Source organism: Boleophthalmus pectinirostris, unplaced genomic scaffold (genome assembly GCF_026225935.1).
Source record: "Boleophthalmus pectinirostris isolate CB_2022bp ecotype Guang Dong unplaced genomic scaffold, ASM2622593v1 HiC_scaffold_18, whole genome shotgun sequence".
Lineage (NCBI taxonomy): Eukaryota > Metazoa > Chordata > Actinopteri > Gobiiformes > Gobiidae > Boleophthalmus > Boleophthalmus pectinirostris.
In genome coordinates this window covers 5,906,694-6,024,751 of record NW_026571133.1, presented here as the reverse complement: position 1 = coordinate 6,024,751, position 118,058 = coordinate 5,906,694, and the positions used below count along the sequence as shown (strand labels likewise).

At 38.5% G+C, this 118,058-nt stretch overlaps 2 protein-coding genes across 2 annotated transcripts; both read right to left on the bottom strand.

Moving 5' to 3' along the window:
* Positions 1-47,929: 47,929 nt before the first annotated feature.
* Positions 47,930-107,548, bottom strand: ube2h (ubiquitin-conjugating enzyme E2H (UBC8 homolog, yeast)). Its single transcript, XM_020927404.2, has 7 exons — positions 107,287-107,548; positions 69,707-69,783; positions 65,017-65,091; positions 64,892-64,931; positions 63,037-63,089; positions 57,741-57,869; positions 47,930-56,432 (listed from the first exon to the last, which is right to left on the bottom strand). Exons 1-7 carry the CDS (start codon positions 107,337-107,339, stop codon positions 56,308-56,310), a joined length of 552 nt encoding a protein of 183 aa, XP_020783063.1. The 5' UTR covers positions 107,340-107,548; the 3' UTR covers positions 47,930-56,307.
* A 772-nt stretch (positions 107,549-108,320) lies between these two features.
* On the bottom strand, positions 108,321-116,957 carry zc3hc1 (zinc finger, C3HC-type containing 1). Its single transcript, XM_020927405.2, is given in 11 exon segments — positions 108,321-109,011; positions 109,394-109,603; positions 111,147-111,317; positions 112,478-112,742; positions 113,188-113,327; positions 114,135-114,262; positions 114,350-114,433; positions 114,525-114,675; positions 114,789-114,814; positions 114,817-114,884; positions 116,812-116,957. Coding segments are annotated over 11 exon segments (1,446 nt in total). The 5' UTR covers positions 116,946-116,957; the 3' UTR covers positions 108,321-108,942.
* Positions 116,958-118,058: the final 1,101 nt, after the last annotated feature.

Here is a 118,058-nt window from a genome sequence, read left to right as displayed (position 1 = left end):
GCATTGCATTATTAGTAAATCATTCTCTCATAGCTTACTAATGATTAATAAATGCTCAAATGGTTAGTTCATGAGTAATTAAGTATGAAATAATTATGAGTAACTATTTACAGCACAGGCAAATTAAGTGCAAGTGCTAATTAAGGTAGTAATTAAGTAGTTACTAAGCGTGAATCATTATTAATTAAGCCTTTGCTCATGCTTTATTATGGCTAAATAAGGTGTAGTTATTCTAAAGTGTTACCTAATAGTTGTTTCACTGATCCACTTTTTCCTGTTATGGGCGCCATTTTGAGGACTTTTGACCATTCTACACACTCCCTAGACAAAGCACAACTACAAAAGCCAAGCCGACTGAATTAACTTAACTCACACAAATCCTATTGCAAAGAAACGTGCAGCTTTGTTTACAACTTGAGCCCAGTCCAAACATGGCCGCCGCTGAGCTGGTTGCCCGTCGCTATGGCGATCGCGGAACAGTCCACTCTAGTTTTCAAATCCCTTCGGAGAAACACTATCTCTGGTTCCACCCACTGTTTTCCCAACCGCTGTGTACAATGTCACATAATGTTGGATATATTTTAACGTGTACATAAGCAGGAGAACGATCACTGCGTTGTTTACTATGTATAGAAGTTGATTTTGTCTTTTTATTATTTTGCTTTTTTTTATTTTAACTCTCTGTGAAGTTGAGCGTTAAGTATTTATTTCCTTCCCTTTACTTGGCTGCAAAGCAAACCAAAAATCCCAGGAGGAAAACCACCGCCATATTGTGAAGTAGTCCTTTGTGGTACACGTTTTTTTTGTTTGTTTGTTTGTTGTTGTTTTTTTTTTGTTTTTTTATATCGTGTTGACTACCACAATCACATTTCCTGCTTTGCATATGTGAAACCACTCCTTAAAGGGACACTACGTAACTTTTCTGGTATTGGCCGTCTTCCACCTGCTCGTCTCCATAAATATATTGTTGCTTTGCCCGGAATGTTCCGCAGTATGGCATTAAACGTGTATATCTTGCGTTTGTGTGATTTTACTGCTAATAACTGCCTTCACGATGGGATTCATACTGTAAGCGGGGTCGCCTCTCCGCAGATTTGACCTGTAATTTGACCTACTTGCCTCCATGGAGAGATGAGCTTAATGCCGTACTGTGGAACTTTCAAGGTGAAGCAGTAACATTTTAAAGGGCCCATATTATCCTTTTTTCTGATCTATGTTGTAATGTTTCCTCATCACAAACAGACCTGGAGTTGTGTTTTGTTTTATTCACACATGTTTAACACACAAACCCTGCGTATTTAGGCTGAGTTCTTCTCTCAAACGGAAAGCACTTTGTTCCACCTCGTGATGTCATGTGGTAATGGTGTGTTTTGAAACTCCACACACCGTCACTAGAATCAGTTGGATGATTTCAGTCCTGGAATTGCCAATCTCTACTGAACTAAAAGTAAAAGGAGATGTTAACTTGAAAATTCATGACGATACAAAGGTGGAACTGAGCATTTTGAGCTTTGGAGATGTAGGCAGACTATTAATAAAGGATTACCGTATTTTTTAACTATAAGTCACTCTGGAGTATAAGTCATACCAGCCAAAAAATGTGTAATGAAGAAGAAAAAAAGCATATATAAGTCGGACTTTTTGAGGGAACATTATTTTATAAAATCTGAGACCAGGAACTGACATTTCATCTTGAAAGGCAAGTTCTAGTAAAAACAACAGAACAGAGAACAACAGACTGTTAACGTCACATATGAACAGTTCTTCAGATAAACTATAACATAAACAACAGAACAGAACAAGTTTAACAAACTCTCCATCTCACTCCAAATCATTAAATCCATTAAATTCTTCATCTTCACGGTGTCACTTCTGAACAACTTCCACGACCTCTGGAGGTAAACAGAGCGCCTGTTTCCTTTTCTGTGTAGCTGTCGTCAGACTCAGCATCAGTTCCAGTTAGAATTATTCTGGCCTTTCCGAATCCCGACAGGATGGTTTCGGTGTCACTGAAGTCCAGGCTTTGTCCATCCATCCAGTGACTTCAAGGAAAGTTTCATGGTGCATCCTCCCGGTGTCACAAGTTTCTCGCTCACTTCAAACTTTCTTTCTGCTGCTCGATTACCATTTCCAGCTGCATATTTCACTACTTGCAGCTTGTAATCTGCAAAATATGACTTTCTTTTTGGGGGCATTTGTGTTCAGTCTTCTCAGTTGTCTTTATAAGTTAGTTTAAATTGGTACAGAAGTAATGGTGCGATCGACTGACATGATACAGACAGGACAGTGGCTCTTTCTGCAGGAGACATGCGCAGTAGAGTGAAGTGACAGTGGTACAGGAGGAACAGGAGCAGCAGATACTGACACACAAGACTAGAGCCTCTGTCAGTGTGAAAATTTTAATATATAAGTCGCAGGAAACACCCAAACCATGAACAAAATGCGACTTATTGTTCGAAAAATACTATACTCGAACTTGTGTGAATGAAACAAAACATAACTCCAGGTCTGTTTTTAAGGAGGTAACAACATTTACGAGATTTAATTTTGCGTAATATTGGACCTTTAAGCGAGTGGGGGTCCATTCACCAGAAAAGCTACGTAGTGAATCTTTAATTTCTTCAATGTACAGCAACTAAACTATTTTTGCATCTCTTTCCATTCTTCCCTTTACATTCATGAGACCCATTTTGTGAAATCTCAGGATCTCCACGTTTTTAACACAAATGATCTTTTGGCGACCATTTTCTACCAAATCTGAATAAGTGCATGGCGACGAGCACCGCTGATAATGTTCTTTTTAACATGAATTCTGAAACGCCACTTGCTTTGACCAGGTACAAGCAGTGATAGAATCTGTTGCCCATGTTCACTGGTGTGGGTCAAGTCGGCTTCTCGTAGTGCAGCTATATCCACTTCATCATTGTGTGTACTTCAAAATGACCAATAAACTGGCTGCTGTTCACAAAGCACGTTTTTGTGTTTTATCTTTTTAGAATTAATTATTTAGACATGACTAGAGGCACTTTTTGGAGTTTTTAAGCCTTGTCTTAGTGAAATTATATGTCAGTTTTGACAAATTTGAGTGGGAATGTTTTTTTGTCATGAAATTCTTCTGGAAAAATAGAGTTCATCTTAAATAGGGATACGCAAACACAGCTTTTTCAATTACAATACTGATACTGATACTTTGGTTTAGTCGGTAAAAGCCAGAGGTGGGACCAAGTTGTTGTTTTGCAAGTCTCAAGTCTTTGACCTCAAGTCCGAGTCAAGTCCCAAGTCAAATACAGGCAAGTCCAAGTCGAGTCACTGGCCCATAAGTCCAAGTCAAGTCCAAGTCGTCTGCTTTGAGCTTCAAGTCATCTCAAGTCTTTAACACAAAGTACCAAATATAGCTTAGATTTTTGCAATTTATATGAATTTTAAGATAAATTGTACTTAAAAATCATAGTATATTTATATATGAGGATTTATTGAGTATATAAGAGCTGTAGAAATATATTTTTTTCTTTACATCTTAGTATGAATCATTACGCTCAGAATGGAAAGAATTCAGATTTAAAAGTGCTTCTCAAGACTTCTCAAGTCACAGGCCTCAAGCCCGAGTCAAGTCCCAAGTCACTGACCTTTAAGTGTAAGTCAAGTCCCAAGTCTTAGTCCATTTTATCAAGTGAAGTCTCAAGTCCTAAAAATAGTGACTCCAACTTTAATCCCACTCTCAACATAAAAACATCATTGGTTGAGCGGTCAGATCCACTGACCCACAGGTTGGCGTTGGTGGGATTCCAGCTCCTACAGATGAATGCTTTTGTTGTGTCCTTGGGCAAGACACTTAACCCACCTCGCCCCCAGTGTCTGTGTACACTGGTGTGTGCATGTGTGTGTGAATGTGTAAGTGGTTCCTTGTTGTAAAGCACTTCCAGAGGCTTGAAGGTGGAAAAACGCTGTCTTCCCCTCTCCCTCTTCCATCCCTCTCTCCCACTCTTCTTCTCCCCCTCTCCTTTCCTCCTTCCATCCCTCTGACTCCCTTTCTTCTCCTCTTTGCCCTCTTCCACCCCTCCCTCCTCCTTTCCTCCCTCTCTTCCTCTCTCTTCTCACTCTTCAATCCCTCTCTCCCATTCTCCTCTCCTCCTTCCATCCCTCGCTCCCCACTCCTCTCTTCCATCCCATTCTCCCTCTCTCCTCCTTCCATCCTTCTCTTCCTCTCCTCCTCTCCTTCTATCTCTCTCTTCCCCCCTCCCTCTTCCCTCCCTTTCTTCCCCTCTCCTCCTGTCCTCCTCTTCTTCTACCATCCCTCTCTCCCCCTCTCTTCTACCCCTCTTCTCCCTCTTCCATGCCTTTCTCCTCCTCTCTTCTCCTCTTTGCCCTCTTCCACCCCTTTCTCCTCCTTCCCTCCCTCTCTCCCCCTCTTCTCCTCCTTCCCTCCCTCTCTCCCCCTTTCCTCTCCTCTCTTCTCCCTCTTCCATCACTCTCTCCCTCTCCCCCTCTCTCGCTCTTCCCTCCCCTTCTCCTCTCTGCACTCTCTCCCTCTTCCTCTCTCTTCCTTCTCCCCCCCACCTTCTCTCCCTCTTCCCTCCCTCTCTCCCCCTCTCTTCTCTTCTTCCTCTTCCTCTCTCCTCTCCTCCCGCTCCCCCACTTCTCTCCGTCTCTCCTTCTCCCGGTCTCTCCCTCTCCTCCCTCTCACCCCTTTTCCTCTCCTCCATCTCTCCGTCTCTCCTCTGGTTACATCATAAGCTGTGCACCTCCTCTGGTTAAAGCAGATTTACACTCGTCCCTTCTGTCCCTGTGCAGAGGAGGACGTTAATCTAGAGCACAGCCTCTCTCCAGATTAAAACTGAATCAAACGCACAAGGAGCAAATCAACATACATTTATATTCTTTTATTTTTCCATTTTGCAAAACTATAACGTGCTTTACCAACCGTCCATCCATCCTCGGTTTCAGTTTTCACTAAAGTTCAGTTGCTGCTGTAAATATCAGGCTCGTACATCGTCAGGTCATTGTTCTTGCTTTTCATACAGTGGTCCAAAGCAAGAAAAATGATCTGACGAAGGCTTTTTTGCTTTTTACGTTATTTAAAAATATAAAGAGCTTTTAGACATCGGCCATCTGAGTGTGCTGTGCTTTTTTCACTTTTATAACCTTGTCACTTTAAAGGGACAGTCTGGAATTTTGGACATAGGACCTCATTTCCTAGTGAGCCAGAGTGTTGGAGACGTGTGGAGACACTTTTTAAAATATTCCATCCAGTCCTTGTATTTGCAGAGGTCACTGGTGCTAGACTAGTGCATGTCAATGGTCATAGTTATCCTGCCACTAAAAACAGTCTTACCCACTCCACAAAACACCTAGAAGAAAATCTATTATTACACCAGACTGTCCATGTAAATGTCTGTGTTGATGGAATAAGTTTAGAAGTAAAACTAACCTTGCATTTGAAGGATTTATGTCTGAGCAGCAAGCCCCAGGGTTTCAAAATGGCCGCCCATTCAAGTGAAGGCTGAGTTCAAGAGTGCATGACTCCAGATCCGCCTTTAGCCCGGCGTGGTACTTCTGGTCACTTTGGGCCAAATGAGCATGTGCAGTGGTGCTCTTTTCTGCTGTAGGCACACGCCAATGCATACAAGCACACACACGGAGTGTGGTCTCGTGTATCACGTGACCAATCAGAGGAACTAGAGTGGAGCTGGAGCTAACGATTATAAAGCGTTTTTTAAGACATCTGAAGGATTATAAGATGAGAAAAAGTTTATGATCTAAAAACAGGTAAAAATCACCACAAAATCCGACATTTTTGAAAGTTGTAGGTCCCTGTCAGCCGAACATGAGCAGTTTGTGATTACATTGCCTCTATGAGAAATTTTGTCTCGGCCCATGGGATTTTTTCCGCTGAAGCACCAGTGAGTGTCACTACGTCAACTGGAGGCAGCAACAAGCAGCAAAACCCTAATCCAGTTATTTTAAAAGATCCATGTAGAGCTGCAGCAGTGAGTTGTACTTTCTGACAAAAGTTTGGCAGTAGCGGAGTGATATCACCTAACACCTATCGTACCGGCAAAGTAAAATTCAGCTGCTGCTGAGAAAATAGTCCATCATATGACGATTCATCCGATGCAAGTTTAGTTTTATTTCAAACATTATTCTATCAACACAGACATTTACATGGACAGTCTGGTGTAATAATAGATTTTCTTCAGGTGTTTTGTGGAGTGGGTAAGACTGTTTTTAGTAGCAGGATAACTATGACCAACTGACATGCACTAGCCTAGCACCAGTGACCTCTGCAAATACAAGGACTGGATGGAATATTTTAAAAAGTGTCTCCACACGTCTCCAACACTCTGGATCACTAGGAAATGAGGTCATAAGTCCAAAATTCTGGACTGTCCCTTTAACATGAGTTGTTCTCGGTCCTGGTTTGATAACGTCGTTCTGCGTTTTGACTCCTGGTTTCTCTTTGAAGCAGATTGGATGGTCTTTTTAAGGTTCAGAGAGCGCACGACTCTGGGGGACCGGGGTATTGATCGTCTCCGCGGCGATGGGCATGTCCCGCCTCCACGGGGGGCGGGCACAGCGGGGCAAGAGGGGGAGGGCAGTCCTTTAATCTCCACTAATCGTTTCTTAATACGCGCATGCCGCCCTCACACTGGCACGCACAAAACACACACACACCTCTCTCACACACACACACACACACACACACACACACACACACACACACACGAAGAGGTACAGGTCACACTCAATCCGGGATATCCCTGCTGAACATAGAGTAAATACACAAGCAAAAACACAGTCCAATCCTGTCCAAACCTTTATAGTTATTCCTTTTTTCAGATGTTTAAACGAAATTGACAAATAAGAAAACGAGAAGTCAAGGAATTAATGTAGAAACACTTAAGCATTTAAACAGCTGCAGAAAAGTATAAACAAAAACTAATCCTACACGGAAAAACAAAATCTAGTCAAGTTAAAATGACTTGAATTAAGAAAGTTTTATCGTGATTTGAGTAAATTTCCACTTGACGAGTAAAATTATCTGAGACTTTTTGTACTTAAAATATGAAAACACATCTTGCTACACTTAAAATAAGAAAAACAACAACTATTTGCACTTAAATTAAGAAACAAAACACAGTTATTCCATTGGTAGATCATTTTATTTGTCAAGTTGAATCGACTCAAATGAAGTAAAATGTTCGTAATCTAAATCATTTTAACCTAGATATTGTTTTTTCCAGTGTATCTAAAACGTTTAATAATTCACAGAGACATATTAAAGTTAAACAAGATATTTTTTTTTATTTGTAACTATTTTATAATGTTGTTTCCTCATCAAAAATGCGCCTGAGTGTGTGTTTTGTTTGGGCACGTTTGAGTAATCCTGCAGATTTAGACGCTCTCTCTTGTAAACTCAGAAGGGTTTGTCCCACTGGATGATGTCATGGTGGGGATCTGAAGCTCCTCTGGGTTTTAAACTCGTTAACTCGTTTATGTAATGATGAAATGTTTGTGTTGCAATGCCAAAGTAGAGGGAGATGAGTAGAATTAAAAGTATCAAAAAAAGGAGAAGTTGAAGCATGTCAGGGTTGAGGATGGAGCGTGACACTGACTGGTGTCTGCCGCTGTGTTGGACTGTTGGACTGAAGAAGGAGCTGAGTCCAAAGCCCTCAAATTACTGCTCAATCTACGTCCCTCATTTGGTTCAGTCCTGGTTTAGTTCTGGTTTAGATCTCTGGTCCTACCCTCACCTATGGTTCTTATTCAGTCCTGGCTCAGTTTTGGTTCATTCCTGGTTCAGTCCTGCTTTAGTCTTGCTTTATTCCTCACCTATGGTCCTGGTTCAGCCCTGGTTTAGTCCTGGTTCAGTCTTGGTTTTAGTCCTGGTTTAGTCCTGGTTTTGTCCTGGTTCAGTCCTGGTTTAGTCTTGGTTTTAGTCCTGGTTTGGTCCTAGTTTAGATCTCTGGTCCTACCCTCACCTATGATCCTGGTTTAGTCCTGGTTCAGTCTTGGTTTTAGTCCTGGTTTTCTCCTGGTTCAGTCCTGGTTTAGTCTTGGTTTTAGTCCTGGTTTGGTCCTAGTTTAGATCTCTGGTCCTACCCTCACCTATGATCCTGGTTTAGTCCTGGTTCAGTCTTGGTTTTAGTCCTGGTTTTGTCCTGGTTCAGTCCTGGTTTAGTCCTGGCTCAAATCTCTGGTTTTACCTTCATCTATGGTCATGAGCTTTGGGGAATGACCAAAAGGACAATCAGATACAAGCGGTCTAAATGAGTTTCCTCTGCAGGGTGGCTGGGAATTCTCTTAGAGACTGGGTGAGGAGCTCAGTCACACAGAGTAGAGCCGCTGCTCCACCATGTGCAAAGGCATCTGTTCTGATGCCTCCTGGATGCCTCTTTGGAGACGTGTTCATGTTCCACCAGGAGGAGGCCCTGAGGTAGACCCAGGACACGCTGGAGGGACTATGTCTCGCTGCTGGACCGAGAATGCCTGGAAAGAGCTGGAGAAAATACTACTGCAGAGTTTCAGAAGACCTCACAGTGTTCTATAGGACAATATTAATTAATACAGATGAGAGAACAGCTAAAGTTAAAAATTGTTCAAATGCAAAATGATGTTGTAATACAGTGAGTTCTTGGGTTTAGGCTACGTTTATATGATGACGGTCTGAACAGAAGAAGCAAAAGTAGCGTCGCGTCTTCACTTTTTATTCTGTGTTTAGACAAGTGTTTTCGAGAGTAAATCTGCGTGCTTACGGTGACGCAAAAGTGTGTGGAATTCAATTGGGTATGTTTGTACTTAAAACAACAATGGGCATCTTTGGACATATGGAAGTTTTCACGACACACATTTTCATGAGCTACTCCTTCCACAAAGTCGTCCCACCATCGACTGGTTCTCCAGGTCTCGTCCATATCCGTCTGACTCACCTGCGACGAACTGGTGCATCCAGAATTTGACAGAGGTGATTGCAGATCCTTCTCTGTTCACTGATTGTATCTCTGCAGATTCTGTACATTTGTTGGGAGCCTCCTGTAAGTTTATTAGATCCATGTTTGTGTCTGTGTACTGTATGTATGTGTTGTAAACACGTACGACGTGAGCAGATCTGACCAGAGTTTTGCGTCTTGGACAGTGTAGACGGAAACGCTACGGTGGAGCATATTCAACTTTTCCACTCTGGAGGCTGGTTTCAGATTTTTGCATTTTTAATCCCCAAAAACACTGTCACTGTCTAAACGAAAGGCACTTCTGATAAAATATTTTGACATTTTTACCCGCAAGTGTTAACAAGCTCTTAGTCACTAATTGAAAACACCAGGCTCAACATTCGTGAGTTTATCTTTTGGATATTTCATGGCAAATACAATGTTATCAACGGGGGAATATGACATTATCACCTGAAAATTACCAATCTGGAGAAAGATCCGCCTTCTCCCAACAGCGGATGGACCTGTGGTGTGTAAAACAAGGTGAAGTGTTTTGCCCAAGGACAAACGCTTTAACCCCTGAGTCATTCGCCCCTAAAATATAATACCGTAACAGCAGATTGATTTTGGGCTTCGTTCTCGTTTGACAAAATGTATCTTAAATATTTTCCATCTTTAAAAGTATATCACAGCTGCAGTTTTCCCTTTTAACTCCGTCGATAGTTCGCTCCACCGCTGCTGATCGAGCACAAAACAGCGTGTAATGTTTATCTAATGGCGGAGTAATGGAACCTGCACCTTTCCCCGCTGTCTCCACTCACACCTCTGTGCACCTATGCTCCAGACTGTGCGTAGGAGCTAATCTGATTTGGTTAATGCTCCTGCTACATGCTTCAGAGTACTACAGGGCGCTGCGCTGTCTTACGCCCGATCCATACGCACCCAGGAAGCTCATTCAGTTTCTGCGGGAGGGGTGGGGGTCTGAAAAAATGCGGTGTAACATGAGCTCCTCGGCCCATCTGGAGAAGGAGCTATCCCACAATGCACTCTGCTGTGGAGGGGATCGTTACAGACGGGCAGCACTATAGCGTGGAGACGTAGAGATGTAAGATGTGTTTGTTTGCAGTGAGGAAAGCAATGGTTGAAAACGTGATATGAGTGAGGAAAGGTGTGTGCATTTATAGTTTCATACATCCAAAAAAAAAAAAAAAAAAACACTTACTTGCTTACACTTACACTTAAGAGTTCAGTTAAGTTAAAGGGACATCTAACTTGAATTTTGGACATAGGACCTCATTTCCTCGTGATCCAGAGTGTTGGAGACGTGTGGAGACACTTTTTAAAATATTCCATCCAGTCCTTGTATTTGCAGAGGTCACCTGGTGCAGGTCAATGGTCATAGTTATTCCTGCCACTAAACACCCGAAGCAAAATATTATTACGCCAGACTGTCCATGTGAATGTCTGTGTCAGAGTTGGGGACTTGCAAGTCGTGACTTGGACTTGAGTCAGACTTGAGTCACTATTTTTAGGACTTGAGACTTGACTTGATAAAATGAACTAAGACTTGGGACTCGACTTGGACTTGAAGGTCAGTAACTTGGGACTTGAATCGGACTTGAGGCCTGTGACTTGAGAAGACTTGAGAAGCACTTTTAAATCTGAATTCTTTCTATTTTGACCATAATGATTCACACTAAGTTCTTGTCAAGACATTTAAAAAGGAAAAATTAGCATTTCTACAACTCTTCCATACTCTATAAATACTCATATATAAATATACCATGACTTTATAAGTACAATTTCTCTTAAAAGTTATAAATTGCAAAAATGTAAGCTGGTTTAAAGACTTGAAATGACTTGAAGCTCAAAGCAGATGACTTGGACTTGACTTAGACTTGCCTGTATTTAACTTGGGACTTGACTTGGACTTGAGGTCAAAGGCTTGAGATTTAGTTGAGACCTGCAAAACAACGACTTGGTCCCACCTCTGGTCTGTGTTGATAGAATAATGTTTGAAATAAAACTAGCCTTGCATCGCCTGAATCGCTGCATGTTGAGGGACTATTTTCTCGTATATCAGTCCGCCACTGCCAAGCTTTCTATCAGGAAGTACAACTCACTGCTGCTGCTCAGACATAAATCCTTCAAGTACAAGGTTGGTTTTACTTCTAAAATGATTCTATCAACACAGTCATTCACATGGACAGTCTGGTGTAATAAAAGATTTTCTTCGGGTGTTTTGTGGAGTGGGTAAGACTGTTTTTAGTGGCAGGATAACTATGACCATTGACATGCACTAGTCTAGCACCAGTGACCTCTGCAAAAACAAGGACTGGATGGAATATTTTAAAAAGTGTCTCCACACGTCTCCAACACTCTGGATCACTAGGAAATGAGGACCTATGTCCAAAATTGCGGACTGTCCCTTTAAATCAGGGGTTACAAACTTTTTTCTCTGGCAGCTACATTATCCGGGCCGGGGTCGGGTCGACCGTATAACAGAATTGTTTGACCCTGATGAAGCTGATTATATTCTTTGAAAACCGTCACACTTTCTTTACATATAAGACACACACAAACTGCAGGGTCCTTACACTGAACAAAAAAATAATCAGTCGTCCACTGTTCTTTGAAAACTCAGCAACTCTCTGTCAACTTTTCTTTTTTTTTTCCTTCCATTTTGCTGTCCTTAACTGCACTACAAAACTCTGCGTGTGCGTTGACTGTCACTGTTTGATCTCGAGCTTGTTAGGTGACGAAAATTCATATAAATCTAAATACTTCATATAAATATAATTTTTTTATTGAAATCAACAAAATACAGATGGAGACGTGTTATTATTTGCCAAAAAGTAATTTCAAAAAATTGGTCAAGACATAGAGAGGAGCAGCTGAGGAGGCTCGGGCATCTGTTCCGGATGCCTCCTGGGCGCCTCCCTCGGGAGGTGTTCCTGGCATGTCCCATCGGGAGGAGGCCCCGGGGAAGACCCAGGACACACTGGAGGGACTATGTCTCTCGGCTGGCCTGGGAACGCCTCGGGGTTCCCCCGGAGGAGCTGGAGGTGAAGGAAGTCTGGGAGTCCCTGCTTAGACTGCTGCCCCCGCGACCCGGCCCCGGATAAGCGGAAGAAAATGGATGAATGGATGGATGGTCATGACAACTTTTGAGGATTGCCTCATAGGGCCAGTTCAAGTGGAGGTGGGCAGACTGGCTTGGGGGGCCGGTCAAAGGGGTGTGGCGGGCCGGCGTCAGCCCGCAGGCCTTAGTTTGATGACCCCTGATTTAAACCATGCATCTTAAATGTATTTTATTACAAGTGTTTTTAATGATCAAATGTGCCTTCCTAGTCCTTGTTTAGTTCTTGTTTGGTTCTGATTTAGAGGTACTCATGGATTTCGAACAAATCATTTTTAGAATGATTTTGTGAAGACATGTCCCCGATATATCCTGATTCATCAGCCGGTCTCACTTCGTGGAAACCGTCTGACTTCGCAGCATTAAGATTCACTCGCTCAATAGTAGACAGGTACTTTTTTATTTAACCAATTGCTGCTGTTTGGTCATGTCGTATGTAATGCGCCAAATCACGTAGAACGAAGGGCAATAACGTCTTTCCTCTTGATAAAATTCACCAAACATTCTCTTTGTTCCGGCTTTAAATCCTCGATCTCGGGAATCGTCGCCGACACAGAATGTCTGTCTTTCGTCTACATCCATCTCGACCGCTTCGTTTACTGTTGTGCTGTACCACAAAAAGGACCCAGACAGGCACTTGAATTTGACGTCATGACTTCACAGCTCTTCACTGATTGGCCGGTGCGCGGTTTACAACTTCCGGGATTCTTGGAAAACCGTTTAGTTTATTCTAAGAGAAATGAAATTGAACCGAGGCACCCCACATACGCCCTCACCATCACTTTTGGTACACAGCTCTAATCTCAAATTTTGTCTGCGAAGTCTCCCGAAGGTTGAAAACTCCTGACCTTTCTGTTTTCAATACAATCACACGTTTCGTCTCTTCTAATTCTAATACCATCTCCACAGACAATGGAGCCAAACTGCTAACCATATAAATCATATTAGCCGGAGCTGAAGTGGGTTTTATGGAGCAGGATTTACCCAGAGGCTTATCGAGGTTTAATCTGCAGATCTGTCCCTCACCTACATCAGCCTGACCCACATATGCCCCGCTCCCCGCACACACGCTCTCCGCACGCACGCCACGCAACACGGGCCAGGAAGGAGAGGTGCAACATGGGAAAAAGGCTCCTTCTCTCCTCTCTTCTCCTCCCTCTTTCTCTCTATATCTTCTCCTTACCGTCCTTCTCTGCTCTTACCCTGTCTCCCGTCCTTTCTCTTTCTCTCGTCTTACCCTCCGTCTCTTCTTTCACCTTCCCTATGTCTCTACCTCTCTCCCCTTTCCTCACTCCCTCTCTTCTCCAACCTACCCCCTCTCTCCTTTCCTCCATCGCTTCTTTCTTTCTCCCTCTCCTCTTTCCTCATCTCTTACCGTCCTTCTCCTCTCTCTCTTCCTCCCCCCCTCTCTTTTTCTTCTCTTCTCTTGATCTCCCTTACTTTCTCTTTCTCTCGTCTTACGCTCCTTCCCTCACTCCTTCTCTTCTCCAGCGTTACCCCCTCTCTCCCTTCTTCCATTGCTTCTTTCTTTCTCCCTCACCCTCTTTCTTCTCTCCCTCTTTGGCCTCCCTCTCCTCTTTCTCCATCTCTCACCCTTCCTCTCCCCCTCTTTCTCTTCTTTCCCATGCTCTCTCTCTCTCTCTCCCTCTGCCCGCTCTCTTCTCTTACCATCGTTCTCTTCTTTTCACCTTCCCTATGTCTCTCCCTCTCTCCCCTTTCTCACTCCATCTCTTCTCCAACCTACCCCCTCTCTCCTTTCTTTCATTGCTTCTTTCTTTCTCCCTCACCCTTTTGCTTCTCCCCATCTCTCTCCCAATCCCTCTCATCTTTCTCCATCGCTCACCCTTCCTCTCTTCTCTCCCTTTCTTTCTCTTTCTCTCATCTACCCTCCTTCTTTTCTTCCACCTTCCCTATGTCTCTCCCTCTCTCCCTTTTCCTCACTCCCTCTCTTCTCCAACTTACCCCCTCTCTCCTTTCCTCTGTTGCTTCTTTCTCCTCCCACTCCCTTTCCTCTTTCTCCATCTCTCACCCTCCATTCTTCTCTCTCTCACCCTCCCTCTCTTCTCCCTTGTCTTTTCCCTTTCTCTCGTCTTACCCTCCTTCTCTTCTGTCGCCTTCCCTATGTCTCTCCTTCCTCGCTCCCTCTCTTCTCCTACGTACCCCTCTCTTCCTTCTTCCATTACTTCTTTCTTTCTCCCTCACCCTCTTCCTTCTCCCACTCCTTCCCCTCTTTCTCTCTCACCCTCCCTCTCTTCTTTCACTTTCCTTCCCTCCCCCCTCGTTTCTCTCTCTCCCACCCTGTCTCCCTCCCTCGCTCCTTCTCATCTTTTTCTACCGTCCGTCTCTCTCCCTCTCCTCTTCCACCCACGCTCCCTTTCTTCTCTCACCCTTCCTCTCTCTCTCTCTTCCCCTCTCTTTGTCCTCTTTCTTTCACCCCCACTCTCTTTTATCCCTCTCTCTTTCCCGCTCCCTCCCTTCTCACTTCCTCACCCTCTCTCCATTTTCTCTCACATTCCCTCTCTCTTCCATCCTCTCTTACCTTCCCTTTGTCCTCTTTCTTTCTTTCTTTCTCTACCCCCTCTCTTTTATCCCTCTCTCTTTTCCTTCCCCTCTCTCTCTCTGTCTCCCTTTCCCCCTCCTTCCCTCTCTCCGCTGCGTGCTCGGGGAGGCCTGACAGAAAAAGGCGGCTTTGAAAGAGGAGGGTAAGGTGACACCGCAGAGCAGAGGAGGCCCTGGTCTCGGCGCGGCCACAGACTCTGATGACTCAAACTCGACTCTGAACAATCGATGGGTTCAGGTCTAGTCTCTGGATTTACAGGAAACACTCGCTTAAAGCTGCACTGCGTCACTTTTCTGGTGGAGGGTCGGGCCGCCTGGAGATGTTATTGCTTTCCCTGTCATCGGTCATCTCCATAGAAACAAGCAGACGGCGAAGGACCCTCCACCAGAAAAAGTTACACAGTGCGACTTTAAATAACTGCAAGTACCTGTAAAATAAGACAACAATGGGTATTATAAAACCACATTTACATATAGTTCTATAACAGGGGTGGGCAAACTACGGCCCGGGGACCATTTGCGGCCCTTTAATCTTTTAAATCCGGCCCTCCAAACTTGAATAATAATAATAATTTTCTGTATTTTAAATAAATAGTAAATACCGTCGGACTTGAAAGACAGATATTTTGTTGTAATCCTTTGTTATGATTTTCAATTATGGGATATTTTAATAACATGGGAGATTTTTTCTACATATGCCGTGTTATTTTTTTCTCTTATGAAGTGGATTACCAAAAAAACTCCATCCATCTGCTCCTGGTCCGGCACTTCCGTCAAATTTTAGAACCGTTTGTAGCCCATGAGTCAAAAAGTTTGCCCGCCCCTGGTCTGTAAAGTTTAACAGAGATGGATGAAAGTACAGATTATAAGTTTTAACATCATAAATTATCCAGTTTGACATTGCATTTTTTATTTTTCCATTTTGATAACACTGGAAATATTATGGTTAAACATTAAAAAGTCAATGTTCAAATGTTCAAGGAGACATCATAGTATTTTGTAGGCCTATAGTGTCCAATTGAGATGAAAGTACTTCACATTTCCATTAACCCTCTTGCACACCTCGGTACATTTTTGTGATGTATTTAAAATTTTTGTGTTTTCTTTCAACATCTGTAAAGGTTTATAATCAAAATCCTCACACCCACGGTCCTTAGGTACATTTTTGTCCCATTGACTTCCATTCAAACTGGCTTTTTTACTGGAATAACTTTACCAGTGTATTTTGATTTTTTGATTTATTTTTCATTCTTTGGTGTTGAAAACCTTTCCAGTATTTTTTTTTTGTGTGCGTCTGGTGTTAAACTGATCTGTCTTGCATGTATTCAAATAAAAATAACTGAGAGGAGGGTTGTTTTTCCACAGATCTGACCTGTGAGGCAAAGGCAAGTTTATTTGTACAGCACAATTTGTACACAAAGTAATTCAAAATGCTTTACAGACACACAAAAAAAAAAAAAAAAAAAAGCCATAATGGAAATGACCACGGGACTCTATTTTAATGCAAATGCCGCAACAAATACAAACGCAAATGCCGCGTCACATTAAAAAGCCACAACACTTTAAAAATCCACAACACATCAAAAAGACCACAGAAGAAGAACTACAACATGAAACGAATAATGATAAAACAATAAATAACTTTTACTTACGTTTCCAACTTCTCCGTTCCTTTACTTTTCACGTTTTAATTATTGTTTTATCATTAATTATGGTTAATTTATTGTTTTATTATTATTCGTTTCACGTTGTAGTTCTTCTTCTTGCCGCTTGATCGGTCCATCGGAAAATAGAGTCCCGCGGTCACTTCTGTTGTGGCTTTTTAATGTGTTGTTCCTTTTTAATGTGTTGTGGCGTTTGCGTTTGTGTTGTCACTTTTGTATTGGTTGCGGCGTTTGCGTTTGTTGTGACCCCTCTCGGCTTCCGTAGAAATACATTAAACAAAACATAAATAATCATCATAAAATTTAAAAGAGAGAGAGAGAGACATTCAATTAGAAATGAGAGTGTGAAATGAAAAATAAAAACCTTTCAGTCGTTTGCTGATAAACAGAACAATTTTGAGCCCTGATTTAAACAGAGTCAAAGTCGAGGCCTGTCTCGCATCTTCACGAAGACTGTTTCAGGTTTTCGCTGCATGAATCTGAAACTCTGACTCCTCGTATTTAGTCCTGACTCTGGGCACCAGCAGGAGGCCGGTCCCTGAGGTCCCCAGAGTGCGAGATGGTTCTTATGGCCGGGGTGAGTAGGGGAGGAATAGAGTCAAACCTCACCTCCACCACCTCAGCCACTCACTCATCGACCAACAAGACCACCAGGAAGTGGAGATCCAGACCAGAACTCAGACCAGAACCACACCAGAACCATAGGCCTGTCACGATAATTACTATATTGAGTTATTGTGTGAAGAATCCCTCAGTCGTCCAGGTAGAATCCATGAGGAGAAAATTCAGTTTGTCGACTGCACAAAAGTTAGTTGGTTGAAGATGTTTCACAAGCTGCTTCTTCAGTTCATGACCTCAGAACTGAAGAAGCAGCTTGGAAGAGCTGTGAAACATCTTCAACCAACTAACTTTTGTGCAGTCGACAAACTGAATTTTCTCCTCATATACTGAGTTATTGTTATTGAGCTCCTCAGATGGTTCATATGGCACTAACATGTCACAGACTTTGGTGCTCGGCCGTGGAGAAACTTGTACACAAGCAGAGCCGCTTTAAAGTCTCCGAGCCACAGGGGCCACTGCAGAGACCTGAGTGTAGGACTTATGTGCTCGTACTTCTTGGGTCGAGTCAGGACCTGAGCTGCAGCGTTCTGGATGTTCTGCAGCGTCTCACAGCTCGTTTGGAGAGGCCAGTGAGAGACCATTACAGAAGTCTAACCCAGTGTTTCACAAACTTTTTTTCTGGGGACAAATATTTTAAAAGTCACAAACCTTCACGACCCAAGTCAGTAGACATTATTCATAAATCACAAAATAAAGGTGGATTTGACCATTATTGAACTTTAAAGAGGATGTTTTATTGTTGACTGAGTGAACAATCAGTATTACTCAAGCTTTAAACAATGAAAAACAGTAACTGAACCAGCAATAAAAGGATCCATGAGACATTAAATGTAGCCCATTTCTTTTTCTTTTCAACATTCAATTGAACCAGCAACACTGGAACAAAATAGTCAATATAAAAATTACAAAAACCTTAGATATTGTACAAAACATGTCTTAATATTTCAACATTTCTAATAAAATATGTGGCCTGTCTGTGTTTTTGTAGCATGTTCCAGTCCGGGTGCAGGAGGAGAGCGAAACAGCAGATCAGACACATATTAGGTGACCCAAAAAAAATTTCTTGAGACCCACCTGAGGTCACAATCCAGTCTTTGAAAACCAGAAACACTGGTCTAAGCTACTGGAGGCAAACACATGGATGTCCCAACACTCGGAACTGTCACGATGGCGTTTCACCGCTGCTGATATCGCTGTGATTTTAGTGAATTTGTATGAAGAAAAACAAAAAAAAACCCCACTTCAATCCAGGTTAAAAATGCATTGTAACACGAGACACTGACATTTGTACCGAGTAAAAATTACAATTTTTTCCCTGTAACGCCTTATATTACTGCACTACAGCAAAAAGCAACGCATTACAGTAATTCTTTACTTTTATAACACATTACTCCTAACACTGACGGCAGCATGTAGAGATTGAATAAGTTGGGCCCAGGTAATTTGTCTCTTGTTTGTCTCCGCGGGGACAGACCGGTTTAACATTTTGACAGTAAAAAGTAAAAGTATCTTAAATTTATTCTTTTACAATGTTTTTATTGTTCAAAAATATCTTGAAAACATGCATTCTTTTTTGAGAGCAGTGTCTCCTCTCCGCAGATCTGACCTGTAACTTGACCTGGAAGCGTCACTTTCTTGTCTCCATGGCGACAGATTTACAGGTTTAACATCGTGACACTAAACTAACGCATCTTAAATGTTTTGTATTGTACGTGTTTTTAATGCTCAAACGTGTCTTCTTATTTCATTCTCACTGAGAGCTGGATCACTTCTCCGCAGATCAGAGCTGGTAGCGTCACGTGCTCGTCTCCATGGTGACGGAGAGGCTTTATGCCGCACTGGGGAACATTCGAGGCAAAGCAAAAACATTCAATTTATTTTTGAATATCCCCAAAATCACAACAACAATATAGCTTCACATGCAGGACTTAACATCTCCGCAACACAGACAATCAGGTGGCGTATACACTCGTGAAGAAATGTTCCGTAATACACCTTTAAGTACTGTTGTATCCTAAATCAGTCATGGAGCTCTGAGGCCGGGGTGTGTAGGGGAGGAACAGAGTCAAACCCCACCTTCAGCACCTCAGCCACTCACTCATCGACCAACGAGACCACGGGGAAGTCCAGACCCAGACCAGAACCAGACCAAATCCAGACCAGAACCAGAACCAGAACCAGATCAGAACCGGACCAGAACCACAGACCTGTCACGATAATTACCAGATTGAGTTATTGTTCAATATATGAAAACCTGACCAATGTTTTAGGGGTTCTGTATTTAACGTCTATATTTTCTTTGCTATTTTTGGAATTTTTTTGTTATTTTTTTGACAATACGATAAAATTTAAGCTGTAAAAGTTTGATTTAATGATTTTTATGACTCATTTTAGCAATACTGTAGATTTAGAATCGTTTCTGAGGTTTAAATCTGCTCTAAAAGTTTCAGTATTATTGTTTATCATCTTCAAAATTTGTTATTGTGACAGGCCTACAGTTCCAGTCCAGGTCCAGACCCAGATCTAGTCCAGGCCCAGTCCAGACCCAGTTCCAAAAAGTTCCATCTCCAGGACTTGGGGCAGATCTTCAGCATCTTGCTCCGTCTCGGTGTTGTTCAGCTGGAGGAGGCTCTGAGGCAGTAGTTGGCAAGTCTAGAACCACCGGATCCTTCTACCTCACCAGTGTGAGTTCTACCATTGCCAAATACCACCAAAGAACTGCCAGACTGCCCAAAGTTACACACAAATGACAAAAAACTAAAGTACGATGAGGGATTTTTAGGATTTGCAAAAGGAATATTGTGGATTTGAAGGTGCGTTGTGTAACTTTTCTGGTGGAGTGTTCGTCAAATTTTGTCTGGAATGTTTCACGGTATGGCACACTGTAAAAAGTAAGTTAAAATTAGTTAAATTAAGAACATTTTTGCTTTATTTGAGTCAATTAAACTTGACAAGTAAAATTATCGACCAATGGAATAAGTGTGCTTTTCTTAATTCAAGCAACATTCGGTTTCGTTTCGTATTTTCGGGGTAAAAAGTTCGTCAGGAGAGGACCCAAAGTGCAGGACTGCTTCAGATGTTTAACGTAACAAAACCAAAAAACAGAAGAAACCAAACACAAAAATACAAAAATAGAAACAACAAACATGATACTGAGAAAGACCAACAAAAGGCAGAGGAAAACACGAGGTATATAAGCACACAGATACAGGACAAATGTCAAAATAAAACACCAAAAACACAATAGTCTACAGGAAAAAGATAAACCAAAATAAGCAAAAACAACAACTACATTAATTAAGATGTATTTTCATATTTTAAGTACAAAAATTCTTATTCCACTGGCAGATATTTTTACTTGTCAAGTGAAATTTACTCAAATCACGATAAAACTTTCTTAATTCAAGTCATCTTAACTTGGCTATAGTTTATTTTTTGTGGTGCATTAAACCTTTTTATCTTCATGGAGACCAAACCAGACCAAGTTACAGGTCAGATCTATGAAGAGGCAACCCCCATCACAGAAAAAAGAAAGAAAGAACGCCTGTTTTTCTAAGTATTTTTGAGCTCTAAAACCACTTGGAATTGAATAAATGTAAGGTAAAGTAGAGCCGTTTAATGCTATACTGCGGGACATTCCAGGCAGAGCAATGATATCTCCATAGAAACAAGCAGACGGCGAAGGACCCTCCACCAGAAAAGTTACACAGTGCGACTTTAAATAACTGCAAGTACCTGTAAAATAAGACAACAATGGGTATTATAAAACCACATTTACATTTAGTTCTATAACAGGGGTGGGCAAACTACGGCCCGGGGACCATTTGCGGCCCTTTAATCTTTTAAATCCGGCCCTCCAAACTTGAATAATAATAATAATTTTCTGTATTTTAAAAGTATTTTCAATAAATAGTAAATACCGTCGGACTTGAAAGACAGATATTTTGTTGTAATCCTTTGTTATGATTTTCAATTATGGGATATTTTAATAACATGGGAGATATTTTCTACATGTGCCGTGTTATTTTTTTCTCTTATGAAGTGGATTACCAAAAAAACTCCATCCATCTGCTCCTGGTCCGGCACTTCCGTCAAATTTTAGAACCCTTTGTGGCCCATGAGTCAAAAAGTTTGCCCACCCCTGGTCTATAAAGTTTAACAGAGATGGATGAAAGTACAGATTATAAGTTTTAACATCATAAATTATCCAGTTTGACATTGCATTTTTTATTTTTCCATTTTGATAACACTGGAAATATTATGGTTAAACATTAAAAAGTCAATGTTCAAATGTTCAAGGAGACATCATAGTATTTTGTAGGCCTATAGTGTCCAATTGAGATGAAAGTACTTCACATTTCCATTAACCCTCTTGCACACCTCGGTACATTTTTGTGATGTATTTTAAATTTTTGTGTTTTCTTTCAACATCTATAAAGGTTTATAATCAAAATCCTCACACCCACGGTCCTTAGGTACATTTTTGTCCCATTGACTTCCATTCAAACTGGCTTTTTTACTGGAATAACTTTACCAGTGTATTTTTATTTTTTGATTTATTTTTCATTCTTTGGTGTTGAAAACCTTTCCAGTATTTTTTTTTTGTGTGTGTGTGTCTTTTTGAATTTTTTGATATTTTTCTTTTTACTGTGCATCTTCCATTACAAGATTATATCAACAGCAAGACATTTGTACATATTATTTCACACTGAAGGCCAGAGACAAATATTTGAGGTTAAAATGATATGTGTGTGTTATAGAGGAACCACCAGTCTCTGATAATCTCAACACAAACAAATTAAAATTACAAATTCATGCACATAATTTGAGACTTTTGCTGTCAAAAATGGCATTTAAGGGGTTAAAATTTCTAAATATTATATAATATTTGGTGTGTATAATTAGGACACAAGTAAATGAAGACACTGATATAAAAAAAAGTTGGACAAAAATCCGTACTACATAAAAATATTGTGGTGTTTTTTTCCAGTGAGGACCACAGGTGTGATTATTTTAAAGGGGTGCACAAGGGTTAATAAAATATTTTGTGGTATGGTTGGCTGATAAAGATTGCTTAAAGATGCACTGTGTACCTTTTTTGGTGGACTGTTTTGCCTTGATTATTCCACAGCATGGAAATAAACTTGGTAATCACAGTGGAGACAGATTAACGGTCAGATCTGTGGAGAAGCGAGCCTGCACGTGGTAAGAATTCATTTCATTTTATTTATTTTTTTAAGGTATTTTTGAATTATAAAACACATGTAATTGAACAAACGCGAGACACTGCAGGCAAAGAAATAACATCTTTAGTGCACCTTTAAGAAGAACAACAACGGGTATGGAAGAAAATTTGTTTCATCAGATTTTGAATTTTAAATATCGTTAAATTTGACCCTTTGAATGCTTTAATTATTTTTTATTCTGAATTTTAGTTGCTGAGATTTTAAGTGTACATTTTCAAAGTGTTTGAATTTTGACTGTTGAATTTGAGGGCTTGAATATATTTGTTATTTAAAAGGTGATTTTTTATTTTATTTTGAATTTTAGAGCGTAAAATTTGCTGTGAAAAAAAATTCACAGATAAGATCCAAGATGCCAAGGCTGAAGCAATCGATCCAAAGTGATCCGATCTAACTTAGTACCAAGCAGTGAAGATGCAGTGAAGCGATTTGATTGGTCAGAATTATTTTATTTCTTCAGTGTAAGCCCCGCCCACAGATGAGAGCGGCCAATAGGAAAAAAACTCTGTTCTCCTCACTCACTTATGATCGATTGCTTCTGCCGTGGCATCTTGGATCTTTGTTGTGAAATTTTTTTTTTTGGCAGCAATTAAAATTCTGAATAAAAACAATTCAGTTCTTTTTTCAGATTAAAAAAATTCAAAGAGAGACATTCAACGGTATTTAAAATTCAATATCTAACAAATTATTCTCCATAAATGAGCCTGTATCTGATTAATACCTAATTCAGAGGTGTCAAACGCAAATTCACAGAGGCCAAAATTAAAAACTGGGACTAAGTCATGGACCAAACTAAATATTTATTGATAAATTTCAACAATATTTGCATGTTTTCTCTTCTTTCGAGATATGTAATGTTAAACTTTTTCTTATTAAAATGTTTAATAATAGTTTTGCTTAAACATTGCATCCAGAACAAGCATCATATAAAAAAAAAAATTACATTTTCAATATATAATGTCTCTATAGTCTATCTGTAGCCTGACAGGGCAGCTCTAATACATGTTTGATATGATCTTGTGGGCCAAATATAATTATATCGTGGGCCAAATTTGGCCCCCGGGCCTGAGATTGACATGTCTGACCTAATTAAACACCTTCATGTTAAAACACAAAAATACCGTCTTTTGCGTCTGTCCACATGAGACACAGTATGAAATCTGAAAACAATAAAAATTTAAAAATGGAGCTCCGAAGTGAGTCTGTCTTGTCCTATATTGGCACTACACATAATTGCTCAAAGTAGATATACAGAAGCAAAAATGTGCTAGTGCCAAAATGGGCAAAGAAGAAGAGGAGGAGGAGGAGGGGCCTTCCCAGAGCAAGCCCGATGTTATTACAGAACCGAACGCGAAAGCAACTCATGCAACTCTAGCACAGGCATTACATCACATTACCACACCCACAGAGGAGCGAGGGATGGAGAGGAAGACGAGGAAGAGGAGGAAAGAGAGAGTGTTACGAGCATCTTTTCTTAGAGGTTCTTTCTCTGCTCCGTTTATGGCCCTATGGTAATTCACTGATATTGAGCTCTCACAGTGAATTCTACCAGTGCCATACACAGAACAGGAGGTATGGTCAGGTTTACACAGGCCCCCAGCGATCAGCAAAAGGAGATGAAACGAGGAGATAGGAGACAAGGAGATGAGGAGATGAGGAGATAGATAGGAAAGATGACAGAACCTTTATTCAGCCCGCAAAGAGGAGGAAATTTCAGTGTTGCAAAAAGAGTAAAAATGAGCAGTCAGAAAAGAAAAAAATAAAAATTTAATCTACTAGTATAAGGACTTAACTAAAATATTAAAATGTACTTGGAATAAAATTAAGATACAAATTGGAGCAAAAATTATGATAATAAAATTGGATTACAACACAGAATACAGAAATGCAACAAAGACTATTAATACTAAGTAGTAGTAGTAGTAGTTGTTGTTGTTGTATTAGTAGTAGTAGTAATAGAAGTAGTAGTAGTAGTAGCATTAGTAGTAGTAGTGGTCGGAGTAGTAGTAGTAGTAGAAGTTGTAGTAGTAGTAGTAGTAGTAGTAGTAGTAGTAGTAGTAGTAGTAGTAGTAGTAGTAGTAGAAGTAGTAGTAGTTGTTGTTGTTGTTGTAGTACTAGTAGTAGTAGAAGTATTAGTATTAGTAGTAGTAGTAGTAGAAGTAGTAGTAGTAGTAGTCGTAATAGAAGTAGTAGTAGTAGTAGTAGTAGTAGTAGTAGTAGTAGTAGTAGTAGTAGTAGTAGTAGTAGTAGTAGTATTGTTGTTGTTGTTGTTGCAGTACTAGTAGTAGTAGTAGTAGTTAGTAGTAGTAGTAGTAGTAGTAGTAGTAGTAAGTAGTAGTAGTAGTAGTAGTAGTAGTAGTAGTAGTAGTAGTCGTAATAGAAGTAGTAGTAGTAGTAGTAGTAGTTATTGTTGTTGTTGTTGTTGCAGTACTAGTAGTAGTAGTAGTAGTAGTAGTAGTAGTAGTAGTAGTAGTAGTAGTAGTAGTAGTTGTTGTTGTTGTTGTAGTACTAGTAGTAGTAGAAGTATTAGTATTAGTAGTAGTAGTAGTAGAAGTAGTAGTAGTAGTAGTCGTAGTAGTAGTAGTAGTAGTAGTAGTAGTAGTAGTAGTAGTAGTTATTGTTGTTGTTGTTGTTGCAGTACTAGTAGTAGTAGTAGTAGTAGTAGAAGTAGTAGTAGTAGTAGTCGTAATAGAAGTAGTAGTAGTAGTAGTAGTAGTAGTAGTAGTAGTAAAAGTAGTAGTAGTAGTAGTAGTAGTAGTAGTAGTAGTAGTAGTAGTAGTAGTAGTAGTAGTAGTAGTTGTAGTAGTAGTAGTAGTAGTAGTAGTAGTAGTAGTAGTAGTAGTAGTAGTAGTAGTAGTAGTAGTAGTAGTAGTAATCATAAATGCACTAGTAGATTCACATTGTGCGAAGGAGACAAGGAAACAAGAAATAGGAGCGAGGAAATGAGGAGATAAGAGAAGAAGTGATAATTTAACAGAAAATAGTCCCTTCTGCATTTGACCCATCATTCAGCAACACTGGGATAACCCGTCAAGAGCAGTGGGGCGACCACAGTACCACACCTGTGTACTTTTCCTAGTACAGATACAGTAGTACAGATTCAAAAAGTCTGTTTTGCAAAGAAATCTGCCAAGACACCGGAAGAACACGCAAACTCCACATAGAAAGCCGTTTAAATTTGTTTTAAATTAAATTATCATTACTATTTTACTTAAGCTCCATCTGATCTTAGCTCTCCATTTTTATTTTTACTATCACCTTTAGGAGCTTTATGTTAATGTTTTACATTTCTGTTTAAACTGTTGTATCTATGGATGAAACACTGGGGTGGGGTTGCTGTTGTTTTTAATTATTGTCATTTTTCTGTTACATGTGAAGCTCCTTGTATGAAAAGTGCTATACTAATGAAGTTTGATTGATTGATTGATAAAGGGACAGTCCAGAATTTTGGACATAGGAGCTCATTTCCTAGTGATCCAGAGTGTTGGAGACGTGTGGAGACACTTTTTTAAATATTCCATCCAGTCCTTGTATTTGCAGAGGTCACTGGTGCTAGGCTAGTGCATGTCAATGGCCATAGTTATCCTGCCGCTAAAAACAGTCTTACCCACTCCACAAAACACCTGAAGTAAATCTATTATTACATCAGACTGTCCATGTAAATGTCTGTGTCAATAGAATAATGTTTGAAATAAAAATAACCTTGTGGCACATGAATCTTCGCATGTTGAGGGACTATTTTCTCATATATCAATCCGCCGCTGCCGAGCTTTCTATCAGGGAGTACAACTCACTGTTGCTGCTCAGACATAAATCCTTCAAATGCAAGGTTGGTTTTACTTCTAAAATTAATCTATCAACACAGGCATTTACATGGACATGGTCTGGTGTAATAATAGATTTGTTTTGGGTGTTTTGTGGAGTGGGTAAGACTGTTTTTAGTGGCAGGATAACTATGGCCATTGACATGCACTAGCCTAGCACCCACGACCTCTGCAAATACAAGGACTGGATGGAATATTTAAAAAAAGTGTCTCCAGACGTCTCCAACACTCTGGCTCACTAGGAAATGAGGCCCTATGTCCAAAATCCCTTTTAAACTGTGGTGTATGACTTTGACCGGCCTCGATACATAACATTAGAGATGAGAGGGAGGGACACGGGAGATAATTCTGTTCGGTCAGTCTGGCAACCGCAACACTTCCTCCTTCCTCGCGCATTGATCTCGCGTTGAGTAACAGGTCAAAGGTCGGCGTGTCTGAGAGAGGGACACTAAATATAAGCCCGGCCGATCTGCACTGAGCTAACTACCACGTTTAAACACGCCCAGATAATCAGACACAGAGCTGGAGTTAGACTTCCTAGAAAAGCGCATGACGATGAAATTGAATAAAAGAGTTCAGTTGTTTTATTTTGGTCAACTTTTCTCAAATTAAGTTACGCATAAGAAAAAAGCACTCTTTCTTTAGAAAAGAGTGTGATTTCCAGTATTAAATCACAGTACTTTCTTTTTTTATTCCCATGTGGTCTTATATCTGTGTAATTTCTCAGTGGTCCATGGGCGTAAACTCATCTATGTGTTCTTAAACTTGTTCTGATACAGCTCAAGATCATTCTAAAAGCAAAAAAAAGGTTCATTTCTGACCTGTGAATGTGACTTTTTAGTCTTGATACTAGTTTTTGTACTGATTTTCAATACTTCTGACAGCCCTATCGTACATAGTAGCAGTGGCGGAGTCAGCAAATTGAGGGCCCTGGGCGAACTTGAGTTTGGGGTCCTCGCTTTTTTTTAAAAATATATATATATATTTATTGTCTTTTTTTCTCCTTGTTCTTGAGACACACACATCTCTCTCACTATATATATATATATATATATATATATATATATATATATATATATATATATATATATATATATATATATTTTTTTATTTATTTTTTTATTTTTTATTTTTATTAGGATGTCTTATTAGTTCGGTCACCTACTAGAAAACCAGAACTGAAAGTTGTTTTGTTTTTTTCCTAGTACAATTAAATTTTTGTTTGATGATGATTATTATTTTTCTTATGATTATTGTTTAAGAGTAAAACTATTCTCATTTAATGTTATACTGAGAGAAAATCTAATTGCTCTGAGGCCTTGGCCGTTTAGTGGCACTGAGGGCATTTGGTTGGGGGCCCCTCCAGGTTTGGGGGCCCTAAGCAGCCGCCTACTTTTCCCTAATGATAGCACCGCCTCTGCAAATCTCTCGGTATGATATTATCACGATATGCATCTCACAGTATGATATTTATTGCGATATTTTGAAGAGGCTGATATAATTGTAGATAGGACACTTTTTTGCTTTTAAAATACCTTGACAAGATTTTTGCGTGAATTATTTCCATCATAATCCCAAGAATTCAAATTAAAAGCATATTTCGTCACGTTGTCTGCGCTGAAATGAATCATGGGATATGTAGTTTCCTATGTTTATAAGCTGTTGCTACTATAAAACCATGCATTTAATATTCTGACAGTCCACAATATTATTACAGAGACTTTTGACGATACGGTATCACGATATTTCGTTTATTGTTACATCCCTAGTGCACAGGTCGCGCTCAGTTGTTCCTGGTCTATTTCTGTCTCTCCTCCTACTCCATGTTCTAAGGTGACACCATAAACTTGACCCTTTAATTCTACCCTGAGATTAGCTCCGCACTCACAGCCTCCTCCTCTTCCCCCTTCACTCACTGACGGATCCTGCAGGCCTACGTGCATCACAATCAGTCTGCGTCAAGGGTTTTTATCAGTATTTTGAATTAAACTAAGCTTCGTAATGTCATGTAACTCAACTAAGGGTGTGTTTTTTGGTATGTTTGGTAAATTTAACTTTATTCAGATATTATAACCAAATGATAAACACGAAAGAAAGGCAGATTTTGAAAGTAAAAGTGGAAATTTCTTCTCTACCAGCTACAACTCATCAATTAACAAAACAGATAATCGGGTTTTAAGATCGTCTTGTGTTCATATATTCACTGTCAAGTTATAAGTTAATAGTTTTATTGTCTTATTGTCAAAGTAAATGCATTTAATAACTAATTTAAAGCAGTGCCGAGCTCTGACTGAACCTCCCCTTCTCCCTTTTGACCTTGTGGAAGTGTGGGAGTGATGCAGTACAAGTATTTATGTACTATCTACTACTACTACACGGTAAAAGTACATACTAAACTGTATAAATCTTCATCTTTTTTCATGTACTCTTACTTTGATATTCATTTTATGTGGAAAAAGCACATATATATAGTGGTTTATGTGGGAAAAGCACTGAATAAATTGCCAATTAAAAGTAAAAGTACATATTAAACTGTAAAAATCTGTGTATGGATAGACTGGGGGCTGTCTCTACTCACAGTACAAGTATCTATGTACTGTCTACTACTACTATCTACTACTACCACCTATAGACAATAAACGTACATATTGAACTGTATAAATCTGTGTATGTCTCTGATTTTGTGGAGGTAGGGGAGTGATGCAGTACAAGTATCTAACTACTACCACTACAACTACTACTACTACTACTACTACTGCTACTATCTATACACAGTAAAAGTACATATTATGACCTTTACGGACTAATTTGGTTGCCTTGTGTGTTTTTTGTATCCTGTTTTTCTTTTAAACTAGGGACCGAATAATATTTGTGTCTGAAATAAAGAATAAACAAATATAAATCATGATGAATATAGATATAGATATAGACTGGGGCCTGTCTCTGTTCACAGTACAAGTATCTATGTACTATCTACTGCTATTACTATCTATATACAGTAAAAGTACATATTAAACTGTAAAATTTGTGTATGCATAGACCTGCAGAGTCACACGGTCCACAGCCGGAGGAGAGTGCACTCCTCCAAGATGCTGAACCGCTTTTGGTCAGTCATTGTTTTCCTATAGGCCCAAACGCCTCTGGAACCTCCTCCCTCATCAAATCACATCACGTGCAAATTATGAAATGTTTACACGCCTGACCAAACCAAACAACGGCTTTTAACCAAACAAACCTGTACACTTTACTCTGGCCAACATGAATACAGCAACATGAAGTGTATCCATGTAAACAGTTCATGGAGATGGTGACTGAGATTCACTGGGACCAGTTTTACTTCATGATTTAATGGTTGTATTAATCTACATTGCCTTTTATTGGCACGTACGCCATTTATGATATAAAAATGTCCAGGGATTGAAGGTGGAAATGAGCAATTTTGCAATAACCTGACACAAACATATGACCTCTTTATGTAGGTCAATGTTTTTATGCATTGTCCCTGATAAATAAATAAACAGTACAAGTATCCATGTACTATCTACCACTACTACTATCTATATACAGTAAAAATGTGCATTAATCTGTATAAATTTGTGTATGGATAGACTGGGACCTGTCTCTACTCACAGTACAAGTATTTTTGTACTATCAGCTACTATTTATGTTAATTAAAAGTGTGTATAAAACTGTATAAATGTGTGTATGGATAGACTGGGGCCTGTCTCTACTTGCAGTACAAGTATTTTGATGCTATCTACCACTACTACTATCTATATACAATTAAAAAAATCTTATTAATCTGTATAAATCTGTGTATGGATGGACTAGGGATTCGCAGTACACTTATTTTTGTACTATCTACTACTATTTATATACATTAAAAGTGGGTATAAAACTGTATGAAGGTGTGTATGGATAGACTGGGGTCTGTCTCTACTCAAAGTACAAGTATTTTGGTACTATCTACCACTACTACTATCTATATACAGTAAAAATGCGCATTAATCTGTATAAATTTACATATGTATGGACTGGGGCCTGTCTCTACTCGATGTACAAGTATATTTTGTGCCATCAGCTGCTATTTATACGCATTAAAAGTGCGTATTAAAGGGTATAAATGTGTGTGTGTACAGACTGGGAGACTGTGGGGCCCGTCTCTGGTCTGGACCGCACCCTGATCTCCTCCACACTGCAGCGTTGGGGGCTACATTGATCCAGCATCAGACCTGATCTAAGTGATTCTTCAGACGCCCAAATGGCTCCCAAAGCATTTGCCCGGGCCATTTCCTGAGCGGATCGATACCTCTAAAAAGCCAAGTTTAAAAGAAGCTCTTCCTTAAATGTGTGGCTGAGGTTTGGGGAGACTCATTATTTACCCGTAACTGTCCTAATAATACGCGTCGTGTGTATGGTCAGACAGGAGGCGTATTTAAAAGATGTTCAAACGTGACAAACAAATATTATTTTTAATTTTAAGTTACGTATTTGGCCAAAGGAACAAAAAAAAATGGCCAAAGGGAACCATAGAATAAACAAAAATATTAATAACTTCGATTTAAACCACTGTCACTGATAAATAGTCCATACAGAACTTATAAAAAATGGGAAGACCTTTTCGTTTTATATTATTTTAACAGTAATTTATAAATGGAATTTATTTCTATACATAAACTGGACATTTTTCATATAATTTCAGAGCTAAAAATGTCCCTTTACGCACGAGTTCAGTGCTAAAAAACGTCCCTTTACGCACGAGTTTAGTGCTTAAAAAACGTCCCTTTACGCACGAGTTTGGGGCTAAAAAACGTCTCTTTACGCACGAATCTACAGGAGAAATTAGTTAAAATTCTGTTAAAAGGGTATTTTCAGAATAAAACCACACAGAAAAATATGACAGCATTAACTCATATCAGAAGACTATTTAGATGGCTTTATATAATTCGGATTTAAGAGGATAAATCAAGATAAAAACAAAAAAAAATGTAGCCTATTGTTCTGCGCGGCTTTACGTGCCACCGTTCATTTACTCAGATGCCCTCCCCAAGCCCTGATCTTAATCGCATTTGTGTGAATAGACGCTACAAGTCCGCAACTTCACGGTTATTTCAGGAGGATTTACGAGCGCACTAAGACGAGCGCAGCATCAACACAGACACAAACATGCGCCACAACGAAGCCCCGGGGCCTTTCAAACGCAACGAAACGGTTCTGAGGCCTATAATACAAAGTAAATACCAGTCCTAATATCCAAATGAAAGAGATTATTTCAAACAGCGGGATAATTATAGACTGGCGCTGTTTATTTGCGGTTCGCTCTGTAGCAGGTGCACTGCGGTCAGGACTGCGCAAACAGCAATTATCCCCTGACATTGTACGCGACGCATTAGCACCAATCCATTCAGAAAGTTAACCTACTTATTTTAGGAGCACGTTTCCTTTGATAAAACGGTTCAATGTTAAATCAGAATCGAAATGTGTGACAAAAAGTGTTTACAGGACGCGTTATCCAGATTGAGCACGGGGTTTAGTTTGGTTAATTACTTCTAAAGGGTTTTAAAAATCTAACACGCACTTTTTTCTCTTTTTTTCCCTCTCACCAAAAGCTGTGTGGCATCTGCTCCGGTCCAAAGAAAGCCAACATGGCCTCGCGTGATCAGAATTCAAGCCCCGTTGTTTCATGTGGTGACTAACTCCCAAAGTCATTGTATCTGATGTGGGAGAGTGCGAATCCGCGCGAGATAAAAGCGCGTTTCAGTTTAAGCGTGAAGAGAATAGAGCGCACTGTAAAGGGGAAAAGTACCTTGGTCGTGTCCTCGAGCCGTGTCCGCGCGCAGCCTCATCTTTAGTCCGAAACACTCAGAGACTCGGAGCGTTTCTGGCGCAGTGTGGGGACAACAGGCTGAGAGCGTGTAGCCCGCAGCAGCACTGCAGAATCACAATCACACAAAAGAAATCCAAGCGGCGTCCTCAACTTCCTGGGTATCAAATGTCAATGTGTCCGCGCGCTCCTGTCTCTCCCTCTGCTTCCTCCCTCTCCAACCCGCCTCCTCCTCTTTTACCTGCGCGAGCCCAGTGCGCCAGAACACAGCGACCTGCACCTCTTTAAAGGAGCACGCACAGACTGGCGCACATCACACCCTAAATATGACTAGACTAGATTTTGCGGCCTGGTTTTCGAAAGATGCGCACAAAGTCTTTTCTTCTTTAGGTTCGACTAAGTCTCTCACCTGGACCTGCGACTCCAGAGGCTCCAGAGGCGACAGACAGAGGCCCCTTCTCCTTCTCCTTCTCCTCTCTGTGCGTCTATCCGCGGCCTGTGAGAGCGGTGCCTCTGGGGACGACAGTGCGGTACGCGCGCTGCTTTAACCCGCGCACTCAGAGCTTTGAGCGGATAAGGATTGCTTGTGTCTCTCCGGATTAAACGATTTCCTGACGAATAATTTGGACCAACCCCCTCTTTAGGATGTCCCAGCCCGAACAGCACGTTCTGGGTTTGGTTTTATTCCACAATTCGACCAAAAGCTACAGATAATTGAACTTTAAACTAGTATCGTATAAGGGAAAATCTAAATTATTGGCCCATGCTCGATTATTCCCGGTAAAATTATAGACCACATAACACATATAAGCCTCACAAGCAGCAGCTACAACTATGAATGCTGCCTGGTGGTCATTTTAAAGGCCTTTGAGGTAGAAAGAGCTGGGCCTTCACAATATATGGGCCCAGGTCTTGCGTAGTGGCCAATAAGAAACTCAACAACTCGTGCGTAAAACAAACAAAAAATACACTTAATAATACTTACTAACTATCAAACCCAGCCCATTTCTGTGTGTTTCAGATTCCATCACAACATTTTATAGACTAATACTATTTAATACAGATGGGAACATCTAAAATGAATATTGTTAAATTGAGATTTTTGTTGTAATGCAGCGAGAGAACCAGACCAGTTCAACTCTTGGATATTTCCCTGCAAAGCACAATGAAATCAATAATAATCACATCATCACGTATAGAATCTGAAGACCACCATTTCTACACGTCCTGCAGTAAATCTATAGTCCTGCGATCTGACACGTAATCCCACCCCTCCTCTCCCCCCCTTCTCTCTCTTTCTCTCTCTCTGAGCTGATGCTGTAAAGGCTGTGCGCGCTCGTGGAGATGCTGCAGGATCAGGTGACCGCGTCCATATGGCTAACGATGCCGGGGAGCTGCTGTTTTAGCCCCGGGTGTAGACAGACTGTGGGCCCTGACGAGGTTTTACGCACTGGCGCTGACACTATCAACTCTTTACAAGGTTAAAGTGAGTGAGAGAAAAAGAGAAACATAAATATATAGGCTATACTACCTGGTTCAGCAAGGTTCGTGGTTCGTTTTGGGGGGGGCTCTCTCTCCTCTCCCCTCTCCTCCTCGTGCTTCTCCGGAGAGTTGAGCTGGAGGTATGAGGACAAGCGCGCGTGGAAGGCCTAATATATGGGCGCGCGCTGTCCAGAGTCCGTTTACCTGCTGTTGATAATTAGGCAGATAACGCTCGTGTAATATTTAGAGCCGATGCTGCGGGCTCCTGTTTCAGTCTTTCAGCGAATAGCGCCAGTGGCCCCCGCGCTCCAAAAAGGCTGCCCGGGCCTTGACGTCGGCTTCCACCTGGAAAACGTGAAACCCGAGCAGCGGATCATGTGCGCGAGGAGCCGGCCTCGTGCGGGGGACATGAGGCGGCCGCAGATGAATATTTTACGCACAGGTGAGACAGGTGCCAACGCGCGGATCAGGTGGGCCGTGACACGCGCGTCTAATGGACTGGATTAAATAATGAAGAGAGAGCTCGAGTTTGTCAAATTATTACGCTTCTATGAGATTTTATTTACATGTTTTACGGATTTTAAGATCTCATATTTGATACCTAAAGGCCTAAACACAATTAAGATGGAAAGAAGAGGAGCAGACGTTCAAAAATATTACTGAGGGTTGATAAAAGGTTAACATCAAATTATAGGCTTGCAACTCCTCACGTGCTTTTTATTGCGTATTAAACAAATCCGTTATCAAACTAAGGTCATCAAACTAAGGCCCGCGGACCAACTCAGGCCCTCCACGCGCCTTTTAACCGGCCCCCAGCCCCTATGCCCCGCACCACTCGAACTCGACCTATGAAGCAATCCTCAAAAATTGTCATGGCCTTTCTTTTTAAATTACTTTTGTCAAATAATAACACGTCTGCACCTTGTATGTTGTAGTTTTTTTCAGTTAAAAATGGAGATTTATAAGAAGTATTTAAACTTATATTGCAATAATTATGATGTGTTTACATTTACCGCTGAAATTTCGTCACCTGACAAGATCGAGACCAAACAGTGACAGTCGACGCACGTGCAGAGTTCTGTAGTGCGGTTAAGGACAGAAAAATGGCGAGTGTTAAAGTATGAAAAGTTGACAGAGAGTGCAGAGTTTTCAAAGAACAGTGGATGACCGATTATATTTCTGTTCAATGTAAAGGACCGTGCAGTTTGTCTGATATGTAAAGAAAGTGCGGCGGTTTTCAAAGAATATAATCTGCGTCTCCAGGGTCGTACAATTCTATTATACAGCCGACCATCACAGTCAGGAGCGATAATGTGGCCCCCAGAGAAAAATGAAAAAAGTTTGGCGACCTCTCCTATAATTGCAATTAAGTCTAAACAATAACAAGTTCTTTTAGCTTATCTACAATGGAGCGATACACCAAAATTAACATGTGAATTAAGGATTTTGTTTGGAAATCTGTGTTAAAATATGATGAATGTGGGCTGCTTTGAACTCTCCTGATTAAGCAGGGTACACGAATGCTTCAATTTGGATGACTTAAGAAGGAAAGGAACCCAAGAAAACTGCACAAACTCTTATAAGACAACAACATTTAGGCTTTTATACTATTCATTTATGCTTTATATTTGTTTGTATTGAGATTCCATGCAGGTGTTCTTACTTACTTGAATTATTTTGTGTACATATTGCAGCTTGACTTTGTAAAGCCCTTTAAGATGTTAAAATCAACCAAACTACTCAAGATATTAGAGAATTATTTCAGCTATTTCCTAGATTTGACTAGCCTGGCTTTACTTCGTTTCACTTCATAGAAACCATCTGACCTCGCAGTGTTAGGATTCGTTCGCTTGACGATAGGCGGGTGCTTTTTATTATTTTAACCAATCGCTGCTATTTGGTTCGTGACGTTATGTAATGTACCTGTTAACGGAGCAAACTGCTATATTAAGCTTTTCCCATCCTATCCTGTAGGAAGAAGGTCAATAACGTCTTTCCCCTTGATAAAATTCACCAAACATTCTCTTTGTTCCGGCTTTAAATCCTCGATCTCGGGAATCGTTGCCAAAACAGAATGTATGTCTCTTCGCTGATTGGCTGCTGCCCAAACTCACACTTCCGGGGTTCTCGCAAACCATCTATTGTATTTTAGATTCCTGACCTAGTCGTTGGAGAGAAATGAAACTGAGAGGAGGCACTAGGTGGCTCCAGTCTGGCTACATATTTGACCACATAGAATGACAATTTTTAGGCTACTTACGCAACATTCTTATAGGTCGATGTCTGCATTTGGACCTTGGGCAGTCTTTAAATTGGAAAAATATTGTATTATAGGCCACTGGAGTAAAAGTTGGGGGATATGAACCTTCATCAGATATAACTGTTGTTTAGGAGAGATGCAAAAATAGAAAAAAAAGCCCATATTGCCTAAAATAAAACAAAAAATATAATTGAACACTGTTAAAAAAAACAAAACTTGCTGTATAATCTTTTAATCTATCATCTTTTCTTGGTCAATTTTACATTTTTCTTGGTCAATTTACATTTGTAGAACTTGAACTTCTACTATTTATAGGCACATTTTAGCACAATATCCTGTGATCAAAATAATACCAATGATTTTTTCAAATATATATTACTTTTGGGCAACATCACCACAACTCTAATCCTTTTATTCGGTTGTCTAAAGGCATAAAAGACCACATCAAGATCTAATTTACAGTAACGCGATGCCTGCTGCCATAGACTGTGTACTGTACGCGGTATTATGGGCTGTGAGCTTGTTAATCAGAGGTTCATGTATTAGTAAAGGCTGGAGATGACTGTGCCCCTCCCCCACTGTGTGCAGAAACAGAGCCCGAAATGTGAGAGGGACACTGGACACTGCAGCTCTGACCTCGTATCAAGCTCCCATTAAAAACTGACAGCCTCAAACACAGGTACAGTGAGCGCACAAAACCACAAGCACCCACTTTTATCCACGTTTTAAAGGTCACATATCACTCTAAATGGACTCTTGTGAGATTTAAGCCATATTATAATGTTGTTACCTCTACAAAAACATATCTAGAGCTGTGTATTATTTCATTCACACATGTTTCAGTAACACTTTATTATTAGTCTACATCTCTAAAGCTCGAAATGTGATGTCATGAAGTGGTAGTTTCACTTTAACAGCTACTTTTTACCTTTTATTCAGTAATAATAATTGACGCTTCCAGGGCTGAAATGATCTAGCCTGATCCATCAGCCGGTTTCACTTTGTTGAAACCATCAGACCTCACAGCATTAGGATTCGTTTGCTCGACGGTGGGCAGGTAGTTTTTTTTATTTAACCAATCGCTGCTATTTAGTCGTGACATATGTAATGCGCCACTAACGGGGGTAAACTGGTATATTAAAGGTTGTATAGAGGATTTTCCAAGGAACGAGAAATCCAGCGACTGTTTGTCCTTTTTCAAATGTTGCGCATGCGTGAAACCACCCCCCCTCCCCTACAGCTCCTACGTAGAAACGCGTCCTTCCGCCTCCTCCTTACGCCAGAAACAGGTTTGTTTACAGCCGGTGCGCTGCACATGACTTGTAAACAACGAACTACAGTGTTGGTTAGGCAAGGCAGAGAAGTGAGGAGGGGGGAAGAGCGGATCGGGCAGCGGGGACAGGAGCAGGAAAGGGGTGCAGAGCAGGGTGCGCGGAGATTCAGTGCGAATGAACTAGCTACAACACGCAGCAGCAAGCGGACTCTTTCTTTGCCTTGAAAATTAAATTTTCAGACATAGGATATCGCTTTCGTGTCCTGAAAAACGTTTGTCTAGCTCTTGGAAATAAAGTACGTTTTCATAATAAGCAGAAGTTTCCTGTCCAGGAGTAATTTGTCGACCAGTGCGTCAGTCTTTAGACCCTGCGTCTGCTTCAGTTGCGCCATCGCTGGAATGAAGCTCCAAGAATCACCTTAGTTTGGCTTCGCTGCTTTTCCCCTTGTCTTCTTCTTTCAGCGACCTCAAAAACGGACTTTCTTTTGCGGCTAACTGCTCCTGGATTCTTGTCGCCATTGCAACAAACTTTGTGCGAACTGCGAGGAAGATATAGGTCAAAAAAAGCCGCTAAGAACTGTTGCGTTGGTGGAGTAAACAGCGTCTGTGCGTCTTGCGTCTGTGGACTGCGTGACAGTCGTACGTAAACCACGTAACCGGCGGCGCGCAGGCAAGTCAGTTACGCTAGAAACGTAGGGAGTTTGATTGACAGCCTGTCAGCTAACAGATAACGAGGCAGTGTCGTTATCTATTGGCAAATGTTTAGCCCCACCACGTCCAGAGTTGATGAATTTTTATTCTCTTTTTTTTGGTCATCATAATTACAAGGCTACTGCACCTCTATAATGCTATCATTGACAATTTGAAACAAAAAAAATCCTCCATACAACCTTTAAGCTTTTCCCAAATCCTGTAGGAAGAAGGGCAATAACGTCTTTCCCCTTGATAAAATTCACCAAACATTCTCTTTGTTCCGGCTTTAAATCCTCGATCTCGAGAATCGTTGCCAACACAGAATGTATGGCTCTTCTCTGATTGGCTGGTGCCTGAACTCACACTTCCGGGGTTCTTGCAAACTGTCTAGTGTATTCTGATTCCTGATCTAGTCACTGGAGAAAAATGAAATTGAGCGGAGGCACGAGATGGCACCAGCCAGGTTAGAAATGATCCAGATTATCTAGTGAAGGTGTGTGGAGTTTAAAAATACAGTGGAGCACTTCCTGTATGACCACATAACATCATAAAGTGGAACAATCCTGTTTGAGAGAAGAACTCAGTCTAAATATGCCGAGTTTGTGCGTTAAACAAAACATAACATTGGGTGCTTTTGTGATGAGGAAACATTATAACATAGATCAGAAAACAACTTAATATGGGCCTTTTAATAATATAAAATCATACAAAATGGTTTCCAAATGGTTGTACAAAGTTAAAGGTGATGTGTTTTTACTAGGGCTGGGTATTATTAAGAAGTTGCCGATACGATATATACCTCGATACAGTGCACTTTCGATTCGATATGATATATTTCAAATCTATTCGATACGGTTCAATAAAAAATAAAGGCTAAATCATGGCTGTGACGCTCAAAGTCTTTGTTAAACCACTTCTTGTGCAAAGTTCATATGAAACACAAACATTTTAATCATCAAAAGAGTGAAAATATCAAATATGTTGCATAAACGAGTTTCCTTCCTTTAAACAAGCAACAAAACTGAAGCTGTAACAAAATAATTAAGTAAAATACACCAAAAAATACTCTTGTTGATATATCGATACAGCAGCCCACAATATTGATACTGTATCATCACATAAAATGATATATTGATATTTTTGTTATTTTTTTTTAGTTTTTACTGTCTTCAAATATGAAAAACAGAACTAGAACTAAACATTTCGCAGAGGTCCAAAGTTGTTCCTCACTTACCTTTTTCATTCTGAGCATCGTAACTCTTCACCTTGATGAGTTTATAAATCCTTTTCACAACTTTCAAAAACCAGGGTGGAGTTTTGTCATAACGGTAAAGCTAAACACTAGGATGCCAATGTGCACTTCCTCATTATTTGTCAGTAAAGTGCTTTATAATTAGATGTAGACATTACACAGCAAACCTCAAGAGCTGCTTATACAATAAATATGTTCTGATTAAAGACACATTTTCTTCAAATTCATATAAACTGAAATGAAATGAAACTGAAATGAAAGACAGCGATGGGACTTTCAGCTCCAAAGACTTTTGTTTACATTTATTTGTAGGAAACCAATCTGATTATTAATTTAATCCAAGTAACTAGACACAAGAAGAATCATGTTTAGTAAAGTTTAATCTGAATGAATGAATGAATGTTTATTCGGACAGTAATACATAGAACATAAATTTAAAAAAAACGTAAATACATAGATATAACACAAAAAGTAACTATTTCTATTATAAATATATAATAACAGGCAAAATAAATGTTACGCCGAATTTTACTTGTGTCCAAAAAAGGAGTGGGAATCTATCTACTTCAAATGTTGTAGTTCAAATCATCACAAAAAACTCTCTGCCTCCAGGTTTTATAAATATGTTAAATAAATAAATAATAAAATAGATGTGCAAATAATAATATAAGATAACCATGTTTGATTGGAGGAATTGGAGTGTTGCAACAGCCAAATACTCAAACAGCAGTTGAAGAATAATAAACGACATAAACAAAAAGGTTTCACAACAGTGTTTCTATTAAAATAAGCATAAATAGTATAAATATTTAACAAAAGTATAAGCTTCAATAAAACAAACAGATACAGAAACACATATATATAAGTTATGTGCATTTTGTAAATAAGAAAAAACATTAGAGTAACATGTAATTTGATTGTAGTAACGTGTTCGTCATTTTACTCAAAAAATAAAACATATTTATCAAGTATAATGTGTAAATGTGTAGTTTTTTTAATGCAAAGCTCTACTCAAACTCGCACTAATCTCCTCTGCAGAGAACAGACGTGTCCATGGGTTACAGAAGTGAAACATGAGGTCAAAAGTCCTCAAAATGTCACCCATAACAACAGGAAGCGATCGTGTGTCTGAAGCTCGTGCATTGATCCTCCGCCGCCGCACAGGAAGCGCTTTGACCGGCCCGTCTGAATTCTGCTCTTTATTTCTACACTAACATTAAAGTATAAAGTCTGTGTCTCTCTGGAGCCAGGGCAGGAGCCGTCTAAAAGCTTTGAGCTGTAAGTCACTGCAGACCAGAGCCAGGAGCATCATAATACCTTAAAAGGCCACAGCGGCACCGGTCACGTGATCACTCTGCTCCGTCCCGGCCAATGGGAGCGCGGCGTGGGGCTTTGGCATTACGTCATGGAGGCTGCAGTCCGTCTTGACCAACGCACTGCGGATAAAAGCGACCTCTAAATATTTCAGTGAGGACTCGGGTTTCGTGTAGTGAGGAGGAGGTCAGGCCTGTCAGATGCTCCTCTCTCCTCTGGGTCTGAGCGTTCAAGTTCAACATTAAAGCTCCATTGTGTAGCTTTTCGGGGGCAGCAACCTGTTTGTGTCACTGTTTTTATTCAGTTACAGATGTTCCGCTCCACAGATCTGAACTAAAACTCGGCCTACAGTGGCTTCAGTTGTTTCCGTCTAATAAGTTTAAAGCTACAATGTGGAGATACACGGACGTCTCCATGGAAACAAGCAATTAGTGTGAAAATCAAGTTTTTTTTTCTCTCGGCTGGCCTGGGAACACCTCGGGATCCAGCTGGAGAAAGTGTCTGGGGTGAAAGAAGTCTGGAAGTCCCTGAAGATGGAGGGATGGAGTGCCCCTTTAAAGATATAGTGTGTAACTTTCTGGAGGTCACCTGCATGAGTCCATAGAAATAGAAAGTTAAAAACACACTTTGGAACATTCCCCACGATGAAGATACTGTGTGTTTTACGCTGCATGTGGAGGATTATAACCAAAGGCAAGTGAGGCATCCTCCAGGCCAGTCAGGTTTGTGGAGATGCAATACTCACGATAACGATGCAGCTTTTTATTTATTTTTTTCCAGTACAGTAAAAACTACAGATAAAAATCATGGTTTTATTGTAATCAATTCCCCCCCCCCCATATTATACTTCATACTTCATTCTTCATATAACAATTTTAATGTACAGTTTTATGTGTAGACTGAACAAATCAGACCATAAAATAGTAATGTCACTCACAAATATGAGATTCAGTCCAATATGTGGAGACACTGGTGTGGTTGGTGTTTTGTAATGTCACTGTCCTTGTCTTTTTAAAAAATGGAACATGAGTCCAGAAGAAAGATGATGATGATGATGATATACTTCAGATGGTAAACTTGTGTGTGTGTTTCTCTTTTGAGTGAATTATACACAGTTATTCCATTATACAGGTTAGGTAATCAAGTTTAATTAACGTTTCTCCTATTGATTATTTTTATGCTGTTATCTTGGAGTGGCAAGGCAAGGCAAGGCAAGTTTATTTGTATAGCACAATTCGTACACAAAGTAATTCAAAGTGCTTTACAGAATAAGAAATACATTAAAATCATAATAAAAACAAATCAAAACATAAATAATCGTGAAGATTCAAATAAAAAAAGAGAGACATAAATTGGAGAGAAGAGTGCGGAATGAAAACCTTTCAGTTTTATGCACAGTTAAACAGAAATGTTTTGAGCCTGGATTTAAACAGCGTCACAGAAGAGTCTGTCTCACATGTTCAGACTGTTCCAGGTTTTAGCTGCATGAACCTGAAACTCTGACTCCCCTTGTTTAGTCGTGACTCTGGGCACCAGCAGGAGGCCGGTCCCTGAGGTCCTCAGAGTGTGAGATGGTTCATATGACACTAACATGTCACAGATGGACTTTGGTGCTCGGCCATGGAGAGACTTGTACAAGCAGAGCTGCTTTAAAGTCTCTGAGGCACAGGAGCCAGTGCAGAGACATGAGCACCAGGACTTATGTGCTCGTACTTCCTAGTTCGAGTCAGGACCCGAGCTGCAGCGTTCTGGATGTTCTGGATGTTCTGGATGTTCTGCAGCGTCTCACAGCTCGTTTGGAGAGACCAGTGAACAGAACATTACAGTATCTAACCTACTGGAGACAAACGCATGGATAAGTTTCTCCAAGTCTGATTTAGACAGTAAACCTTTGATTTTTGCTATGTTTTTTAGATGGTAAAAGGCTGCGGATGTTATTGACTTGATGTGGCTGTTAAAGTTCAAGTCTGAGTCCATTATTACCCCTAGATTTCTTGCCTGATTTGAAGGTTTTAGAGAGAGAGACTGGAGGTGACTGCTGACACTGTCCCTTTGTTTCTGTGGACCAAACACTATGACTTCAGTCTTGTCAGAGTTTAGCTGGAGAAAGTTGTTTTGCATCCACACACTGATCTGTTGGATGCAGTGACCAAGTGAGTCCACTGGTCCATAGTCTCCTGCTGCCAGAGAGACGTAGATCTGAGTGTCATCTGCATAATTGTGGTAGGACACATTATTGCTGCTTATTAACTGGCCTAATGGCAGCATGTAGAGATTGAACAACAGGGGGCCCAGGATTGACCCCTGAGGCACCCCACAGGTCAGGGCCATGTGATCTGAGACACAGTTTCCAATTTCAACAAAATACTTCCTGTCTTCTAGATAGGACTTGAACCAGTTTAGTACAGTACCAGAGATGTGACACTTCATGTGTACTGTCTGAAAAGTTTATTTGTATTCACTCATATTTTACTATGTATGTCGGAATGTTGCCTTGGTATTTTTTTTACATGCACAGATTCACAGTATTATTAAGAGTTACACATTTTTTAGTGCAGGGATCTGGATGGACTGTTGTGGTGAAGAGGGAGCTGAGCTGCATTTACCGGTCAGTCTTCGTTCCTTCTCTCTCCTCTGGTCATGAGCTCTGGGTAATGACCAAAAGGACGAGATCGTGAACACAAGCGGCCGAAATGAGTTTCCTCTGCAGGGTGTCTGGGCGCTCCCTTAGAGATAGGGTGAGGAGCTCAGTCACACGGGAAGAGCTTGGAGTAGAGCCGCTGCTCCTCCACGTCGAGAGAAGCAGCTGAGGAGGCTCGGGCGTCTGTTCTGTATGCCTCCTGGACGCCTTCCTCGGGAGATGTTCGGGGCATGTCCCACGAGAAGGAGGCTCTGGGGAAGACCAAGGACATGCTGGAGGGACTATGTCTCTCAGTTGGCCTGGGAACGCCATGGGGAAAAGCTGGAGAAAGTGTCCAAGGTGAAGAAAGTCTGGGAGTCCCTTTTTAGACTGATGCCCCCCGTGATCCGGCCCTGGATGAGCGTAAGAAAATGGATGGATGGGATCTGGATGAAACTGGCCTACATATATGACAGCTGACTGAGGAGAGTGTAAGAAGTTAACATCCCAATTAGTAACGCAAATAAAATGAATAAATAAATAAATAAAAATGTCCTGCTGATGTAATCTGATGCTGATATTTCCAAGGAATACACATAAACAAACAAATAGAAACTTCAAGCAAATCTGAAGGTCGACAGCAAAAACAAAAACATGCTCAAATAGACTCTTATAGGTAAATGCAACAATAGGAAATGTTATAAACTACAGTACATAAAATAATTGTTAATAATATGGATTAATTAGTGGATTTCAGCTTCTACAACTGGGGAACAAGAGCCAGTTTTTGCTTTAGATTACACTGTACTTTGCCACGAAATACCTAGTAGTCATCTAAATGCAAAAATGTTGGACTGGATCAGTAATTAGACCCCAAATCTCGAGTATTACGACTAAAATCTGAATATTAACAATGATAATTTGAACTTCCCCGTCTGTTTTAAATCTTATAAGCCTAAAAAATACTGTGGTGCCCTCTGAAACTCAGCAGCAGCGGAGTGAAGGTGAGTTAAAGCTGGTGCCAAACAGGAGATCGGTGCGTGACGGAATGAACTGAAAACATTTTTGTGTGCGGAGGATTAAAAACCTTACGTCACCGCGTTTATTCTGCGCAGAGATGATTGTTTCGGGGCGAGGACGAGCGCGTAAAGGGGAAATTAAACAGCGCCCTCCTCTGGTTCACTGGGGGTATTGCAATCAGGCTTCCAAGTTCAAGGAGAGAGGAGAGGTTGGTTTGCGTAAAGGTGCACTGTGTAACTTTTGGTTGGGGATTCGTCACGTGCTCGTTTCTATTGCTCTGCCTGGAATGTTCCACAGTGTGACATTAAACAGCTCTACCTTACATTTATTAAATTACAGGTGGTTTTATAGCTCAAAAATACTCTGAAAAATAGACATTCTGACCTGCCTCTACACAGATCTGCCCTGTACAGCCTAAAGTATATTTTTTGTGATTTTTCTATCTATTTGGAGGTAAATAAACACCTTAGCATTTAGGTTTTGGTCATTTTATTTTTATTTTTATTTATAATTTTGGAACATGTCCTCAGTAATGGACACCGGGGACATTTTGGTGTTAAATCCAACCTAACAAAACAACTTTTTTGATGACAAACATCTCTGACAAGCGTTTTTAAACTCCCTTTTAATTTCTTATTTATGTATTTATTTATTTTTAATCATAGTGCAGCCAGAAACTAACTCCTATTGCGTTTTTTTTTATCCTGGACATGATCCATCCATCCATTTTCTTCCGCTTATCCGGGGCCAGATTGTGGGGGCAGCCGTCTAAGCAGGGACTCCCAGACTTCCTCCACCCCAGACACTTCCTCCAGCTCCTCCAGGGGGACCCAAAGGCATTCCCAGGTCAGCCAGGACATGAGAGTACCTATATTCCCCAAGCCCTATTTAGGCAGAGAAACCTAGTCCCCCATTAAGAGTCTGTCTCAAAACACTTAAAAGATAAACTGGTTAACCCAATGTCCACTAAAAAGGACACAAATGAATGGGTCTCAGGAGGATACGGTGACCAGACGTCCCAGTTTTGAGCCCTGTGTCTCCTGTCTCAGCAGATTCATACAAAACCAGTGATTTGTCCCAGTTTTATCAAGAAATGTCCCTATTTTTGTCCAATTTGATCAAAACCAGGTCTAAATCATGATTAAACTATAAGACTAAACCAGGACTAAAACAGGACTAAACCAGAACTACATCAGGACTAAACCAGGCTTAAACCAGGACTAAAACAAGACTAAAACAGGACTAAAACACCACTATCACAACTTTTGACTAATCTGATCTCTTCCAACAGTAAAGAAGATCATCAGTTGTCATTTGTTTTGCCAAAATACAGAAACCTGTGTTTGCAAATCACCATAAAGCAACAAAATGCAACATCAGAAACCCTCAGATTATGACTGACACAAGAATGCACAATCTTACACACTCATTTCATTATTTTATTGCATTTTGTTTCATTCACACATGTTTGAGAAATCCTTCATTATTAATCTGCATCTCAGTCTAAATATGCAGAGTTTGTGCGTTAAACATGCGAGAATAAAACAAAACACAACTCCAGGTGCTTTTGTGATGAGGAAACATTACAACATAGATCAGAAAACAGCGTAATATGGGCCCTATTATAATATTAAATCACAATTTTATACCAAACATCCCAACTCGGGTGTGTCCCAGTTTTTGAATTTTGAAAGTCTGATCATCCTAGACCTGTAACTTGGTCTGGTTTGGTCTACGTGAAGATAGAAAGGTTTAATACCATTCCAGACAAAGAAATAACATCTCCATGAAGAAAAACATTTGACAGACCCTCCACTGGAAAAGTTACACAATGCAAGTAAGTATTTTTATTCATGTAGTAGTTAGACTCATGTTTTATCATTGATTAAAAACAATAAAACAATTCAGCAAAGTTCTGGATCAAACATATGCTTTGTGAAAGAATAAAACAATCTAGGTGAATTTTATTTAGCTCAACACTGTGGACTGTCAAAACTAAGACTATTTGACCTAGTTTATGTCTTTTAGGCTCCTGGGTCTATCTGCCTGGAACAAACACTGGTGGTGGAAATGTGCAGGGCCCATTTGAAACTGTAACCAGACCTACTACAGCATGACTCCCACAATGCACCCTGACCCTCCCCTTTGGAGTCGCCGCTCCTTCAGTCTGCAGGACTCGATTCTAACCTTTATCTCGGATTTCAAGAAGCTCCAGAGACAACAGAGGGCCTTATTGTGTGAGCTGCAGGCGGTGGAGGAGAGGAGAGTGAGGCTCTGGTGACACCTGCTGGACAAAACAAAATAAGTCTAAGGCAATAAAGGAAATATACAATATCCTCTGTGTTTGTGTCCTTTATTGTCTGAGCATTTGAAGAGTTAATTTAAAAATGAGAGAGCTGCCGTCTCCAGAAGATGATGATCTGATTGATTGTGACATGTGCTCTCTCAACTATCTTTTCCTTTTTAGACTTTAACAAACTTTACTAATCTACAAAGGAAATTATTTGGACACAGTCGCTCACACATCACATTCTGTTTTAATAACACAGTGTGACAGATTTAATTTTCTCTTTAAACGATCTCTCATCTGAAAAGTTCAACAAAAACAATGAAAAAAACAAAATCTGATCAAGTTAAGATGACTCGATTTAACAAACTTTTATCATGATTTGAGTAAATTTCACGAAATTATCAGTAGAATAAGACTTAAAATATGAATTTTTCACTTAAAAAAAGAAGCAAAATCGAATGTTGCTTGAATTAACAAAAACAGACTTATTCCAATGGTACATAATTTTACTTTTCAAGCTGAATCGACTCATATAAAGTCAAATGTTCTTAATTTAAGTCATTTTAACTTCCCTAGATATTGTTTTTTGTTTCCAGTGAGTGACAAGGCTCTACTAAATCACAGGGCATTTAAGCCCCTGAAATACATCTTCTGTCATAACAGTCCAGACCCATTGAGGCCAGTATTGGAGGCTCTTGCACCAAAGGGAGCGAGTCTGCATTTTTTTATTAACTTCCAGACAGATCCATTTTGTACATTTCAAAAATATTTAGTTGGATATATTTTGTTGCAGAGGTGGGACCAAGTCATCGTTTTGCAAGTCTCAACTAAGTTTCAAGTCTTTGACCTCAAGTCTGAGTCAAGTCCCAAGTCAAATACAGGCAAGTCCAAGTCGAGTGTCGAGTCACTGGCCCATAAGTCCAAGTCAAGTCCGAGTCGTCTGCTTTGAGCTTCAAATCATTTCAAATCTTTAAAGCAAAGTACCAAATATAGCTTAGAGTTTTGTAATTTATATGATTTTTAAGCTTATTTGCGCTTAAAAAGTCATGGTATATTTATATATCAGTATTTATATAAGAGTTGTAGAAATGCCAATTTTTCCTTTTTAAATATCTTGGCAAGATCTTAGTGTGAATCATTACAGTCAGAACAGAAAGAATTAAGATTTAACTGTGCTAAATATCAGTTATTTTGTCTTGAAGGATCATGTGCTATGTAGTTCCCTCTGTTTTACAGTATTGTACTTTATTGTTCTGTATATTACTGTAGTACATTTGATGGTACCATATCACAGTACTTCAGTCACATCCAAAGTAACAAACAGAAGTGGGAAGGACATGTTCCAGTTTGTTTCTGTAAAATTAAACGCCACATTTATCAACTGTAAATAAAAGTATTTTCACACAGGGCTCAAGTCCAAATCAAGTCCCAAGTCATTGACCTTCAAGTCCAAGTTGAGTCCCAAGTCTTAGTCCAAGTCAAGTCTCCAGTCCTAAAAATAGTGACTCAAGTCTGACTCGAATCCAAGTCATGACTCGCAAGTCCCCACCTCTGTTTTGTTGTGTTTTCTTTATTTGGCTTCTGTGTGAAAGAAGAGGTCAAATCTTGTTCTGTTGAAATCCACATTCATTCGTGCCCAGTGTTTGGTTAATCCATTTTTTTGTTTTGGAAAACTCCAGAAATTTTGGAGAAAATTCCCATAGGACATTTTCTGCCCCTTTGCAACCCTAACCCAGTAATTGGAAAACCCATAAGTAATTTTGAATACAAAAATACACTGAACTAAATACATAAAACTAGTAATTTGTGCTTTAAAGGTCATAACTTTCAACAATGTCGTCTTCGGACACTCTGCATCAAAACAGTTTCGAGCAGCAACTTTTAGCAAATGTTCAAAACCGGAGATAAAAACTCACCAGAACACTTTTGTACACATTGAATATTTTATTAAAAAAGAAGTTATAACAGTTTATTTTATACACAACTATTTATGAGGTTATAAGCCTATTAATAGCGAGCATGTGTCTTTGTGACAGGCATGCCCACTTCACAATGCAAAGAAAAACATCCGACGGTGATCCAAATAAGACCAGTGAAGATGAGTTTTTCAATCGGAAAATAAAACTTTGTAACCCATGGGTCGGTATCATACACAAAGTACCAAATACAGAAGTCTATTACAAAAGTCTGCCATAGGGCCCACGCTGAAACAGGCTGCAGTCATGTTCTGTAAAAATGATATCCAAGTTTTAGATGGAGGGCACAGTCAACAGCCTATTATATCACATTTTAAAAACTAAATCCAAACAGAAAATCAGCAAAAGTTGAAACCAAATGATTGCGTTCACAAATCCTCTGTAGAAACGCCTATGTGAGTAATACAATCACATTTTTGAAAATAAAAAACGTATTTAAAAGCTACCATTTGTAATTAGACTGGCTGGTCCGGTCCAGTTGCATTGTCACATTTCACCACTAGATGGAGTCTATGTTACTACATGTTTTACATCTGCCACCTACTCGAAAAAACAAAACAAAACAAACAAAAAAAACAACACTTTGTATCTTTAAACTAAAATGTGTTGCTAGACTTTATGATTTAGTTTGAATATTAAACCCAATTTACAGATGGCAGCTTTAAATACCATAAAACAACAATCAATTTTTGTGCTGACAGAAGGTTTTAAACTTTTTTGTTTTTGTTTCTCATCTTTTGGCCAATTAATGGTCGATATTCAAATAAAATACATTTACGAACATTTTAGTAAAAAAAATAAATAAAAAAATACATTTCTAAACTAAAATGTATTGCTAGACCTTACGATTTAGTTTGAAAATTAAACCCAATTTACAAACGGCAGCTTTAAATAACGTAAAACATCAGTTATTTTTTCACTAACAGAAAATTTTAAACTTTGTGCCAGTTTTTGTTTCCCGCATTTAGGCCAATTAATGGTCAGTATTCAAATAAAATACATTTACGGACATTTTAGTAAAAAAAAAACAAAAAACAACATTTTTGAACTAAAATGTATTGCTAGACCTTACGATTTAGTTTGAACATTAAACCAAATTTACAGATGGCAGCTTTAAATAACATAAAACATCGGTTGTTTTTGTACTGACAGAAGATTTTAAAATTTTTTGTTTTTGTTTCTCATCTTTAGGCCCATAAATGGTCAATATTAACCTTAAACCAGCACAAAAACATAAACTGTAAAAAGAAATGGACGTCACCCATAGTGTTCAGCTCCAGTCAAATGAAGCTCATCGATGCTCCCAGTTACGGGCAAATTTGGGGCAGTTAGGAATTTATTTATGGGCAAACTAGTGAAATAAAAACACCAGGATCATGTAGAGCGGGTGACCAAAATGACGAAACTCACAGCAGCAGTTACAAAGAGAAAGGGTGACCATTTTTGTATGTAAAGTCAATTGAAAACAAAGTCAATGGAGCCTGAAACTGCTCCCATGCTCATTTCCTCTTTAGAACACAATGGCATATACAGCCTGTGGTGAAAAACAAAACCAAAAACCAAGTATTTTAAAACTTAAGCAGCCTCGACTCGTCCATAGACTGAACTGCCCTCCATCTCAACTTCAAACATCACGAAAACGCAGCCCGGGAGCCAGCAGAGGGCGCTATGGGCAGAGTGGAAGTGTGCACCGAGACATCCTCACTCAAGCATGCAAGTGCACAAGAAGAAGTCCACACAAATGTCCGGGGGGTTTTGTGCAACAGAGTCATGGATCTATTGTTTATCGGAGAGTAGATACGCTGTGTGCCTCTGGGGTTAACGGGGCTTTTACATCCAGTGTTGTGTGTGTGGAGGGGGTGTGCGCATTCACCTACAGAGGGCGCTATGGCTCTGAATGGCAGATTTCTCCGCAGTAGTTTAAAGAGCACTGCAAAAATATAAATAACGTACACATGAGCAAGACTGGTTTGAATTCAGGAAACGTGTCAAAGTTGAGTTGTCCTAAAAAGGAATTATGTATTTGCACCAAGATTTGCATTTTTCTCCATTTCGAAGTCAAAAATCCGGAAACATTTAGGAAACAATATCGTACGTTTTGTTTTATGCGAGGTGTCCACTGCACGATTTTTTTGGATGTCAAATTTGGCTACGGACTGAAGTTTTTCCGAGCAAATATCAGGCTCTTTTAGCATTAATTTCTTGGCGAGGAGAAAATTCGGTTGAAGCTGCGAAACGTCTTCAACCAAACTCGACAAACTGAATTTTCTCCTCGACCTGGATTCTACCTGGACGACTGAGGGGTTCTTCACACATTAATTTCTTGGGTTCTTTTTTAAAAACAACACAGTAGGACTTGAATTTATCTTCTGCGAGCTGCAAGACAATTTCCAAAATTCAAGAACCCAAGAAATTTAAGTACAAAATAAGACTGCAGAGCTTTTCTTTTGTTACTTTGTGAAGAGCTTGTGTCACTGTTTGACTAGACGCAGCGAAGAAAGCTCATTTTGTGACCAAGATTCCGTTGATTTTTTTATTGAAATATTTGTATTTTAGTCAAATTTTTTTTTTTTTTAAATTATTGGAATATTGTACCAACTCTGTGCAGCACTTTAGACACTTTATGTTGGTAAAAAGTGCTGTACAAATAAAGTTGGATTGGAAAACATCTTGGTTACATCGCTCCAAGGTCATTTATTTCTTAACCAAATTAACGACTCTTAACCTGATTGTGAAAAAATATATCGTCAAAAGTGAACATTTGTCGCCGGTTGTGTGGTATAACTTCGTGCATACCAAAATCGTGCAGTGGACATCAGCTTTAAAGACAAAAAACGTAAAATATTTGGCATAAACATGTAATTTAAGTTCAGACAAAGTAAATATAATCAACTCAAATCAAATGTTTAATCTGAACTCGGTCATTTTTACTAATGTATCGGCTTCTTTTGTGGCGCTTTGTCCGATCCACATAGACATTTTAAAAGTTTACTTAGTAGATCGGACAACAACGACCGATTAAAACTAATAAAATAAAACATCGTGAACTCTTTAGCTACAGCGAGAAACGATCACTCACTGAGTCCTGAACGAAATGACCTGAAATGAAAGGCGTTTTTGTTTTCTAACTTTTGGGAGTGAAGTAAACACAAAATAAAAAGAAATCAAGAAAAATCATTGGAGAAGTTCTCGTTTCCGTGGCAACACCAGGCCAAAACAGCACACAGTTTGCTTGTATGTGCTGCCATGTGAACAACGCTGATAATAAATGTATAGTTTAGGTTTCAAAAGTTTTTAAAGTGAGGAGATTTGAGATTTAGTGTAATGTTAGCGCGGTTAACTAATACTGCTATGTATAGATAAACATCGTCGATATTCTCAATGTTTCAAGTCTATGTCGAGGAAACGCGTCGGCTCAAATCGAAAAATGGTGTAAAATAAAAAATATATTAGAACTGAAATATGTGAATAAAGATAACTTCGCAAAAAACACCACGACAAACATTTAAAAGTGGAGAAATGATTACCCCAATAACCCAATTATGATCAAACTCTTTGAACTAAAGACAAATAAAGTGTGTTAAAGTAAAAGTTGGTCATATTTTGTGTCAATCTGTGATCTAAAACGTCGTCATTCAAAGGACATGGCTGCTGATGTGAGGCATGCGCTGTAAAAAAAAGTAGAGTACAGCATGAGATAGACTTGAAATGACTCGAAATCAAAATATAAATTAATGCGTATTATATATTTTTTACATAGTTTCTGAAAGTTTTATGATCTGATTCTAAAAGCGTAGATTCATGGCATTTCCAGGTTAGTTTTGGAAACAATTTAAGATTGAAAAATATGCCATCTTCTTTCCAATTTAGTTTGCAATGACCAGAACATTTACCGGGTCAAATGAAATACTTAAATTAAAGCTGCAGTGTGTAACTTTTGTAGTGGAGGGTCTGTACCTCGCTCGTTTCCATGGAGATGTTACGACTTTGCCCGGAAGTTTCATCAGTACGAGATTAAAAATGCTCTAAAATTATTATACAAATTTGACTTTTACCGTAGCCTCGTGGTGATGGACACAGTTAATGCCATACTGCGGAACATTCTAGGCAAAGCAATAACATCTCTGTGAAGGTGAGCAAGATGCAAACGTCCACCGGAAAAGTTACACGGCGCGGCTTTAAGATAAACGCGCAGAATTCAAGCCTTAAACGCGTATAGAGTATTTATTTGCAGTAAAAGTGAAAGGTAAACGCAATGTGAAACTTTACAGCCGTTTCTTCAGCCGTAAAGAGTTTTGTGTTGCATGTTTTTATACGAAAAGCGCTCTGTAAATAAAGTTTGATTGATTGACTGATTGAATGTTCAGTTCAAGTCTCCGCCGAGCTCCCGCGACGCAAACAGATACAACCAAACTGCTGTCAAATCTGCATTCAGAAACACCGCGCTATTTGAAGAAGTAATGCTACTGATTCGCAGAGGTGGGTAGAAATCGGCTACACTGGATTTACTTTACTTTTATTTTTAATCAAATCGGATTAATTGAATAGGTTTAAAGTAGCAAAGTTGCGTTTTGAAGTAGCAGCATATTTCTTGTTACTCTGTGTAGTCCTTGTATGTACTTGTATTTTTATGTTGATGACTTGAAAATTATGAGTTTTTTTAGTTTGCAATATTTTTTTTTTTTTATTAAACTTTGGAATATAATAAAGAACATTGTACGTTATGTGTTTTTTCACTCATACCAAAGTACAAATTAGTACAAATATCGATACAGATATTTGCAAATTTTATAAAATCAGTCATCAGCCTTAAATCTGAAAAGCAGCCACTTGAAGCTTTATTTTAACTCTAAGCACGAAGAAATAACTGCAGAGAAATCCAAGGAACCCCGGAAGTGCGAGTTCGGGCACCAACCGATCAGCGAAGAGCCGTACATTCTGTGTTGGCGACGATTCCCGAGATCGAGGATTTAAAGATGGAACAAAGAGAATTTTATCGAGGGGAAAGACGTTATTGTCCTTCTACCTACGGGATTTAGGAAAAGTTGGTAGAGGTGCATTACATACATCACGACCAAATAGCAGCGACTGGTAAACTTTAGCAGCGAACGAATCCTAATGCTGCGAGGTCAGACGGTTTCTACGAAGTGAAACCAGTTTGAGTTTGACGTAAATTTTAATTATATAATTTGAGCAAAACATCAACATCGGACTTACGTATCAGCCCAAAAATATCGGGAGAGTTTAATGGACTACTTTTTAATCAGACACGTTTTACGTGTTGGTTATAAAGTTATTAACGTATTCCTTGAAAGTACTCGAGTAAAACGTTGGCGACTCCACCCACCTCCGCTCCAAACTATCACTGTACAAAAAAATATATAGCATGTGCTTTCTTACTGCGTGGAAATGGCGTAAAATTATCGGTATGTCGATGAGGCACAGAGAAAGAGAAAGGGTCCTATGACACAGACCAGAATGCCCCTCCCCAAAGAAAAATATCCACTACAATCTAAATAAATACATTTCAATAGGTAGCATCTTACTAACCAGGCAAAAATATAGAAGCAGCGATTTATGTGGCTGAGATTTCACTGCAAAAATAACTATCTGCAATGGGAAAATGACTCGGGATCAAGTATTTACGAGCGGTACGTTTTGGATTTTAATACCAGCTTCATTTTGTGACTGAAAACAGTTTTTTTTTGGCTCTGACTGAAAATTAACAGAAAAATAAGTCATTTTCACCAAAGGAGTATTTAATTTTGCAGTGCTGAGGCTGTCTTTTATCACTGTACAAGGAAGATGACGTATTTACACTAACCTAAATGTACAAGAAATAAGTAGAAAAATACTATATTCTAGATCACTGCTTAACTTTCCCACGGGTGAACTGTAACCATACAGATGTGGATACTACAAAACAAAAAGGGTTTCTTAAATGGACCACTATTAAGGAGGTAATGAGGAGGTATTTTCCGACTGAATTGTTATAAAAGACAGTTTCTAAGCTGGTTCACTAGACCTGGTTAATTTTGGTGGAGGTTTGGTCAGATCTGATTCGGTCCTGGTCTTGATATAGTCGAGGTTTAGCCCGGATTTGGAACTGATTTAGTCCAGGTTTGGTACTATTTAATCCTTAAACTTAAACATTTTATCTTAGTCCAGTTTTTATCAAGACCTGATTCAAGTTTTGGTCTAGGTTAGGTAAAAAACGAACTGGTTTAGACCTGGTTTAGGCCTGATGTAGGTTTAATTCCAAGTACGTCTGCATGATTTGTGAAAAAATAGCTCTAGTTTTTTTTCTAAAAAGCACTGTGATTTAGGGTTGGGCAGTAATACGGTATTACGGTATCCTGCGGTATCAAAAAGTAGCAACGGTATCAGTTTCATTAAAAAAATGTGCAGCGCATAAGGACCTAATGTAATATTATATTTTAATAATACCTAAATTTGTTTGCTCAGCACAAATTAATGTGTGGTTGTGTTTTCAGTTTAATGCTATACAAATTTAAAACTAACAAAAAAGGTCCATAATGTTTCTTTTAACTGCGCGGGGAGATGATGTTTGATAAGTTTTTTCTTCCGTTGTCACGTGACACTCATAAGAGAGACCAAGACAAGATGTGGCAAGTCCGACCGCGAGCGAGTTGGTCCCCCCCAAAAATACTAGTACTTCTGCAATTTGGCAGCATTCTGGCTTCAGGTGCACATTTGTTTATAGAAACGAAACTTAAAACCGCATGGCTCATTTGCATGATCTATAAGCGCTGATAAAAACAGTTCAGACATGACTCAGTAGAATATAAGTATATAGAATAATATTTTTCTGTGACAGTGGATGTGCTGCTGATGGTGAGTCTGTTCTGTGCGTGTATCGCATTGGAGATGGTTCATGTTTAACTTTTCAGGGATTATAAGTCTGCAGGTCATAAACATAGACTGTACAGTAGTGCGGCTTCCCTTACCAAAGTCGTACTAAAACATTTTCATAATACGGTAATAATGTATACCCCGGTAAAACTCTGAGACGGTTTAACGGTATCAAAATCTGGATACCGCCCAACCCTGCTGTCATTGCGATTACACTTGCGATTTGTGTTTTAACAATAAGATTCCGTTCAAGGTTCACTTTTCACATCCAGAGGAATTTGACAAAAAGACTGAAATGTGAACTGACAAACAAACACAAGAATCACATTTCAGAACAAGTTTGTACAGATCTAAACTAAAGGGTTAGAGGTTTTTATGCGGAACGAGACAGGATATTTTGTTTGCGTCCATTCAGATTGCAGTTTCGATTTCATCACGATTAATCATGCAACTCTAAACTATAGTCTTTTCTCTACTCCCACTTGTCTTGCTCGTATTTGCTATTAAAGTTGACTCTGCTGAGACTAGTTCCATCATACCAAACCTGGACTAAATCATGTCTAAACCAGTACAAGCCATTACTTATTTAAAGTAGGACTGATAAACAAATTTGTGACAACTTATTAGAAAAAAGCTGCACAAAAACTGCAAAGGACCACTGGTAAAAAGGTCTAACTCAGATCGTTGCTAGTTTTCCCTCCAGCATAATAATAACTGTGATGGTTTAACAAACTTGTATGGACTTTTATGAGCGTTACCGACCAAATATCCCTGGGAAGAGGGAAAAAAAAAAAAAAAAAACAGATTTGAATTAACCAAATACAGTCTAGCTCGCAACAGCTTTCTGACTTTGTTGTATTTTCGGTTTGGCCAGTAAATCTGTTTTTGAAGTAAAGTGAAAGTGAAAGGACTCAATTAGTAAAAAAAAAATATTGATGTATGTTACGTTTTGTACTGCTCTGATGTTAAATGTAAACAAAGTGTAACAAAAACTCGAGCATCCAAAATAGGAAAAAATAAACAGCCTTAAATAATTTGACTGCGGCATGAATTTAAAGGGACTTGAGAACAAAAAATATAAAAAAATTTCAAAACCGTGGGCTACAAACTGAAGAGATTGAAGACTAAATTTCAGGTGAAGTCGGATTTTTTTTTTTTTTTTAATTCTTAAAAATCTGCCATTTGGGTGCTCCTCTGGCTAACACTACGCAGCACACCTTGAAAACGCAGAGATTGTGAAAAGCATTTGAATAAAGGGATCAAATTAAATAAAAACAGCTACAGAAGAGGACAGGGGTGTCTCTCAAACACACCAGAAGGCTAGATATCCATAAAAATCCTTGTTTAGTAATAATAATAATAAAAAAATCAACTTGTTTAAATATGAATATTATAAGTCTGCTTTTCTCAAGGAAATCAAATATAGTCTCTGTCTGTGGGTTTAAGGTGATCACTACAACTCCATGTCCTGGGCTTCGTCTTCTGAGAAATCTGACATGGAGCTTTCGGATGAAGAGTCTCCCGCCCCCTCCTCCTGCTCCTTCAGGGCCTCCTCCGTTGCATATTTCTGGATGTACTCTGGGGGCAGTAGAGAGCAGATGAGCGGTTAGTGACAAGAATGTACGAGCAGGTTTCTTACTTTACACTTACCTTGCACTGCCTTATCTATTTATGGTTTTATGTATGACTATTTTAAATCTCTGTATGTCTTACTCGTATGTTTGTGATGTACTGCAGCTGGAAAACTGAAATTTATTTGGGATTAATGAAGTATTTCTATCTGTTGGAGTAATTTTGGTAACTTTTTATGATTAACATGATGATTATTATTATTAATTTGATTTATTCAATTTCAATACTTAACCCTGATGCTATCCTCAAAGAGATACAGAGGGGTACAAATGTGACCGGGTCAAATGGACCCATATATCCATGGGTCCATTTCACATAATAGCCATGTGACTTGGCCTTACATTGTCTCCGTTCTTCGTGTGCCTTGTGATGTTTATGCTCTTTATTTATTTGGAAACTGTTTTAACCTCAGAGGGGTACATTTGAGGATAGCACAAGGGGTTATATTCTATTCCATTTCAATTAATTATTGTTAATATTAATCATAAGTGTACCTCAGTAATGTTTATTTCTGTATTATTTTGTGGCTCCTTAGTTAAGACCTGTGCAGGTGCTCCATTTGAAACTTGAGCCAGGCAGTTTTTTTTTTGACCTCCTGTTGCCCTTTATCTGTAAAATTCCCCTTTTTGTTTGTTTTGTTTATCTTCAACTGTGTGAATACTCAGTAAAGAGTTTTTAACTGCACTTTCTGTGGATTTATTTCACGTTTGAGGCATTTAAAAGCTAAGGCTTCACAAATGATTGGAACTAATACTATCTATTTATTTATCTATATTGATCTGTACAGTAATTTGAAATAATACAAATATTGTGTTGTGTTATTAAAGTGGCTGTACCACATTATTTTCCACGTAGTTGCTCAACGGGTGAACATGGGACCGATGTCTGCTGCCTCTGTGTTTTTTTATACCAGGAAGTGCACTGTAAGGATGCTAGTTGTTGTAACACTACTGCCATAGCCCAAACTTGGTTCTGGTCTTTGAAAGTAGTGAAAGGCAATTATAAACTCATTGTGACAAATAATTATGATGCTCGAAATGTGTGAAGAATAACTTTGGACTGCTGCAAACTAAAACTCTACTTTTCATGTTTTTAATACAGTAAACATCAGGGACGGTGCCTTTAAAACTTCATATTGTCCCCAAATAACTGATCAACATTGAATAATACTGAAGGTTAAATACTACAATTCTTATATATTCTCATGAATCTCTCTTTTAAAATGTTCCGAAAGTGTGTTTTTTCTGATTGTACCTTTGATTTTCTGCTTGTACTCCTCGGGTTTGTGCAGGTACATGGCGGCGGCGTCTCCGTTCAGAGGATCGATGGGGTTGGGGTACGCCAACAGCTGAGGCAAGAACGACTCAAAGATGTTGGTCAGATCTGAACACACAAAAGGACACGAACGTTATAATTATGTGCAGTAATGTTTGGGATTAAAAAAAGAAAAGAAATCATGAGGCATTCAAGGTTGATTTCTTTTCTTCTGTGGCAGATCTCAGCTTCAAAAGTACTGCTCTTTCAAACACTGGTGTAGTTCCACTCTCTTCTCACAGAGGGCACTATTGAGGTCATCCACAACAGTCCCTTCGACATAAAGACACAACTACTCTTGAATATTTGCCAAGTCCAGCCTAGATCCTTTTTAAATCAGTTCAATTAAAATTTTAAAAACACATCGTAGCAAAATAACTAAATAATAAAAAGATAACGGCTAAATTACCACAACAAATGATTATTGTTCATTAGAAACTGTACAAAGCCCATCTCGCAGAAGAGTATGTGGAAAACGAGGCTGTAGCCGTGATGCCATTTAAAGCGCCCAAGAGCATCTCTGCCCAATGAAGTGTCTGTAATGATGAGTTACACCACATTAAAGTGAATGAGTGAAGCGCTGGAGAGGAGCCAAAGGGGCTGAGGAGAGGAGAAAATTAGATCACTCAAATAATAATTAGGAATGCACTGATACCGAAACCAAAATGGGACCAATGCCATAACGATTAACAGTTTCAAACATAATATAATTTCTACTGAACGGGGAAAAGTTCTGAAAATGTTGCATATAACAGGAATCTGAAAGCTGTGAATTGGGTCAGGAAAGGATGTGATAAGACGATTTTACTGTATGTTGTTCTGTTCTTTTAAAACAATACAGCGATAGTATCCACAGCTGATATATTTGCACATAATGTTCTACACTTATATACACTATTTTTACAACAGTATTTCATGTTTAAACTACTACGAGTACAAGCTGTGTATCTTAAAACAGAAGCGTAACATAAACCGAGCTTTTTATTTTCATCTCAAATGTTATGCAGCACTTAAAATACAGACGTCAAATCAAACTTAACGACTAAAAAGTATATTATTACACTTAGATCATAATTATTACATCATGCAGGAGTATCAGTAACATTTTACAGCAGTTATGTGCGAGGTTAATTTGACCGGACAAATTGCAAAGTGCATATGACGGGTTTTCGTGTTTTTTTTTATTATTACTTGAAGAGAAAATTACAAAAATACAGGATGTAGGGCTGAGTTTTAAAACAGAAAACCTCTACTTATATCGCCACAGAAAATATGGAGAACAAAGGCATTTTTCTGGAAGTAAACTTCAGAATATTAGAAAATAGACAAAAATAGACAGATTTGTTTTTGTAATTATGTTAACGACATTTTGGTGAAATGAGGAGTCTAACCTGTTACATGCTCTTTAAACTTCATAGTCATAAATTAGTCCCTAAAATTGTCTCTTATGAGCTTTAAATCATGTTATAATGTTGTTACCTCCTCAAAAACAAACCTGGAGTTGTGTTTTGTTTGATTCACACGTGTGAGTAATCCTTTATTAATCGTCTGTACATCTCCAAGGATTAACATCTCTGTTCCACCTTGTGATGTCATGTAATGATAGTTTTCAAGTTAACATCTACATTTTACCTTTACTTAGAGTAGAGATCGGCCATTCCAGGGTTGGAAATAATCCACATGATTCTGGTGAAAGTGTATGGATTTTAAAAACACAGTGGAGCACTTCCTGTATTACCACATGACATCACAAGGTGCAACAGTGTTTTCAGTTTAAGAGAAGAACTCAGACTAATAAGAGTTTGTGTGTTAAACATGTGTAAATGAAACAAAACACAACTTCAAGTATATTTTTGATAAGGAAACAACATTATAACATAGATCACAATATAGCATAATACAGGCCTTTTATTATATATATATATATATATATATATAGATAGATATTTTTTTTAAGAGGTGTGTTTCTTTTTTATGTAATTTTTTGTAATGCAGCCTCATTTTTTCATTGCTTAGTCATAATTTTGTAGCTTGATTCATCAGCTGGTTTCACTTTGTGGAAAATGTCTGACCTCGCAGCATTAGGATTCGTTCAGTCAACAGTAGGTGGGCACTTTTTTTATTTAACCAATCACTGCTATTTGGTTGTGACGTATGTAATGCGTCGCTAACGGGACTAACTGGAATATTAAGCTTCTCCCAAATCCCATAAGAAGAAGGGAAATAACATCTTTCCCTTTGATAAAATTCACCAAACTCTCTCCTTCTCCTTACTCCAGCTTTTAATACTTGATCTCGGGAATCGTTGCCAACACAGAATGTCCAATTAAGCCCTGATGAAGACCAGTTAAGGTCAAAAAATGTTGGCTTTGGCCATTCAAATAAAGGCCTTTTAACTACATTTTTCCTCGTGCGATTTTTAAAAACACTTTTTCTACTTCTTTGGAGCGCCTGGAGTCTGTTGTGTTTTAGTTTTGGTCCTTTTTCCAAGAGCACCCTCTGCCTGGTCCCACTGATTGGAGCACCTGCAGCAAACAGCCACATTTTTGTTCTTTCTGCACAGAATGTCTGTCTTTGTCTACATCCATCTCGACCTCTTTGTTTACTGTTGTGCTGTTCCACAAAAGGGACCCAGACAGGTGCTTGAGTTTGACGTCATGGCTTCACAGCTCTTCGCTGACTGGCCGGTGCATGGTCTACAATTTACGGAGTTCTTGCAAACCGTCTAGCGTATTCCGATTCCTGACCTAGTCGCTGGAGAGAAATGAAATTGAGCGGAAGAACTAGGTGTACTAATTTTGGCCCGACCCTCCATAATATTTTCTGTTTCTCATGTGGCCCCATGTAAAAAAATAATTGCCCACCCCTTGTCTACAGTGAGGGAGGACATTGACACGTGTTACCATGGTGACCCTGCCCTGTCCGGCCCACAGGCGGTGACAGGGCCCGGGACAGGTGACTGCACTTTGACCTTGGGGGGGGGGCATTACCTCATTAGTGGGCTCCTGTCCCCTCACTAAGAAGATTAAGATCAAAAGGTGTTGTTCACGTGACACCACAACATACTACACCGGCCACAGGTTAAAATGGAGCAGGGGGCAGAACACCATGTTTAACTGTTAAAATGCAGACGTTTTGACCTTGTTTATGGTAAACTGAATTTAAAAAAAGAACAGAACTAGTTAATTTGAAACAGTTTGCAGTGGCCCAATCTAAATCCTCACTTTATTAACGCATTTCTAGCATCCTGATTATTCACCACGATGAGTTTAAAAGTGCTTTTCACCACTTTCAGAGGCCTTAGGGTGAGTTCTGCCGTCACAATAACGCTTGCTGACAAGAACTAGCATTCTAATTGTGCACCAGTGTTACTTCCTGGTTTGCGATAACGATAAAACGTTTTATAATTAGATGCAGACAGGACACAATGGTTTCATTTTGATAATAGGAGCAGCTTTAACAATACATCTGTACTGAGCAAAGACAAATTACTTTATAAATTTGGAAAAATAGGAATATGGGCCCTTTAATACTGTATTTTTGGTGGTTTGGGTGGTCCTGTGACTTATACTCTGGTGCGACTTATATATTAAAATGTTCACACTGACAGCCGCGAGAGGCTCTAGTCTTGTGTGTCAGTATCTGTTGCTCCTATTACTTCTGTAACACCGTCACTTGCCAAAGGTACAGAGAAAGAGCCACTGTCCTGATGCAAGTAGTGAAATATTCAGCTGAAAACGGTAAACGAGAAGCAGAAAGAAAGTTTGGAGTGAGCAAGAAACTTGTGAGGAACTGGCGGAAAGTGGGGATGGAGAACACAGCTTCACAGTAACCAGAGGAGTGCACCATGCAACTTTTCTGGAAGTCATTGGACGGATCGACAAAGCCTGGACTTCAATGATAACCGAAACCATCCTGTCGGGATTCAGAAAGGCCGGAATAATTCTAACTGGAACTGATGCTGAGTCTGACGACAGCTACACAGAAGAGAAAGTGGCGCTCTGTTTACCTCCGGAGGTCATGGAGTTCTTCAGAAGTGACACTGAGGACGAAGAACTCAGTGGATTTAGTGATTTGGAGTGAGATGAAGAGTTTCTCATCATTCTCTTCTGTTGTTTATGCTACAGTTATCTGAAGAACTGTTCATATGTGACGTTAACAGCCTGTAGTTGTGCAACTTAGTCTGGTGCCACTTATATATGTTTTTCTTCTTCATTAAGCATTATTTGGCTGGTGCGACTTATAGTTTGAAAAATACGGTAACTCTGTAATTCAATTTCTTTTCTGTCACCACAAATTAACTTCCGCTATGTAATTTTTTGGTTGGGGGTCCGTCACTTGCTTATTTCTATGGATATGCCTTTGTTCTGCTTGGAATGTTCCACAGTATGACATTAAACAGCTCTACCTTACATTTAAGGTAGAGCTGTTCAATGTCCACCTTACATTTATTCAATTACAGGTGGGTTTAGCTCAAAAATACTTTGAAAAACAGACATTCTGACTGTGAGTGGGGTCACCTCTCCACAGATCTGCCCTGTAACTTGATCTGGTTTGGTCTCCATGAAGATAGAAATGTTTAATACCACACTGTGAAACATTTGTCAGACCCTTCACCAAAAAGGCTCCACATTGCACCTTTAAGTTAAATTATATTTTTATTATAACAGAGAATAGTAAAACAAATATTCAGTCACGGATAAGTAAATGTTGACACGTGAAAGTACAAGCGGGGGGCCTGGCAGCAGTCACCTATGAAGCTGTGTTTACTTCACACATTGTTATCACTTTAAGTCATGTATCGCACACGCACACAAGGCCTGAACCACTATGGGGAGGGATGGGGGATTAACTTGTATTTTTTGTGATTTAATTTCAGATCATTCTTTTTTAAATTCTATATTTGGCTTGCGAATTTTAGACTGTTCCAGGAGCATTAACATTTGTGAGAAGACTGAAACATGAACTTGTAAACTAATACAAGAATCCCAAGCATTTCACAACATGTTTAAAGCGGTCGTACGTACAGTAACGTAATAAGTTTGGATTAGGAGGGTTTATAGATAAAAGTGAGAAAGCCACAGAGACACAGGGACATTTAGTGTTCTTCAAAAGGACGTTAAAGCTAATTAATGCCCTTGTAATTTCCTAAGCGAGACCGTTCCGATTCCAATTAAAATTTGACTGCGATGAGTCAGACAGGAAACGATAACCAAATATGGGCGCAGGCACTCACCATAGAGGGCTGTCCACGTCTGGTTGATGACATCTAAGCACACTGTCCCTGATCTGGAAGAAAAAAAAAACAAGAAGAGGAATCATTAGTGAGACATTAGGACTCATAGAAAGGCTTTAAAGGTGCACGATGGAACTTTTCTGTAATAGCATTTTACCCAGTATTTGTAGGGATGCAACGATATCCAAATCTCTCGGTACGATATTATAACAATATGCATCTCACAGTAAGATATTTATTGCGATAATTTGGATTGGCAAATATAATTCTGCTTTTAAAATACCTTGACAATATTTTGGTGCGAATTATTACCGTCTTATTATTTGTTAATCTCAAAAATTCAAGTAAAAAACATATTTCTTCATGTTCTCTGCGCTGAAATGCATCATGGGACACGTAGTTCCCGCTGTTTATTAGCTGTTCCTACTAAAGAACAATGCATTTAAGCAGAGGAACTTATAATTTGATATATTGTGACAGCTCTCGCCGATATGATATCATGATACTTGTGTTTTTAATCCTAAAATTCTTACTTAAATTCTTATCTTGCATTCTTAGTGTGAGGAGGGTCATCTCACAGACCTGCACAGATCCGACTTGTAACTTGGTCTGGTGGAGTTACCTGCTTGGCCCCACGGACACTAATAGTTTAATGCAATACTCTGGAACATTCCAGGCATAGTATGTCCATGGACTCAAACAGATGGCAAATCCTCCACCAGAAATGTTACAAAGTGCACTTTTACATGTCAGTACCAAGACTGAAACATATCCAAGAGTTGCGTACTCTGCATTTACTTTTGCTTCACCGTTTGGTTAAATTATTACAAAAGTGCTGAGATAAAAATTCAGTACACCTAAACACATTTTTATAGTTACAAAATAAAACATAAGACAAATTTAAATGTAAGAATCAGTTGTCAGTTGAAGATGAAGTGATGTGCATATTCATTACGAAATTTGTATATGGGTTATTTACTTAAAAAAACAAACAAAAAAACAGTACCCAAAATAGGACGTACAAGACGGGTTAAAAAAAACTGACTATAACATTATCAAGCAAGTAGTTTTATAAGTCATCCATGCAGGTTTCAGTAATCTTTCGTTCTTTCTTGGGTAGGGGTGTAACAATATCTAAGTCTCACGATACAATATCATCACGGTATGAACCTCACGGTACGATATTTATTGCGATATCGTGGGAAAGCTCACGATATGGTGGGGAGGCTCGCGGTTAGGGATGTAACAATATCAAAATTTCTCGGTACGATATTTTCACGATATATATCTCATGGTACGATATTTATTGCAATATTTTGTGGAGACAAACAAAACTGTTAATATGTGACTTTTTCCTCTTAAAATGCCTTAACACAAAGAACTAAGACTTAAAGCGCTTAGAACTGTTATTTCTTCTTGCAGTCTGCACTGAAATGGAGCAAAGGATCATGGTCTATGTAGTTCCCTCTGTTTTTTTTAGCTATTGCTGCACCATAACTTTTAATTTAAGCAAAGAGACTTGTAATTCGATATATTGTGATGGTCGACGATATTATTGTGAGAACTTTAGACGATACGATATCACGATATTTCAGTTATTGTTACACCCCTACTCCCAGGGCCTATTCAAACCCTCCTTAGGATAAAACGTACAAAAATCATGTGTTCGTACTGTTAACCATAAGTAACCAGGAAGCACTCTGCAGCACTCCTACACGGCACTTTTTCGTAAATATACAAGAGCTATACCCTACAACTTCACAAACCTGAGCATTTTCAAAACAACAAAAGATCTAAATATGCTGTGTCAGCAATGAAAACCCAACAGAAGCGTAAAAGCCCCTCTTCAACTTACGCTTCATCGATGTTGGGATGAAAAATCTTGTTCATGAACCCTGTAGAGAGAAGAAGAAAACCAAATGGTGTTTAGATTTCAGAATAAAACAAATACGTACAAAACGAGGCGCGGTGGTGAGTTACCTATCGACGGTGATTTAAAGGGGTATTTATCTGGAAGATCTACTCGCACCTTCCACACGCCCCCCTCGTACGGCGCTGGAAAACAAAACAAGAGCGTAAAACAAAAGGAAGAAAAAATATTATTGTAGTAAAGGGAATTACAATGTCATTTCAATTGTTAAAGCTGCACTGTGTCACTGATTGGTTGGTCCGTCAAGTTCTTGTTTATACGTTTATATGTCATTGCTCTGCCTGGAATGTTCCACAGTACGGCATTAAGCAGCTGTACATTACATTTATCAAATTATAGGTGGTTTTATTACTCAAAAATCCCTTGAAAAACAGGCCATCTGACTGTGAGCGGGGTCTCCTCTCCACAGATTTGACCTATAACTCAGTCTGGTTTAGTCTTGGATAGAAAGGTTTAATGCCATACTGTGAAACATTCCAAACAAAGCAATAACATCTCCACAGAGAAAAGCATTTGACTAGATAAAAATACAAATATATATATAAAAAACACCTTTATTTGGTTGAAATTACATTTTAAGTATCAGAAAAAATGTGTTTCTTGTGTAAATTGTGCCGTCACCAGTGTGGAAGTCTCTAAAATAGAACTCTCAGCTTCCTGTAATTTTCACAATTTTGAACATTTTCTTCACAAATGGCTTCTTGATTGGTGAATCATTTACAGCAGTGTTTCTCAGACTCTTTTTCTGGGGACCCATATTTTCAAAGTCACAAAATTCACAACCCAAGTCAATAGACATTATTATTCGTGAATCACAAAATAAAAGTGGATTTGACAATTATTGAACATTAATGAGGATATTTTATTGTTGACTGAGTCATTCTGTCTCTCTGAACAATTAGTATTACTCAAGTTTTAAACAATGAAAAACAGTAATTGAAGCAGCAATAAAAGCATTTATGAGTCATCTATTTGGACATTAAACGTTGCCCATTTCTTTTTCTTTTCAACATTCATTTGAACCAGTAATATTGGAACAAAATAGTCTGTAGAACTGTATATTGCAGACCTACATGCAAATTGTGACATGGGAACCCTAAAAAAACTCTCTTGCATCTTAGTCTTTGGGAAACAATGATTTCCAGTATGTACGTCAGGTGTAATCCCGCCAGCTTAAGTAGAAACTGTCATGTCAAACATTGTCAAATCTTGATTCAGTGCTTCCCACTCTTCACTCTTCCTGTGGCTCAGAGTCAGTGACAGGTGGATTCACAGTGTGAGTCACCAGCACTTTCATTGTACCTGAATAATACAATGAAAGTGCTGTTACCCACGTTCTGAGAAAAAGATGAATTTAGTGCCAGCTCAAACTGGCTCAGCAACTGAATGGAAAAATAGACACTTCACAGCTGATGTCATCAACAACATGGGGCGTGATGCTAACTCTAGGTTCTGCTCTGTCTGAAACTCGATGAGACTTTAATCTGTGCTTTGTTTTAACGCAGTCTGACCAGAAAGAACTACATTAGGTGAGCTCATTTGGGTTGAACATTAAAGGGCCCATCTCATGCAAAATAACTCTTTTCACATTGTATCTTATGCACATAGACAAGCACAATTTGGGTTTTGGAACATTCATTACACAATAGTTATGAAATTACAGACCAGGAACTATGAAAGACCGACTATTGCTAATCCCCTCGCCCGTCCTGAGAAAGCACAGGTTCCGCCCTCCAAACGTGACGTAGGCTCTGAGTGAGTCGCCCTTCATCCGCCCATCTCAGGGAGGGAGGGGGAGACAGATGTGCACCCTGATACTGGTAGGAATAAACTTTTATTCATCATGGTGATACAGCGGGTTCAGCCACATGTGTTGGACCCGGAATCGGACGAGGACTTGGAGGTGCACAAAGCGCAAACACCGCGTCGACATCAGCTGAACATTACTGATTGGTAAAGTATTAATAAACACTAGTAGATAAACTTATTATATCGTGTAGAACAATTAGCTTATGCTGTCGCTTTTGTTTAGGTGTTCATGTGGGAATTGTCAGCCGATGCAGGGTGGAGGCAGCCTTCTCCTACGTCAAATGTGTCATAGGTGTAGCTGGATGCGTCATTGTTGTAGCAGCTTTAGTTCCTTGTCGCGCGGGAGGGTGCCAGAAATACGCTGCAATTTGTAAAAAAAAAACATCAAATCAATCTAAAAACCACTTTGGTGACATATGCAAGCCCCGCAAGTCATTCTTAGAAGGTAGAAAACTCTGAATAGTTGATTTTGCATGAGATGGACCCTTTAAACCCCTAAACACAACATTTGTATTGATCACAGGCTCCGGAGAATGTGTTGTTTAAATCCATTTTGTGTTTTTCCTTGAGTTTTCAGACAATCTTGCTGATGTGTACAGCGTGTCTCCATGGTAACTCCTCAACATTTCACCAATAGCGATTCATGTAGAACACCCCCAGCGCGACGTCACTGCAAAGTATCAGTGACATTATTCTTTGTCCTCAATTCCTTCTCCTTCTTATATTGCACTGGTTTGGTTTTCACTTTGCAATCCTTCCATTGTAAATCACACTGAACAGCTTGATGTAAGAAATGCAGTTTATAAATAAAACTACCCTCTCTCTGGCCTCGTCCAACATTCACTTTTTATGAGTGTTTTAGTTTCTGTGTGTGTGTGTGTGTGTGCTCGTGTTGTGTCAGACGCTGAGTGCATTTGCAGCTCCTCTGATCCGTGTCCCTCCTCGTGCTTCGGGCTGCTCTTGTTTATGATCTTAAATGTATTCTCGGTTTATGATCCTTACATTTGTTCTTTCTGTGGTTCAGCTCAAAGCATAGACTGTATGAAGAAGTGAACTGAGTGAGTGTGACGTCACCCACAGCGTTTGGCTCCAGTCAAATGAAGCTCAATGAGGCTCGCAGTTATAGGGGCAAATTTGGAGCCAGGTCCATGTTAGAAGTAGGGCTCGATCTTGACGATATGGGCCAATAGTCCACGTGTGCATGTTATACCTCGTTATAAAGTTTAGACTCTCTATATTATGTCAATTTAATTCACTTTACAGACAGATAAATGCCCTAATATGTGACGCTGCAACAATATTTATTTGCAGAGTCATTGTCTATATGTGTGACGCACCCCAAGAGTCACGTCACTCAGGTGCTCTTGTTTAGAAATGCAGCTGCTGTCAACATGCTGGATTATATTCGTTTAAAGACAATCTTTTTGAGTCAAGATTGAAAGGACACTTATTAGGGAAGATTTGTGATCTGAGAGGTGTCTGTGTGAGAGGTGAATGCTGCAAATGTGTTGGTTTTGAAGCTACTTTTGGTTCTTTCTCGTTGTTTATCTGCTGTAGCTCCCACACATAAACAGCCTGTTTTCTCTGACACGGACCTAGTGTAAAGTGACAACAGAGTCCTTATACATATTACTGGACATGCATTGATAAGTAAATGAGCTGTGAATAGAGGTGTGAATGATTGGTATTTACGTATATAATCAATTACCGCAGCGCGCACGCATTTCCCACTAAAGGCTGATAGAGGTAGTTTACTTACTTTCTTTACTGGCTAGAATGTCGTGCAAAAATGCCATTATGCCGACAAACAGTTTTTAAATATGACTCTAAAGAGGCAGAACAACAATAAACGTAGCCTAAACAAACCCAATTTAAAATCCAATAGAACCAATCCTAAGTTTTATAATCAACTGAAGATTTATAGTCAATGTTGACATCACTAAATATATCGGCTATTGGCACCTACAACTCCTGTTTTATCGGTATCATATAGGCTGCAAAAAAATCCATATAAATCGAGCCTTAGTTAGGAGTAGGAAATTATTTATGGATAAAATTGTAAAATAAAAACACCAGGATCATATAGAGTGGGTTAATATGAACATTTTAAGACCAAAATGATGAGGCTCACTGCACAGTTACAGAGTGAATGGTGACGATTTTTCATTGGGAAGTCAAGTTGATAGAGCCTGAAGTATCCCCATGATCACTTCCTTTTCGGAACGCAGCGGCGAGGGGGTTAGCTATGTCCATTTATAAATACAGTCTATGGTTCAAACATGAGAGAGACAAGATTTCACAGATTTTTCTGTGGTCTCGCCCTGTCACTCAAACACCCACTCACAAAACAAAACAATAAGTAAATTACATTATAGTGTGTCCGGGCAAGCCCCAGGTGTGAAAAGGAAATAAGAGAGTATGACTTACAGAAACACTATGTCACTTTTCTGGTGGAGATTACGGCGACTGTCTAACTTGTCTAACTTGAGTAACAGAGCTTCTAACAGAGCAGTGCTTTCAGTTAGCATCACACCCTCAGCGAATGTTGATGACCTCAGCTGGAAAGTATCATTAAACACAACTAAATAGAGGACGGAGGCTCTACTGTTTACTGTCTGTTTATGTAACTTCAAATAGTTTTACTAGAGAAGGCAAGAGTAGAATATAAAACTCCCAAGATTCAGAATATGAGGTGTAATATCAGCTATTTTGGAAATGTTTTTCAGTGTTTTGTGGCACCATAGTACTCTAATTTGACCTTTTTATTAAATACACATTTGACAAATAAACAAATTGCTCTAATATTTAATCCCAGGGTTCCTGGGATCAATAACACATAATAATATAATAATAACATCTTTTGATATTCTTGTGTTGTGACGTCAGTGAGTTACCTGAATGTAGTAATATTAAATAAATACTAATACTTACTTCCCTGTGGTCCGAAAAACTTCACTACAAATTCATTGAGTCCGCTAAGGATGGTGACTTCGTGCTTGCTTTCGATACTGATTAGACAGTTAAGGAAAATCAGAACATGACAAAACAACAACAGGCAAAACAAAAACTAAACATATTTTGGTGTAAAACGATTAAGCTTTTCCAAACGTTCACGTGTAAGCAGATCACATCACACACCTTCTCGTCAATCAACAACCATTCATCATTTTATTCAGAGCAGAATAATCATTATGTCAATGCTTATAATTATCTGAAAGGCTGCAATTGTATTTAGGAAATCATGTTACACCGAGAATCTAACAGTGATAAGTCTTAAATTACCCTGTAGCCTATAAATGTGTAAACTTTGATGATTTACTGAGATTAAAACAAATTTGAAATCACAATTGAAGGTTTTTGTAAACTTGTTCACAAAATCCTACTACTTACAATATTTTGTTCCACTAAAACTGGCTGAAACTACATACTCAAAGAAAAAGTATCAAGAGTATTCTAGGGGGAAAAACACACGCATAAATCAAGTTTGACCTTTTCTGAATAGTCCTGAATAGTAGGGATGTAACAATAACTGAAATATCGTGATATTGTATCGTCAGAAGTCTCACAATAATATCGCCGGCTGTCACAATATATCAAATCACAAGTTTCTTTTCTTAAATACATGGTTTTATAGTAGAACTACATATCCCATAATTCATTTCAGTGCAGACAACATGAAGAAATATGTTTTTTACTTTAATTCTTGGGATTATGACAGTAATAATTCACACCAAAATCTTGTCAAGGTATTTTAAAAGCAAAAAAGTGTCCCAATCTTTATCAGCTCTTCAAAACATCGCAATAAATATGGTACAGTGAGATGCACATCGTGATAATAGCGTACTGTAAGATTTGGATATCGTTACATCCCTAGAAAATGGCAATACATGTTTTACCAAATGACTGGTCAAAGCATTTTATAATGTTAGTCTTCTTTTTATGTATAATATCATAATACCATGAGCCTTCCGACCGTATCGTGATATCTCAATAAATATCGTACCATGAGGTTCATACCATGACAATATTGTATCGTAAGACTTGGATATAATCAAAATACAAAACAAAAAATGCATAAACTAGGAAATTGGTTGTGAATTTTGATCACTGTAAATAATATGAGACCATGTGGTTACTTAAAATAAGTATTTTATGTTGCAAGTTACACTACATTGTATAACACTCTTATCAATTTGGTATAAAAAAACAACATATCAACTTTCTTTACATATCAAAATTAAATCAAGTTGTAAATGTTTAGTATGAGGACCACACTAGAGCAAACTACGCAGACTATGGTAAAATCAGTAATCTGTACATTGACACTGTAGGAGTAGAGATGTGGTCCAGGAGCAGCTGTCAGCCCTGTATCCCATTAGCACAGGCCTGGCCCCTGAAGGGTTAAATCAAACGCAGGTTATTTTAAGCTCTGGTTGAGTTTCCAACGGGCTTCAGCCTGAAACATGTCAGTGACAGCGGCGCAGAGGAGCCTCTAACCTCAAACACACAGAGGACCTCACATCCGCTGCAACAATAACAGCTCGGCGGGGCGTTCAAGTGCTTCTAGAAAACCTCGTTATGTTGAATACTGCAGCTCTCGGGCCTGCCCTTCATGTAAGGACAACAGTGCACCTACACAGCCAAACGAGAAAGCCCCAGTGTGTGAGAGAGAGAAAGACACAGGGAGAGAGAGAGAGGGGGACGGAGGGGGAAGGGAGAGGATGGACCGTGTGTTGTAACCAGCACAGACCGGGACAGAGCGGAGCTACAGACTCATGTGATGCCATAACATTATAAAAAGCTGATACTTTATAGGCGCATTGTGTAACTTATTGGTTGGCCGTCCGTCACCTGCTTGTTTCTGTGTAAATGTCATTACTCTGCCTCGAATGTTCCACAATATTAAACAGCTCTACTTTACCTTTACTCAATTACAAGTGTTTTTATAGTTCAAAAACACAGAAAAAAAGAGAAAAACAGACATTGTGACTGTGAGCGGGGTCGCCTCTCCACAGATCTGACCTGTAACTTGGTCTGGTTTGGTCTTCACGAAGATAGAAAGGTTTAATCCATATTGTAAAACATTCCAGACAAAGCATTAACATCTCCATGGAGCAAAGCATTTGACGGACCCTCCACCAGAAAAGTTACACAATGCCTAGTGACCTAGTGCCTCTGCTCAATTTCATTTCTTTCCAGCAACTAGGTCAGGAATTAGAATACACTAGACGGTTGTCAACGATTCCCGAGATCGAGGATTTAAAGCTGGAACAAAGAGAATGTTTGGTGAATTTTATCAAGGGGAAAGACATCATTGTCCTTCTTCCTACGGGATTTGGGAAAAGCTTAATATACCCGTTAGCCCCGTTAGTGGTGCATTACATACGTCGCGACCAAATAGCAACGATTGGTTGGTTAAATGATAAAATGTACTTGTCTACCGTCAAGCGAATTAATTCTAACGCTGCGAGATCAGACGGTTTCTATGAAGTAAAACCGGCTGACGAATCGGACTACCTTCAAATACGATTGGCCTTTAGAATATTTTGATGTCACTTGTAACCGAGCATCTCAACTTTCCATTCATCATCATCTACAAGAACGCTGAAAGTTTATGTTGACGCCCAAAGTGAAAATATAACAAAAGGACACACTGGTTAACAGCTTCAAATCTGTAAAAAAAAAGAGGTGAAGATTGATGGACCTGGCTCTGAGTCTGTCTTATCTGCTCGTTTGCGTTGAGCAGCAAAAGCAAATGTTGTCCAGTGGTGCAGATGTAAATCACACAGGCCACAGTGGGATCATGTGAGAGGAGCTCGGATGGCAGCGTGTGACTGTGTACATTCTATGAGGCTCATATTAATGAAGCCTCCACGACTCGCTCTGTCCTCTCACCCGAAAATGCCGTCGAGGTAAGTAAAGGCAAAAGTTCAACAGACATTTTGCACTGACGTCACAATACACATAATATTAGCAAAGATAGTGTGAAAACTCAAGACAAAAGACACAATTGATTAAAAACAACACATTTTCAAGAGCCTGCGATCAATATGAGTGTTCTTGGTCCTGTTTAGGTGTTTCATTTTCTAGCAAAAAGGCGAGAATGACTAACAGAAAAACTATTGGCTAATACGAGCTTGCTTGTGACTGTAATTATAAGTGTAGGAGACTTGTTTGACAGGACACCGGTTGTAGTTCCAACTTTGTCAGCTTTTTCTGGTCAGACTGTGTTAAAAGTTTAAAGTCTGGCTCGAATAAGAGAGCTTCAGACAGAGCAGAGCCTAAAGTTAACGTCACACCTTCAGTGAATTCTGTTAAAAATCAAAACACCAAAATGGGACGTGGAGGCTCGTGAAAATGTGTTGTTGATTTTCTTCAGTTTTCTTAAAAGGACAGTTCGGAATTTTGGACATAGGACCTCATTTCCTAGTGAGCCAGAGTGTTGGAGACGTGTGGAGACACTTTTTTGAAATAATCCATCCAGTCCTTGTATTTGCAGAGGTCGCTGGTGCTAGACTAGTGCATGTCAATGGTCATAGTTATCCTGCCACTCCACAAAACACCCGAAACAAATCCATTATTACACCTGACTGTTGATGTAAATGTCTGTGTTGATAGAATATTTGAAATAAAACTAACCTTGCATCACATGAATCGTCACATGATGAGGGACTATTTTCTCAGCAGCAGCGGAATTTTACTCTGCTCTAGTTAGTTGTGATGATATAAACGTGGACATATCTGGAACAGACTTCATGAGCTCTATGTGTTGCTGCAGGTAAACAAACTATTACAGGTGCTAGGTGATATCAGTCCGCCACTGCCGAGCTTTCTATCAGGAAGTACAACCCACTGCTGCTGCTCAGATATAAATCCTTCATATGCAAGATTGGTTTTACTTCTAAAATTATTCTCTCACTAGAAAATGAGGCCCTATGTCCAAAATTCAGAACTGTCCCTTTAAAACTTTTGGCAGTGTGTGCATTGTGTTTCCGTGGTAACTGCTGAATATTCCACCACAGAAATCAGCGTATCTCCAGGTTTGACTACCCCAAATTTAAGACTTTTTTTAAAGACATTTTTAAAGATCACTTAAAGAAAAATTAAGACCAACATCACACCCATTATTCGGGAGAAAAACACCAGATCTAATTCTAATAATGACCCACTAACTACGGTACTATATCTAGAATCTAAGGCCACATTTATATGCTGACGATTCTAACAGAAGAAACAAAAGTGGCATAGCGTCTTCACTTTTTATTCCGCGTTTAGACGAGTGTTTTCGGGAGGAAATCTGCGTGCATACGGTGACGCAAATGTGTGTGGAACTGAATTGGGTATCCATGTCAGGCGGCTCGGTGGTGATGTATGTGACGTAAACTCGTACGCGACGTGAGCAGATCTGACCAGAGTTTTGCGTCTTGGGTAGTGTAGATGAAACCAATTGTTTACTCATTGCTGCCGGCGCCAAAAACTAAAGTATTGTTTGCGCATACGCCTAATTAGACATTCATTCACATTACGTTATTTCACGTTGTTGTTTTTTTTTCCCCTCTCTCCATTTAACATTGTAAACAGTAAGCAAAAAAAATAGGCTAATGAAATTTAAGACCTTTGTGAAAAAATAAGACTTGGACAACATAATTTAAAGACTTTTCAAGGCCTTCATTTAGGAATATGAATTTTAAGACCTGTTTTAAGACTTTTAAGACCTCGTGGCTCCCCTGGAAATACATGTAGAACTGCAAAATAAAGCTGTTTTTCCCGTTGAGCAGCCACGTGCGTTAAGAAGCGCACTTGTAGATACTAACAGCGATGACCGTGGAATATTGATAGCCTATTTTTGCTCCTCTGTGGATCCATCCCCCACCTTGGATTAGTATGGGATACATTATAATCTGTGGATCGCATCAGGTCACTGTCCAGTAGCACCGATAATCTGATGAAGTGCCCTCGGTCACTGGAGACACAACAAGCGCACCAGAATAAATAAAAAACAGAACGTAAACAAACTGTAGTCCTCAAACTTAGGCCTTTCAAGTACCACCAGAACTAAACCAGGTCTAAACATGGAACAAAACAGGCCTGTGTCTGGACTAAATAATGAATGAAGCGCGTCTTAACCCGGTCACGACTCAAGTTTAAAGCACGTGTGATAGGTTAATAGCACCGGTGATCGAATTATAATTATAATTTGTGTGGCTGAAACTAGAAAACCACAACAGCCGCATTTATTTGTGTAAAGTGAAGTGACAAAGCAGAAAACTAAACTTCTTGTTTTGCAGTGGGTTTTAAAAATAGGATTCTGTTCCAGGTTCATGTTTTTAAAGCCTTCAGAAGAATTGACAAAAAGACTGAAATACAAACTGACAAACTAACACCAGACTCACATTTCAGAACATGTTTGCACAGACCTAAACTACAGGGTTAGCAGTTTTCATACAGAGTAAAACAGGATGTTGGTTGTTTCTAAGGAAATTATGGTGTTTAGAAGCTGCAGCCTAAATATATCCCATTCAAATTAGGATTTTGATTCGATAATGATTAATTGTGCACCTTTTAATCACAATGCAGTCGACGTTCCCTGGGGGTGTGACGCTAACTGAAAGCACTGCTCTGTCAAGATCGGTTATTCAAGTTAGACTAGCTTCGTTTTAACACAATCTGACAAGAAAGGGCTGACTTGGCAGTGTTGGGAAGGTTACTTTTAAAATGTACTCCCCTACAGATTACAGATTACATACCCCAAAATGTAGTTTGTAACGTAATCCATTAAATTACTTAAAGTGAGTAATGTAATCTGAATACTTTGGATTACTTGATTTGCTGTAGAGAAGCAAAGACGAGGAAATCTTCACAGAAGATGTTTTGTCTGCTAAAAGAAAATAAAAAAGTCCAGTCTTTACTTAACCAAATTAAAAATATTATTGATAGACGAGAAGAAGACACTGCCCAGGCAGCATGATTTAGTCCTGTTAAATCCTGTTTTAGACCTGGTTTAGACCTGGTTTAGTCCTGGTTTTAGTCCTGGTTTTAGTCCTGGTTTGGAGTCCTGGTTTGGACCTGGTTTGGACCTGGTTTAGGCCTGGTTTAGACCTGGTTATAGTCCTGGTTTAGACCTGGTTTTAGTCCTGGTTTAGTCTTGGTTTAGACCTAGTTTAGACCTGGTTATAGTCCTGGTTTGTACCTGGTTTAGTCCTGGTTTAGTTCTGGTTTAGTCCTGGTTTAGACCTGGTTTAAGTCCTGGTTTAGTTTCCAGCAATGAGTGGAACTACCAAAAAAAAAAAAAAAAAAAAAGGGACATAGCCCGAAATGTGAAAACAGGAAAATACCACCGTGTAATCCATTTATTTCAACACAGTAACTGTAATCCAATTACCACTCATTGAAACAGTAACTGTAACTGAATACAGTTACTCATAATTTGTACTCTGATTATGTAACTCCGGTACGTAATAAGATAAGATAAGATAAGATAAGATAATCCTTTATTGTCTCCCATGGGAGAAATTTGTCTTGGGACAGGGGGTGACATGCTTTATCAAAAAACAGGACGACACAACACAAAGCAGCACATAAACAAACACCATAAAACAAAGTAAATATGAGACCAGTATGACCACGAGTGATGCACCAACAGGACCCTTAAATTATTCTTAACAGGCAAACCCTTGCATTCTTCTGTTCTATTAATTATTGCACATTCCCTAAGCCTATGTGCAGTTTTAGTTATAATTATTGCACATTCCCTAAGCCTATGTGCAGTTTTGATTGCACATTCCCTAAGCCTATGTGCAGTTTTGATTGCACATTCCTAAGCCTATGTGCAGTTTTAGTTATAATTATTGCACATTCCCTTAGCCTATGTGCAGATTTAATTATTGCACATTCCTTAAGCCTATGTGTAGCTTTAATTGCACATTCCCTACACCTATGTGCAGTATTGATTGCACAATCCCTAAGCCTTTTATAATTATTTTTTGACTGCATTATCTGAGTTTAGCAGTTTAACAGCTAGTGGCACAAAAGAATGTTTGAATCTGTTCAGTTTACAGTTTGGGACCCTGAACCTTCTGCCTGACGGCATCAACTCAAACTGACTGTGAAGAACATGGGTTGGGTCACTGATCACCTTCCTGCTGAGCTTCCTAACAGTCTCCTCAAAAATTTGCTGAAGTGAGCTTGGGGCCACACCCATTATTTTACCTGCTCTTTTAGTCAAGGTAAAAATCTGTGCTTTAAGTTTGACTGAGAGGTTACCAAACCATGTTGACATGCCATAGCCTAAGATAGATTCTATGCATGCTTTATAAAACAACAGTAATCTGTTACTCCCCAACACTGTGACTTGGCTACAACAGGTGAGATGATTTGTGATGTTTAAACAAGTTTGTCACACATAATATTAGTCAGAAGCAGCATTAACATGAGCCAACAGTTTTTCAGTAAATCACTCTCACCTTTTTGTTGAAAATCCTAAAACAGGATTGAACGCCTGGACTGATCACAGACTCCTGAAAATGTGAAAATCCATTTTGTAGTTTTTCTTGAGTTTTTTTCTTAAATTTGTATTGTTTTTTTGGTGTTTGCTAATGTGTGCACTCTGTCTCCATGGCAACTGATGAACACACAACCAAAAGAGACACACATAGAAAACCCCCAGCGTGATGTCACTGCAAAGTAGGGCAGGGTATCATTGAGATGTTGCCGATACAATACATACCTCGATACATAGACCACGATACGATACATATCTGGATACAGTGCACTTTCAATTTGATATGATGTATTTCAAATCGATTCGACGAAAACTCACCTCTTCTCCCTGGCATTTAGTACGAGCTAGTCAGGTTATCTTGGTGTTTTTATTGTAGTTTTCACTTGTTATCTGTATATATGAATTTGTAACTTGTTTCTTCTATTTTGTTGACTTGTATGTGAAGAACTTTGGTCAGCTGAAGTTGTTTTAAATGTGCTATATAAATAAACTTGAATTGAATTGATTCGATACGGTTCAATAAAAACACATTTCTCAATCATGGCTGTGAGACTCAAAATCTTTGTTAAACCACTTCTTGTGCAAAGTTCATATGAAACACAAACACTTAATCATCAAAACGGTGAAAATGTCAAATGTGTCGCATAAACGAGTTTCTTTTCTCTAAACAAGCAACAAAACTGTAGCACTGTAATAAAATAATGTAGTAAAATACACCAAAAAATACTCTTGGTGACATATCGATACTGTATCATCACATTAAACAATATGATTTCAATATTTTTGCACACCCACAATAAAACAAAATAAAATCACAATCGGAGACTCTGTATATACGACTAGAAGAATCCTGCGTCCCACATTCGGAGAGCCACAGTCCGCAGAGAAAACAGAAATGGCAGTTTGATATTACAGAGGCTATGAGCTCTAAGCCTAAAACGCACTTAAAGGTTGAATAACAGGCAGTAAATGGCACTGGCCTGCGGTCCAGACAACACTCAGACCACAATCTCCGTCTAACCCAATATCTCAAAATATCTCCAAACATCTCCACTGACCAATGGCTAAATATGGAGTTTAAATACTGTATGAGGTGGACACATGAAGAAGGCACAACATTATAACTACAGACTGTATAAAGACGCAGAATTGAGAGTGTGACGTCAGCCGTAGTGTTTGCTCCAGTCACACGAAGCTCACTGAGATTAGCAGTTATAGGGGCCAGTTTGGAGCCGACTTCCGTTTTAGGAAAAGGAATTTATTTATGGACAAAACAGAGAAATAAAAACATCAGGATCACGTAGAGTGGGTTAATACGAACATTTTAAGACAAAACTGAAGAGGCTCATTCAGCTGGAAAGTCCCCCTGATTTGTCCCTTTTATGAAACTCAGTTAGTTAATCTACATACATATACATTTTTTCATTATATATATTATATTAATTACACCCGCAAGTTGCAATACATCTGAACACATTCGTTCATACATACAAATAAAACATGCAAACATTATATGGTCTCAAACACACACTCTATAGCTGTTCTAAGTTTCTTGTGTTGCGCTGCTTACAAATTATGTTCATGGCAGAAGGCAAGGAAATAATTAATATTTCTTCCCAAATCAACAGTTACAGATGTTATAGGACAAGAGGAACAAGAAAAAATTATTTAAAATATGATTTCATAGTAAACTTCTGTGAGCAAATGAGGATTATATTGATATTACAGACTGAAGAAATGTGTGCCGCTTCAGGAAGATCGATAAAATTACATAAACAAAATGACATAAATAAAAGGCCCGACATTTGGTCTCACTACATTCACATTTATGATATAGAATGCTGATTTTCTAACCCAATACATCACAGTGTGTAACGTGGCTGACTAAAGGCCAGCGAGAACATGGGATGCTCGAGCTGGGACTTTCAAGCCAGGGGGGCGCTCGAGCCGGTATTCATAAACTATAGCACTTAGAGCAGGGGTCTCTGACCTGTAGCTCGGGAGTTATCCATAGCTCTCCACTCTCTTCCAAGTAGCTTGCCAAGGGATTTCTGAATTACATGTATTGTCCTGAATAAGTAAAATTTGATTAATTAAATACCTATTACCATTGAACATGTATCATTTTGATGCCTAACTTAGTGATAATGGTTTATGTTTTATAGATATCTAACTGTACCTCATTTAAGACTCGTCGTGGCATTTAAATATACTCCATTTCTTGTGACTGCTAAAAGTAGTACCTCTCTAGCATTTTCGTTTTGTAAAGGCAGCTCTAAAGAGGATAAAGGTTGGAGAAACTTATTTAGAGACTTAGAGAAAGGGATGACAATTTTTCAATGTAAAGTGAAATGGGGCCGCAGTCAGTGAAGCCAGAAGCATGCCCATTAGGGATGTAACAATAACAGTAAGTAAATAACAATAAGTCTCACAATAATATCGTGGACCATCACAATATATCAAATTACAGGTCCCTTTGCTTAAATTAAGAGTTATGTTGCAGTAATGGCTAAAACAAGACAGAGGGAACTACAGAGACCATGATCCTTTGCTCCATTTCAGTGTAGACTACATGAAGAAATAACAGTTCTAAGCACTTTTAAGTCTTAGTTTTTTGGATTAAGTCTTAGTCAAGGCATTTTAAGAGAAAAAGCAGCATATTAACAGTTTTATTTGTTTGCCTCCACAAAATATCGCAATGAATATCGTACTGTGAGATGTATATCGTTAAAATATCAAACAGATTTGGATACTGTTACATCCCTAATCGTGAGCCTCCCAACCATATTGTGAGCTTTCCCACGATATCGCAATAAATATCATACCATAGTACCCTAGTGCCCATGCTCACTTCTGCGGCGGTTAGTGGGTCAGCTATGTCCATTTATACAGTTTATGATAATAACTATATCCACTGTGAGGCTATTCTAATACTTTTGGAGAAATGTATACAAAAATACCAGACTGATCTAAACCATGTCTACATCCTCTGCTGTGTAACCTTTTGTTTCGAGGAGGAAGGAAATGGTCAAACTGTGCTTTTGTCAAAAAGATGATATAGTGTCCTAAACAACCATCAGGGGATATATTATAAATGTATTGTTTTTTTAGGCAGGAAAAGTGAAACAAGTTTAAAAGGTCCTCCATTACGCGACTATTAAATTGTCTTTGTGAGCTTTAAACCATGTTATAATGTTGTTACTTCCTCAGAAACATACCTGGAGTTGTTTTGTTTCATTCACACATTTAAGTAATCCTTTTATTACTCTGCGTACATCTCCAAAGCTCAAAACAGCTACCTATTACCTTTAGTTCAGGAGAGATTGGCAATTCCAGAGCTGAAATCATGCAAATTATTCTAGTGAAGGTGTGTGGAGTTTGAAAACACCAGTGGAGCACTTCCTGTATTACCACGTGACATAACAAGGTGGAACAGAGAGAAGAACTCAGTCTAAATATGCAGGATTTGTGCGTTGTGTGAATGAAAAAAAACACAACTCCAGATCTGTTATTAGAAAAAGAAAAAAGTCAATAAAAGGAATGGGTTTATTTATTAATTAGAGATATTTAATTCACCATGACACCAAAAACAACGACTATTTATAACTGAAATAACATTACAACTGAAATTGAAATACCTGTTGATTGCGTAAGACAATATCCTAAACTATGACAATTAAATAATAACACGAAGCTGATTACGTGTAAAACTGTCGTGTGATTCAGTCCCTGTGGGGCGAGACAGAGGTGTCTGGTGGCGAGGGCATGGTGGAGCAGAGGATGACATCACTGCTGTAGACTGCGTTAGATTAGCGGTTAGAGCGCAGTAAGGCGGTGCAGGTGGTGGATAGGACTTGAATCTCAACATATGTAACATTTAAAGGTGTATTGTGTAAATTTTCTGGTGGAGGGTCTGTCACTTGTTTGGAGCATTCTAGGCAGAGCAATGTCAAATCCAGAGAAACACAGCATGACGTTAAACAGCTCTACTTTACATTTATTCAATTACAGATGATTTTAAAGCTCAAAAATACCTTGAAAAGCAGGCACTCTGACTGAGTGGGGTCACCTCTCCACAGATCTGACCTGTAACTTGGTCTGGTTTGGTCTCCATAAAGATAGAAAGGCTTAATACCAGACAAATTTCCATGGAGAGAAGCATTTGACATGTTTCACTTCATAGAAACCGTGTTACCTCGCAGCGTTAGAATTTGTTCGCTCGACGGTAGGCAGGTTCCTTTTTTATTTAACCAATCGCTGCTATTTGGTCGTGACGTATGTAAAGCGCCACTATCGGGACTAACTGGTATATCAGGGGTCTCCAACCTTTTTCCTCTGGTGAGATACATTTACAAAATGAAACTGCCAGAGCTACTCATTTTAGCGGTTGCAAGAAACTGAGTAAATATCAGAGCCTTAGATGGGGAACAGTGTGATGCCTGTAAGACATTTACACAACCATTATCCATTTATTAGTGTACAAAGACAGGCAATGATCTGTTTATAATGGTAATAGGCATTTTAATTATTCAGAACAATACAAATGATTCAGAAATCCATTGGCGAGCTACCTGGAAGAGCATGGAGAGATACTGGCAGTTCCCGAGCTATAGGTTGGAGACCCCTGTGCTATATTAAGCTTTTCCCAAATCCTGTAGGAAGAAGGGCAATAACGTCTTTCCCCTTGATAAAATTCACCAAACTTTCTCTTTGTTCTCTTTGTTGCTTTAAATCCTCAATCTCGCTAATTGTTGCCAACACAGAATATATGTCTCTTCACTGATTGACTGGTGCCCGGACTTGCAGTTTCGGGGTTCTTGTGTATTCCATCTAGTGCAGTGATTCTTAACCATAGGGCCGGGGCCTAAAGTAGGGCCGGGCCCCACAATCAGTACAATATAATACATTTAATATGAGCTCGGGCCCCCGGTTACTTTGTTCAGAAAAAGTTGGGCCCCAAGATTGAAAAGGTTAAGAACCCCTGATCTAGTGTATTCCGATTCCTGACCTAGTCGCTGGAGAGAATTGAAATTGAGTGGAGGCATATGGCAAAAGCCTGGGTAGTATTTGACAGGCCCTCCACTAGAAAAGTTACACAATGCACCTTTAAAGTGAATATTTATGGACCTTTAACAGAAACCTGCTCCACTGGATCAGAGCTACACATAAACTGCAACGGAGCAAAACTAAACAAGCAACTGAAGTCAAGAGTAAAAGTAGAAAAAAAAAACATGTAATTTAAAATTTTCTGACAAATATTGTGATTAGATTTTCAGCATTCTCAAGAATTAAATATTTACTAAACTAAACAAAATACCAACTTGTTTGTAAAGTCTGAACTACAGGGCTAACATTTTTTTTAACCCCATGGCGACGAGGTTTTGTTCCTTTATAATTGCGGCCCATTCAAATTGTGAATTTGATTAATCATTTTGCACAACACAAAAGAGGCATTTGAGGTTAGGACGTTTCAAAAAGTAGACAAAAGAACTAGTGGGAGGGAGTTTAAGGTAAAATGGTGGCTGGTTGATGTTGGTATCGCAGTGGTAACAGCAGCAGAAACCAGCCACAAACAAACACACACCTTAGTTTGAATAGAGACTTGAAGGAAGCCATCTTTGCTTCTTTCAAACGGCTCATGTATGAAACTTAGCGTCAGAGTGGAATCAAAGCGTTCGCAGATAAAAGGCAGGAAACATCACATCTGTCGCCACGTAGTCCGAGATAAAAACTGCCTTCTTCCAAAATGTCAAAGCAAGAACGTGAGGAATAGCGAAACGAAAAAAATACAGACACAAAACGAAGCTAAAAGTACAACGGCGATGCAACGATAACAAAGTTTGAAGTGTGATATCCTGCTAAATAATATACAGACTATAAATGATAATATTGGAACGAATTTATGCCACTGAAGCAAAGAGAGATTTAAAGATTTAAACCACAAAAACTATTCTAAATGTACAATACTGCTGCAATAAATACACTGTTTTTCACTTGTTTTTAAAGCTTTGAATGGACTGGCCCCACAATACATCTTGGCCCTCATCCAGACTTAGACCCCCGTGGTCGCTCTGAGGTCCGAGGGCCAGCTCCAGCTCGTGGGGCCCAAGACGAGACTTAAAACCAGGCACAGGACTTCTTCTGTGACCGGCCCCAAGGTCTGGAATCTTCTGCCCCCCCCACGTCCGAACAGCCCCCACAGTGGAGAGTTTTAAGTCTCGTCTTAAGACCCACTTCTGCTCTCTGGCTTCTAACACCACGTGAGTAGTGTGGTCTTTTATTTCATTGTATTTAATATTTTTTATTTGATTTTACTCATTTTTTATATTTTTTTGCTTTATGCATTTTAACACTTTTCTAAAACAAAAGTCTATTTATGACTCTTTTATTGATTTTTAATTTGTCTGTGCAGCACTTTGGAAACTGGCATGTTTATAAAATGTTAGGGGTGTAACTATATCCAAGTGTCACGATACGATATCATCACGATATTTATTGTGATATCGTGGAAAAGCTCACGATATGGTGGGGAGGCTCACGATTAGGGATGTAACAATATCCAAATCTCTCGAAACGATATTTTCATGATATACATCTCACTGTATGATATTTATTGCAATATTTTGTGGATGCTTACAAACAAAACTGCAAATATGTGACTTTTTCCTCTTAAAATGCCTTGACTTAAAAGGGCTTAGAACTGTTTTCTTCTTGTAGTCTGCACGGAAATGGAGCAGAGGATCATGGTCTATATAGTTCCCTCTGTCTTTTTTTAGCGATTGCTGCACTATAACTCTTAATATAAGCAAAGAGACTTTTAATTCAATATATTGTGAGGGTCCACGATATTATTGTGAGAACTTTGACGATATAATATCACAATATTTCCCTATAAAATGTGCCATATAAATAAAGCGGATTGGATTAGATTGAACCTTTTACTGCTTAAATCTTATCATCTAGACAAAAAAATAACCAAAAATCTCCCAGTAATGCAAAGAAAAAGCATAAACGTACCTAGAAAATATTGCTCCAGTTTTGATTTATCGAATAATAAGTTGAATAATTGAATAATAATTATCGTGACAGGCCTGGATACAAGTGTAATGTATTATGACTGATGAAAGTAGGGCCTCATAAAAATACCAGGGTGTGTTGAAGTATTAGCTCATCACAACATGCTGCAGTGAAGTGTGACCGCAGAGTTCATGCACTTAGGTCAAAACAGGACTCCCGAAAAAACAAATCAAACAAAACAAACAGAATACACGTGTGCAAAAGCTACTAGCACACGAGATTGTAGCTGTCTTACTTACGTTCTGAACTAAACCTGACAACATTTCACAAGTAACAAGCGAACAAAGGAAAATGTCAAAGTTAAGGTAGCATTGAACTACTCAGGCTGTTAATACTTCATAGTGAACTTACTGACTCGTTAATGTTAAAATAAACGTCAAATTTAGGAGCAGGGCCACACGATTTGATGTAACAACTATCAAATTGTTATTTTTCTGACAAGCAAAGAGATTGGATTTGCGATTTATTTTGCGTTTTCATGATACGATTCTGTTCTAAGTTAAAAATTTTAACAGCGTCCATTTTGTCGATTCCTCTGAACTGACAAACTAATACAAGAATCACATTTGAGAACATGTTTGTACAGATGTAAAGTACACGGTTAGCAGTTTTTATGCAGCATAAGACAGGAAATGTCGTTGTTTGTAGAGGAAATGATGGTACTCGACAAACTGCAGCCTTTGCAATTTCGATTCAAATGCGATTAATCTTGTAGTGCTTTATCGGAGTAAACTCGAATTTCCCTCGAGATCAATAAAGCATCTGTCTGTCTGTTTGTGTCGAGATGAATGGGTTGAATTGATATTTTTTTATTTCAGACACAAGTCACAATGAGGTAAGGAACTAAAATATAATCACTAGGGATGTAACAATAACCGAAATATTGTGATATCGTATCTTCAAAAAGTCTCACAATAATATCGTGGGCTGTCAGAATATATTGAATTATAAGTTTCTTTGCTTAAATGCATGGTTTTATAGTAGCAACAGCTTATGAACATCGGAAACTACATATCCCATGATTCATTTCAGCGCAGACAACATGAAGAGAGATGTTTTTTACTTGTATTCTTGGGATTATGACGGAAATAATTTACCCCAAAATCTTGTCAAGGTATTTTAAAAGCAAAAAAAGTGTCTTATCTACAATTATATAAGCCTCTTCAAAATATCGCAGTAAATATCGTACCGTGAGATTTGGATATTGTTACATCCCTACTAATCACTGATGATTTCAGAGGGAAAAGCAAGTTAAGTCATATGAATTAAATTAGTATGATCGTATGATTTAATAAAATGACCATGTAGAGAAAGGGTGATCTGTGAGACGATGTGAATAAAAGCAAATTAAGGATTTCCCGGTACTGTAGTTTTGTGTTTTGTGTGAGTGACATTCCCGCAGATGTGAGGGTAAACACATAAAGGATCTGTAACTTACATGTGACTTTTGTCCTTGTGCTCAGTCTCAGTGCGGTGGAGATGAAGCCTTAGCAACCTGTGTAAACAAACAGTGTATTCTCCGCCACAGCAGCATCTTTAGTCAGCGCCTGCCACTTCCCCCTTTACTTACATAAACAAATAATATCTGCACCACTAACCACAACTAACCACCACTAACCCTGCACAAGACCATGTCAGGAGCTAAATTATGAAAAACCTGTTTAAACCACCTATATACAGTCAAAGTAGAAAGACACAGCAACATACAGTAAATATACAAATGGGTTTCTAATGGATAAAACATTTGGATGGTCGTAGCAAGGGCCCGTCCATATACACTTGGAGACATATCAGCTATCGGCCTAAATCTTGCCGATATGGGCCGATAGTCCACGTGGGCATGTTATACCTCGTTATAAAGTTTAGAGTATCTACATTATGTTAATTTAATCCAATTTACAGACAGATAAATGTCCTAATATGTGGTGCCGCATCAGTATTTATCTAGGACATTTATTTGTGAAGACTTGTGATGTGAGAGGAGCCTGTGTGAACGATGAATGTTGCAAATGTGTCGGTTTTTTAAGATACTTCTAGTTCTTTCTCATTGGTTCGCGATTAGCTGCTGTAGCTCCCACACATGAGCAGCCTTTTTTCTCTGACACTGGCCACTGTACACACATTACTGGGGCTGCATTGAAATGTAAATGAGCTGTGAATCGAGGTGTGAATGATCGGCATTTACGCATAATAAATTCTCACGGCGCGCACGCATTTGACGCTGAAGGCTGATAGTGGTAGTTTAGTTTCTTATAATACTTTACTTTCTTTACTGGCTAGAATGTGATGCAAAAATGCCATTAGGGCAATTTACTGTCTTTAAATGTGACTCTAAAGAGGCAAAATAACAATAAATGCAGCATAAATAAACCAAATATAAAACCCAATAGAGTTAGACCTAAGTTTAATAATCAGTTGAAGATTTACAGTAAAGTTTTACATCACTAAATATATCGTCTTTTATATTGGCTATCAGCAGCTCCAACTTCCATTTTACTGCCAAAAATATCTGTATCGGTCGGGCCCTAATCATAGTTATTGACAATTCAAAACAAAAACTCATATTTTCAGAAAGTTCGAAACTTCTCAAAATAGCAGGAAAATGAAACATGACAATACTGAACTATTTTACGTATTTAAAGCTGCACTATGTCACATTTCAGATGGGACATCTGCCACTTGCTTGTCTCCACGGAGATGTTATTGCTTTGCCCACAAGGTATGGCATTCAGTGTTCTATTTATTCATCTATCCGTCTATTCATTATTCAGTTACAGATATTTTTATTACCTACTTGCTTTCTCTGTTGTACTCTAAACAGATTTGTAACTTGATACGGCTCCATCACCTGCATTTCTCTACGGGGAGGTCTTTAATGCCATACTGTGGAACATCTAAGCAAATCAAGAACATCTGCACAGACACAAGCAAATAGCAGATCCTCCACCAGAAGAAAATACCTTAAAAATGCCTTATAACAAAAGACACCCGGACAATAGGGATGTAACAGTAACCAAAATATCGTGATATCGTATCATCAAAGTTCTCACAATAATATCATGGACGATCACAATATATCGAATTACAAGTCTCTTTGCTTAAATTAAGAGTTATGGTGCAGCAATAGACAGAGAACTACATAGACCATGATCCTTTGCTCCATTTCAGTGCAGACTACAAGAAGAAATAACAGTTCTATGCACTTTTAAGTCTTAGTTCTTTGGATTAAGTCTTAAGTCAAGGCATTTTAAGAGGAAAAATATCGCAATAAATATCGTAATGTGAGATGTATATCGTGAAAATATCGTACCGAGAGATTTGGATATTGTTACATCCCTAAATGTGAGTCTCCCCACCATATTGTGAGCTTTCCCACAATATCGCAATAAATATCGTATCGTGGGGTTCATACCGTGACGATATCGTATCATGAGACTTGGATATCGTTACACCCCTACTGGACACGAGAGCTGATACGATACATACCTCGATACACAGGCCACGATACGATACATACCTCAATACAGTGCACCTTTGACTCAGAACGATATATTTCAAATCGATTTGATATGATTCAATAAAAAATAAATGTTAAATCATGTCTGTGATTCTAAAAGTCTTTGTTAAACCATTTCTTGTGCGAAGTTAATATGAAACACAAACATTTTAATCATCAAAACAGCGAAAATGTGAAATGTGTTGCTTAAACGAGTTTCGTTCCTCTACACAAACAACAAAACTGTAGCACTGTAACAAAATAATTTAGTAAAATAAACCAAAAAATACTCTTGGCGATATATCAATACAGCAGCCCACGATATTGATACTGTATCATCACATTAAACGATATTTTTATTCTGGACACGTGAAGGATTAAACAAATATTTGACTTATTACAACGCCAAAGAATTTACTGCCCATCACAGTCAATATAAAATTGATTTTTGTGATTTTTTTTTACATCTACAATATAATTTTAATCGCCATTTCTTCTGTTTGGTTTTCTATATCCTTAGGTCTACATTTGTCTGTTTTCTTACCAAACATTCTTTAGTTTACCCATACATTTTAAATACTGTTTTGGGTAAAGCCAAGGTGAGGGGTTGACTCATTGTTTACAAGAGATATTCTAAATCCGCAAGTCACTGAGGAGTTGTTTTTGTTTTGGCGCATCAGCTGCTAAGGACCTCATGTTTCAGCTTGTTTCAGTCAATAGTTCCTGGGTAGGCAAACAATGCATATATCCAGGCAGATTACTTAGACTCGGTACAGTTTATCTAGCAGAGATAGTCTTTGTTTGTGTTCGGCGGGAGGCACTTTCTCATGAGATGCACGTGGATAAATATGACTAATGAAATAAGCCGGAGGAGCCGCTATTAACTATTCAGATCCACGTCTCGACAAGCGCCCGGCATCATAGAGCGGCACCTGAAACTAGCGGATCGCATTACATCATTGAAACTTAAGTCATTCAATATTAAATCATTTGAAATGCGGTAAGATAACAGTGCCCCCACCTACTTAAGATAACTAACTTGTATAGTATGAGATAACGAGGAAATCTTAGTGCTTTTTTAAAAATTGTACAGATGATTTTGTTCAGAAAATATTTGACAATCAGTTATAATAGCTGTTGGGAATGTTTAATGCTTTGTACAAAAGGAAAAAGAATGTACACAAAACTACGTCTCCTGAAGTCATGGAAATAAGTGAAATGTGTTAATGATTTTATAGCTTCAATACGCAACTTTTCGAGTAGGAGCCACTTGTTCCTATGTTCCTGTCCATTGATATGTTAAAGCTTTACCTGGAAAGTTCCACAGTATGGCATTTAACTTCGATTTTTTTCAATTACACCATGTTAATGCTAAAAAGATACCTTGAAAAACTTGCATTCTTATTGTGAGTGTTTATATCTTTCCACAGAGCTGACCCGTAACTTGCCCCTGTTGTGTCACCTGGTTATCTCCATGAAGTTTAATGCCATACTGTAGAATATTCTAGGCAAGACAACAACATATCCATGGAGGCAAGTAGGCAGCACAAAACTGAAAAGTGTTTAAAAGAGAATTTACTGAAAAATGCGGGAAACAAAATTATCTAAAATTATTTCTATCTCAATTATATAAAATATTAAAGGGACAGTTCGGAATTTTGGACATAGAACCTCATTTCCTAGTGAGCCAGAGTGCTGGAGACGTGTGGAGACACTTTTTAAAATATTCCATCCAGTCCTTGTATTTGCAGAGGTCACTGGTACTAGTCTAGTGCATGTCAATGGCCATAGTTATCCTGCCACTAAAAACAGTCTTACCCACTCCACAAAACACCCGAAGTAAATCTGTTATTACACCAGACTGTCTATGTGAATGTCTGTGTTGATAGAATAATGTTTGAAATAAAACTAACCTTGCATTTGAAGGATTTATGTCTGAGTAGCAGCAGCGACTTGTACTTCCTGATAGAAAACTTGGCAGCGGTGGACTGATATTTGAGAAAATAGTCCCCCAACATGCGAAGATTCATGCGATGCGAGGTTAGTTTTATTTCAGACATTATTCTATCAACACAGACATTTACATGGACAGTCTGGTGTAAAAATAGATTTGCTTCGGGTGTTTTGTGGAGTGGGTAAGATAACTATGGCCATATTTAAAAAAGTGTCTCCACACGTCTCCAACACTCTGGCTCACTAGGAAATGAGGCCCTTTGCCCAAGATTCCGAACTGTCCCTTTAAAGTTGTTCTGACTTGAGGCTTTACTGGGCTATTCAAAAGCTCCTTACTGCACAGACAGCAGGAGAAGCCCGGCGCTGCACAGTCCTTTGTCTGTTCTGTGGAGATGAGAGCCCACCCACTGAAGCACTCAGCCCACTCTGCTCCTCCTCCTCCTCAGCCTCACTACATCAAACTGTCTGTTTACACAACTGGGCACTGTTCACTCATGTGCACCATACAAGCAAAGTATGGAAACATCAGCCTTTTCATGTGCAACTTACTACTACTGAACACTGCGCAATAGGAGTTATAGTCTATATTACAGGTGATTTTGTTTCATCTGCTCCTCTGGCATATAAATAAATATATAAAGAAATTCAAATAGTATCCAGTGACAAACTAAGGTATATGGAAAGAACCAACAAATACAAATAATAATAAAAAATAAAGTAAATTTTGGCCAAAATGGTTAAAACAATACTTTATGACATTTGTACATTTCAGACAACACAGATTCTGAAACAAACAACTTCTTTCTTATATTAGTTTAAGCATCAATTATTAACAAAAAAATTTCCAATAATGTGTGTTTGCATGTGTTTTTTTCCCCCTTTTTATTAAAATACTTATTATCAGGGCTGTGGTAAACTAGGAAACTTTTACGTTTTATCAACGAGGGGCAGAAATGTACACTACAAAGATACTGGGATCTGTGGTGCAGGTTGGTCTCACATGATAAGGCCTATTGGCTTCCATTGGCTCCACTCTGCACAAAGTATTCAACAATAAAACTGGGCCCTGTGCCAAAATTGCCGAACAAGAGATAGGAGATACAATGAAAAACGTATAATATTGCAATAGGTTTTTTTCTGGAGGTTTGAGTATATTGTGTATGTAAAAGTTGCAAAAAAGATCTGATTAAGCAGGAAAATAAACTAACTTTGCTGTGAAATAAAGGTATAAAAGGTGATACTGCTGTGCTTTTATTTTTACAGTCCATCCATGTTTTGTGCAAGTATCCTATCTACAATTCTATTAGCTTCTCCAAAATATCACAAACAAATTTCATACCGTGAGATGCATATCGTGATAATATCGTACCTTGAGATTTGGATATCGTAGGTACAGTATGTAATTTTCTACAGGTAGCTCATCTCATGGAAATAGAAAGTTAAAACCATACTTAAGAAATGTGTCTGTCACCATGGAGACCTGATTCATCAGCCGGTTTCACTCAAAGGAAAATGTCTGACTTCACAGCATTCACATTTTTATTTAACCAATTGCTGCTGTTTGGTCATGATGTATGTAATCCCAAATCATGTAGGAAGAAGGGCAATAGCGTCTTTCCCCTTGATAAAATTCACAAAACATTCTCTTTGTTTAAATCCTTGATCTCGGGAATCATTGCCAACACAGAATGTATGGCTTTGTCTACATCCATCTCGACCGCTTTGTTTAAAAGTTGCAAAAAGAGCTGATTAAGCAGGAAAATAAACTAACTTTGTTGTAAAATCTTCAAATAACGGTATAAAAAAATATGATATTGTTGAGCTTTTTGTGGTTAAATTTTACAGTCCATCCATGTTTTGTGCAATATATAAACCTAAACTAAGACACGCACATCTCGGCACATTTCTGTGAGATTGCAAAAATATTATTTCATTTTTCAGCAGGATAAACCCCCAAAATATAAGAAACTTTCATCTATACAACTCCCCTCTAATGCTAGTTTTACACACTTAATATTAAGACTGAATGACTGTGGAACCAACATTACAATTGTGATTAGATTTTCAATTTATGGATCTTATGTTATTTTAGGATTCCGATCAAAGTTCACATTTTAAACGTGTCCAGAAGATTTGATAAAAGACTGAAATATGAACTGACAAACTAATACAAGAATCACATTTCAGAACAAGTTTGCACAGATCTAAACTACAGGGTTAGCAGTTTCTACGCAGAATAAGACCGGAGAATCTGTTGTTCATGGAAGAAATTATTGTACTTACTTAAAAACTGCAACTTTTGCGATTTGCTAATTACGTTCACTCAAACTGCAATTTCAGTGTCCTTAATCTTGGAGCCCTACTTAATACGATCTAAATAAAACATCAAAAGCTTCACAAGCTCAACAATGACTTTAAACTGGGCTCCGACATCGCGCACATGTTGTTTTTACAGGTTAATGCAAATGTTTCTGAACATTCTAAAAGCTTCCTGGATTATCTTGATGGCAAATAGTGATTGATAGCGTTCGCACAAAACGCTGCATCTTATTTTTTTGTCTGTGGCCAAACCTTTACCAATCCAGCCGTGCATTTTTCATTCTCAAAGCAGCATGTTTGATAATGTCATTAGCCATTATAAAGACGTGGCATTGACTAACTACCACTGCATGACATCACAAGGTGGAACAGAGCGTCTTGAGCTTTAGAGATGTAAACAGACTAATAATAAAGGATTATTCAAACACGTGTGAACGCAGCAAAACACAACTCCAGGTCTGTTTTTGAGGAGGAAACAAAATAATATGTTGTTTTTACAGGCAAATGCTAATGCTATAGAATTCTAAACACTTCCTGGATTATTTTGACGGCTAATAGTGATTGATCGCGTTCGCACAAAACATCGCATCTCCTTTTTACGTCTGTGGCCAAACCTATTCCAATCCGGCAGTGCATTTTTCATTCTCGAAAATGTAATTAAGCGTTATAAAAGAAGTGGCATTGACTAACTACCACTGCATGACATCACAACGTGGAACAGAGCATTTTGAGGAATATTTAAACATGTGTGAATGAAACAAAACACAAATCCAGGTCTGTTTGTGATGAGGTAACAACATTTTTAACAACTTTTTTTAGTATTTTCATAGGCTGATGTTAATATCAGAGAATTCAAAAATCTTCCTGGATTAGCTTGATGGTTACCATATTTTCCGCACTATAGGGCGCTCTGGATCATAAGGCGCACGGTCATTGAATGGTCTAATTTCGAACTTTTTTCACATATATACCGCCCTGGACTATAAGGCGCATTAAACGAAACAACAGTTAGATAAGTCAGTCAAACTTTATTTAAAGCGCAATTGTAACGCGTAAAAAAAATACTGTCTGAGACACTAAATTGTTAGTGTATTCACACTAACTCATAATTGTTCAAACAGTTGGGCAATTACGGCGTCCAGCACGCCCACATCCCTCTCGTCATTATCCGAGTCAGTGTGGTTACTGTTCCCTGGCAGTTCAGTGATGATTCTGGTTTTGGTGAAAGCTCGGACCACAGTTGATATTGATCCTTAGCTCAGGCGTCCATGATCCGTTGGCAGATCGTGGCAAAAGTCGTTCGGCGCTGTCTCCTTGTCTTGGTGAATGTGTGTTCGCCTTCTCTCATCCACTGCTCCCATGCAGCTCACACTTTAACTTTATAACAGCCTTGAGTTTAAAGTGGGCGTTGTAAGCGTGTCTCTTGACAGGTGCATTTTGATATTAAAAGGAATCACAGTATGTATTACTCCGCGATGCTCCTGACTACGGGAGCCGTAATGCTGCAAGTGGTGCGACTTTGTAGTTTACTAAAGTCGTACTAAGACACCCCAATAAATTCATATATAAGGCGCTCTTTATTATAAGGCGTGCACTCATTTTTTGACGAAATTAAAGGTTTTTAAATGCGTCCTATAGTGCGGAAAATACGGTAATAATGATTTATAGCGTTAGCACAAAACGCTGCATCTCCTTTTTATGTTTACGGCCAAACCTATTCTAATCCAGCAGTGCATTTTTCATTCTCCGTTCACCAAAGCAGCACACTGTGTCCAGGCAGAGGCAGGACGAGCTGGAGCCAGATTATTCTGAATGAAATCATGTGAAACAAAGAGAGGAACTGGACTCCATCTGGTTTTTCTAAGGGAGCTCAGCCATGCGTGCAAGGAGCTTCCCCTGTTCACAGTGGGATTAACAGTACGAGGGGCTCAAGACTCCATCGCACATGTATACACAAACCCCCCAAATACATGCAAGAAGGGGAGGCAGGGTAATTAACTGTGGGGAGTCTTAATGAACTGGTAAGCTTTTGAGGGGGGGATTTACAGAAGATGTGCTTTAAAAACAGGACTTCATGTTTTCTGGGGTTGATTCAGACATGTTTAAATGAATCATACTGGGGGAAAGGCAAAAATGGTTTCAAAGCTCTAGTTAACAAGGAAGTTCTGCTGCATGTTTTCAAGTCCACATATCTTTTCATTTCAGTGCTTAGAATTGTGTAAATACAAAGCAACAAAGCCTGCTAGATTATGTCAATAAGACGAACCAAGATGCAATTACACGCAGGTTTTCCGTACAGTATTTTACAGTTAGGGACGTAACAATAACCAAAATATCGTGATACCGTATCGTCAAATGTCTCACAATAATAATGTGAACTGTCACAATATATCAAATCACAAGTTCCTTTGCTTAAATGCATGTTTTTTACAGCTAATAAACATAGGGAACTACATAGACCATGAAGCATTTCAGCGCAACATGAAGAAATATGTTTTTTATTTTAATTCTTAGGATTATGATGGTACTGATTGGTACCAAAGTCTAGTCAAAGTAATTTAAAAGGAATAAGTGTCCTATCTACAATTCTATTATCTTCACCAAAATATCACAACAAATATCGTGCCGTGAGACGCATATCGTGATAATATCGTACCTTGAGGTTTGGATATCGTGGGTACAGTATGTAACTTTCTTAGGGTTAGGGTTCTTCCGTAGGAAGAAGTGCATTAACGTCTTTCCCCTCGATAAAATTTACCAAACATTCCCTTTGTTCCAGCTTTAAATCCTCGATCTCGGGAATCGTTGCCAACACAGAATTTATGGCTTCCTCTACATCCGTCTTGACCGCTTTGTTTACTGTTGTGCTGTACCACAAAATGGACGCAGACATGCCTTCACAGCTCTTCACTGATTGGCCGGAGTGCAGTCTACAACTTCTGGGGTTTTTGCGAACAGTCTAGTGTATTCCGATTCCTGACCTAGTCACTGAAGAGAAATTATATTAAGCGGAGACACTAGGTGGTGAGAATATTACAGCCAAAGGAACAACATTTCCATGGAGACAATCAGGTGAGCCTCTTCCAGGTCAAATAAGAGTCAGTTTTGTGGAGATGCAAGCCTGTTCATGGTAAGAAACGTTTCATTGCAAAAACTTTTAAGCTTTTAATTTAGTCTATATTTTAGCCAAAAGTTCAGTACTTGCTTTAACATACAAAATATGAAATAGAAAGATGGAAGAAATGCTGACTTAAAAAATATTACAGTACATGGAAAAAGATGAAAAAACCAAACCCAGAAAAACTGTCATTTTGATGTGTTCCCTTGAAAAACAGTGTTATCACCAAAAACACCTTCCACTGAATACAAAAACAGAGTGCATTAACCAACCCACGAGTAGAAACTGAGCAGAGATTTGGTGCAACATTACAGGGGGAAAAAGCAAAACTGACAAATGCCATCCATAAACAACACAGCACAGACTTACTGTATAATTTCACCATGGATTCATATGTACCATCTGTTTTGGGTTTCCTTGGCCAAGAATGCAACAATTATGGCTCAAGTAAACTGACCTGCTACCAGACACCATTTTCTCTTTGACTTCTTTATATAAAAAAACTCAACTCTTACTCATTCTCAGAGAAGTAGCACTAAATGTTGACAAGCTAATTGTTGTTATATTTTGTGTCTCAATTCAGAAGAAGATAAATAGACTCATAACTGTGGTCCACCATCTTGTTTTCCTAAAAGCTTGATGTTAAATTGTGTTTGACAGCCTGCGGTTAAGACGTGTAAACACAGGAGTTCAACATGTATCATTTTCTTTTGGATATTTCCCATGAAACAAATAACAAGAACGGAGACAAAATAGATTTAATTTCTTTCACTGGTTAATTGGTCGCTTTACAGAATGATTAACTTTGAAAATCTGACTCAAAATCAAAGCTCAAATAAGCAGCTTGTCCAGTAATTATAATGAACTGTTATCAAGAAGTATTTGTTTTCATTTAAGCCCACAATAGTGAATAATCAACAGAGGTGGATGAAGTACTAAATTTTGTAACTTATGTAAAAATACAGATACGAGCGGATATTTTTTGAACAATTAAAGCATCAAGTGTTGTGATTTTCATCAAGAATTTAGCTGATTTTAAGTGATTCAATGAATTTCTTTATTCTACTAACTGCTTTGGTGTTTTTGTGTATTTTGTTTACTAAAAGCTGGAATGGTAACAGAAATTAAATGTGCTAAAACATTGGTCTCAGCCTTTTCAGCAAGTCTCAAACCATAAAAATGTACTTTTTATTTTTCAGTCCAGATCTAAAATGTAGTGGAGTAGAAAGTACAAATACCTGCACTCAAATGTAATGAATTAAAAGTAGAAAGTACCCAGTTTAAAATCTACTTAAGGTGTATACCTATCTTTACACAGAGGAAGTGAGAGCTTTACGGTATTTTAGTTAGAAGTCCACAACAGCTGCTCCTCAAGTGCGAGGCTCAAAAGCTAAAAGACAGTGAAGATGACCAAGCTTGTCGTGTCAAAACTTAATGTGATAAAGTAAAAAGAGGCCGTTAATGATGTTCCATGTAACCATAAAAAGACATTTAGACCAATTCTAACGGAGTGCGTCTGATGTTTTGACTGCTTTTTTACTTACTTATCTGGTTTTGCCCTGGTTTGGTCCTGGTTTAAACCTAGTTTGTCCTGGTTTAGTTCTGGTGTAGCCCTTTTGTTTTAGTCCTTGTTTATTCCTGGTTTATTCCTGGTTTAGACCTGATCTAGACCTGGTTTTGTCCTGATTTAGACCTGGTTTAGCCCTCCTGGTTTATTCCTAGTTTAGTCTTTGTTTTGTCTTGGTTTTGTCCTGGTTTAGACCTAGTTTGTCTTGGTGTTAGTTCTGGTGTAGCCCTCCTGGTTTAGTCCTTGTTTATTCCTGGTTTTGCCCTGGTTTAGTCCGGGTTTAGCCCTGGTTTTGCCCTGGTTTAGCCCTGGTTTAGACCTGGTTTTGCCCTGTTTTTTTCCTGGTTTAGGTCTGGTTTTGTCTTGGTTTAGACCTAGTTTCATGTTTCAAGTTTTTACATTACATTTGTCATTACAAGCTTGGTCATCTTCACAAGCTGCTGACAGTCGATTCATCAGTTGGTGGTGTCTTACTTGACTAATTATTTTCTTTACACTATGAGGATAACATGGGACAACAGAAGAATGGAGACATTAGTATGGATGTAACGATAGCCAAATCCCTCCATACGATATTTTTTAATATTTTCACAATATGTATGTCAGTGTACGATATTTACTGCGATATTTCTGTGGAGACTAACTGAATTGTGAATATGCTACTTTTAAAACCTTTACCTTGCCAAGCTTTTGGTTCTGCCATCTGTATAAGTGCTTAATAACATAATTTCTTCATGCTGTCAGCGCTGAAATGGAGCAAAGGATCATGGTCTATGTAGTTCCAACTGTTTTTTAGCTATTCCTACGCCATAACAAAGAAATTAAACAATAAAACTTCGATATATTGTGATCCTCCGTGATATTATTCTAAGACTTTTGACGTTCAGTTGGTATTCATATGTAAAAAGGCAGATTAAACGAAAATGTAATCTTTATATGAATACACACCAAGTATTTTTTCCTGCATGCCGTAGTCTTGTGAGTGCAGTTTGTGTCCGCTACAAAAGTATAATTAAATAATTTTCTTTCGAGAGCTCTTGAATTACTGCTGGATTATGATTATGATGATTATTATTATTATGTTTCACTGTTGCTGGCGAAAAAATTTATTTCCTTTGGGATCAATTAAATATTTATCCATCTCTCTTTTGCCATGCCCCCTTTTTTTAGCTGACCAATCAATGGGCTGTATACTGTATATCTTTAGTTGATTTACATTACTAACACCAATCTGAAATCAACCAAATACATATGCGACCAATTCTTTTTCATTTTTACTTCAATCCTACAGCCCTAATTCTCTTGAGACTTGAATCATTTCCTGGTTTTGTCCCTGTACTGTAGCCCGATGCGCTCTTGACAGTGGCGTACAGACACTTGGATCAGCAGGAGGTGAGGGTCTGGGCCTCATAAAAACACAGACACAAAAGGAGCTGGTGCTGTCCGGATGTCACGCTCACAATCGGACCCGAGCACCAGATGAGGAGCAGTGGAGGACAGCGCAATAAAAGAGACAATGCAAAAGAGAGAGAGGACAAGTCTTTAAAGAAGTGGCGGAGACAGATGTTAATACAGTACAAACTTAAAATAGAAGACAGCGGCTGAATCAAAATACCAAAGAAAACTTGGATCTGTGGTCTCACCATAATATGACTTGTAGAATTGTTGTCTTAAAAGGAAAATCTGAATACAACAATCTATTCTATTTAATTGCAGGCAATATAGAGGTTATTTTAGTTTTATTTCAATAGTCATAGTCTCCTCTCGTGTGTTTGCAAGCATTCTCTGTATTGCTCCAAGATGAAATGCAATGAAATGGAAATTGCAATTTGAAATGTGATCCTTCTTCCTTCTAGTTTTTCAGTTCATATTTCAGTCTTTTGTCAGTTCTTCTGTCTTCTTTGTCTCTTTTTTGACAATACTGTAATTTTCAACACAATGTAATAGTATTTGTTAATTTTATCATGTGATCATAAACTAGTTCTGATGAAACTGTTCAGGAAAGGTCAAATTTTATTCTATTATCAGATTTTTTTCATTATTATAAACTTGCATACAGTCTACTTGTACAAACGACACACTAACACTAGTTTTAGTATTCATTAGTATCAGGTTTTCAATACTTTTTGCAACCCTATATTATTAAAACATAAATTACAAATCACCAATCGCGAAACTTGTCAGAAAAATGTATATTTCCATGCAGCCCTAATTCTCAGAAAAATGTAAATTAACCAAGCCACCTCTGAGTGTTTTGTGTACCATGTGCTTTGCTTACCCAGTATTTAGATATGAAAACCTGACAGACACTTTGCATATGGAATCTTCCCATAATCGAATCACTTACTCCACTGTCAAAATATCCCTCTCCAAAAGGTTTAAAGTCAGTCTAATTTTTTTATGTTATAAGTGCAAAATAAATAAATAAATAAATAGGTGCATTGTGTAACTTTTCCGGTAGAGGGTCCATCAAATGCTTTTCTCCCTGGAGATGTTATTGCTTTGTCTGGAATATTTCACAATATGGCATTAAACCTTTCCATCTTCACTGAGACCAAACCAGACCAAGTTACAGGTCAGATCTGTGGAGAGGCGACCCCTCTCACAGTCAGAATGCCTGTTTTTCTAGGTATCTTTGATTTGAGGAAACCAGCTGGAAAGTCCCGCTGGCTGGAAAGTCCCCCTGAATTGTACCCTTTATGAAACTAAGTTAATCTCTTTTTTGTCATTATATATATATTGTGCACACGCAAGTTACAATATATCTCAACACATTTGTTAACACATACAAAAAAAACATGCACAAATTATGTGGTCTCAACTGTGCCACAACTATTTCAGGATTTTAGCTTACATATTCCAATGAAATACATAGTTAAGACCTTCCTAAAAGTGATTCTGAATGATTTTTGAACAAATTCTGTTGCTTTTTCCCAAATCAACAGTTACAGATGTTAAAAAATATTTAAAATATGATTTCTAGGAGCAAATGAGGATTATATTGATATTACACACTGAAAAAATGTGTGCCGCTTCGGAAAGAGTGGTAAAATGACATAAACAAGGCCCGACATTTAGTCTCGCTACATTCACATTTCAATTTATTATGATATAGAAGCTGATTTTCTAATTTAATACACCACAGCGCGTAAAGGGCGGCAAGAACATCCCGCTACTCCTGGGCAAGAGAAGGGGGCGCCCGGAGGGAAGAGGGAGACCTTCAGGCCGAGAGAATGGGACGTTCGAGCTGGGACTTTCGAACCGGTATCCATTTTTGAACTATAAACCCATCTGTAATTGAATAAATGTAAGGTAGGGTTGTTTAATGTCATACTGTGGAACATTCCAGGCAAAGCAATGACGTCTCCATATAAACAACCAGGTCCCGCACCCCCAAACCAAGAAGTGGCACAGTGCACCGTTAAAGTAAGATGATCTTTTAACACTTAGTCTGAGCTAAACCAACACAAACCCACTAGTTTCACAATACAGCAGCAGCGGAGTGTCAAAGGAAGTGACCGAATGATGTCAACATTTAATATTAGAACAATAGCCTAAAAGAATGTAACTGGCACAAACTGATAGGACTGTAAAGCTGCGTCGTAAATTCAAACACGCTCCATGATTCAGACATCTGACCGCTCGGTGGTCTCTGTCGGAAAACAACAACAAAGTCATCAAACGGTCTGAAAAACTGACTGGAGAAGAAGAAGAAGAAGAAGCAATACAGTAATGTGTTCTTCACAGTTGTAAACATGTGTCTTTAAAAAGTGCTAAAGCTTCAAACAGCTGACAAAGAAGCGTGAAAATATTCTTCTTATGTTAAAATATAATGTATAAGATGTTGGTTTCTCTGGCAGATTTTAATTTAAACCTCTATTCAACAAAAATAGAGGTGCTGTCATTTATTTTTATTAGTCTAATCATATATATGTATAGATGTTAACATTATGGTTGCTTCACTAAAATTGCAAAACTTGAAAAAACCTGAAGCAAGGTTTTAGTAAAATCTCATAATATTGTCAACATAATTATATTTAAAGGGACAGTTTGGAATTTTTGGACATAGGACCTCATTTCCTAGTGAGCCAGAGTGATGGAGATGTGTGGAGACACTTTTTTAAATATTCCATCCAGTCCTTGTATTTGCAGAGGTGGCTGGTGCTAGGCTAGTGCATGTCAATGGCCATAGTTATCCTGCCACTAAAAACAGTCTTACCCACTCCACAAAACACCCGAAGCAAATCTATTATTACACCAGACTGTCGATGTAAATGTCTGTATTGACAGAATAATTTTAGAAGTAAAACCAGCCTTGCATTTGAAGGATTTATGTCTGAGCAGCAGCAGTGAGTTGTACTTCCTGATAGAAAGCTTGGCTGCGGCTGACTGACATATGAAGAAAATAGTCCCTCAACATGCGACGAGTCACACGATGCAAGGCTAGTTTTATTTCAAACATTATTCTATCAACACAGACATTTACATCGACAGTCTGGTGTAATAATAGATTTGTTTCGGGTGTTTTGTGGAGTGGGTAAGACTGTTTTTAGTGGCAGGATATCTATGGCCATTGACATGCACTGGTCTAGCACCAGCCACCTCTGCAAATACAAGGACTGGACAGAATATTTTAAAAAGTGTCTCCACACGTCTCCAACTCTCTGGTTCACAAGGAAATGAGGTCCTATGTCCAAAATTCCAAACTGGCCCTTTAAGGTAAGATAAAGTGTAACGATAAGTGGTACTAACTTAAGCACTGCTCTGTCTGAGGCTTTGTTTTTAATCTGATCTTTTTTTCAACACAATCTGACAATGTGACAAGAATGAACCGACTTAGCTGAGGCTACAAGAGGTGAGCTAATTTTATACTGTTAAAACAAGTCTCTCAAACAACATTACAGTCACAAGTTTTTCAGTTAGTCACTCCCTTTTATTTTGGTTAAAAATCAAACACCTAAACCGAACCGCGAAACCTCAAACTGATCACAAAAGGCTCCTGAAAGGCTCCGTTTAAATCCAGTTGGTATTTCTTCTTGAGCTTCTTCTTTTTCTTCTTGGACAGTGTTTGCTCATGCATTGTGTCTCCATGGTAAGCTGGTTGAACATTCCAACAAAGCACACACATGTAGTACACCCCCAGAGAGATGTCAACGCAAAGTATCTAGAGTGAAATGAGTCGTCTAACCTGTTTTATGCGCTTATGATTTGCAAATTGGCTTGGTAGTACTAATAATTAAGCATTATAACAGCATTCTAGTGTAAATCTTGTATTGAGGTTAAAATGTTGAGAGGAAATGCTTGATTCATTTGCCAGTTTGAGAAATCCTGCTGTTTTGCCGTTTGTGTTTCTCCCACAATTACAATTCAAGGTCTTAGTCTTTTTAGGAAGCAAGTTCATTTTATCCGCCCGTATTACAGCTGTATTACATGAGATGAATCAGTACATGCTTCCTCGCGCACGTCACTGTTTAGAGCAAAGTTTAGTGGAAACTGTATAGACGCAGCGGTCACAGTGACATCGTTTTCATGAGTCCCCGAATGGCCCCTGCTCCAGATCCGCGGCTCTCGGAGGACACACTGAATTAAATGTGAGGGCTGTGTGTGTATGTGTGCGTGTGTGTGTGTGCAGGCCTGTCACAATACATTTGTAACAGAGAATATTACAGTAAATCATAAACGTGAAGACCACTTTGAGTCACTGATACAATAATCCTTAATCCCTAACCGTATACCAGTACCGATATTTGTACTGGTATCAAATATCGTCTCCGATACTGAAATTTACTGGATTGAGTATAGGTCCCATGATATCGGTTAAGACTAGGGCTGTAACGATATCCAAATCTGTCGGTACGATATTTATTGTGATATTTTGAAGAAGCTGATATAATTGTAGATACAACACTTTTTTTGCTTTTAAAATACCCTGACAAGATTTTGGAGTGAATTATTTCCGTCATAATCTTAAGAATTCAAGTAAAAAAACATATTTCATCATGTTGTCGGCACTGAAATGAATCCTGGGATATGTAGTTCCAATGTTTATAATATGTTGCTTCTTCAAAACCATGCATTTAAGCAAAGAAACTTGTGATTCGATATATTGTGAGACTTTTGATGATACGATATCACGATATTTTGGTTACTGTTACATCCCTAGTTAAGACTAAATGTAATAAGACTACTTACATTCTGATTTTTGCCTAGAACTTCTCATGTTTGACCTTTATTCAAGCTCTTTTGTAGTGATTTGAAGGATACATAACAGTCGCTTAAGGCTATTGGATCCATTTTATAACAAGTTCATTTTTTTTTGTAAAGGAAATACATGCCATTTTCCTTCTCTACACTGGTATCTGTAAACATTGGGCATCGGTAGATACTTAAAAGTCCAAGTATCAATATTGGCATCAAAACTGGAAAAGCTGGATCGGCGTGTCCCTAAAGTGGGGCTGTGCAATTTATTTCTAATTTTATCCAAATCAGAATCCAATAGTTTCATCAGTTTCATCTCTTTAAAAACGAAAAAGTGAATCCACAATTGCAGTAAGACGAATACAAGGAGAAAGGTTGTGTTTATTGTTGCCATTTTACCCAGCCCTGAAGCAAATATTGGAACGAAGCTGTAAATGAAACACTACAATGGCATCTATTTTGAGTCACTGGTATAATTTGACTCTCTACTGCTCAAAAGTGGCTGTATGACTAGTTCCCCACAAGGGCAAATAAGGTCCATAGAACTAAAATCACGCCCAGAAAAACTATGGTACATCTACCGAACGCTTATAGAGTTAATTATTATGTACGTCTAACTGCCTGTGTTCTTAAAAGTTGTCTTTATGTCACAAGGTCTTGGAAATAAACCCAGTTGTTATCTTAACCATTCACCTCCAACCTACTGACCTGAAATCAACAAGAGACTCTGAAATCACACTAGACAACAAAAAAAAAGCAATAAAGAAAACGCCAAAGTACAACAAATCAGCTCTTTAGATCATTGGTCCTTGAAATTTTCAGTATTGTTAGAGAAAATATCTGGATTTCCATGTGCCACCCAATCTAAACCAGAACTAAAACAAGATTATATTAGGCAAGGCAAGACAATTCGTACACAAGGTAATTCAAAGTGCTTTATAGATTAAAAAATACATAAAAATCATAATAAAGACAAATCAAAACATAAATAATCATCATAAGAGAGACATTAATTACATAGGTCAAAATTTAGGTCAAAATTAAGACTAGAACTTGGGTAAAATTGGACTAAACCATAACCAAATTAGTTCTAAAATAAATCTCTTTAAATTAAACATATACTAGACCTATGATAACTTGCATTAGTTTAGCAGTTTTTTGTTTTTTTTAGCTAAACATAACAATCTGACATTTCCAGCTTCATCTTTTTCAGTTTCGATACAGAATTTCATTCTTTGGCTTTAAGTATCTGCCCATATCAACCAATACTATGGCAGATATTGAAAATATACGGTACCTAATTTCGTTTAAACGTAAAAGCGTACAAAAAAGATTATCCAAATAACTATAAAACAACTTGTCCAAAAAAATAATACAGCACGGTGTTTTAGGCCAACAGTAAGTAAATTGTTTCACCGGTTTATAGACCAAAATGTGATATCAACTGAACCTAAAAATGAGTCCATTAGTATTTTTATTTCTTGTGTCTTATAAATATTAAGTACTCTAATATTTGCCTTTTTACAGGCCATCCATAAGTAAACCATTAACCCCAATACTGTGTGCCTTGACACTAAAGGCCACATCTGAACTTTCTTTCCTCGCTTCCTTCTCCTTGATTCCTCTCCTCGATCCTCCATTTTTCAGCTGTCAATCAAAAGTGTCATATTAGGTGGTGTCCCGAAGAAAACCACGGCTCCAGGCAGACAGCAGGAGGCAAACGTCGGATAAAAAAATCAAACTTTATTGGTCACGGTGAGAAGTTTATATCCTCTCTCCCCCCTGTGTCTCCTCTGCGCGTGGGACTTCCTCACCCGCTTCCTGCAGAATCGATGAGAGGAATCAAGGAGAAGGAAGCGAGGAAACGAGAACCGAGACGTGGCCCAACTGACCGAAAACACTCTCCTCATTGTAGTGAGCCTGAGCAGGTGGTATAGAGACCTGCTGCTGCCCGTCAGTGGAGCGCCGGTCTATAGGGCACGCTGCATAGCTGTGGCTTTGAAGCAGGCGTGAAAAACTTTAAGTACTTCAGCAGTTGCCCCGTACCATGAGATGAATACATGTTATAAGTATGAGTAAGTAGCAAAAACATGTTCATGCAAGCGGTGTAGTTTGCCAGCAGACAGCAAAACTACCTGGGGCAATAGTTTAATGATGAGGAGGCGCTAAGCCTATAGAGATGCAAGAGGAAGTTTCTACATTTGACCCAGAGATGTAATGTGGATTATTGAGCGTTGCCACAGGTTATAATAATAGTTTATGGCTATTATGATTATTATAAAAGGTCAACTAGTCATTATATTTGGAGTTTTGCAAACAACTTACTTCCTTTAACAAGATAAATGTAAAAAAACCTTAAAAGCTAACTTAAAAGGGCTCATATTACGCTAATTTCTGATATTTGTTGTAATATTATAACGTTTCCTCATCAAAAAAACATACCTGGAGTTGCGTTTGGTTTAATTCACACATGTCTAAAGCTCACAATTTTGTCAATTTTGCGTAATGTAGGGCCTATAGATACCGTAATAAAAAACAAAACAGTAATTCAGTCTCTTCCAATGTAAGGCTTGTGTTGGTCTCTTTGTATAGACCAGATAACAAATGATGATTTCAGTGATAGATTAGCCATGATTATTCTGATTACTTACTCGAGGCAAAGAATTACTTAACCTTTTGTCCCTCTTCCCCGTTTACATTTCTACTGTATGCGTGACAAAAAACACAGAGATGTTTGTTAGGCGTTTTAGAGGCAGCCAGTGTAAATAATAGTTTAGTTAGAATTAGCCCTTAGTCACAATACTAAAATAGAATGTGATTTTCAACGTGAAATCATAGCGCGGTCTTTTAAATTACCACGTGGCCTTATATCTGTGTAATCCCTTTGACATTTAGGTAGATCCCATAGTGGTCCGTGGGCTTATACTAGTCTATGTGCTCTTATACTTGTTGTGGTACAGCTCAAGATCATTCTAAAGCTTCGGGAAAGGTTAATTTCTGTTCTGTGAATGTGACTTTTTTCGTATCGATACTTGCTCAAATGAGTATCTAGTTTTAGTATGAGTATTTAGTATTAGTATTAGTAGTAGTATTATCAATATTTGTGACAAGCCTAGTTACAATCAACCACATTTTTATCAGCATATTTGACTTGCATTTAAGTCACACCACCCCCCTGTCTCAAGTCCCTCCCGCTTCTCCTTTCCGGCTGGTAACAGTCTCTACCCAATCATTAAGCAGGTTTCCACTGTGCAAGAGGAAAACAAACTCAACTTCATAATGTTCAATTGGAACAGTTTTTCAGGGCTAAAAATACCCATGGTGCATGTTTTAAATGAAGGATGTGAAAGTTCCAAGAGTTCACCCAGTTTTAAAGTAAACAAAAATAGACAGCTATGTGACAACACAACACCAAACTTTCCTTATTTAGTGAAGAAGAATTACATGACATCCTCAATTATGGTGGTTAGTCTCACCACACAGCCGTGACAACCATAAAAAGACACAAGTTTAGCCTTAAATGTTTCCTCCAGGCACCAAAGTACAGTGAGAAACAGATCAGGTGGCCATTTTGATGCTGAAATTAACCAGACTAGCCAGCCAGCACAGCAGCTACAAGAAAACACTGCAACACTAAGATGTAATAACAGCGAAATAAGCTTTAACAAGTCATAAAGCAAATCCCCTGTGCTCGGATTTGATGAAAAATCCGCAATAACGCCATCGTTTACAGGGGAACCCAACGAAGAACAAAAGAGAATCGTTTTCATTTGACGCTAGCTTCAGGTTATGTAAACAAGCCCCTGTCAACCTGTAAAACATATTTAGACCAAGTACTTCAAAACAAACTCGAAATAGACTCTTATAACGATCGGTGCGACTCTATTATTCAACAGTTTTACATATTGGCGTGAAACAACAAGAAAAACAGTAGTTAGCTGGCACGGTTGCTGCATTCGGAGTCGAGAGAGACGATTGTGATGACAAACGTGAAAAACTATTGAACAGAGTGAAAAAGCTGATGAGACATATTTGCAGACGATGTGATTAGCCTTTACAGCTGCTCTGACAGGGGACGAACAGAGCAGGACAGAAATAGCTAACACTTGGCTTTGCTAGCAAAATCTTGTTTACACAAAAACGCTCATTCACAATGAAACTGCGACAGGCTACGACAGGCCATCAACAGCACACAAACCACTCGTCTCACACTGCCACACATAAACGCACACAGGCACGAGTAAAAAGACAGCAAACTACTGTTTATATTAAGAAAGGATACAGTTTCACCACATCGGTGTCCATTCGTCTTTTGCCCGGACTTGGAGACGACATTTTTGCTATTTCCTCCGCAGAACACCTGTTAGTAAACTGAAAGCTAGCCTCTGAAGCGCTAGAAAATCTAGCAAACTGTACTATCCGAAGGTTAACATTGGATTTGAGAAATGTTCCCCGCTAAACGTCTTCTCGGTGTGTTAGTCCTGGGAGCTGCAGCGCTGAGTCTGTGCTGTGGATGTTCACTGGCTCTGACCATCGCTGTGTCAGATCACCCCGATCACTCCGCGTCCTGCGTCATCACCCGGCGACAACGCGTCATCAGCAACGGCCCGGCTTGTAGTTTTGTTGTGGATTTGTTTACAACTGTTTATCATCGTTTAGTACAGGGGTGTCCAAACTTTTTTCATCAAGGGCCACATATCTAAATACAGATGAAGCAGAGGGCCGATCGAGGGCCGTAGACTGGTGCTCAGTACAGTGAATAATTGAAATCTGTGCATGTTTAACACCAATAGCATGAATAAACACTGATGGCTCATGCTAAGATCCTTAAAACCACACACTAAATATTAAGTATTCGCTTTATCAAGGTAGATTTAAAAAAAAAAATGCACTAAGAAGTTAATTTTTAAACAATGTAAGGTAATTTGGGCCAATTCACCTGGAAGCCTGAGGGCCAAGAATAATGTATCCGAGGGCTGCAATTGTCCCACGGACCGTAGTTTGGACATGCCTGTTTTAGTAGGTCAAACGGGTAGAAAATAGATTAATAAATTAACAGTTTATATCAAATAATAGATGTGTGGCAAGCACGTTCTCTCCAAGTTTCCATGGCTTCAAAATTCGGACCATATATTATCAATACATTAAAAAAAAACAGTAACATGTATTATTTCAACCACAATTATGTACACATATTTACTCAAGTCCCCATACTGCGGCACAAATACTTATTTAAGTAACCTCCACTATTGTACAAACTAAATTCTGCAATAAATGATGGATACAGATGCTTGAGAAAGAAAACATAGCAGCAAATAATGTTACATTATTATTTATTATTTTTAAATTCAGGAAACCGCAAATAGTTATAAAATGACAAAAGTGGATATAAATGACTGCATTTAAAATGATATCACAGGAAGACAAGAAAAAAAAAAAGGCATCCCGATTCCAGTGTGAAACAGAAATGTATGGCACAGCTGGTAACAATCTACAGTCTGTACTATTGAAAAGTTTGTCATATAGGACTAACTAATCCAATCTGCTTTTCTATATTTAAACATTCTCACAGTTTTTGGTAGTACAAGATATTCAGGTTCAAGCAACGTACTTCAGCAGTACCTCTACCACTTTACAGTCAATTTCCTAATAACTAAAATGCAAACTCAAATACTTACCATATGTAAACCATATAATAGTGTGGAGTCCTTTTGTGCAATGACACTGCATGCCATTATATATTGTCACCACTGTCCTTAAAAAGCAGTCATCTTTCACATTCTGGGCTTCTCATGAAACAAAACCTACTGACAAACACTGATGAATCTTAAAATGCTCAGGCTAAATAGTTCTTTGTCCCATTCAGATGAAAATGACTGCAGACGGTGTACCACAAAGAGGGTAAGTAAGTTAGTTCTGAATCCACTGCTGAAACCTTCTACTGGGATTGAGAGGCTACCTGCCATTGTCGAAATATAGCAAATACTCTTTTAGACTTGTCACGAGCCTAAAAAGAAACAAGAAAAATACTGTTGTTATTATTATTATTATGATTATGACATGAACTTCATACATAGATAAACCTTGCTGAAGTAGAGCTGAGAGATTTTGGAAATAATCATTTGTGGAGCTGTAAAATGCAAGTTTATATCTACCGAGGACAGTGGAAATTACAGGGTATACAGTTATTACAGGGAAGAACATAATTGTCAAGCTTTAAAAGGTGCAAATCTATGATCAAGTAAACATAATCACTTCGAAAAGTATTGTATATAGTCTGGCATAGTCTTTCACAGCTATTTTCCTCATTATTAGACAAGAAAAAAGTTAATAACATCATAGTTTATCTGGGCTAGGAATAGTTTTGGCTTGATTATCACACGACTTGCCTGTGCGGGACTACTATCTGCTGCGTTGCCGTTCTTTTTCAGTGGTATGAGCAGGTCTAGAGCAGCTTTCCAGCCCTGTTGATATGGGGAGTCACTGTCCAATAAAGAGGTCGAACCGGGGTCTACATTCTCTTTACCCACGGCCACCCATGGACACCAGTCTCTGTGCTGGGCCAAGGGGTCAAATATAGTCTTTTGCAGCAGGTCATCCTAAAATATTCACAAAAATAAATGTTTTATTAGTCAAGACAACTAAACAACCTGCCTATTACAGGTTAGACTACTCATTTTACCAAAACACAGTTAAGATCATTATATTATCCCCCAGTTTGAGATTATTTTACTTCCCGTTTAGAAATTATGACATGACAACAGGGAATTCCATAACTTTTACCTAGGAACCATAAAGTACGCTGCCTGGGACAAAGCTCCTCTAATATACACAGAAATTATTATTTGACGAATAAAATAACAAAACTTAAAACCTTTATTTTGTTGTAGCTCATCAAAGGATTTCTGAATTACGTATTATACTGTATAACTCAAATTTTATTAATTACCATTGTAAATGCGTTATTTTGAATTTTGTGCACAAATAAATGGATAATGGTTTTATGTTTTAAAGGCATCTAACTGTACAACATCTAATGCTTGCCCTCTTATATCGACTTAATTTCTTTACTTGCGATCGTTAAAAATTAGTAGCTCTCAGGCATTTTCGTTTTCTAAAAGATAGCTCACTGGATGCAAAAAGCTGGAGATCCCTGATTTAAAGTTTCACTGTGTAACTTTTCTGGTAGAGGGCCCGCCAGTGACTTGTCTCCATGGAGATATTATTGCTTTACTGCTGACATTCCAAAGTATGGCATTAAACTTTTCAATCTCCATAGAAACAAGCAATAGATGCCACCAGGCCAAGTTACGGTGAGATCTGCGAAGAGGCGACACCACTCACAGTCAGAATGTGTGTTTTTAAAGATATTTTTGAGCAATAAAAACACCCATAATTGAATAAATGCATCTTATATAAGGTTAATGCTATACTGTGGAACATTACAGGCAAAGCAATAGCCTCTCTATGGTAGCGGATCTCTAACCTGAAAAGTTACACAGTGCTCATTTAAAATTATGTGTGTTTTTTTATGTATAATTGTAAATTCAACTTCAAACTTCAACCCATCTCCTAATAATAAATGCATGAGTATGAGGTGTACGGAGCATGTAATTAGGGGCGTAACAATAACCGAAATATCGTGATATCGTATCGTCAAAATTCTCACAACAATATCGTCACAATATATCGAATTATAAGCCTTTTTGCTTAAATTAAGAGTTATGGTGCAGCAATAGATAAAAAAAACAACAACAACAACAAAAAAAACAGAGGGAACTACATAGACCATGATCCTTTGCTCCATTTCAGTCCAGACTACAAGAAGAAATAACAGTTCTAAGCACTTTTAAGTCTTAGCTGTTTGGATTAAGTCTTGTCAAGGCATTTTAGGAGGAAAAGTAGCATATTAGGAGCTTTAGCCTCCACAAAATATCATACCCTGAGACGCATATTGTGAAAATATCGTACTGAGAGATTTGGATATTGTTACATCCCTAATCATGAGCTTTCCCATGATATCGCAATAAATATCGTACCGTGAGATTCATACTGTGACAATATCGTATCATGAGATTTGGATATCGTTACACCTACATGTAAGGCAGTGCAATAATTCTTAATAGTTTGTTTTGCTCTTACAGGACCAGCTGATGAAAGGCACAGTCGTTTGGCAGTGGGCTGTATATCTCCCTGTCCTTTACTCCGAGTAGCAGGTCTCTTTCCTCTAGGACTCGGCAGCTCCTCAGTGGGGCTGGAAGAATCTCTACTTTTGGTGCGCATAGCTTGAGGGGACATATTCACGCCTTCACCCTGTAATAAAGAAAATATATAATAAAAAATAAGAAAGATTAAGTGTTAAAAAGGCATACTTAATAAAAAGGTATACCGTATTTTCCAGGCTATAAGGCACTCTGGATTATAAGGCACACTGTCATTAAATGGTCTATTTTTGCACTTTTTTCACAAATAAACTGCCCCAGTTGGATGAGTCAGTGGGACTTTGTTTGTTCGCGTTCACTGTGACTCTCATCTTTGTTAAGTTGCGGCGTGTAGGGAGGGTGCTGTCTTGGACCGCTGGATTGTTGGCGTGTTCGCAGTGTGTGGCACATTGCACTCGCTTTTTCGGTTCATTCCTTCGTTCCGTTCCTCGTCGGCGTGGAGTGATGAGTGTGGCTGCGGGTGTGTTTCGCTGCACGGTCGCTGTCTGCTCCGTGTGTGTGTTTGCGTGCGCTGTGGGGGGTGCGGCTTTGTAGTTTACTGAAATCGTGCTGGGAGACACGAGTGGATTCGTGTATAGGGCGCTCTGGATTGTCGTTTTTTGATGGGGTTGGAGGCTTAAGAGCGCGTCTAATAGCCCGGAAAATACGGTACTTCGTGGCCTTTTTAGAAAGTTTGCCTTCTGCAGGTGTTGATCCAGGAGCAGCAGGTAACCATAATAGATAGATAATACTTGATCTATCCCAAAGGAAATTAATTTTTCTTAACCAACAAAACAAACAACAATGTACTCCCATCCTCTACATGAGCTAGGATGAACAGATTTCCCTTCAGACACAATAAAGTGTACCTAACTGTAGAAATAGGGCTGGGCAATATTGCAAAAAGTAAATAAATCTTGATTTCATATTGATCACTCACAATTTTCAAAGTTTGACGGTTTAGAAAATTAAATCAATCTCAATTTCCTGAGCACAAGATGGTGGTACAATGCGGATTATAATTGCTGGTGATTATCACAGTTACACAAAATGAAGCACAAGCAAATTTTGTCCTCCCTTTTTAATGTGATTAGGAATATAATTCATTCAATCATTGTCCTATCCCTAAACTTGATGAGATTAAAATGCACTGCACAGCCCTGTACATCACCCACAAGGACACAGAGACCCACACACACAGTATTTAAACTCCACACAGAAAGCCTCCTAGTTAATCCACTTTCTAACATGTTTTTATTACGGTATCATTACCTGGTCCAAGCGGGTGGTGTCTTGACTTCTCAGTTTCATGCGACAGGGGGTAGTGGCAGTAGTGGCCTGAAAAGGACCGTCCCCTTGGCCCTCAGGTGGGACTAGAGCCGGGCTGGTTGTCCCTGATCCAGACGTGCTCACCGGGGTTGGGGTATTCTCTACGTCCCCCGCTGCTTCCTCCATTTGATGAAAATTCCACAGGCCTACTTTTCGTTTACAAAATGAACAGGTGAGGATGGGCAGGTTCATGGTGCACTGAGACGGGCTAAAAAAAATACATAAATAAATCTTGTTAATAATGTATTTCAAGTGATCTACAGTCTATAAGAAGGTCACAATCAATATTACTCACTCAAAATATATTAAAAATCACATCCCATTTGCTTTAATTGCTTAATTTTTAGTTTAAAGACACAATGTTCTAACAATCTGTCACATCAGGGTCCTTAAAAGAGTAAAATTGTGATAGGTGGCAGGAAAGTAATGCTACCAAAAAACTTTAAAAATATAGTTTCGATACTTTATTGTGTCAAAGTTTCACAAAAAAATATAGACATTCTTGGCTGACGTTACAGTAAACACAATATTTATGTTTTCAGTTTTTTTATCAAAATTTTTTCCCCGCACCTTTGTATCCTTGTAATAAATGACAAATAATAAATGGCATTATAGTAAGTAAAGCATTGATTGTGAGTGATACTTTTTCTTACCTTGCAGCCCATCCACACAGAGCCACAATACATGCAGCCACTTGAACAGCCAAAGGTTCAGAACAAGGACTCTCCCCTTTTCGCTTTTGTTCTTCTTCTATTAGTTGTAATATAACACTGACATTATCTTCAGTCAACAACTACAAGAGAGATACAGACTTCTATGAGGACACAGCAGAAAACCTCAGAAGGATGTATAGTATTTTAAAACAGGCCTGTCACAATAAATACTATATCGTCTTATCGTTTAATATATGAAAGCTGGAACAATATACTTTGGGACTCAATATTTATCGAGTGTTTCTTTGTATTACAAGTAAATTAATCTAAATCTATCCACTTTTACAATTACATCTGAGCTGTAAAAGTTTGAATGAGTGACCTCTATGGCTAATTATTAATCAATAATAGTACATTCTGTTATTTATGTTGCAGCTCACGCCTTTTAATGGTACTGTCTATATAATTTTTTATCTTTTTAACACCGCATGAGTTGTGTGGTCCCCTGCCTTTTTTTTTATTTATTATTTTTAAAATGTTTATATTATTTGATTGATTTAATTTATTTATTGCTGTTTTTATGGGTTTGCTTTTATTTCACTTTACTGTTTTTTGTGTTTTAGGTTAACTGAGTATTTATTATACCCTTTGTTATTTTTAATACTACAACATCAACAACAAACTTTATTTATAGAGCGCTTTTCATCCAAAAATGCAACACAAAGCACTTTTAAAACAATCTTTATACGTGCAGCACTTTGGCAAACTGGTTTTGTTTATAAAATGTGCAATATAAATAAAGTGGATTTGGATTTTTAAATAGTTTAAATATTATCGTTTATCGCATTATATCTCTGCACCAATGTATCGCACTGCAAACTTTGTTATCGTGACAGGCCTATTTTAATTTTAAAGCCTGTCTCTATATTAAGATCAGCTTGACCTACCATAGATTTTAATTGCTCTGGTTTCAGCGCTGGAAGCTGCTGTGAGAGAAGACATGTGCTGTGAAACCGCTCCAGGAAAGAGGCAAGAAGAGCTGAGGGCTCACAGGCAGGAACCACCCAAATCCGCTCTGAATGACAAGATTAATTTGCATAGGAGTACATTAAACACTTTACTTATCATAAACAATCATACAGAGGATTAAAGGTTCCGTTACCGGGGCATGGGAAGTCTGGCCAAGGACAAAACTTTTCATGTTGTGTTTGAAGTTGCCTGGAGATTTCGGCAATGCGTGACTCATCTATTCAAAAAGGAAAACAATTAAACTGTTATCAATGGAACTTTTATTCAATTATCATTCCATTCTATAATCATAAGTTAAATTTCTGTACATTTCTCAAAGTCTAGAGTTGGTTGTAACGTCGCACTGAGGAAGGCCTGGCAGCTGGAGCACTTGAGCATGTCACAGCTCACGTTGATCCATCCGTATCGGGCGCACATGAGCGGGGACAGTGAGCGAGGTTTCCCAGCCCATTTCAGACAGTGCTCTGCTAAGGAAATCTGTGCTTTAACAGGTTTAGATTTCAGTTTTGACAAATAAACTAAGTGTGCAATCACAATCGTATTTGATCAGCAAGTCACTGGTAAAAGGATATTGAATAGGACTCCACCCTGGAGAAAATGCCTCTTTGTTTGTTGCTTCACATGGTGCTTGGCCGCTCCCAGCTTCGGAGTCCTTTGCATCCGCTTGACTGAGTGGAAAAAGAAATTCGGAGGATAATTGATTATTATATTTGTAAGTACCAACAACCACAAAAATAAGAAGTTTAGTGACTGGTCCAAACTTAATCTTTTCGTCAGTAAACACAATCGCTTGGGTAAACAAAAGTCCAAATTTACATTAGACTGCGCTGCACAGCTTTTTCAAAAGGTGCACTCTGTAAAATTTCTGGTGGAGGGTGAGTACCTGCATACTCATCTCCATGGATACACTATAGGTTTTCTGTGAATCAGGGACTACAGAAGAAAACTAGCTACCGTAATCTAATAATGTAATAATGTGGTACTGAACATCTCTCTTTTTTATGAGCATAATGTCTATGGAAGTGTCTGAAGGAGGAGCTCAGGGCTGCAGAAAATGTTCATGTTTTTAAGAGCAGGCTTAAGATCCACCTTTTTAGCTTAGCTTTTGAATGAAATCTTATACTTTTACTTGTTTATATTGTACACATTCTATTATATTTATTCATTTTAGGCATATTTTTAGGATTTCTAGTGTTTCCTCTGTAGGAGCCCTCTGCATCAGGAGCAGAGGTCGGCTGCGGCTGCTGGGTCTGTCATGTGGGCTCCTGGTTGAGGGTTGGTGCTTTGGGCTTCGTCTCTCCCCTGGACCCTGTGACGGCTCCTGGTGGCGGTGTACGGCTCTTTGCTCCTGATGTAGACGGCTCTTCTGATGCTGCTTTCTCAACTGGTTCGCCTGTATTCAGCCTCACATTTTACTATAGGTAGTTCTATGTATTTTAGTATGTTAGTGTGAGAGTGTGTGAGTGTGTGTCTGGGTTGTTTGGTTGTGTGGAGTCGGGCAACTATTGGGGTTGGGTTTGTGGGTGGGTGGAAGGGAATGTACAATTGTTTTAATCATTGTAAAGCACTTTGTGTTACATGTTTTTAGGTTCTTTTTTCAGACGTAGAGTTTTGTTTCATACCTGACAGTTTCGACTGCTCACTAGCGTCTTCCTCAGAGTGGTCACGTGATGTTGCTGTGACGTGTCTGGTCAGCTGATTTAAACAGGTTTCGGCTAGTGAGAAGTCGAAACTGTCAGGTATGAAACAAGACTCTAGGTCTGAAAAACGAACCTAATAACATAAAATATCAGAAGACCAAATGAATCTCACTGGACTACTTTGTGTTAAATTTTTGTATGAAAAGCGCTTTGTAAATAAAGTTTGATTGATTGAGTTTGATTGAATGTCTCTGTACATTGTCCCTTCAAATGAAAACTAAACTAAAACTATAATGTTCCACAGTATCAAATTAAACTCTCTCCTGCATGGCAACAAGATGGTGAGGCCACTAGGTAAAGTTACAGATCAGATTAGTGGAAAGGCAAGCTTACTCCTAATAAGAACGCTTGTTTTGCAAGGTATTTTTAAGCAATGAAAACACCTGTTAATGTTTAATGTGTAAAGATTAATGCCATACTGTGGGACATTTCAGGCAAAGCTTCAACATCCTCCATGGAGAAGAGCAGATGGCGCCCTCCCCTCCAGAAAAGTTACACAGTGCACCTTAACAAAAGTAGATTAAGGATTTGTACAACATTATCAAAGATTTTTTTTTTTTTAGGTTATAACATTTGTTTACAGTGATGTTTATTATTTCTGTTTGCGTCCTGCACATTTGGAGCATTACGGTCTGCAAACTGTTTCTCCGCTTCTGGCCTAAACTTCCTCCCTTTAATAGTTCAAAACATCTATACTGACATGCAAAATGAAAATGCCAAACATATACATTCATTGCGGTTAAGTTGAGTTTGTACCATGTTCACTTCAGCATGCATTATTTCGCTTGCCACATTCGGAACATCGTGATCTTAGACGCTTTATCTCCGCTGCGTCTGCAAACCGCCGACCAAACAAATCCCAGTAAAACAAACATAAAAACGCACCGATCCTCACCTGTTGGCCGCGTTATCCACCGACGACACCCCTTCATTTAGGAGTTCGCGCACTTTCTCCGGGGAAACCAGGGATGACTTCGAGAAATTAGAGTTACCAAAGCGATCGGCACGATTACCGCCGACAGCCGCCATGTTCAGCCATGAGGTCCCCCGCGGAAAATAAACCCGGGATAAGTAGTTCCGCTTGAAAATAAAATACAAATAAAATCACAAAAAATATTGCTCTCCTATTTTTATAGCTTTAAACAACTTTTATATTACTTGTATTTATTTATTTCATTTATTCTACATTATTTTACATTTTCATTTAATCTGAACACATCCTCTTATGTTAACTTTTTAATAATTCCAGTAGTACAGATAAATTGTAATTGTTTTCATGTTTTAATGACTTTTGACATGAGCTTTAATCTAATTTGCCTTGTGATATAAAATTGTTTTTGCAAATACTTTAAATACAGCTGATATAATAATGACTATAGTGACAATGTGATTAAAAAAACAACAACTAAGTAATAAAAGTTTTATGTTTGGTGGTTATTATTGACATGTACTTTGACTTAATTTGTAACTGTAATTTATCATCTATTTTCCAATATATGAAAGACACACAATAATTCCTATAATGACACAGCAATTAAATACTAAAGTAAAACAAAGTCAAGTTTTTATGTTTTGTGACGTACACTTTGAAAGACACTTATATGATTCCTATATTGTTATTGTAATTGAAATAATGTTATAACAGTTTTATGTTTTTAGTGGCTATTTTGATATGCACTTTGACCTAAATTGTTTTTAATTTATCATTCTATTTTTCAATACTTGAAGCACAAAATACTTATAACTTTTATAGTGACACAATAATTAAATAGTAAAGTAAAAAATGACATAATTCCTATATTGTTATTGTAACTGAAATAATGTTATAACATTTTTATGTTTTATGTTATTTTTGACATTCACTTTGACCTAATTTGTTTGTAATTTATTACATTTTTTGATACTTGAAACACCAAATAGTTAGTTAATAATGCCTATAACATCTACAAAGACATTTTAATTCAATAGTAAAGTTAAAAAAAGTTAAGTTTCATGTTTTATGTTATTTTTGACATCCACTTTGACCTAATTTGTTTGTAATTTATTTGATACTTGAACCACCAAATAGTTAATAATACCTATAATATCTACAACAACATTTTAATTCAATAGTAAAGTTAAAAAAAAAAGTTAAGTTTCATG

Excerpts from the sequence above, each read along its gene's own strand:
- ube2h (XM_020927404.2), bottom strand. The coding sequence starts at position 107,339 with ATGTCGTCTCCAAGTCCGGGCAAAAGACGAATGGACACCGATGTGGTG. Across the intron at positions 69,784-107,286 it reads GACACCGATGTGGTGAAACT|TATCGAAAGCAAGCACGAAG; the intron begins GTATCCTTTCTT and ends CTGTCTAATCAG. Across the intron at positions 56,433-57,740 it reads GTACAAGCAGAAAATCAAAG|AGTACATCCAGAAATATGCA; the intron begins GTACAATCAGAA and ends TACTGCCCCCAG.